Source organism: Colias croceus, chromosome 8 (assembly GCF_905220415.1).
Source record: "Colias croceus chromosome 8, ilColCroc2.1".
Classification (NCBI taxonomy): Eukaryota; Metazoa; Arthropoda; class Insecta; order Lepidoptera; family Pieridae; genus Colias; species Colias croceus.
In genome coordinates this window covers 2,086,387-2,230,226 of record NC_059544.1, presented here as the reverse complement: position 1 = coordinate 2,230,226, position 143,840 = coordinate 2,086,387, and the positions used below count along the sequence as shown (strand labels likewise).

The 143,840-nt window shown below is 33.1% G+C and overlaps 15 protein-coding genes and 2 long non-coding RNA genes across 23 annotated transcripts in view; 13 read left to right on the top strand and 4 right to left on the bottom strand.

Annotated features, from left to right (window-relative positions):
* Positions 1–6,600, top strand: part of LOC123694042 (UDP-glucosyltransferase 2-like) — a 25,555-nt gene extending 18,955 nt beyond the window's left edge. Inside the window, exons 3-4 of one of the 2 annotated variants that reach the window (XM_045639337.1) lie at positions 2,138–2,354; positions 5,623–6,600. In XM_045639337.1, coding sequence (XP_045495293.1) covers positions 2,138–2,354; positions 5,623–5,899 — 494 coding nt within the window. In that variant the 3' untranslated portion in view covers positions 5,900–6,600. The remainder of the gene's footprint in view (positions 1–2,137; positions 2,355–5,622) is intronic. The other variant, XM_045639336.1, reaches the window with a different exon arrangement.
* A 1,509-nt stretch (positions 6,601–8,109) lies between these two features.
* Positions 8,110–11,672, top strand: LOC123694025. Of its 2 annotated transcripts, none has more exons than XR_006751756.1 (3): positions 8,110–8,258; positions 10,841–11,032; positions 11,490–11,672. It is a non-coding gene; the product is annotated as an uncharacterized LOC123694025 (long non-coding RNA). The 2 variants fall into 2 exon arrangements; XR_006751757.1 differs by lacking the exon at positions 8,110–8,258 and adding an exon at positions 10,360–10,399.
* Positions 11,673–14,880: 3,208 nt separating this feature from the next.
* Positions 14,881–17,916, top strand: LOC123694024 (UDP-glycosyltransferase UGT5-like). Its single transcript, XM_045639319.1, has 4 exons — positions 14,881–16,004; positions 16,268–16,496; positions 16,779–16,995; positions 17,464–17,916. The coding sequence occupies exons 1-4, from the start codon at positions 15,144–15,146 to the stop codon at positions 17,741–17,743; spliced, it is 1,587 nt and encodes a 528-aa protein (XP_045495275.1). The 5' UTR covers positions 14,881–15,143; the 3' UTR covers positions 17,744–17,916.
* A 4,605-nt stretch (positions 17,917–22,521) lies between these two features.
* On the top strand, positions 22,522–24,634 carry LOC123694091. Its single transcript, XR_006751770.1, has 3 exons — positions 22,522–23,119; positions 23,703–23,822; positions 24,395–24,634. It is a non-coding gene; the product is annotated as an uncharacterized LOC123694091 (long non-coding RNA).
* Positions 24,635–28,742: 4,108 nt separating this feature from the next.
* LOC123693956 (UDP-glycosyltransferase UGT5-like) lies at positions 28,743–32,180 on the top strand. The gene is made up of 4 exons (XM_045639224.1): positions 28,743–29,813; positions 30,024–30,252; positions 30,650–30,866; positions 31,655–32,180. Exons 1-4 carry the CDS (start codon positions 28,953–28,955, stop codon positions 31,926–31,928), a joined length of 1,581 nt encoding a protein of 526 aa, XP_045495180.1. The 5' UTR covers positions 28,743–28,952; the 3' UTR covers positions 31,929–32,180.
* Positions 32,181–33,769: 1,589 nt separating this feature from the next.
* LOC123693906 (KIF-binding protein-like) lies at positions 33,770–36,309 on the bottom strand. The gene is made up of 2 exons (XM_045639172.1): positions 35,243–36,309; positions 33,770–34,957 (listed from the first exon to the last, which is right to left on the bottom strand). The coding sequence occupies exons 1-2, from the start codon at positions 36,204–36,206 to the stop codon at positions 34,131–34,133; spliced, it is 1,791 nt and encodes a 596-aa protein (XP_045495128.1). The 5' UTR covers positions 36,207–36,309; the 3' UTR covers positions 33,770–34,130.
* Positions 36,310–42,230: 5,921 nt separating this feature from the next.
* LOC123693922 (mesoderm induction early response protein 1) lies at positions 42,231–43,937 on the bottom strand. The gene has a single exon (XM_045639193.1). The coding sequence runs from the start codon at positions 43,731–43,733 to the stop codon at positions 42,549–42,551; it is 1,185 nt and encodes a 394-aa protein (XP_045495149.1). The 5' UTR covers positions 43,734–43,937; the 3' UTR covers positions 42,231–42,548.
* A 582-nt stretch (positions 43,938–44,519) lies between these two features.
* LOC123694021 (transmembrane protein 87A) lies at positions 44,520–49,970 on the top strand. Its single transcript, XM_045639317.1, has 11 exons — positions 44,520–44,793; positions 45,020–45,080; positions 45,257–45,345; positions 45,962–46,129; positions 46,522–46,671; positions 47,111–47,286; positions 47,783–47,890; positions 48,186–48,404; positions 48,714–48,834; positions 49,154–49,301; positions 49,652–49,970. The coding sequence occupies exons 1-11, from the start codon at positions 44,695–44,697 to the stop codon at positions 49,870–49,872; spliced, it is 1,560 nt and encodes a 519-aa protein (XP_045495273.1). The 5' UTR covers positions 44,520–44,694; the 3' UTR covers positions 49,873–49,970.
* Positions 49,971–50,225: 255 nt separating this feature from the next.
* Positions 50,226–52,837, bottom strand: LOC123693914 (engulfment and cell motility protein 1). Its single transcript, XM_045639184.1, has one exon. The coding sequence runs from the start codon at positions 52,748–52,750 to the stop codon at positions 50,552–50,554; it is 2,199 nt and encodes a 732-aa protein (XP_045495140.1). The 5' UTR covers positions 52,751–52,837; the 3' UTR covers positions 50,226–50,551.
* A 1,904-nt stretch (positions 52,838–54,741) lies between these two features.
* LOC123693515 (spondin-1-like) lies at positions 54,742–60,590 on the top strand. 2 transcript variants are annotated; one of them, XM_045638660.1, is made up of 10 exons: positions 54,742–54,910; positions 55,427–55,610; positions 55,711–55,922; positions 56,092–56,283; positions 56,352–56,558; positions 56,649–56,906; positions 57,047–57,239; positions 57,442–57,529; positions 57,863–58,034; positions 60,409–60,590. In XM_045638660.1, the coding sequence occupies exons 2-10, from the start codon at positions 55,439–55,441 to the stop codon at positions 60,526–60,528; spliced, it is 1,614 nt and encodes a 537-aa protein (XP_045494616.1). In that variant the 5' UTR covers positions 54,742–54,910; positions 55,427–55,438; the 3' UTR covers positions 60,529–60,590. The 2 variants fall into 2 exon arrangements, with proteins under 2 accessions (XP_045494616.1, XP_045494615.1); XM_045638659.1 differs by having other exon boundaries at positions 57,442–57,559.
* Positions 60,591–61,113: 523 nt separating this feature from the next.
* On the top strand, positions 61,114–65,002 carry LOC123693513 (spondin-1-like). Its single transcript, XM_045638654.1, has 10 exons — positions 61,114–61,262; positions 61,816–61,992; positions 62,108–62,319; positions 62,463–62,654; positions 62,866–63,072; positions 63,218–63,472; positions 63,670–63,841; positions 64,159–64,216; positions 64,511–64,682; positions 64,797–65,002. The coding sequence occupies exons 1-10, from the start codon at positions 61,247–61,249 to the stop codon at positions 64,908–64,910; spliced, it is 1,575 nt and encodes a 524-aa protein (XP_045494610.1). The 5' UTR covers positions 61,114–61,246; the 3' UTR covers positions 64,911–65,002.
* Positions 65,003–69,531: 4,529 nt separating this feature from the next.
* LOC123693514 (tubulin-specific chaperone C) lies at positions 69,532–72,101 on the top strand. 3 transcript variants are annotated; one of them, XM_045638658.1, is made up of 4 exons: positions 69,532–69,753; positions 69,947–70,187; positions 70,658–70,759; positions 70,813–72,101. In XM_045638658.1, the coding sequence occupies exons 2-4, from the start codon at positions 70,086–70,088 to the stop codon at positions 71,782–71,784; spliced, it is 1,176 nt and encodes a 391-aa protein (XP_045494614.1). In that variant the 5' UTR covers positions 69,532–69,753; positions 69,947–70,085; the 3' UTR covers positions 71,785–72,101. The 3 variants fall into 3 exon arrangements, with proteins under 3 accessions (XP_045494614.1, XP_045494613.1, XP_045494612.1); XM_045638657.1 differs by having other exon boundaries at positions 69,947–70,080; positions 70,658–72,101; XM_045638656.1 differs by having other exon boundaries at positions 69,947–70,128; positions 70,658–72,101.
* Positions 72,102–75,059: 2,958 nt separating this feature from the next.
* On the bottom strand, positions 75,060–88,911 carry LOC123693574 (N-acetylgalactosaminyltransferase 7). The gene is made up of 6 exons (XM_045638736.1): positions 88,628–88,911; positions 87,343–87,502; positions 85,182–85,353; positions 83,945–84,881; positions 80,449–80,599; positions 75,060–76,739 (listed from the first exon to the last, which is right to left on the bottom strand). Exons 1-6 carry the CDS (start codon positions 88,821–88,823, stop codon positions 76,589–76,591), a joined length of 1,767 nt encoding a protein of 588 aa, XP_045494692.1. The 5' UTR covers positions 88,824–88,911; the 3' UTR covers positions 75,060–76,588.
* A 327-nt stretch (positions 88,912–89,238) lies between these two features.
* LOC123693575 (trichohyalin-like) lies at positions 89,239–96,534 on the top strand. 2 transcript variants are annotated; one of them, XM_045638738.1, is made up of 8 exons: positions 89,239–89,256; positions 89,497–89,651; positions 89,954–90,217; positions 90,965–91,057; positions 91,439–91,821; positions 92,249–92,428; positions 93,477–93,639; positions 96,381–96,534. In XM_045638738.1, the coding sequence occupies exons 2-8, from the start codon at positions 89,595–89,597 to the stop codon at positions 96,471–96,473; spliced, it is 1,233 nt and encodes a 410-aa protein (XP_045494694.1). In that variant the 5' UTR covers positions 89,239–89,256; positions 89,497–89,594; the 3' UTR covers positions 96,474–96,534. The 2 variants fall into 2 exon arrangements, with proteins under 2 accessions (XP_045494694.1, XP_045494693.1); XM_045638737.1 differs by lacking the exon at positions 89,239–89,256 and adding an exon at positions 89,290–89,413.
* Positions 96,535–100,932: 4,398 nt separating this feature from the next.
* LOC123693954 (lysozyme-like) lies at positions 100,933–102,162 on the top strand. The gene is made up of 3 exons (XM_045639222.1): positions 100,933–101,132; positions 101,318–101,476; positions 101,801–102,162. The coding sequence occupies exons 1-3, from the start codon at positions 101,003–101,005 to the stop codon at positions 101,929–101,931; spliced, it is 420 nt and encodes a 139-aa protein (XP_045495178.1). The 5' UTR covers positions 100,933–101,002; the 3' UTR covers positions 101,932–102,162.
* A 1,883-nt stretch (positions 102,163–104,045) lies between these two features.
* Positions 104,046–106,224, top strand: LOC123693955 (lysozyme-like). The gene is made up of 3 exons (XM_045639223.1): positions 104,046–104,196; positions 104,650–104,808; positions 105,598–106,224. Exons 1-3 carry the CDS (start codon positions 104,064–104,066, stop codon positions 105,726–105,728), a joined length of 423 nt encoding a protein of 140 aa, XP_045495179.1. The 5' UTR covers positions 104,046–104,063; the 3' UTR covers positions 105,729–106,224.
* A 3,094-nt stretch (positions 106,225–109,318) lies between these two features.
* Positions 109,319–143,541, top strand: LOC123693839 (START domain-containing protein 10-like). Its single transcript, XM_045639078.1, has 6 exons — positions 109,319–109,589; positions 125,856–126,003; positions 133,777–133,909; positions 138,980–139,096; positions 140,934–141,084; positions 142,565–143,541. The coding sequence occupies exons 1-6, from the start codon at positions 109,350–109,352 to the stop codon at positions 142,928–142,930; spliced, it is 1,155 nt and encodes a 384-aa protein (XP_045495034.1). The 5' UTR covers positions 109,319–109,349; the 3' UTR covers positions 142,931–143,541.
* The last annotated feature ends 299 nt before the right edge of the window (positions 143,542–143,840 follow it).

The window sequence follows — 143,840 nt, the reverse complement described above, 5'->3', positions numbered from 1 at the left end:
TTTTCCCAAAACAATAACTCACTTCTCACTAAAAGAACAAAGTAAGAATTTGTATTCAGCTAAATAAATCAGTCAAAGTAAAGAAAATTCACGTCATTATGATTTATAATAATTGACAATCGTCATACAATACTTTAATGTTGACAGAATCGTCACTGCCTTTACCTACCTAAGATACAACTACAGGATAATTAAAAAAAAATACGTTCAAACAATACAAAGATGAGTAGGAAATTAGCAACAATAAGCCCACATTGTAATTTGTAGGTATTTACAACGAATAATAAAATGTATGGAGGAAAACTCGTAAAAACTGTCAAAGGAACGAGGTTCTTCCTAACACAAGATATATGTGCAAAATAGTATAAGCATTAAAAACACGTTAAGGAAATGGTTTCGGGACGTCAAAAGATCTGCTATTAAGTTGATGACATTTAATTGTTCCGAGCACTTTGGACCATAGAGCATTTATTTATTTTAATGGCCTCCTATTAGAAGACACAGTACTTGTTACAATTGTCTGTATCACAGTATTACAATACTGTGCCTGTATGCTATATTAGACAACACGAACATCATTAGTTGTTTTTATAAGTAGTCCAGAGATACTGGCCTCTTTTGAAGATTCATCTTTTAAAACGTAACGTCTTCTAATTTAGTGGCGGGTATTGTGATCCTCACCTCATCATGTTTTTCTCCAGTATTTGAATATTCTAAAACAAAGTCTTTTAATAACTCAGCCCCCGGAACCACAGACACAATAGAAAATCTATTGTGTCGTGGACCGATCGGGCCGCTGCGCTGCGCTGGGGGCTCAATGGGTTAATAGCATTTTGATATAACCCGCTAATGGTATCTATCTTAAACTCTAATCTAAAAAGTCTGCTATGAATTGGTTAATTCAATATTGCTATAGTTTGGTATTAAATGGATATAGGTACGTTTTTTTGTTGTGACAAATCTGCAATCAGTCAAACAACTGTAAGCAGTAGCCTTAGTTCGTCTTAATGGATATACCTACTCATTTATAAAGTATATGAATATTCTTATACTTGATAAATGAGTAGTTATATCCATTAAAGCTAAGCATAAAAGCATAATATAATTATTTAAAAAAATACATAAATCATTAATCTACACCTTCGAGAATCTGCTAAATATACGCCTGACTCACACCATCAAATGCGCCTACTCAATTTTATATTTTGATAATAAATTTAGAGAATCAGGTCCTGTTATAATTTTGGATATAAAACCTGTTTTATATGACTTAAAAGATAATGTTTTTTTGCTAAATGTTTGCCAAATAAATCATTTTTGTTAGTCGCCGCTAAATAGAGACTAATTCAAATGTCTCGAATTATCAAAATATCATCTAGTTGGTTAGCAATTTTAAATAGGTAGGTAAATAATATTTGAAATATAAAATATATTATTCCTATTCTCACGTCTTTATTACAAAATATGAAAAAATAGAAGAGGTCTTACTATATAACAAAGCAGTCAAAATGGCAAGAATGGCGTGGCATTCTCGAAACAGAATACTTTTATTAAAATTGGTCCAGCCGCTTAGCAGGAACAAACACAGGCGCAGAAGAAATAGACTTGACACAGGAAATCGATTTTTTCCGAAAAGAAAACTTACTAATAATTGTACTTAGTATTTACTAACTGTACTTAGTAATTCTAGGTATTCAGTTATTGAAGCAATTAATTATATTCGAACAAAATAAACAAAAATGCACAATAATATTATTTACTATTGATATCGTATATTCAAACCATGAACTTCGTCCGAGAGGTCATTGCCTCACTTTTCCTGACCGCTTGGACAGTGTGTATATAAAATTTTTGTTGTTCTAAAATTTTTGTGTAGGTGCGACATCGATAATTCTTTATTTTTTCTTCATTGCGATTTTGGATTTTGATTCATCATTTTATCCTCTAAATTTAATTAACTTTCAAAAGGTTACACTTAGTTACATCCGACACAAAAAATAACTTTAGATACATCTTACAAGATTTTATACCTTCCTAATAATAAAAGAATGTTTAAAATCGATCTAGTTAAATCTAAAAAAATCAAACAATTTAATCTTTCCACTATAATATTAACATAAGACAACATTATTTTCAGGCCATAAAAAGGTAGTAGCATTCATAGCCCACGGCGGCCTTCTGGGCATGACGGAAGCTGTGTCCGCCGGCAAGCCGATGCTAGTGGTGCCTTTCTTCGGAGACCAGCCGTCCAACGCCGCTGCAGCGGAGTCCGCTGGATTTGCGAAGGTGCTAAGATATAGCGACCTGACTGAAGAATCGCTGAGTGCAGCGCTAGAAAGCGTATTAAGCGCTGAGTGAGTAAAATTTCATATTTGCTGACGTATGACGTAATTTATTGACTGAAATGTAACCCGCATTTGGGTGTATATTATATTGATTTTAACTACGCAGTAGCTCTGTTTGGCACTATAGATGAAACTAACAAATATGCAGAAAGTAGGTAGGTACCTACTTCTGCTAATGTTCATGAGGGGTAGTGATCGATTACCATCAAGCGAACCATCAGGTCGGTTACCAGATATTACAAAAAAATCACGTAATATTACAGCAATAAAATTTCTAGATCCAGTATTTGCGTTATTTTAAATTATTGGGTTAGTGGTATAGTAATTATAAAATACTCTTATGTAATATTAATGACTACTAAGTATAAGTTATTAGAACTAAATAATAGTGCATGAGCAGTGGTGGCTATGAGCAGTGGTGGCTCAGTGGTGAGACCTCGGACTTCGAATCGATAAGTCCGTGGTTCGAGACCAGGCGAGCGCGCAGGAAATAAATTGATTTTTCAATTTATCTGCGCATGTTGTAACATCACCACTGCTCGAACGGTGAAGGAAAACATCGTGAGGAAACCGACATGTCGAAGAATTAAAAAAGTTCGACGACATGTGTCATCCGCCAACCCGCACTTGGCCAGCGTGGTGGATTATGGCCTGTACCCTCATAGGAGGCCCGTGTCCCAGCAGTGGGAACGTATATGGGCTGATGATGATGATGATGATGATGAATAGTGCATGGGTTTATAAAAATTGTTCTAGTTATAACAGTTATTATTGCACTTATTGCTATGCTAATATATTATTTTAAAAAACATGCTTTTTATCTAAATTAGCAATTAATTATATACTTACCTACTTAGGTAAAATAAATCTTATATATAAAATTCCCGTGTCACAATGTTAGTTACCATACTCCTCCAAAACGGCTGGACCGATTCTCATGAAATTTTCTGTGCATATCGCCTATCGGGTAAGTCTGAGAATCGGCCAACATCTATTTTTCATAATATGTACCACGGGTGAAGCCGCGGGGGCGGACCGCTAGTAATTATATAATTTTAAGCATAGAAGTGATAGGTACTACCTACAGGTTTTAGGTAATAATCAATTTGATAAAATATGCCATGATCAAATCATTCAACATTTTTATTACGTAGTTAAATCTATAATAATATTATAAAGCTGAAGAGTTTGTTTGTTTGTATGTTTGTTTGTTTGTTTGTTTGAACGCACTAATCTCGGGAACTACTGGTCCGATTTGAAAAATTCTTTCGGTGTTAGATAGTCCGGCCATTTATCGACGAAGGTTATAGGCTATATTTCATCACGCTACGGGCAACAGGAGTGGAGCCAGCCAGAGGGTGAAACCGCGCGGAGCAGCTAGTAGATTCATAATCATTAATAGTCTCATTTTATATCAACAATGCATCAATAAAACTAGTGCACTGCCGCAATGGAAATTATAATAATGTTAATATATATACAAATATTTAAATAGAAAATGATACAATGTCACGCTATTGTTGCTTCATACGATAATTATTGTCATACCGTTTATCAATTACACGTGTTATTAAAATAATTAATTTGAATATTTGATTTAATTGAACATGAAAGTAAAATTATTTCCTCCTGCGAATATGATATGATCTACTTGGTACAGTGCTTACTTACTGCGTAAAAATCAGTAGAAAACAAATCCAGAAGCCGTGTAATCAGCCATAGGTAGGTATATTTTTCGACACCCAATACGTGGTTGCCTGGCAGAAATCACTGCATAGTGATAAGGCCGCCCTTTGTGCTTTTGTTTATTGTAAATTGTTATTTTATGTACCTGGTTTATTGCACAATAAAGTGTTAAATAAATACATTTTCACACAAACCATAACAATTCTATTTTTAATGTAAAGTATCATTAGCATAGGAAAGTCCAACCTCCTGTAGGTAGACAGTTGGAGTATCAATGAAGTAGGACACAAAATACCTTTGATGATGAATGGTTATCTAGTTACGCCTAAAACGGGGAAACAAATCTGAAATACTTACATCAACCGTGTTTCGGGATCCACTAATATTTATATATGGTTTTTATCCCGGGAAAATGACGCAATCCCGGAAATCCCACGGGAACAGGAACTATGCGGATTTTTCTTTGACTGCGCGGGCGAAGCCGTGGGTGGAAAGCTAGTATAGAAATGACTATGAATAAATTTCATCTTTTTATATTTAATAATAAATCAATAATTTTATTATCCAAAATAATATGATACATACAATATAAGAATTATTATTAGCATAATATTTCTAATTATTATTAGCATAACTATAATATCTATCCACTTTTTTACACTAACATCCACTAGATTCAAATCCATTGCATCTGTATAAATTAAAAGTAAAACTTGTATTACTAGTACTATTATTCGTTTTTACTTATGACTATTTTACATTACATTAAACATTACAATGAAAGGGGTTGAATAAACTGTGCCATGAAAGAGGACTTTTGAGGGGCTTGACGCATCACATGATTGCTTTCCCAAGCGGTGGTAAATAACTATATACTTTTCGGAATTTATGTATGTTTTACAGACAGCATTATCACATAAATGAGTTTAAATTATTACAATACATTTAGAATGAAATACGGAACAAATTATGCAAATTGTACAAATATTTTAAAACTATTGTAGTTAGGTACCGCAGCCTGCGCAGGCTTCACATTTCTAACGCTTGTCAAATCTCATCTTTCATGGCATGTACATGTACATTTTGTGTACAATCAAACATCATTTGGTATGGTATGTCTCCTTGTCTTTGCTTTGGAAAATTATTGGTAACAAATAACTATTATGTCATGTTAAACAAGCAAAATTAACGTTACATATATTTGGCACGCTTCTTCGGCTCAATGCCAGGAAGTGCCGGGAATAAAGTTACGTAATATAATCCATATCTGCAGAATACAATACAGACATGGTATTTATAAGTTGCCTTGTTGGAACGTGTAAGATAACACAATACAAGGCAGTTTCTTCTGAACGTCACAGACTGAATTGAAAATAGCGTATAGTAGCATCTACCTATATTATTTAATAAAACATAACTAAGTACTTATAATTTATTTATTTTCGTTTTTTTTAATAATACAGTTAAAATTTCAGTAAAAATTGTTATAACGACAGCACATTCAATATTAAAAAGATTTTAAACAATAATTATTATTATTGTCTAAATTCTATTCTTCAATATACCTATATTGTGTGTAATTATATTTCAGAATGCGCCTCCAAGCCCGCACCGTTTCAAAGATCTGGAATGACAGGCAGAACCCGCCCTTAGAAACTGCAGTATACTGGGTAGAAAGGGTCATCAGATGGGGTCCTGTCGCCAAACTACACTCTCCTGCAAGAGACCTGGCCTTCTATGAATACGCCTTATTAGATGTCGCAGCGGCTTACATCGCCATTATTCTGACAACCCTAGCCTTGTTCTGGTACAGTCTGTCAAAACTATCCAGACTATTCTTGAAGGACAGCAAACAGAAACTACACTAGTTGTGTAGTTCAATATGGGCTATGAATTGTTGTTATTGTTTGTGGGTGTTAAAATGGGATTGTTTATTTTGTAGCTTATGAGATGTTATAGAAATTAGCAAATTGTTATATATATATATATTAATGACAATAATTGTTGATACGAATCTAAGAGTTGAAATAGTCCGTAATTACTTCCATGATTGTTTGGTTGGTAAATTCTTGACATGTTTAATATATTGACCAGTAAAAATCATAGTTAGTTTATAAGACCTATTTAATTAAATAAAGTTCCTTAATACAATAAGTTGGTAGTAGTTAGTTAGATTTAGCCACAGGATTTAGCTTTAGAAATTTATTTAACGCCTATCTTTTACTCATGGCAATGTTTTAGCAAGCATTCTAGCTTTTTGGTAGGAGTTAACTTTTATAAAACTTATTTATTGTCATCGTTTAAAAATTTTCCTTAAAAATTTTCTTTTTATGCAACTACTATTAAACATAATTGTTAATGTCAATGTTAATTGTGATAAAAAATATGAATACCAATTACCATGTAACTTCATAACAGTGTGATAAAGACAAAGACACAATAAATACTTATGTTTAAAATACCTATGTAAAAGAAAATTTTTATTGACTGTAATAATTAAAAAAAAAACAAAACTGCAAAGAATGAATAAATCGATCTATTGAAAGTTGAAACAACTTTATTGAAATATTTAATAAATAAACTTTAATAAAATTTAATAGATTGTGTTATTCTGTAGCAGATATGTAATTATATAAACCATTATTTAGTGTATTATATTATATGTAACAATAATATTATTTTGTAAATACATGTTAATAAAACTGTGATTTGTTAATATAAATATTATCATATACTTATATTATCTAATACAATAATTAATAATTGAACATAATATTTTAATGGTTGTCAATTGCAGTAAAGAAATTCTAATCACAATGAAAATGATTAAATAAATATTGTTTTACGTAGATATTTTCAATGAAAAGTCACATATTATATTAGCAGAAATTTCAATTATTAGCTCCTTATAAAACGTGTTTCTTAGTTATTTATCGACTTTAGTGGTTTCACTAAGGTATCGGAGCTAAATCGTGTGCCAACCAAAGTGATTTTATAGAAATATATTATTATAGATATTGATTTAGACCTTATAAAAAAGTTTGTTTAATAATATTTTATATTTCACACCTAAATTGTTTACAGGAATAAATTAATTAACCCTCATAGTGGAGTTTTGTTTTATTTGTGAACGGACTCCGTCACTGTAGTATTAAAAAAATTGCGCTGTTGGATCTAGTTATATAATATAGTTAGTACATAAATTAGTGATACATATATAAATTCCCATGTCGTATACCTAATACAAGCATATTTTTAAGCTATTGCATAGCTTCTATCGCGGGCCTTGAGCGCGGGGACCGAATCGAGAAATTCCGTAACGAAAAAACCTCACGCTCCCCACTCCGACGGGCTCGGCTCGACGGCTTCGCTCCGGCATTTGAAGACCTGGATATAACTTTGGGTACATACTTGGTACATACAGCTATTGCGTGTTGAAGGCATAACACGCAATAGCTTTACCGCGGCCGGCAGTCCCCGAGTGCCACACGTCGTTTATTTCTCTTCGGTATTTTAGCTCCAGCTGACTTTTATAATAATAACGTGATACCATGGGCGTAGCCACGGTGGGGCAGGGTGGGGCGCTTGCCCCACATTTCTAAAAAAAGCTTTGACCTGGAAGGTAGGTAGATACCTAACTACCTAACTACCATTATAAAAATTGAAGTACCTACTAACTACTAAGCTTATTATCCATATATATTATTAGTAAGAAATTCCACACTCGATTCTCGAAAGTCGACAGGCGACACAGAAAATGCGACCTTTATAATTAGTATTATTTACCTCTAAATCAATGACTAAGGAATCCTATGGACAGGGCATAATGTTCTATACAAACAACTGATTATACAAATATCATGCATTTCGATACCGAAATAATAAAACGAATACTGTCTCTTTCTAACTAATGAATATTCTGTTATGTGAAAATATATGACTATACGTCAGTCAGTGCTAATTCTATACCTTTTGACATTTGAAGTTAGCTCAAATACCTACTGTGGCCGGGCGCCATTTTATGTTCTCGTTATTATGATGTACATGCTCTGTCATTGCTCCATAATAAACATTGAAAAATATTGAATATTTTTGTGATTGTGACAAACATTTGTGTCTAAAACATATAGAGTGGTCAAGGACAAATAGTGGCATATTACCAAAGCGCAGTATTGTGGGATGTGGCTCCGGAAAGAATGAAAACTAGAAAAGTTTGTCTTTGCACCGGTATGTATACGTTTTGACTGAAATATTAGTTATTACTTTGCTGATTTACTTATTTTCATGTATATTGAATTGAGGAGTATTCACAGACTATGTTCAGTGTAAAATTGTTACCAAATATAGCTTTATTTTGTATATTTTCGTTCTAGTAAAATAATGAATTTGGGTGCTAGTGATGACTTATAATATCGACATCAGCAAAATGTTCGATGAAGACGTGCGTCTCCCAAGGCTGTGTCATTAATCTTAAGATTAGTTGCTTTGGTGAATACACTTCCAAAATAACAAATTAATTTTGCCAAGAGCAGCAGAAGGAAAAATAAAACACTTAAATTTACCTTATATGAATTTTAACTTAAGTAAGATTAATCGCTTTTATAGTAGGTACTTTAAAAATGTATTTACAAATAAGTCAGGTCAGGACTAAAATTATAATAACCTAAAAATTCATTTTTTGAAGGTTACCAAGAAGTGAAAATAGAAAAGGAGAATGGTTAGAAGCAATTGAAACTGAAAATATCAAGCCAAATGTAAAGGATATTATATCATAGTATGTTCCCTACATTTCCCCGAAAGTGCTTTTAATAGAACAATGGATGTGATTAGTCTGCACGATGATGCTATACCAGTATGTCTGCCGCTGCATTCACACAGGGTGAGGTTTTTATCTGTAGACACGTGATGTCTTCCAATTTACTTTTGGTCTTTTTATTTAGATTTAGGGCTGTCATTTATAATCTAACGTTTCTCCTATTTTGAAGGAGGCCTGTGAACAAACTGAGATGGTTTTATATGATTTTTTGAGTACAAACTTGGGTGATATTTGGTTGTTGAAATGTTATTGACTGAGGGAAAGTGCAATTTACTTTAAATACATGGGGTGTTTTAAGTTATTTTTCTATTCTTTATAAATTTATATTTATAAAGCATTTCAATGCCATAAAACCAAAAATATAAATTCAAGTTCCGCTATTGTAAGCCCTAATGTTGATATTAATTTCAAACCATCAGCATTGCCCTTTTAATTAAAATGTATTGCATTTTAGTTTAAATGTAAAGTGAACAATGCTAGTTAATGTAAACTGTGACATTTCATTTCCAGGTACCAGTTGAGCCTCAAATCCCGAACTCAAAAATGAACAGAGTGTATCCGAGTGCATTCCAGGCTGCACAAAATAGTTTAGCTCTATAATTTTCTCTATTATTATATATTATTGTTTTTTTTTTGTCTATTATTTATAAATGAATAAATACAATTACTGTATATTGTGTTGTTCATCGTAATAAAATACTATTATATACCTATATTAGTATATATTATGTTGTTTCAATATATTACATTCCTCAAAACTGAAATTACCAAATTGTAAGTCTACCGTAATCCTTATATTGAAGTCATACTTAATTTTATTAATTGGCATTGTCATTTTTTTCATTTGTAATTTTACTTCTATGTTTTGTACAATAAAGTTAAAATAAATAAAAAAGAGTGTGTGTTTATGTACACGCGTTAGAAGTTACGCGCCAAAAGAAGTATAACTTCAAAAAAAAATATATTAATATTATTTTTATATCGATAAACATAATAATGTTTATCGATATATTCTCGGCACTAAACACCGCCATGTTTTGTTACAAGCAATATGGCGCCGGCCACACTTTTTTTGTAGGTATGTCACTTCCATGTGATTCCTTATTCATTGATGTATACCAATGACTAAGGAATCCTATGGACAGGGCATATTGTTCTATACAAACAACTGATTATACAAATATCATGCATTTCGATACCGAAATAATAAAACTAATACTGTCTCTTTCTAACTAATGAATATTCTGATATGTGAAAAAATATGGCTATACGTCAGTCAGTGCTAATTCTATACCGCTTGACATTTGAAGTTAGCTCAAATACCTACTGTGGCCGGTCGCCATTTTATGTTCTCGTTATTACGATGTACATGCTCTGTCATTGCTCCGTAGTAAACATTGAAAAATATTGAATATTTTTGTGATTGTGACAAACATTTGTGTCTAAAACATATAGAGTGGTCAAGGACAAATAGTGGCATAATACCAAAGCGCAGTATTGTGGGATGTGGCTCCGGAAAGAATGAAAACTAGAAAAGTTTGTCTTTGCACCGGTATGTATACGTTTTGACTGAAATATTAGTTATTACTTTGCTGATTTACTTATTTTCATGTATATTGAATTGAGGAGTATTCACAGACTATGTTCAGTGTAAAATTGTTACCAAATATAGCTTTATTTTGTATATTTTCGTTCTAGTAAAATAATGAATTTGGGTGCTAGTGATGACTTATAATATCGACATCAGCAAAATGTTCGATGAAGACGTGCGTCTCCCAAGGCTGTGTCATTAATCTTAAGATTAGTTGCTTTGGTGAATACACTTCCAAAATAACAAATTAATTTTGCCAAGAGCAGCAGAAGGAAAAATAAAACACTTAAATTTACCTAATATGAATAAGATTAGTCGCTTTTATAGTACTTTAAAAATGTATTTATAAATAAGTCAGGTCAGGACTAAAATTATAATAACCTAAAAATTCATTTTTTATAGGTTACCAAGAAGTGAAAATAGAAAAGGAAAATGGTTAGAAGCAATTGAAACTGAAAATATCAAGCCAAATGTAAAGGATATATCATAGTATGTTCCCTACATTTCCCCGAAAGTGCTTTCAATAGAACAATGGATGTGATTAGTCTGCACGATGATGCTATACCAGTATGTTTGCCGCTGCATTCACACAGGGTGAGGTTTTTATCTGTAGACACATGATGTCTTCCAATTTACTTTTGGTCTTTTTATTTAGATTTAGGGCTGTCATTTATATGCTAACGTTTCTCCTATTTTGAAGAGGGCCTGTGAACAAACTGAGATGGTTTTATATGATTTTTTGAGTACAAACTTGGGTGATATTTGGTTGTTGAAATGTTATTGACTGAGGGAAAGTGCAATTTACTTTAAATACATGGGGTGTTTTAAGTTATTTTTCTATTCTTTATAAATTTATATTTATAAAGCATTTGAATGCCATAAAATAAAACCAAAAATATAAATTTAAATTCCGCTATTGCAAGCCCTAATGTTAATATTAATTTCAAACCGTCGCGTCAGCATTGCCCTTTTAATTAAAATGTATTGCATGTTAGTTAAAATGTAAAGTGAACAATGTTAGTTAATGTAAACTGTGACATTTCATTTCCAGGTACCGGTTGAGCCTCAAATCCCGAACTCAAAAATGAACAGAGTGAATCCGAGTGCATCACAGGCTGCACGAAATAGTTTAGTTCTATAATTTTCTCTGTTATTAAGTAATTATTGTTTTTTTTTTTCTATTACCTACTGTATATTGTGTTGTTCATCGTAATAAAAAACTATTATATACCTATATTAGTATTTATTTTGTATCATTATATTACATTCCTCAAAACTGAAATTAGTTCAGCTAAAAGGTAACAAAAGGTAAAATATGTATATATAAATACTAGCGGTCCGCCCCGGCTTCGCCCGTGGTACATTTTTACGTTTTCTCTCCATAAGAACCATCCTCGTACTTCAAGAAATGTAATAAAAAAAGAATTAACGAAATCGGTTCAGTTGTTCTCGAGTTATGCGCTTACCAACACAATTTGCGATTCATTTTTATATTATAGATTATTTTTATATCGATAAACATATTAATGTTTATCGATATATTCTCGGCACTAAACACCGCCATGTTTAGTTCCATTCAATATGGCGCCGGCCACACTTTTTTTGTAGGTATGTCACTTCCATGTGATTCCTTATTCATTGCTCTAAATTGACTGACTAACAACTAACAAGTGTCATACGCCCAGCGACTAAACGGCTGAAGATTTTTGGATCTATTTCGTGGTGTGGACTGTGGTAGGTGTTTTGAATAAGAATAATTCGAATAACGAATTACACACGAAAAAAGAAAATAGCTGAGGCTTCTATGTTACATGAACTGTAAGAAAAATGAGTATAGTACCCCAATTAGTTACCCCACTAATTTATCCAATTTCACTTTTGTTGTGTTACACGTTCTACAACTCACTGATACTTTTTACTTTACACTTTTTTTTTCTAGTGCCTACACTAGAAAAAATGCATTCGCGAATGCCTTTGCAAATGCCTTCGCGAATGCCTTCGCAAATGCCTTCGCGAATGCCATCGCGAATGCCTTCGCAAATGCCTTCGCAAATGCCTTCGCAAATGCCTTCGCAAATGCCTTCGCAAATGCCTTCGCGAATGCCATCGCGAATGCCTTCGCAAATGCCTTCGCGAATGCCATCGCGAATGCCTTCGCAAATGCCTTCGCAAATGCCTTCGCGAATGCCATCGCGAATGCCTTCGCAAATGCCTTCGCGAATGCCATCGCGAATGCCATCGCGAATGCCTTCGCAAATGCCTTCGCAAATGCCTTCGCGAGTGCCTTCGCGAATGTCTTCGCGAATGCCATCGCGAATGCCTTCACAAATGCCTTCGCAAATGCCTTCACAAATGCCTGCGCCGGTACCGGCCGCCGGTATTTGAAGACCTGGATATAACTTTGGGTACATACTTGGTACATACAGTTGCTAGTTACATATTATTTTTTATTGTTGCCCCACCTTGAGCCCATGGCTAGCTACGCCCATGCGTGATACAGTGAGAATTACAATAGGTAATAACGTAATAGAAGTTTGTTCGACTTGAGTTTATTATTTCGTATAACTTTTTGAGGGCGGTTGAAGTTTTGTTTTTATTAGTTTGGAGAAACAATGATTCTTCAATGATAAAGACATGAAACATCAAATTAAAATAATATGAAATAAAGAAATAATTGGTTCAAATAACTCTACCGACTGCATATTATGATACGAGGAATAAGGGAAAACAGCTTCAAACTACAGGCAATGAAATAACAATTTAAATAATTATTTGAACAAAAAAACTAAACCGCCTTCATATTGTCAGAGCTAGACCAAATTGGAATGGGAACACACGGAAGGCTTTTGAGAAAAATGTCTGAGATGTTACATGTGGGACACCTGATTGGAACGAAGTTAATTTCGTTTTGAAATAAGTATTCTAGGAGGTATAATTAAATATTTAGAAGTTAAATGATAAAATAAATAGGTGAAGGAATGCTATATTACGCTATGGTACACAAAAGTGTCGTGAGGATGTTTCGAGGCGCTCGCCTAGCCCCCCTTAGACAGCGTACCGCGCGATAATAAGGAACTTCGTTCCAAAAACTGCAGTCGATTTGCGAAACTCCTTCTTTTTTAGTCGGTTGAAAAACATCAGCAAATGAAAATACATAACCAACTAAACTTTTGGCGCATTCCCATCAATTTTACGAATCTATGCTCTATACCTATAGGATGGCATTTGTAAGATATAAAATTTATAATCAATTTAATTATCTACCTTTCATTTCCTATAACTACTCAATAAATTGTTAATTACGAAGTTTCCTTTGACGCATGTATGTATATTGTTATCGGCGTAAACAAAACATAGTACATACAAACTACAAAGTAAGGTATACCTAATTTTACATTGTTTTAGTTGATAAAAATTAATTAGTTTTTTGTCTAGAAGTAGTCTACAATTTTTTTTAACAATTATCATTTCTCTATATATTTCTAACTTGTGAATAAAATTAATTAATTTCCCGGGTTCGTAACCGATTCTTGAAATTAAGGTTTTTCTTTAAAAAAAAACAAGTATGGTTATTTTTCAGTGGAGCCCAGACACAGGAACACGCTGTCATTTTGTATATTTTATAGAACTTATGACATTTGACCTATCACGGAAGGAACTTAAAATAAAATTAAGTATTTAAGATCTTATCTAGATCATCTAGATAATAATTATAATCTAACAATTTAATATCACTGCTTAATCTTTTATTCACTTTGTTCAAGGATATGTCGTAATTTTGCATATTATTTTTAATATAAATCTAGATAAATTTACATCACTGCTGTCTGCTATCCACACAAAACATCGTCATTAAAAAAATGTATAACACCTAAGTAATAAATTATCCAAGTTTCATTTATTTTTATGTTTTGTTAAGCATTTGAATTGCAAACAATAATCATCGCTGTATATTACCAGAGATAATATTATAATACACATAACTAATAAAGTAGGTAACTACATGACTTACTGTTTCCATATATTTTTTTTTTGTTAAAGTAGGTATATTCTGTTTTTATGTTAGATTTAATATTTTGAAATTATTTATTACGAGTACCGTGTGGATTTGTACAGAAAAAGTTAATTGAACAACTAATAAACATTTTCTATTGATTAATTATTTTGTTTTAGAAATGGATCAAGGACTTTACGTTCAACAATATATAATATCCTAATATCCGTTTCATTGATTGTATTCACTATTTAATTGTTTATATAACGTATCATTGTAAAATTGTTATTTAAACATTAATTAAAAATAACGTAGGCATATGACATAAGAGGTTCCGTAATTTTACTGGAAAATGAAAATACATCGCGATGCAACTGACACCTGGCGCCATCTATCGACATTTTCACATGGCTGTTCGAAATTGACGAATAATAATAATATCTAATAATTGATCGACTCGTTCCATAACTTAAATGTGATAGTTTTTACTGATATAACTACCTATATAATTAGAAAAAAGCGAAATACAGGACCTAAATATTTTGATGTGTTAAATAAAAAATTAAATGTCATTAAAATATTTTAAAAATTTTAACTTTCCTAACACGAACCCTAAATTGATAGTATATACCTTCGGTTCATCTTTTTTATAGAAATTACATTGTATCGGCAGCCAGTCGACATTACAAAGTTGAGACAATTAGGTTCAACATGTTACGAATGATTGGCCTGCTTTTTGGAATAATGTACTCTTTTAACGGTGTATACTCAGGTCGTCTATTAGGTTTATTTCCACATCCAGGAAAAAGTCATCAAATGGCATTTGATCCGTTGTTAAAAAAGCTCGCCGAACGGGGTCACGATGTTACCGTAGCAACTTTTTTCCCATTAGAAAACCCCCCTTCTAATTATACAGAAGTAAATCTTCAAGAACTTGCCGAATTGAGATTGGAGTCTTATGATGTGGGAAAATATGAATTTCCGAGTTGGTTCATGAAAATTCCTGTTATTGGAAGTATTATCGACCAGTATGAACAACATACAGCCTTAGGAGAGGCAGCACTGAACATTTGCGAAAAGCTGACGAAATTCCAACCCTTCAACGAAGCACTCAAAAAAGAATATGACGTCGTAATAACTGAGATCCTAAACAGCAAATGTGTGTTTGGTCTATTAGAGGTTTATGCAATAAAGGCGCCAATAATTGCGATGTCATCCAGTATAATGATGCCAGGAGACGCTGCATTAATGGGAGCAGATGACAATCCGTCGTTCGTTCCAGGAATCACTTCGGCTTATTCACATAGGATGTCATTCTTGCAACGCTTGGATAACACGATTGCATATCTATTATTCAAGCAATATTATGAAGAAATAAGCAGAAAAGAACGAGCAATCTTAGAACGACATTATCAAAAAAGACTACCAGATTTGCACGTTCTTTCAAAGAATATATCGTTAATATTAATAAACACTTTCCATGTTCTTGATGGGGTGTATCCCAGTGTGCCTGGTATCATTGAAATTGGTGGAATTCATATCTCAGAACCAGTCGTTAAAAATATACCCGCTGTAAGTAATTTTTTTTTTCAAATTGTTGTTAAATTACACATTCAATAAGTTATGTATTTGAGTGACCTATTCGTTTTTCTATATTAACATTTTAGCCTAATTAATTTATACTTAATACTTATACTTATTAATTCGTTATTACCAGTTATTACCTAATTAACTGTTTGTTTGACATTCATAATGCTGTAACTTTTATAATACCTATGTAATGTTAGTGTACCAAGAATAAGGAACGTGATTAACAATTTTTTTATACATTTCAGTACATCGAAAAATTCTTGAATGAATCCGAACACGGTGTTGTATTATTCAGCTTCGGTTCGCAATTAAGAACAACATCGATATCTCAATACAGACAAAATGTATTCATTAGCGCTTTTTCGCAATTGAAACAAAGTGTGCTCTGGAAACATGCAGACAGTGCGGATGAAGGAACTCCTGTTGGGAAGAATATTTTAAGAGTAAGATGGCTCGATCAATACGAATTATTGAGTGAGTAAATAGGTACTTTCAATTTCCGTTGATGGTAGAGTCCATAGCTTTGCAAGGATGTTGCGTTTACGATTTGAATTTATTATTTAACCGTCGCGACTTCTCGAAAATGATTTTTTTTAGTTCAACCGTTTAACATGATTATTTTTGTGTTTGATAGAAATTTGTTGTCTTATCCTAAGGTCTTATCAATTATCATTGGAGAATTTTGTAGAAAAGAATTATTAAAGTTATTTCAAAAATTAAGAGAGCCTAGATCACTGAGCCTTTTTTTCTTTACAGAGCATCCAAAAGTTAAGGCTTTAATGTGCCACGGTGGCAAGCTGGGTATAACAGAGGCTGTATCAGCTGGAAAGCCCATAATTGTAATACCCATGTTTGCGGAACAAAAAGTCAATGCAGAGGCGATCAAAGCTGCTGGTATCGGTGAAGTTTTATCTCTGCCACATCTCACAAAACAAAACCTAGGCACAGCCTTGCATAATGTGCTCAGTGAAAGGTAGGTTACATTTTAAACAATCAATTTAACACGTGTGTACTTCTTAAGGTCGTACTTGTAGGTACTTAAAATCTATTTTAGATAACCTTAATGGTATAAATAAAATCCTAATTATACGTTTCCGTGCTTAAAACTTTGAAATTTCATCATTTTCTTGTTAAAACAGAGACCGGATATTAATTCATACGAATGACAATATTATCTTAGTAATTGTTTTCTGCAGTGTTCGTTAGTTACTCCTAATGTTAACGAATTGTAAATGGAAAAGTCTTCACGTTTATATAAAGTACCCACGTCATAAAACTTATTAGAAAATGTAAAATGTCGTGAATTTGATAAACATATTGTATTGGTCGTGGAAAAAGAAATGGATACAGTACGAAATACGCACTGTCTTACCGAAGTATCTTTGCGCCCATCTTCTGAATATATAGTCAAGGAACATTATTTGTATAACATTTTTTTTAGAATGCAAGAAAGAGCCCGCCTAGTGTCCAAGATGTGGCACGACAGAGAATCGTCTCCCCTGCAGACGGCAGTCTATTGGACGGAGCGAGTGGCCCGTTGGGGACACCAGTCTCCGCTTTACTCCGAAGCTAAACACCTCCCCTTCTATCAATACGCTTTGCTTGATGTTCTAGCATTCCTCGTTATATTGCTTTCTCTAGTTATAGGCATCATTATGTATACAGTTCTTCTTTTTCTTAGGTTTATGAACAGAAGAATAAATAAAGAAAAGTGCCTGTAGATTATATGACTATTTTCAATATAGGTAATACACGCAATGGGTCATAGTAAAATTATGAATTATGATTATTATGTTGAATAATAAAACCAATAGAAAAAAATCTTGCTACCTAAGGTATAGTTGCTTCATACCAACGATCGTCCATAATGAAGTTTCATTGATTTGTAAGGAATTATGTACAGTGAAACTTGGTTAAGTGGGACCTGGATAAGTGAGAAACCTCCATAACTGGAACTTATGCTCAGGTCCCAACACTTTGGCACTGAATTACCTCTGTTAGTGGGATGAGGTAAACCTCTATATCTGGGATTTGTTCTTTCGATTTATCATCATAGTTACCTCTATAACTGAGACAGCGAGTAAATTTTATATGCATAAACCTCTGTAACTGAGATAAAATTGTTAGTCCAAGTACGTAAGTACAAACTTTGAGCTTCAATTACCTTCAGTTTTAGTTTCGCTTTACTATCATACAGATGTTTATTTGAAAAGTATCAAAACGAAAGCTATAATCGTTATCATTACGTGAAAAACTGTCTGTTTATGAACCTGTATTCTCACCTCTATTAATGGAACCCTCTGTAAATGAGACAGATATTTATTTATACCTGTATATCTGAGACACTGGGTAAGTGGAATACCTCTATAAGTGAAACGATATTGCAGGTCCCTTGATGTCTCACTTAACCAGGTTTCACTTAAATACTATATTTAATTAAACTTGACTGTTTTGTATTTATGATGATTTTTATTCTCAAATATGTATTTCCGATATCTCAATACCTAATTATGTGGAGGATTCTGCCGATCTGTGTTAGTCTTCTCCCAAAAAATAAATATCTACATTTTTAAAAGTAATGTAGGTACATATTATATTCAGACAATATCAGAAGTTTCGGATACCATTGTTTATTTTAATACAAAAAAAATACAAACTATATTATGTAGGTACCTATTACAAATCGAAATTTCAGTTTAAACGTAAATTTACCTCCTAAATAATAATAGTGATTCTCAAGGATTTTTTTTTCTGCCTACAGTAGAGCTGACGGAAACTATATTTTAAAATTTGTCTTTCCTTGTGCTGATAGATAATATAGTCTGTTTAAACACTAGATAACATACTAAGTAGTACCTAAAACTCATAAAGAATTTAAAACACCAGAAATGTACGTAAATTTACTAAAACAATCCAAGCATGTGTACTACGTACCTACCTACTTCCTTGCTAATAAAGTGCATCAAAATACCTATGTACAATAATTATTAAACTGATATTTTTATAAGGTAAAAAATGGTTAATAATATTATTATCATAAACATTTGACTACCTATTTATTTTTCTTAAGTATCCAGAATATATTATGTCTGAGATCATTTTAAGATTAACCGAAGCTCTTTATATATTTTGTCAAGCGAAGGTTCGTTAGCCTTGGATTGAAATGGATATGTATCTTGAAATTAAATACATTCAAACAGGTTCAAAACAGTTTTTCATTTGGTCTAAAAAAAAATAAGTGTATCTAGGTACATTCTACATTATAAAATATTTCGCCGTGATTAAAATATAAAAATAATGTAAAAATACTAGCTTTTCACCCACGACTTCATGTTATAGTCAAAATATTATAGCGATACCTTACTAGTTACTTACTTACTTACTTAACTAGCTCTGCGACCCAAACAGAGTCTTGGCTTCCGACACGAGTTCACGCCACTTTCCTCGATCGCGCGCAGTTTCTTGCCAATTGACGGCCTCCAGATTGCGTAGATCGGCTGCTGTTGCGTCGCTCCATCGATATCTGGGACGGCCCACGGGGCGTCGGCCAGTTGGAATGCCCAGATATGCCTTTTTCACGGCCCGATCATCCCCCATTCTTAAGGGGAGTCCTTTCAGCGAAGCGGAGTAAAATTGGTTTGCAAGATCAAATTTTTCATGTATTTGCAATTATATGACGCTTCTAGAAAAAATAATCAATACACTTCAAGATATTTCCTAAAAAGTGTGCTAATTTGTTACACAACCACGTGTATTTTGGTCGATCATATAAAATCATAAAAATAGGCTAAAATAAAGATCGAAAACGAATTATTTATTAATGAAATTTCTGATTTTGGAAATAATTTTTATATAAGGATATGTATTTTGATGTACTGCAGAAAACGTGCTAAATTTTGGTTTTCTACTGAAGCCCTGTAATTATTAAATACATATTATATCTCAGAACTTAACGTTGCCCAGCGTTTTCTTTACAAACCGCGCTGCCCGCTACCCCGCCAGTCCTGATCAGGCGCTTGCTAACGTAGGACCTGTGTCAAATTATCTCCGCTCGATTTTACGTTTTGAGTAACGATAAATTATTGAAAATGGGTAACAAAACAAACAAAATTCGGAAGAAAGCAGTGTCAGTATCAAAAAAAAGAGTAAACTATAAGAAACGGTATGTAAATTGAGTAATATGATAAAAACGTAGTTACTTGATGACACAGAATAAAAATATCAGTTGGTCATAAAGTTTCACCTCGTATGCTTTTATTTCAAAACGATAAAAGCTGCGTTACTGTGAAATAAGAGTTTAGTTTATAATAATTTGTTTTATATATATAATACTAGTGGTCCGCCCCGGCTTCGCCCGTGGTACATATTTCGCAATAAAAGGTAGCCTATGCCCTTTTTCGGGTATCAAAATATCTCTATACCAAATTTCATGCAAATTGGTTCAGTAGTTTAGGCGTGATTGAGTAACAGACAGACAGACAGAGTTACGTTCGCATTTATAATATTAGTATGGATTATTATTACGTATAATTGGTGTATTATTTGCATAATTTTGGGGTATTATTATTAATTACAGTTGTTTATTTTAAGGAAAAAAACAATAATGATTATTAGTTAAGAAATAATTGATAATAGTCAAATAATAATAATTATTGACTTATAATAATTATTAATCACTACAGTAAAAGTTCCTTATTGGCGGGGTATATGTTCCATAAAATATATGCCTCGAATACAGAAACCGTGAATACGGAATGGTAATTATTATATGGGATTATAGGTTCTACGTTATACATTCCTAGGTGACGATTGAGATTTTTTTCGTGTCTCATTTTTTTTAGTTGACATTATAAACTAGGAAGAGTGCAGTAGACGTTACTCGATCACAATTTTTGTAACGAATGTGAAAGACGAAACAATAAAACACGCAAAGCGGCTTTTACTATAAACGGAACTACATTTAAAAATATACTTTATTTAATATTTATTGAGTTATAAGGTTGCTTCCATTCTGTTTATTTACGCTCCTTCTATGTCTCGTTTCAGCACCATACTATGCCTGATTAAATAAATAGATATTAGATAATAAATACAAGGGGAAGTGGGAGGCGGACACGCGCAGGCTCGCTCGCGCACCCTTCGCACACCTTACTGCCGCCACGTGATCGTAGTGATGTGACTTGACCAACGCTGTACTCGATAGTTTACAAGAAAAACTATATTTTAACATATTAATATTTGACTTTAATATTAAAACTCTTTTAAAAATATATTAAAAATAATTTTGTGTTGTGTTTTGTATCATACACTTTCTAATATTATGAATGCGAATGTATTATAGTGTAAATGTAAAGTATGTAATGTTACGATATTATATTTTAACCGCTAAATTGATTTTTGAAGGTTTTGGTAGGTATAAAATTGATATATATTTATATTGTTTATTATTTCATTTTAAATTATTAATTAATTCTTATTTTTATTTAACATTAAATACTATTATTATTTGATTTATTATTAAAAAATAGTACTAAACCCGATCTTTTATTTTCTTAATTTTAATAGTTAGGAAGTCCACACGTTTTTTCAGATATTTCAATTATACATTTTTTTTAAACTACTTATAATTAATAGAAGACTTTACATTATTATTTAAAATTACATATATTTATACTTTCTTCATACATTTCTCCTTTAATAACATATTGAACAATATATTTTCTTATGTTACATATTTATTTACATAACTTATCGATAGCTCAACACGCAATTGATACCTACCCATCCCTATTTGTCACACACACATTTATATAGTATCTATAGCTCATCTGCCTTCGATGCGCACTAAGCAATTTGTGCAATACACGCGCTCTATACTATTCTAATATTATAATACTCTAAGCTTCTACTGGTAGCAGCAAGTAATATTTATTAGTTACACCAAGTACTTCCATAATTATGTTGTGCTAATTAATAAATTCCTAGTACCTACTTATCTCAGTTTATAAAGTTGTAAATGCTTACTTTATTTACTTTTATATTTACAATCTGACACAAACACTTTTACATTGCTTACATAATAAAAATTGATCACAATTTACTTTTGATATATTTTACACTGTGGCATAGCGCACGTTACGAAAAACAAACGACGCGAGGAGCGCTAGGAGCGCGAGTCACGCGAACGGCCCCCCACACTTCACATCCTAAAATCTTGCCTCGCGTTGAAATACCTCGCGTTAAAACGAGACCGAGCCATCGGAGGCGTTGCGCCTTTGTCTGGCCAATGATGTAGTTACCTTACTAGTTACTACCTTATAATATTATAGTAGTCAGCTGTGCTACAGACTACATGTATATATAAGAGTCGGGGCGGGCCAAGCAACAATGTCCACACGAGCGAAGCTGAGGGCCATTATAGCGGTAGGTACAAATCGATTCATGAAAAAATACTTATAGCGGCCACTTGACCCCGTTTGAAAAGATTTCCTTAAGGTGAAATGAGACCCAAAACAGACGTTTTGAGCTCACGAAGAATTAATTTTTTTCTTCAAAAACTACCAATTTGATTTTTTTTATTTATGGATTTATTTAATTGAAGAGTTTGTCTAGTGACGTGCGGGAACCGAAACACGATTGAAAAAATTTGCCTCGATAGAAAAACGTTGTGAAGTTTCCTAAAAATTAAACGGTCAATCAATTTCATTTGGACAATGGTAAAGTAATATCAATGAAACTTTATCCACATCCATTTCCATTCAATTCTTGAGAGACGTGCGGGATTAGATTTTACATTTAATACATCAGTAATTTAAAAAAAATATATTTATAAATTATGAGCACAAAATTGCGCGTAGGCCGGTCGCTTCCGCCGTTCCGCCTCCTGTTAGTCGACGCTAACGCGTCTTAGAGAGCAGTCCTGTACAACTTTTTCGCGCGGTGCCGTTGTCTACTCGCATACGTGATTTAGTGTTAGTGATACTAAAGTTTTTCATAAACATGGTGAATTTTGGTGGCCAAAACATTGATGGTGAGAACATTAGGAAGAAAATGTTGCGAAAGCAGATAAAAAAACTACAGTTATTGAACCCAAATAGGTAAGTTTGATGTTTATCATGCTTATTTATATTTATTATGTCTTTCGGCCGCTACAAGTCTAAAGATTTCAACTTCCAATATATTGATTACTAGGTATATTTACAAGTCTAATTTGAGAAACGCATAAATCAAAATTTGAAAGTTATTTTTACTTGTAATAATTAGTAATAAATATTATTTTAATTTTTTGGAGTATTATATGTTTACTAAGTCTGAATTGAGCAACGCACAAATCAAGATTTTATAATTTTATGCACTCCGTCTTTATTTTTATTTATAGCTAGAGGTCCGCCCCGGCTTCGCCCGTGGTACATATTTCGCAATAAAAGGTAGCCTATGTCCTTTCTCGGGTATCAAAATATCTCCATACCAAATTTCATGCAAATTGGTTCAGTAGTTTAGGCGTGATTGAGTAACAGACAGACAGACAGACAGAGTTACTTTCGCATTTATAATATTAGTATGGAAGTATGGATTTTATTATTGGTATAGAATAGATAAGTAATGTTTTAGTTTTTTTTTGAGATTTCATCTTCCAATAAATATACTACTGATTTGTGTATGTATGTTTATTTCTAACAGCGAAGCGCGACCACGAAAAATCCGATGAGCAGCCTGCAAGCCAGGACGCAATAAAAGACAAACCATGATTACCAGAAACTGATGTGGATCTTCAGACAGTTTCATATAGTACTTTTTTGTGTAAGTTTATCTTATGTTATTTATTTATAAGTCATAAGATTGAAGATAGTAAAATATTTCAGACTAGTGTAAGTTATCACTGACTGGTTACCACTTACCAAAATTTGTTTTTATGCATATTATGCATAAGCATAATTACTTGTAAATTTTATATAAAAAAATATTTGAAAAATTTGTATGACGATGCCGACAGTCGATTTTTTTACGAGCTCGGACAATAGAGCGATAAATGAACGGACACAGCTGCGAAATTTTACTAATTTTTATAAAAGCACTTGTTATACTAATTGCGGTCAACCGTAAAATTTTGCAAACAAAAGAACGATTTTCTCAGAAAGTTTGCTGTGTATGACGCCGACAATCGAGTTTATTACGGGCTAGGATAATAAAGCGACAAAGGAACGTACACAGCTGCGCAATTTTTTCTAGTTTTGTGATGAAAGTATCTTTATAATAATCGTGGTATTATAATTGGTTTATCAATGAATTTTTCTATAAATCTTTTTTTGTTATACAGAATTTTCGTTTCATTCATTCTCTCCTATTATAACTTATTGTGGTTGTTTCAGCAGCACAATGTACAAGGACAGCTCAAAATGACGAGCAAGAAACATATTTATTTTCGGAACAAGGTGAAGAAGAAAAAATGAAAGTCGTATCAAGAAGATAAACATTGGAACAATAAAATAGTACCAAAACCAGCATTCGAAAATATCTGTTATGTTATGTTATATTATATATCAAATGTCAAAATTCTATCTTATTATCTATACTAATATTATAAATCTAAAGAGTTTGTTTGTTTGTTTGAACGCGCTAATCTCGGGAACTACTGGTCCGATTTGAAAAATTCTTTCGGTGTTAGATAGCCCATTTATCGAGGAAGGCTATAGGCTATAATATATCATCACGCTAAGACCAACAGGAACGGAGCAATGCGGATGAAACCGCGGGGAACAGCTAGTATATCATATATCTGATATTAAATATATCAAAATGTCGGATATATTTATTTAAAAAAATCAAAATTGTAAATAATATTTTTTTGTTATTGATTTTTTCAATAAATATGATATATATTATATATATCATATTTATTGATATTATATATATTATATATATTATATATATTATGTAAAAAAAAACCAAACGTAAATAGCATAAGTCTATTATGTATTTTTATTATCATATTGTACGTAAAGTCCCCATGACGAAAAACTATAAAATATTTTGTTTACAAAGATGTTCAAATAACTTATATAGGTAGCGACAATTCTAACAATAACAAATCATTTCATCATAAAATAAATTAGTCGCAAGCTCACTTTTTGTAACCAGTCTTGTACCAATTAAAAATCGACCTTCGTGCAAAGGAACAAAGGTCGTTTTTCTAGTCCGATGGGTCCGGCAACGAAAAGACGTTGCCGGATCGCTTTACTCGGCTTTAACCGCGCGAATATAAGAATTTAAGTAAAGTTCATTGAACCTCCGTTAGTTCCGTATGTTTCCGTCATCTATTCAGTTGTGTGGCATGGCGAGGGGATTTTCGTGAAGCGTCCCGCGCGCTCTTATGCTCCACCCAGGGGGCGTAGCCCAAAAGGTGCACAAACACGATTGTATTTCGTCTTAATAACTCAGGCCCCGGAATCACAGACACAATAGAAAATCTAATGTGTCGTGGACCGATCGGGCCGCTCGGGGCTCAATGGATAATAAAAATATTATATAATATTTTCATTTTTCGGTAATAATATTTTGGAACGATGTCGGCGGTGTCATGAAAAAATTTGAAGAAAATAAATAAATAAATAAATCATTTATTTATTTTTCCTCACAATTCCCAATCACACTTAGTTTACATACATAATAAATTATCAAAAATTTGCTAGAGTTGGAGGAGCTGCAGCTGGTATCAGAAATGTTAAAAACACTCGTTTAAACTTAGCGTTTAAATCTCTAAGGTTTAAACTTTAAACTATAAAACATTGAAAATAGTAAGTACTTATTTCTGTAATATTATTTAATATTTTAGATGTTGAGATTTTCGACTGACAATGTTTACTCCCTTGCACTCATAATACATACTTCTACTTATCTTATATCTGCAGGTAATTCTGTAAATTGGCATAAAAATAAATTTTTGAATAAGTCAACAACTGCACACTGCACACTGTAATCATTTATTTAAATTTTATAACTATAATTGTTATAACGCTCAATTAAAAACATAGTTATTGTTTTTATGTAAGTACATACGTTGTAGAAATAAATTGTTACGTTGCTACGTCTATAAGATACGGAGCGATAAAAAATTCCGTAAGCTCAAAATAATACCAACCCTACTTATTTAAAAGTTAAAAAAGCCTTTTATTTCAAAGGTTTGATTTTAACATAATATTACATAGGTACCTAATCATACAACCTATTGGTACGCCACAAAATCCGTTTCTTTCTCATTTTTTGGTAAAAATCATCTTCTGTCTTTTCTGCTTTTTTTTTTCTATGCAAGGTTCCCGAAAAACGAAATGAATAATTTCAATTGTTGTGGTGGGGAAACGTGGTTACGAAACTCTATCTTTCAATAAACAAAGATTTAAAATATTTAATCTTATAAATTTATAAAGAATAAAAAAAATTCGATCACGAGGCGGGACACGAACCCGCATCCTTTCGCGCCATTCGCGCCATCGATTTTTTTCTATTCTTTATAAATTTAGTTATATTTATAAAGCATTTGAATGCCATAAAACCAAAAATATAAATGCATGTTTAATCTTGTTTTGGATATTATCTATATTCCTTTAATTATATCAATAACATAAACGTGCTTTATTTTACCTAATTTCCTACATTAAATTACTTTTATTAACTATAATACAATTATTATCGAATCTATTTTTATTAATTTATGATACAAACGCTCAATATATTTTAAAATCAAACGTAAACAAGATTCATATCCATAAATGGACAGAGTTTCACTTAACAGGTTCACTGTCCAGCTTATATAGTGAGAATTGTTCCACACGTCCAGTTATGTTTTTATGTCCGTCCAGGAATTATTTATGATAAAACGGTACATCTGTTACCTATGTCCCGACACTATTTGGTATATAGGTTATGTTCTGACAAGTCCACGTGAAATAAATGACGATCTCTCCACGTTCACTGTTAAAAACAGCCTGGAAATCGTATGGACGACCAGACCACATATGGTCTGTGGACTAGTAGTGCTATATACTCTACAGACCATATTTGGTCTGTGGACAGTGAACCTGTTAAATCGCAAAAGGGAATCAAGGAATATTAACATCAATATCTATAAATCCTATAAAACAGTAGGTATACGGTGTCAGGTGTTTGTTTACATGGAAAATATTGAATAACAAGACAGATTCTGAAAGTACCGTAAAATTAAAAAACCTACGATCGTTACGGTCCAAGGTCTGCATTCCACCAAATCTCGGGTGATTAGGTAACGTATTCGCGTATTCTTTGGTATTCATTATGCACTTATAACCCAAACGTTCAATCAAAAAGGATATAATTATCTAAGTAGGTAACTGTGATATAACCGAAGACACAAGAATACAAATAATCCATCGGCTCTGGTGACTGTCTCATAAACCTCCAAGGTACTTTTCCTTCATCGGGAAGGATCAACGCTAGCTCAAACTGCAATTCAGAACTAACTCGCCGTGAGAGGCGATTCAGAACTAAATTCACTTTCCTAAAATATAATCTAACAAAAACTCTCTAAAAAAACTCCGTTACTTTTTTAAAGAAAGCAATCATTACAGCTAAGCCGAAAACTGATAAAAAAGCATGAAAACGTGACGCCAAGTAAGAAAAACAAAGGGACACAATAAAATGCCTCTGACCAATCACTAGCATACAATCGATTGGTGTAGGTAAACCTTAAACATTTTAGCTCTACATTTGTGTGAAAATTAAATAAAAAAGAGCGTGTGTGTCAGAAGTGAAGCTCTTTGGCAAGATTCAAAATATACCAAAATCTTCGCTCTCCATGACTTGACGGTATTGCCTGGACGTGACTTTGAAATTCACATACTGGGTGATTAATCCCTTGCAGAAATTATCCTCGTACTATAAAAAAAACGATTTTTACATTGAACTAGCAAACCGCGGGTAAACTCCGTTTCGCCACCTTTTCTTTGCTATAAACCTCACGGAGCCCGAGACGTTTCCAACGAATGCAAAACCGTGGAAATCGGTTCGTGCATTCTGGTGATAGCGTCAGGAAAGAAAACCCGACTTATTTTTATTATATGCAATAAATTATTTATCTTTACCTGAACCATTATTTAAAACAAATCCGCTGGGACCCTTTGCTCTAGTAGTGGTCAGGATTAAACCACAAATTATGTACTATACTAAACGCTCATAATATTTAAGGAAGTCTAAATCTATACGATAAACGTAGGTATAGATTTAGAGTATGATAAGAAAAACCTGGCTAGAAGGCGTATACTTTATATGCTTAATCAAATGTATTTTTAGTTTCGTTGGCAAAAAGTCTCATAGGAGCAAGTATTACAAGTTTAAAACCATATCTAATAATGATAGTGTCGTAGATACCTACTTGATAGTTCGATAGATATGGTTGCGATAAGAGATAGTACGATTTTAATTTTTGATGTAATTAATTAAATATTATCTTTGATAGCTTGGTTCCTATATCATATAAATTATATTTATATACTACAACAATATAATATCTATGTTAATACAGCTTCTAAACAAAACTAAGTTTCACGCATCATCGCTTTAAATATGCCGTACGATGGCCGCGTGCCAAACTAAAAAGTGAAAGATTTGAGAAGAAGTATTTAAATAGGTTTGCTTGGTGTCAGGTAATAAGAAAGAGATATTCAACAGCAACCGTTCTATTGTGATATTCCTATATATATTTAATATGCATTAAATTGACGAATACCTGACTAAATTCGGTGGTGACAGTGCAATTAAATCAGTGCAGGAAAAAAAGGTTTTCCAATGTGTGATCTGGGACCCTAAATTCATCTTGCAACCTTCAATGTTTTATTTCATAGAAGTGGACGACCGCCGGCCGTCACGCCTCAGTCTTAAATTGAGACACTAAGGTACAGCATGCCTCGGGTACTAGTCTTGTTTTCAGTGATAACGTATTCTCTTAGCAATGTGTACTCAGCACGCATCTTGGGTTTATTTCCACATCCGGGAAAAAGTCATCAAATGGTGTTTGATCCGCTACTAAGAGAACTGGCGGAACGCGGTCACGATGTCACCGTTGCTACTTTTTTCCCAATAGAAAACCGAACGAGTAATTATAAAGAAGTAAATCTTCAACAACTTGCCAAATTAAGATTGGAATCTTTTCATGCAGGATCATTCGAATTTCCAAGTTGGTTTACTAAAATACCAGTTATTGGTAGTGTTATCAACCAATATGAGCAACACACTAACTTGGTTCAGACAGCAGTAGAAATTTGTGAAAAGTTGGTGAAATTTCAAGCTTTAAACGAAATTCTCAAACAACGATATGATGTCGTGATAACTGAGATATTTAATAGCAAATGTGTACTCGGTCTATTAGATGTGTATGGAGTGAGTGCGCCAATTATTGCAATGTCATCATGCCCGCTGCTGCCGGGAAGTGCGGGAAGAGTGGGAGCCGATGATAATCCCTCGTATGTTCCTGTAGATACATCAGAATTAACTCATAGAATGTCCTTCTTACAAAGATTAGAAAACATGATAGCGAACGTATTAATAAAACAAATTTATCAGGACGCATACAGGAAGGAACAAGCAATCATTGAAGGATATTTCGCTAAAACAGTAACGGATTTGAGCGTTCTTGCAAATAACATATCGTTAATATTAGTAAATACGTATCACGTTCTTGATGGGGTATATCCCAGTGTGCCGGGAATGATAGAGATTGGCGGAATTCATGTCACGAATCCGGCCACAAAGCAGATGCCCAAAGTAAGTAATGGTTAATTTAAAATATGAGAGAAGAATTGGAAATTAGTTGTTTAAAATTAAGACTTAGTTAACTACATATTAAATTTTCAAAAAGGTAGTTTAACTTTTTTGCACTATGACTCATATTTTGTTGGAATAAACATATGCAAAGCAAACAATTCATCTCACAAATTCTTAAAAATCTTTAAATGTAGGTATTAAATATTTCAGTACATCGAAAAATTCATAAACGAATCTGAACATGGTGTTGTATTGTTAAGTTTCGGCTCTCAATTAAGTTCAACATCAATATCTAAATATAGACAAAATATATTTCTCAACTCGCTTTCGAAATTGAAAGAAAGAGTTCTTTGGAAGCATGCAGACAGTGCTGATGAAGGAACTCCTGTTGGGAAGAATATTTTAAGGGTGAGATGGCTACCCCAAAACGAATTGTTGCGTGAGTATTGTATACTTTCATCTTTGTCTAATGCAATCGATAAACAAAGTGGATGATCATTTTTTATTTTACATTGAACAAACGCAGCTCATTATTAAATATTTTATACTATCTACAAATAAAAAAAATTATAAGTTGCCCAGCTTGCAAGTAAATAGTAAGTACTATTGAATGTTTGTTTATTTTTATCTTATATTTTTATAATATTCAGGTCTTTAACCTCAAAAACCACTGTTCATTATCAAATCTTAATTTCCATAAATTAGGACATATTAATAATACCAGTAGCATTATACGAAAGGAGATAAGTTAACGAGCATAACACAGCGAGGAGTTAGGAAAATTGTATTATATACGAAAATGTAAATAGTTTTTCTTGACCTTTATCTTTTTACAGAACACCCAAAAGTGAAAGCTATAATAGCTCATGGCGGGAAACTTGGAACAACAGAAGCGGTATCAGCTGGGAAACCAATGGTCGTCATTCCTGTGTTTGCGGACCAAAGCCTCAATGCAGCTGCAATCAAAGCCGCAGGAGTAGGCGAAGTTATTCCCCTCCCAGAGCTCACAGAACAAGACTTAGATACAGCCTTGCAAAAGGTGCTAGGTGAAAGGTAGGATATTCTTAAAAAATTACTAGGTAGACCATATGTGCAATTGTAAAGGTCGTTGTTGTCCTCACGATTTTATTTTAGATAACCTTATTGGTTGTATAATAATAAAATCTTATTATTAAACTTCCGGATGTCTGCATTGAACTTTTTATTTTATTTCGGTGGGTGATTGCGCACCCGTCGGTACACAACTAAGATAAATGATATTATTAAACTGCCTTAACTGAATTTAATTGGATAATAGTGCCCGGCGTGCTAATTCGTGTTTTTACATTGGTAATTAATAGAGTTTAAAATAGACTGAGCTATCATAATCTATAATCTTATCTTCTTATAATATAAAAATGTGTTGGCAAGCGCATAACTTGAGAACGGCTGAACCGATTTCCTTAATTCTTTTTTTTTTAGATAAGCGCAAAATACGAGAACAGCTCGATCGATTCGGTTTTTTTTTTATCTTTTATTGGAAGGAAAGCACAAGGAAGGTTCTTAATTCTTATAGAAAGAAAAAAACACGAAAGGGGGTCAATAAGGTAGAACGTCCTGAAGGGCATCTAGCCTTCAATAAATCATTGTAAAATAGGTCGAAAAAATCGTGGAACATAAAACCTCCTCCTTAGGAGCTCTCGTAAAAAGGAGGAGTTGCGAAGAGCCAGAAATATAAATCTTTTATTCCCAGGTTATGCAATTGCAATATATATCCCTTTCTTACGATCTATGCTACCTGCCAATTACCGAAAAATTAAATCATATAGTTACTAGACTTAATTTGATTCCTTTTGTTCTAGAATGCAAGAAAGAGCTCGCTTAGTGGCCAAGATGTGGCACGACAGAGAATCATCTCCCCTGCAGACGGCAGTCTTTTGGACGGAGCGAGTAGCCCGTTGGGGACACCAGTCTCCGCTTTACTCCGAAGCCAAAAACCTCCCCTTCTACCAATACGCATTACTAGACGTTATAGCATTCCTCATATTAATGATTTCTGTAGTCATAGGCATCATTGTATATGCTGTCTTAAGATTCAAAGGTTATGGAAAATTGAATAAAGAAAAAGCCCATTAATATCGTGCTTGCAAATAGATTCTAAGAATTCTCATTTCTCTTTATCTGTCTGCTGTTTGAGATAAAGTTTATTTCTGGACTAGAGGTAAGAGGCTATATAAGATTAAATATAACTTTGCGCCGAGGTTTCACTCGCGATGTTTTCACTTTTCACGTTTTCACCGATACGATATACCTACAAAAAAGTAAAAACCATTCCTGATTTACATAAAATAACCAAGGTGCAGTCTGTTTATATTTCTATATTTTATATACATATATTCATAGATTTAATTATAATATAATTAGTAAAGTTCTTTGTTCGAATTAAATACTTTATAAATGTTTACCTTGTTTTATTTATACAACCTATATTGTAGCAAATTGTAGATATTTTTGTTTTGTTTGCTGAATGAAATACAGGTATATCGCTACATATAAACTATAGCGTGGTAAGTATATACTTTCCATTGCCCATATTTTCTTAATTATTTTCAGGCATGTACTTACTACTACGCATATTGTAATAAAACGAGTCATTAAATGTAAACATGCTTTAATCAATTTTAGATGTATAAATAAATATAGAAAGAAGAAAAAGAAGCAGCAACAAACAATGACTTACCGTGGCGCGTCCTACGAGAAATTACTGATTTAGTTACGAGCAAATAATGTACGTAGGACGCGTGACGATTTAACATTTAACAAATAGATTGTGAAATAGCCGCGCCTAGCAAATTTATTATAGTCGCTATCACGATGTCTATGATTATACCCGGCGCGGCCTAAGATGATCCCTATGACAGTTTGTCTTAGTGATTGCTCGTATGATGGATCGTGTCGATACTTTACTATTTTATAGGCAAAGGCGTGGTTTGCATTCAGCCACGTCGGTAAACATGTTTTTACAAATATTATAAAATGAATTTTTAACGTCTATTATGTAAACGAAACGGTAAGTAAAACGAAAGTTTTCCAAAACATAAAAATGCACCTTATCATTTTCTCATAATTTTTAACATGTTTAACACAGTGTATATTATTTTATCATGAAAATGGAATCCCCCATTTAATTTTTCTAAAAAACTTATATTATCATAGGTAAGTAAATTAACGCGAACGGTTATTAATTAATTAATTATGCTGCGATCTTCTGTTCCATTCAATAGTGAATGAACTATAGCTTAAGCATGGAAAAAATGTGAACTCTTTTCCATTATCGAAATTTGTTTATCGATACTTTCCGCACTAGTCGATAAATGCCAACGATGTAAGTTTTGAAGGACGTAAACGTAAAGTCAGATTGATATAATTTCTCGTAAATGTTAAGAATTGTTATAATTCCAACGGAATATCATTGTAATGGCATAAAGCTACGTAAAAATTAATAAATGCCATTTTTAGACGCCTCCAATACGTTTCTAATTTAATGGTGACGCCATTACAAGTTTGTCTCTTGAGAATAACTGTCAGTGTCATAGGGATCATCTTAGGCCGCGCCGGGTATAGTGTTTACGTATAGATAAGTTATAGATTACTAGATTAATGAAGGAAAAATTATATTATTACATTCAGGATTAAATTCTTTAAATCTATATTTCACTAAGTCGGTAAATTACCTAAAATTTTCAAGTGGTGTAGGCAAGAAATTAGTAATAATTAAGTACATGACAATTTTATAATTATAACATTAAAATATACAAGAATAAAAGATCGAAGATGGACGATTAAATAAAAATCGAGTTATAGATATTATAAGGATAACATTTAATAGATTTAGCAATAATAATTAGATATGAAACAAAACTGTAATATTAAGTAGGTATGATATATATAAAAAATGTATGTTATAGAGTCTTGTGATAGAGTATTCTGTATATTCCATGCATTTGTTTCTTCTTTTGGGTCTTAAACAATTTATGTTTTTTTTTTTATTACAACCCCGGCAATGGAGCAGGCGACCCACTTGATGGTAGGTGATGGTCGCCGCCCATGACAGTTAAATGTGAGAATACATTTACATAGGTACTATGCAACATAACATACTCTTTTGTCTATATAACGTTATAAAACAGAGATTCAATACATGAGCTATATATTTGTACTGGTACAACATTATTTACGTCAAATATAAAATAAATACAAATGGTTACTTTTCAAGAAATGTTTGCATATCACAATCTATTTGTCAACAGTGTTAAGCATACAGAGATCAAAGCAAAATTAAGCAGCAAGTTCCGTTTCTAGCCGTTTAATTTTTATTGGTAAAATATTAACCATTTCTTGACACAAGCTAAATTCCACATGCATCATTTTCGCTGCGTCTTTATCGCTTGTACAAATATCTACTACAGCTTGGTACGAATCAAAACTTTTCTTAACGTGAATCAACTGCGTACGTTTATCTAACGCAATCCTCTTCATACTATTCCGACCAATAAACGCATACGCACTAATCACGGGCCTTATTACATCAAGCTCTAACTTGACTGGCATTTGCCCGTTTTTGTCTTTGACAGAATCTAAAAAGTGATCATAATTCTCTATACTTTTTTCGCAAAGCATGTTTATTTTCTTTAATAGATGCGGTGTTGGTTTGTCACTTGTTTTATTCAGCTTGTCCAATTTAATGTTCAAAATTTCAGAATACACCTCGCCAAGCTCATACCATAACTGTCGGCAATACTGTAAATAGTATGTGGGATTAATTTCTTTAATTAAATCTTCCAACATATCAATTCGTCGTTTGTGCATTTTCGACCTTCGTTCGTCATCTTCCTCAAAGAACGCAAGGTAGGCATACGACTGTGAACTGTCTTGAATCAACTCAATGTAATCTGACGCCAATGAATCCAATTTATAATATTCCTTGGCCTTATTTAACCAACTCTGACAGCTTAAGAATACTTCTCTCGCATCCTGATACGTAAGAATAAACTTATCGCCAATTTTGTTTTCGTATTTAGTCACATCTAGGTCAGGGAAGATAAGGTTTTTTATATCTCCACCGCAAATATTCTCATTGTCCTCTAATTGAAGGTTTGACATATCTGTAATTTATAAAATGAATATTAAAGCTGTGTTTTTTTAATTGCCACAATAATATTATTTTGTTTGAAAATCTTACTTATCATCAGATAAAAGCATCAACATAAAAAAGGACACTTTATTTTTTTATTAATAGTGTTTTTTTTTCTCTTGAAAATGGTATATAACAGGTAAAAGCTTATATTATAGTATACATTATCCTTAAAATTGTGTGTATGTAGTTATAGGCCAGATGTGTCAACAACACAATTTGTTTTTCTTCCACCTACAATAAAATAAGAACTAACCTGTAACTGCCTCTGTCATTCTCTCTGCATCATTCATAAGCCTTGTCTTTGAAGCAGTCATCAAGAGAATACAATATTTAGCCCAACACCGAGCCACATCAGCAGACCGATGCTTCAATTGTTCTTTTTTAGCCAACATCACCTCATCATTACTGTCGTCTTCTAACAATTTGGCTTCATACTGATCCAATATAGTAGAAGCCGCAGCTAAGTGATGCCTGGATTGAAAGAAACCATTTCGCTCAGCGAAAAACTGTGATAATGTTGCAGAGTTCAGTGACCAGTCCACTGGCTCATAGTCATTGTACTGCAACTGTCTTCGTAATGTTACATGACAATACACAGCAGATTTAAGGTCCTCTTTTAGAGAACCGTAAACCTGAGCAAGATAATACAGTGTTAAAGTATAAGCCTTCTCTAATACCATGATATCACCAGTGACAGTATCAGTAGTATTGTGTATTATATTTTCAATCGGTAAAGGCATTTGCATTGAACACTTGAATGTTTCATAAAAGTCTTTTGACTTAAGAAGATATGATTTAGCTTTTTCTGGTTCATCCCTATTGGACCACAGAATACCAAGATTATTATCAATATTTATAATTGTTGTAACAATTTCTGGTTTAGATGAGTTGGGAAGCAACAGTTCTTCAGCTTCAGTAAGTATTTTCTCACTAGCAGTTAGCTCTTCTGTCTCCATATCAATGATACCAATGTTGAGAAGAACAATGCCTAACATTGCATCGCCTTTTAAAGGATCGAGATTAGATTCGGTATTTAATGTGTTAGTCAATGCATCGCGCATTTTTAACAATATCTCTTTAGCTTTATATTTTGATGTGTAAGGTTCGTTTTCAGGGTCATTTTTACTATCCTCGTCTAGCAATTTTCTTACTTTTCCATAATTCTCCTTAAAATCGTTTATTATCTCCTTCGCAGTCATGTCGGCAGTAACGATCATTATTATTACAGTAGCAATACAAATTCAAAGAAAATTTTATGTTAACAACAAATTTTTTTGGAACTCTTATCACAATTATATTTCCAAATATTAGGTATGTTATTTTGAACTGTAAGAAAAATTAAATTTTGGAAATTCTATTCTTTGGTTTTACTTTTCAACATAAACGTCAATGTCTAAAATATATGTCATCCATGATCCACGGGCCATGGCCCATGACATTTGCTTCATCATTCAGAATTTTACCATTTTATAAACATATTGTGGAACTAAAATATATTATAGAAAGAAAAAATGTGGACAAAATTAAAGCATAGCTTCTATGTAAATATTTTCTTACCTATGCAGAAAGCTAGCAAGTCACGATAAAGTAAATATGTCTTTCTTGTGAAATTAATGTGAATATAATATTTAAACTGTGTATAAAACAAGGGTGAAGTCTCGTGTTCCTCTGTAGTCTTGATAAAGTTCTTTCACATTAAAACATATAATATGTATGTTTCACTGATCTTTTTTTACAGACGTCTACGTGATCAACCTACTCTGATATAAGGTGGTTAACTGGTTATAAGCCCGACTGTAATGATTTATCCTATTCGTTAGTTAGAAGTAGACCCAACGGTCCAACCGGATATCGAACCCTGAACGGTGAACCTGTACGAAGGACCCGCATCCTTTCGCGCCATTCCGGGGCGGATGCCTGACCAACTCAGCCACTCGTGACCCGCCAGAGCAATCGAATTTATTCAGTTTTATAATTCTTTCAGTTTTATGTACCAGTGCAAACTTAGCACCCCATCTATGGAATTTTGGGTCGAAAATGACCTTGATCGTTAGGTCCCCGTTAGGTCCTTTAAGGTCCCACAATTTTTTCGTTAGCTCCCCTTTAGTTTTTTTTTAAATAATTTTTTAAATTTTAGGTATAAAAAAATGCAACTTTAGCACCCCATCCATAGAATTTTGAGTCAAAAATGACCTTAATCGATAGGTCTCCGTTAGGTCCTATAAGGTCCCACAATTTTTTCGTTAGGTCCCCTTTAGTTTTTTTTTTAATAATTTTTTTTTTAATTTTAGGTATAAAAAAGCTACACTTTAGCACCCCATCCATAGCAAAATTGGCGAATTTTATCAAAACCGTATTCTTTACCGTTAGGTCCGTAGAGGCCCATCATTGAAATTGTTAAATTATTTATGTTATTAAAATCTATATATATACACCACTATTTTTAAATCAGTACAAAAACTTTAAGGACATGTTAGCGAATACTTTATTATCGTGATCATGATGTTAGAATTACATAATATCGATAGATAGCAAAGATATAATCATTTGTTTATTTAAGAAAGTCTCACTAAAATCATAGACACATTGCAGAGTTCATTCACTTATTCATTGATAGTATTACCTAACCTTGGGCAATAAAATGAAACAAGAGATGTAGTTACTAACTTTATTTATTTTAATTTCCTAAATTCAAATCTCCCCTTCATACTTCATCCGGGCTTAGGACCGGAATAATTACTTTTTTACAATAAATTAAATAGGTACGTAGGTATGCAATTACAAAACAAACAATATCAAAATCGAATTTTGACGTATAAATTAAGAAGTTAGAATCAGCTGTTTTTTACAATACCTACCTACTCTGTATTGAAAGAAAAAACGATTTTGGCGTGTTTAAGAAATTAGAATCAGCTGTTTTTTACAATACCTACTCTGTATTGAAAGAAAAAAGGAACGATTTTGGCGTGTTTAAGAAATTAGAATCAGCTGTTTTTACAATACCTAATCTGTATTGAAAGAAAAAACGATTTTGGCGTGTGAAGTTAGAATCAGCTGGTATTTACAATTATCATAACTAACCTTACAAGTATTTCTATAATAAAATTGTCCTTCAAAATGTCCACCACCGTTATCAATACACAGACGTACACGTTTTATTAAATTGTTTTTTAACGAGAGAAGTAAGTACCTAGGTATGTTTTTTTGTCTTTTCACTTCATCCAATATGCGCTGTTTTAATTATTGTTCGACACTAACCGGCTCACTTTTGTTCACTTAATTTCACTCCACAAAAAGAGGTCCAAGGGTGTGAGATCAGGTGAGCGAGGAGGCCAAGCAGCAGGCCCGCCTCTACCGATCCACTGACTTCCAAACTCCGCTGTGAGAAATTCATGAACCGCAGCGTTATTCGACATTCGTACTACGTCGAGGATCCTCTTAAAAATACGCTAGTACATTACACGTTAGCATTTTGTGACAACGCCTGCTGGTAAGCATTTACCACGACGGTTCGTACATTTGGCGATCGAGCGTTCGGGACTCGGGTACTATTATCTGTACATACGTACTGCTGCACTCGCATTTTCTCCACTCAAAAAGAACGCACGAAGCATAAGTACATAATCCCGAATTGATATGATATTGTACCAGGAAAAACGTAAACAAACGCGACGAAAAAAAGCAAGTTTTCACTTCCGCTAACAATAATTAGGCACTGTTTGTCCGTTGTCGCAACGCGTTCGGCGTTGGGGTGCGAACTGCGAACTGCGACGCGGGCGCAGGCCACAGAGGGAAAGGGGGTGGCGGGGTGAAGGATGGCGAGCTTCGACGCGAGTTTGCCGGAATTTATCAATGGAGCTGTCCAGCGGACCTATTCGAAATCGTACGCTAGAAAATTACAACACAATACCTAGTGTGGGTCATTGACTAAGAATAGGTTTAACAATTTTTACATATTTATGTGGACAATTTTGGGACATTTCTGTTTGTTAGTGTTTTTAATTATTTCTTACACAAATATGATTGGTTAAAGGTACTTAACACCCTGTAAAATTTTATGTACTGATTAAAAAATAGTGGTGTATAAAAGAAAGTCGTGTTAGTTACTCCACTTATAACTCAAGACGGCTGAACCGATTTAGCTGAAAATTGGCAGGGAGGTAGTTTAGAGCCAGGAGAAGGATATAGGATACTAAATACGTACCACGGGCGAAGCCGGGGTGGACCACTAGTTATAAAATAATTGAAACCTGCGCATGCGCCTTAGAGCATTAAGGCATGCGCACATCATACATAAACAGTGCGAAATTTAAATTGGTATCGTTTCATTTATTAAATTAAATCAATAAATAAATCTATACTAGTCACGTCTGGTTCGAAAGATGAAACTGGCTTTAAGCCGCGAATAAAGAATAAGAATCACTATCATTATCTCTTCCATTTCTGCAGTTATTCCATCTTATTTTTTTTTTGTACTGCTCTTCAACATGAATAACATGGTTCGGTCATAGAATAAATTTCGTCGAGATACTGATTTTGTGTCTTTAAACATTTTGAACGGACAGATCGTTCAATTTTATATTGTTGCTTGAATAGTTTTTAACTGGATTACTGGTATCATTCATGCAAAATAATAATAATAATAATATTAAACAAATCATACCTACTTATAATAATGTGCAATGCAATCAAGATGAAAAGCATCAAAATATCAAGTCACACTTAACAATGCATTGAGATATTTCTTGTAAACACTCTTGTTTTTCCTTGAAAACTACATCTCTTTCAAATTGTTTCATTTTAAATTTATTAATCATAGTTTAAAGTTTTCGTCATGTTTTCAACTCAGTTTTCAAAAATATTTTTTTTTTAGAAATCACTAAAATCCTAAGCTAAAATCGCAGAAAAAAAAATCACTTTGACAAGCTTTGACACATCAACAACTCAGGTTTTAATGACAGTTAACTGGCAAGTGTTGCCATTAAATTTTCGAAATAAAAAGCCAGTTTCATCTTTCGAACCAGACGAGACTAGTATAGATTTATTTATTGATTTAATTTAATAAATGAAACGATACCAATGTAAATTTCGCACTGTTTATGTATGATGTGCGCATGCCTTAATGCTCTAAGGCGCATGCGCAGGTTTCAATTATTTTATAACTAGTGGTCCGCCCCGGCTTCGCCCGTGGTACGTATTTAGTATCCTATATCCTTCTCCTGGCTCTAAACTACCTCCCTGCCAATTTTCAGCTAAATCGGTTTGGCCGTTCTTGAGTTATAAGTGGAGTAACTAACACGACTTTCTTTTATATATATAGATTTTAATAACATAAATAATTTAACAATTTCAATGATGGGCCTCTACGGACCTAACGGTAAAGAATACGATTTTGATAAAATTCGCCAATTTTGCTAAAGTGTAACTTTTTTATACCTAAAATTAAAAAAAAAAATTATTAAAAAAAAACTAAAGGGGACCTAACGAAAAAATTGTGGGACCTTATAGGACCTAACGGAGACCTATCGATTAAGGTCATTTTTGACCCAAAATTCTATGGATGGGGTGCTAAAGTGCACTTTTTTTATACCTAAAATTTAAAAAAATATTTAAAAAAAAACTAAAGGGGACCTAACGAAAAAATTGTGGGACCTTAAAGGACCTAACGATCAAGGTCATTTTCGACCCAAAATTCCATAGATGGGGTGCTAAGTTTGCACTGGTGTTTTATGTGTCTAAGGGACACACCGCGCGCCATCTATTGAGATGATTAACAACCATCTCAACCAATATGAAGCACAATGGCGCGAAAGATATAAGCTTCTTGGCGCGAAAGGATGCGGGTTCGAGTCCCGCCTCGTGATCGAATTTTTTCTATTCTTTATAAATTTATATCTTTAAAAAGCATTTGAATGCCATAAAAACCAAAAATATAAGATTAACTTACTAAAAAATGATGAAAAATGAAAAACAAAAACTTATTTTACAATGTTTATTCTTAAATTATTTTTCTCCGAATTTTTACACCATCCATCATTCATGTTATGCATCTTCATTATTTTAGTAATGCTATAACATCAAATAACAATCCCATCAACACTCATTAGACATTAACACATACCAAATGTCTAACAATATTGTACAAAACATAAAAAAGCTGTACAATATGTACTTCAAATATGTATATATATTTCAATATAAGTTCTAATTAAGAAATCCTGATTGTCGGTATATCTGGGCACTTTATCAATGGATTCCTGCATCATGATTATGAACAATCATTATCAAATCAAAAGATATTTTTATTTACAATATACTTAACAAAATTTCGTATTCATGTATTTTTACTTCAGTACTATTTTAAATTGACAGGATTAATAAGGCATCAAATTATATTATACTCTACAAATATTGCCTGCAATTTCGCAATGGTATAGAAATTTCAATTTTATTATTTACGTAATAAACATCGCCTAGAGCAACAGAGCATCTGCAGTTGCAACTAAAAAATTAAAATCAATATGATAAACTGCTTTGATTTAAGTAATGAAAAATATTAATAATCATAGAATTAAATCATAAATAAAATAATAATTAAGTAAGATATTTCTTATAGGTAAAAATACCCTGGTATTAAAAATAATCATTAAAATAGAATTCTACATAACTAAACATAGTCAAGTGTTATGGTAAAAAGCATGAATAATTAAATACAACACACTGAAATTGAACTTTTCGGTGCTCAAGTTAGTAGACATGGAAGAATGTAAAAGGAAAAATAAATAGTGCTCATAATTATAGTAACTTTAACTTTGACCCTAAGACTAAGAAAAAAAGAACTACAACAAATGCTACTGAGAATATTATGATATCCAAAAAGTAAAATACCCTAAGATATGGAAGAAAAATATGCCAATTAGAGATAACTAGCCTATTCAAAAAACACATTGATAAATTCAGCCAATCATGATTTGGGTATTTTTATACTTTCTTAAGAAAAGGATTTATTTAATGATAATTTAATGATTGCATATTATGCATAGTTTTTGTGACTGTTATATCTTCTATCTATCTTCTGTGTACCATCCTATTGATGATATAAAAAGCATTTTACACCTATATTAAATAATGTTAAACGTCCATAATGCAAAAATAATTTACCATTTTGTATTAGACAATAAAATTATTTGTAGGGAACACTTATCTTGGCCGTATGCCAACCATAAAAATCTTATTATTGCATTATTTTCACATGAAGTTAATCTTACACATTTCCTTTTCATACAATTTCAATTCAATCAATCAAATCTGTTCATTTCACAATGACACCTAGCTCTGATATGATTTCTTTAAAATTTCAATATTATTATCGTTTTTTTCCCTCACCCACAGTACTTTTCAATTATTTCTATATAATGCAATATTTACAGTCTATAATGATAAAATATTAAGGCAGGTTTATTAAAATCCTTCTAGTCATTTAAATTAGTAAATTTGTACGTATGGATGGGGGGCTAATGAGAAATTTAAACATTCTGCTGGAGAATGTACATTATGTATTAGGAAACATTTTCCATTTCTGGTTCGCCAGTTGATAATGTCCTGGGAGGTGAGGAGTGGGCTAGCTGTGAAAATACTTCTTTTTCACCCAGCGCTAAGGGGTCAGGTTGAGTAGCAGGAGAAGGCACATAAACCATCATTGACGGTGAAACTGGTCTTACCACACTTGTACCCGTAGCTTCTTGTTCCTCCAAAAACCTGTCCATGTAATCCGTGTGACCTGGATGCAATGTGTACTTCTTCTTTTCCAATCTTGTTTTGTTGGCAAATATATCATGTCTTTCCGTTTTCTTCCAAATATAATAGAACTGAACTAGTTCGCCAACAGACCGTGTTCTGACTTTCTGCTGTCTTATTAAGTGGAAGTCTTTACCATGAATTTTAATACCATTTTCAAAGTTCCTACATTCCTCTTCAGACCACACGTTTGCATGAGCTGGTGTTTGAGAGGATATGCGTCTTCTTCTAAGTGCTTCATCAACATTGTGTCCACACTGTTGGAGAAGAAAAAGAGCTTCTTCATCATCACGCAATTGCTTCCCTCGTGGAACAGCATCTACGCCCGTACCACAGTTCATTGCACAAATTTTTCTCATATAATCCTCTATCACTTTTTCGTCAAGAATATTTGGGTTCCATAATAGTTTGTCCTCATTTTCATATGGTAATGCATCATCATAACTGCACAAGCCTTCTGGAATACCAGCTTGATAATCACTACCGACCATGATTGTTTTTTTCCAATCATCCTCATCTGGACTATAATCATAGTCGTCTTCTTCTTCTGAAGGCGGTCTGGAACCAGATCTGAGACATCTCGTAGCCTCGGGACTAGCAGTTGTCTCAGTATAAAGCTGCTGCAGAGCTGACTCTGGTTTCTCATTTTCTTCTGGAACTACCTCAGGAGGTTGTTCTGGAATTGGCTTATCCATGTTTTTATTATAACCGTATAGAGCGAGTAATTCTTCCAATGGCATATCACCTTCACGCTGCAGGCTATTCAACTCCGCCTTTGGGTCTTGGTGCTCGCCAGCCGCCAAAGCTTCTTCTTCGTCTAATGTTCTCTCGTCGTCGAAATCATTTACCATCATTTCAACAGTAGGCTCGAAGAGGGATTTGTCGTTCCCCACGTCCATACTGGCATCTTGTTCGCTTATATTGGTTACCAGCGCGCAATCTGACATGACTAACACCTCTGACTATGGAGAACGGCGCTTCCAAAACATGACAACTTTTCGACGTTACTGATGTCGTTATATAATATTTCAGACTTAATTTAACAATTTTTGACTTACTTTTTACATAATAATACAACAAAAAAAGGAAAATACGATAAACAAAACAAAAATATTTTGACACGGAAACTACCACAAATCCAAGGCTGTCGACGGTAGTGTGACCATTTTATAAGATCTAAATACCCAAATTAGTGTAAAAAAACTATGTATAACATTATTGCAAAAAAATAAATATATAAAAATATGACATAGCAAATAAAGGCATTAAAATATAATAAATTGAGTAAAAACTAACACTTCGTACCAATTCAATCAATATCACCATTTTCGTGATTATAATTATCATACAAATTGTATTTTAAAAGGCCTAAACTCTAAAGGGTGTCACAAGGTTGAGGCAATGTTATAATTAAAAATAATTTATTCACAGGAATTATTTAAATTCCTAGATGCAAATTAATATTTCCTGAAAAGATGTCTTTGCTTTCATATATAGTAACACTGGTAGTTTGAATACTCGTACCAGACGACAGTACCAGACAAAAATAAACGTTATTTATTACTGTTAATTAATCACAAAACTATATTTAATTTTATACTTTACAAACTTAACAAAAAAATATTATTATATATAATTTAGGTCAAAAATTGCTTATAGCATTTAAGTAATCCCATCCCCAGGGCGAATCTGTGGAAGATGGAATTACTTTATGACATTGACAGTTTAAAGACGTCATGTTTTAGGAGTCGTCAACTTCAGTCAACTTGTGTGTTTGATCGAAAAATGTAATAAATTTTTAATGCTATAAAATATATTTTGTATTTTAAAAGCATTGGAAATATGTTCCGACAATATTTTATAGAGAATAATTAATATAGTTACCCTGTTAGTAGATTAGGTGATACGATGTATGTTTTAAGAACTGTATTTATACTAGTCGTAGCAGCCTTTAGATTTGTTATAAGTTTTTCCGATGTTGGAAAATGGGACTTACTACTTAATGGGGTAAGTGATAACAATTTCATACAAGGTTCATAAATGGGTTTACTGATGTTCGGCATGTGTCCAAATTATTGATTTTATACTACCTAGCACCTACTCAATATTAAGTTGTACAAATGACTCATTGTAAATCTAACAATTTTAGTGATAGCGATATCGCTATTCTAACTCGATAAAGAAAATAAGTGTGTCTAGTACTGTATAAATTTTATTAATAAATTCATTTCAGGAAACCTGTAACTTTACGGTAGCAAAATCATTGTTTAAGGACTCAAAATTAATTATTGTATGTAAGTATAAAATTTGTCATTTTTTTTAAAGTATTACTTTTTTTAAATCTTAAAACTCGCTTATAATACATAAAAATTAGTACAATATAAAGTAATTACTTATTATTTATGTATACTTACTATAGAATATAAATAGATAAGTTTATGTGTGTTTTTCATATCTAATTAATTTTCAGTACATTGCCAAGAGGCTGCCAATTTAACTGTAGCATATTCTTGGAGGCAGACACCATGTTCTCCAGAATACAACCATTTTTTCGAAAAGGTAAATTAACAAATTTACTATCAAGAATTTATTTATATGATAACTATCTGGCTGCTTAATTATGTTTAATGTAAATTAAAGAGTTTGTTTTATTTATTTATAACACCCTAATAGGTACTGATAATAACAACTAATGGAATGATTAAATTAACAATAAGTGAATTGAGAATTAGACTTTGGGATAGTCATTAAACTTAATTGCTTGAAGCAAAACATTGCATGAAATTAATTTGAAACAAAATGTATAGTTTTTGAAATAAACATGCTTAAATGGTGGACTTCAGCCTACTGAGCAATCTGTTGACTGTTACATAGTTCTGAGATTAATAAAGTAGAATATTATTGTCTTTTTAAAAATATTTCAATGTATTTACATGTATATGCAGAATAACTTTACATAAAACTTACTTTTTGTGCCTAAATTAAGTTGGTACTTCTTAATATACTGGTTGGTAATCTACTGGGATGTTTTAATTATTATTTCGTTTTTACAGTTCAACTTAACTATCAAAAGTAGTCAAACCTTTAGAAAACCTTCTACTACACTTTTTAAGTGTCTTTTAGAGATCAGTGTCTAATAAATACAATTTTTATAATATTTTTGTGTAAATTTCAGCGAATCGTAGACTGCTCAAATGTGGTTGTGCCACCTGTGTTCATAAGCAACCACAGCTCGGCCCAGGCTATAAATGTAGTACAAACAGTGTCGTGCGATGGCAAGAATCCCATTTTTTTCTACAGTGAAAAAGATAAAGGATCTGAGACTGATCAAAGTGTAAAGTCTGTGAGTATTAACATTATTTTTATAATAAAAAAACATAAGACCCATATTTTTTGGTTTAAAAAGTAACCTGTATAAAAAAGAGCGTGTGTGGCGAGCACACGAGTCAGAAGTGAAACTTCTTTGGCAAGATTTAAAGATAAACACCAAAATCGTCGCCTTACTCCACAACGAGAAGGTATTGCCATGACGCGACTTTGAAATATTAGTCTCAACGTGCCTAAAGGAGTTTCACCACAAAAACGTAATTATTAATGACTGACTTGTTGCTTTTTTATTGAAGTCAGATTGTTGCTGCATTATAATAAACTTCAGAAATCATACATTATCTATATTATGTTGAATTGATAAAGTGTGTTTAATCTTTTAAAATTTGTAATTTTTCTACTTTTTAGCTTACCCCATCATTACTAACAGTGGAAAGAGAAGGTGTCTATGTACTGACCATGTCAGTGAGGAGTAGTGTTAAGTATGAAGCATCTATGCATATTGAAATGGTAGCGCCATCTGGGTATTTGTCTGCGGCTATCTGGCCGTTTTTACCGGTAAGTCGTTTTTTATTATATTTTTATTGTCAGGTAGAAAATTTTCAGTAGCCAATGTGAAATATAATTGTTTTGAAATTGTAATAAGTGCTTTGTTTCAATAACAAATCAATTGAAATTCAGTATTATTAAAATTATCAAACTATTCAACTTATTTTCTAATGTGAATGTTATTTTTAGTTAGTACAACACTTTCTTTCTATAGACATGTAAGTGTATCTCGAATCTATTATATCTTTCTAGATTAAGATTTATAGTAATTCCTTCATTCTAAAAAAAGGAAAATTCGCCAGTGGTGTCATCCGATTTTTTTTTGTGTGTTCAAGAATCATCAAATCTAAGGTTTAGGTTAATAATTATTAATTATATTCTTATTAATTTTAGTTTAAGTAAAAATGTAAATATTGGCAATAAAGGCTATAAATAAACTATATTTCAGTTCTTTGGCGTAATGTGCGGTGTGTACGCACTATTATGTGCGGGCTGGTTGATCGTGTGTGGACTACAATGGCGTGATTTACTAAGGATACAGTATTGGATTGGTGGAGTAGCGTTGCTTGGTATGGTGGAAAGTGCTACATATTATGGAGTTTATTCGTCGATTAATAGCACTGGGTGTGTATAATTTTTTTATTATGATTAAGTGCTATGCAGCCTTTTTCTAAAAGTGATTAGAATATTCTCATTTCAAGTAGACTATTTTAATTAATAGCCCGCGGCTTCGCCCGCTTTGTCTAAAACCTAATAAATGATATACTAAAACTCTCCTCTTGAATCACTGTAACTATTAAAAAAAAAACCGCATCAAAATCCGTTGCATTGTTTTAAAGATTTAAGCATACGAACAGACAGAGAAAGCGACTTTGTTTTATACTATGTAATAAGCATTTTTTTACCTACTTGGTATTATCTTTCATACTCTTACTATTAAGTTAGTTTCGTTGGAAATTTCATAATCCAGATTTTAGAAACTTAAACTAAACGGTCTAGTAAATAATTCGACCTAGAACTACTTTTGAAGAATGACATAACAAAGAAAAAGTGCACCCATTCAGTTTACAGATGATTGATTAAATAAATTTAGTCAAAAATAATAATTATTTTTCGTCAGTTATTTCAACGCGGGCGTGTTCATGTTCGCCGAGTGGGTGTCGGTGGCCAAGCGTGCGTTGGCTCGCATGCTCGTCATCATCGTGTCGCTTGGCTTTGGGATTGTCAAGTGAGTTTTATTTTATATGGACAAAGAAATAATGTATTTTTTTAAGAATACAGCAGTATTAAAATTTTTCACGTTGTTAACTTATTAACATGTACAACAAATTGTACATGTTTTTTACTCTGTGTAATTTTAGTTGTAAAAACTAATTTTTGCTACCTTTTATTTTAGTTTTCTTCATAAAAATACTAACTTTATCATCGTTTTAATTCCTGCTATCATTAGCACCGCACAGCCCGCGCTCAATTTTTTTTAAATCTTCCCTCCTTTAATTTTTTCTTTTTTTCTTGCCAACTAGGCCGCGGCTCGGTCCCGCGCTCCAACGGGTACTCGGCACGGGTGCTCTATGGGCGCTACTAGCTGGTATAGACGTGTGGCTCCGCTTGCACCACAAGGCTGATGATTCTAATAGGGACTTGTTGCTATCTGAGGCGCCGCTCTCGTTGTTGGACAGCGCCATCTGTTGGTGGGTGTTCGTGTCGCTAGCGCATACGATGCGCACACTGCAACTGAGGAGGTGAGTCATTGTCAAATAGTAATGCCTATAGTATTTTAATATTATCTATGGTAATGGTGGATTATTGTAAAAAAAAAAATAAAAAAAATAATCTGCAGAAAGGTGATTGTTTAATACTAATTTAATAATTATTAAAAATGATTTTTTTATTTATTTATTTCTTCGTAATCATACAGCATTACAGTAAATAACATTTCTTAATATTATATTGATACAGAACTAAAAAATGATATTAATATTTGCTATAAAGACTATTTAGTTTAAAAATGATGACAAAATAAATTTTATAAAATCCTTATTTTGTTCCAGGAACGCAATAAAGCTGGCCTTGTACAGATATTTCACAAACACGCTAATATTCGCTGTCATTGCATCTGTGATATTTATGCTCTACACCCTTAAGTCATACAGGATTCTATTTTGTATTACGGTAAGTACACAAATTATTCAGATAGTGATTTGTTCCTATACAATTTTAGATTTATTTTTAATAGAAATATTGTTTTGTTAGTGTCTGGGTGATCACGAATGACCATAAATTTACCACTTAGAGCTTAGAGCTGCTGTACGTTCAGAAAAAATGGTGACTTTTTTTTTATTCGTAAAGAAACCTAAATATTGATACTATTTTCAACTGACTTCAAAAAAAGAGGAGTATTCAGTTCGACTGTATTTTTTATTTGTTACCTTTTTTAGTTTTGCCAAATTGAAAGACGTTTTTTTTTGTCTAAAAACAATAATTGTTACAGGATTGGAAGGAAGTATGGATGGACGAGGCGTTCTGGCACATTCTATTCGCTTGTGTGCTCGCGGCTATCATGGTGCTGTGGCGGCCGACTAACAACAACCAGCGTTATGCGTTCACGCCGCTGCTAGATAACGCGGAGGACGATGAGGGTAGGTGGAAAAAAAGAGCGTGTTTGCCGAGCACACGTGTCAGAACCAGAAGTGTCAAAGACAAAATTCAAAGCTACCAAAATCGTCGCCTTACTCCATGACGTGACGTATTTCCATGACACGACCTTGAAATTTTTCCCTTAACGCGACCAAAGAATGCAATTATTATAAACCTACTGTGTCAAGCTCAAGATGTTTTAAGTTGCAACTTATTGTGAATAAAAAAGAAATTAAATTGTAAGTTCTTTATACTTACTATATTGGTTGGTATATTACACATATTGCAAATAAAAAAAACTAAATAAAGATTATGTTTTCACTTAAATTAATTAATCTCTTTTTTTAAACAGATGAAGAAGAACAATTCGTGAACGACGCGTACGGCGTGAAAATGCGCGGCACAAGCATTAGCGAGCCCTCAGACAATCGCGATCTTCCAGAACCGAACACAACTTCACTCGACTCAGACTTGCGATGGGTCGAAGAGAACATACCGACTAGCACATTACCATTATTAGATTCCGATGAAGAAATAATTAACACCAAGTTTGAGGTGTCGAAGATGCAATAAATATAGTATTATTAATTGAATGTGACTGTGTATTGGTGTTTTTTTTTTACCTGTTGTAGGCAAAGTGTAAATGTTATAAATAAAGATATAAATGAGTATGACATTCTTTTCATCATCATCAACCAAGACATGATGTCTTGGTTGGGATTATTGTTTATTGGTATACAAATTTAACTTTGAATGTTTTTTACTTATCTTTTAATAACTCAGGCCTCAGAACCACAGAAACAATAGAAAATCTATTGTGTCTGGGACCGATCGGGCCACTTGGGGCTCAATGAGTTAAATATAATATTATTCACTAGAATATTAAGGATCATAATAAAGATGTCAGAAATAAAAAATTAATAAAATAATATTTTTAAACATTTATTTTTTAGATATGGTAATAATTGTCTTTGGTATATTCAAATATACTTCCAAAAGATTATAAGCTTGAATTAAAGTATATAATGATTCAATATACATTTAAAATAATTAAAACATCACTTAAACACAAAAAAATATCTAATAAACAATAAAATAATTGATAATAATAATTATTTTGTCATTTTAAATGTAATCCTATGTAATGTATTAAATAAAATATCTGGTCCAAATTATGCCTACAAAAGCACATACATAATATTTGTGCGTATTAAATATAGTTAATATTATTTACAATTAATAATACTGATAATTAATTGTTCTCATAATAAAAGTCATAGTCTTCCGGTTCTGGTGGAATTTGAGGTGGGTCCTGTGGAATGTCGATACCTTCGGCGTCAAGCAAGCGAACTTTGATATCCATAGATAGCAGCGTCTCTAAATCGTTCTCATACGATTTACTCGTCATCTTTTCTTTTAGCAAAGCATTAATGCCATCTGTCCAGTAATCAAAGATCTGTTCATCTGGAGCGACAAAGTCCAACGAAGGAACTTCGGCAGCTTTCAGTATTAAAGAGAACGCCAAATGAGGGCTACTAATTTTGCCCTTCAAGTCTTTCATGTGTGGACAATCTTTTCCCACCACAACACATTTAATATCAGCCACTGCTAACTTAGAGCCAAGTTCTTCCAAACTCGGTGTACTCTTTTCATCACACTCGCCGTAATGCAATATTTTATGGTTCGGCGACAGACGAACAAACCAAAATTTATCTTTTCTATTGATTTTCATGTACTTCTTAAATCTTGTTCCTCCAACAAGCACTCCCAGACGTTGCTGCTGAATTAAATCTATTATTTCAGGGGTGATCTTCTCTTTTAATTCAACAATGGGTCTTGCATGGGATTCCCATACTTCTCTGTTTGTTCGTTCTTGTTGCCACAAGTGTGTAATTTCGTTGTATGTTAGTTCTTTAACCTTTTGTCGAAATTTATCAAATCCTTTTGGTGAAGCTGCTAGTGCTCTCGTTATTTGTTCTCTCACAACGCTTAGTACTTTAATAAAGTCTTCAGTGGTCGCTCTCATTTCCTTCCAAGTCTTATTCAACAATACAATGCAGATACAAAATAGCTCTTCGAAGGGATGGTCATGAGTGAAAAATAATGGGTGATAAGTTTGACCTTGCTCACTGGGAGATTCACCAATGTGCAATATCTCACATAACAGCTTGACTAATTCAACGCTTGTTTTACCAAATGGACATTCTTGTTCGTCAGCTCTGCAACTATTCCTTAACACAATCTTTGTGTAATCTTCCCTGTAATTCCTTGCAAAATACAGCATACAGTCCAATGCCAACACTCCAGGTGGTATTTCGTTAAAATCCTTTATTGGATCTATTTCACATTTGAAGCCAAGTTTCTTGAAGTCTTTAGTCAAGCTCCCACCTTGCCGTCTTGTTGTTACTTCAATATTTGTGTTGTTGTCACTTTCAAATGCATATTTTCTAAGCTCTTTTATTTTTTCTTGCGATTCCTGCTCCTGGACATCAGCTCTTTGCCGCATTCTTGGCTCTAAGAGACCCAAAGTTAATGTCTGCAATACATAGAGCTGATGTGCCAACTCTGTACCCAATGCTTCCTTAGATACATTCTTTGTAATAAGATTTTCATATATTTTATTGCGTACTTGTTTGGAGCATAAGGTTGCAGCAATTGTTTTTCTTTTAGTCAAATCTGCTTTGGAGAAGATTGCATTTATAAGGGCTATGGCATTTTGTTGGATCACTCTGTCGGAGTTCTCTAAATGGGAAATCAAACTTGGAATAGTTATTTCTTTTTCAACATGGGAATTCTTTCCTGAGCTATTTAATACAATATTTTCGAGTATAGATAGACAGGACTGGATGATCTTAGGATCCTGTGTGTTAGTTTGATTGCTTACAAAACTGACAACTTTGTTGATAAACTGATTTTCTAAAATATCCCATGATATAATTCCATGATCCATCAATTCAACAAAAGTGACTAACGCGTATTTTAATGCACTACCTTTAAATTTTCCTGTTTCAATGTTACTTATAATGAGAGACAATCCTTTTTTATTAATAAATTCCAGTGCAAAGGTTAAATCGCTGCTGACAGTTGATAACTTCATCAGAGCAGTACATTGCTCGGGTTCTGTACCTGTATTTATTTTGGCCAATATATCTTGAACCGTCTTTGCGGGAGATTGCTCCAGACGTAAAACTGATCCATTCTTAATTTCATTCCTATTCTTTTCCGTGATGTAATTTTGATTGTTGCTTTCAGAGAACTGTAGTGCATAATTGGAAGGGTCTGGGAGGCCCCACGCCTTACAGAGCAGTTGAATGATACTCGACAGAGGCTGACTTTGGTCAAACTCTATCAACTGTGGCACCTTATCAGGCGCATTTAGCATTTCCACCGCGATCTTCAGTATAGTGGAATCTTTCGTCGCCGACGGCATTTTTATTGGCTTTACAGACATTTATTCACCATTTGACAATAAACTTCCTGGACACGAACGCGCAGAATAGATTAAGGAAACAAATCAGCCCGAAAAACATTAAACAGAGATGACTTTGAAGTTTGACAATAGGAAATTCTATTTGACAGGCATCGCATTGACATTAGTTTACAGACGATCACGTTTAGTAATCACTTAATCATTTACAAACTGTATTGAATGAAAGGAGAATGGCGAAACTGGGCCTAACTGTTACAGAAATCATAATATATTTAAAATTCATTATATTATTTTTAGTAATTCTTGGTAAAATATTTACTCCTGATTCTATGGGAAAACAAATCTTTGAAAAAAAAGATAATGTGTTCACTACCGGCATTGTTATTTAGATTTCTATGACTACCGGTCTTATCAAGCAGAGATTGTCAGTGTTGTCAGGAGTAAAAAAGTCGAATATATCGATTAATACGAATGAATGTCTTTAGTTTATTTTTAATTTTATTGAATTCAAATGCTTTATAAATCAGAAGCAAAGCTTAACTTATTTTTAACACATATCTTAATTTATTTAGATCATTCTATAAAATATAAACATTTTTTACTTAATCAATAATAATTATAACATTTTTATTTAGGTAGCTGGCCATTAATAAAATGTCAAATTATTAATCATAATTGGGTCAGTTATGAGTGATTTGTTTATGTTTGTTGTTTGACATTTGAGTGAAGTTTTAGGCCCTTCTCCCATTACGATACGCATAGGCGATTCAAGTATCCTGCAAGTCTCGGAGACTAGTCGCCGCGGAGTATCTCACATACATTTTTATGTAGGCTCGCACACTACGCTACTGGTATCCTACACGTCCGCGACTAGTATAGCACTACTCACCGTGTCGGTCGCTTTTGCATCGCGTCTCGACTCTCGCGCGTATCTTTTCGTTAGAAAGATAAAAATATCTAATCATCATGTTGTAGTTCTCGTTCGGCTACAAAAACTCTACAATTTATGTTTCTTTCAACATATGGATGAATCCAGTACTTCTTACTCTTACGTTGGCGTCTTCTATTTCTATAAAAAAGAAAAACTGCAAGAGCTTCTTCGTCACTGGAATTGCTGATTGCTCGACATAACGACGTAACTGTTGTTGCAATAAATAAATGAATTATTATTATTATAACGTCGGTCCACAAAAACGAGGCACAATAATGATGAATTTAGTCATTTTTCAGTCGCATAATATGCGAGCATCGGGTAGCCAGCAAATATCTAAGTAGTATTCTACGCGAGTATCGTATTCTAGAAGTATCGTACCTAATGGCAGAAGGGCCTTAGTAACGTTATATTCAAAATTGATCTTAATCAATATCCCAATATCTCTGCTATCCCATAGAAAAGATCTATAATTATTATATTCATAGAGTCTGTATATTTTTATCTATTTAATCACCCATAAATCATCAGTGTAACGATCAGGCCCAGAGTCCTATGGGAGTTTGCCATTCTCCTTTAAATTACTAGAAATTAATGAATCATTAACAAAGGTGTAGTACTTGTCAAATTAAAACTATACATTCAGCTATACTACATTCCAGGAATCAGGATACATAGAAGTCCTCTGTTCTTAGTGGAACCACCAGTGCCGGAAGTCACTACGCATCATTGCTGCCTGCTGGTCAATCCGTTCAATGTCCTTTAAAAAACAGATGAGTTGGTTCGTTTGCTAATGGAAGGATAGAATTATACCTACAACAAGCCTACAACCCTCCTACAACAAAAATATTATGATTTAGAAACAAAAGACAAACGAAATTAACAATTTTCACTTATTATAACTAGAAAGCACACAGAAGAAAGCTTACACTTAAAAAAGTAAAAAAAATTAAGTAACCCATGTAACCCGTTATTTTTTATAATAATCATGTTATTTTTCATATCTATACAAAACATATCGACCATAAAATATTAACAAGTAGGTAGGTATCCAACTATTAACGAATGGGGTCACAATGAAAAAGATCCGCAATATCTCATGTCCTAAGCACATATCAATCATTTAAAAATGTAACCAGATACTCTTCTTATTTCATGTCACGGATCTTCTCATCAGACTTTATACAGCTTCCTTTTCAGTTAAATGGTCATTCTTAAGACCAACATTACGACGGACACACCTTGTTGTGGTAAGAGACATTTTCAATATAATTTAGATACCTATAGTTTTTGTTTTTAATTTTGAGTTTTTTAAGGCATAATATCTATCAAGTGTGTATCTGTAAGTGATTAATGATTATTACCAGGGTGAAACTTCACTTCACCCCCGCGTCCGCGTTAAAATGTAGTAGCCCTTCTGGCTAACATTGAGAAACGCTAACATTGAGAAACACCTTAAAAAAAAATGTGATTATTAAATTATTTTTCTAATTTGAAAGGAGACCGTAAAAAGTGGACCCTGGTGGTAAAATAAACTTAATATTATTATTTGGTAAGAAATATCCAGAAAATATATTATTAACTTCTATTTTCAATTCATTTTTCCTATATCCCAAGGTTGCCTGGAAGAAATCGCTTTTAAGAGATAAGGCCGCCAAATTATTGTACATTTATTTTAAGTTACATATCGTTTCTGTAAATTTTGTTCTTGTGTGCATTGTACAATAAAGGTTTTTTCTATTCTTTTCTATTCTAACTTCTTGCAGATAAAAGACGTCATGCCAGGGCCACTCATATGGGTTTTATTTTTATTGCTACAAGGAGGTTTTGCCTTCCGCTGTGAACGCCGACCTTATGGATCGCTCACACAACCGTCGGCACCAGATGGCAGATTTAAGTTGGTTGTAGAAGGAGCTGATGATAGTTACATGCCAGATCAACTTTATATTGGTACCTATGTTTATTTATTACAAAGAGATATAGCAGAATTAAAATATGTATACGACTCCTGTACGTAATCCTATACCTACATTCGTATTATTTTTTGCAGTTAAAGTAACGGAAACGGATGGCGAATCTAGGTTTATAGGTTTTATGATATCTGCTGAAGGTGATATAAAACAGGATCCCAAAAATCCGAGGAAGATAATAGCTCTCTCACCAGGCGACTTGAGGCCACAAAACTTGTTCTCGGCGAAATTCAGTGATCGCTGTCTCAATTCTGTGGAACATGCTTCTGCTACTCCGAAATCTGTTGTTGAGGTAAGTAATAAAAATCTTGTTAAAATGCTTTCCTATTTCTTTTATTTTGTTGTTTTACTAAATTTTATAACCGTCTTAGGTCGATATTATTTACGCTGTAAAATGCTACGACCTCTGTATGAAGGGATATGATAGTATTAATTTTCAATTCAATTATAATGTTTTGTAGATTTATTGGCAAGCACCTCCATCAGGAAATGGATGTGTTACGCTACGAGCGATGGTCGCTGAGAATGAGGAAGAATGGTATGAGGATGGAGCGCCATTATCTTTAAAGCTATGTGAGGATATGCGTCAATCAGACGACGTAACGCCTCAACTAAATTACGAATGTGATATTTGTGACGAGGCTAAATATGAGGTAATTTCTGTCACTTAGGAGAAGAAACATATAAATAGCCAGATTTCATAAAATAAGTTACCTTTTAGATTTCTTTTACTGGAATTTGGTCGAGAAATACTCACCCACGTCTCTATCCTGAAAATGATTGGATTCCAAAGTACAGTGATCTTGTTGGAGCATCCCATGGTATAGATTTTTTCCTCTGGGCTCCTGGTTCTCTAGCTACCGATGGGCTTAAAGAAATGGCGGAATATACGAACACGTCCAAATTAGAACTAGAAATACGTGAAAAGGTAAATACATAATTGCATACACTGATTCTTTCCCATGAGACGTACTTTATCCTTTTTTGTTTTTTGTAATTGATGACCATTTTCATGCAGATTGGAGACGGAGTAAGAACGTTAATAAAAGGAAAAGGACATGGGTACCGTAAAATGAACAATCCAACTTACGCCTTCTTTCGTGCTGATAAAACTAACCATCTCGTAACTGCTGCTATTGGTCTACACCCGTCACCTGACTGGTTTCTTGGAGTCAGCAGATTTGAGCTTTGTCAAAAGGATAATACGTGGTTACCAGAACGGGAGTTGAATTTGTATCCTTGGGATGCAGGAACTGATAGTGGTGTATCTTATGAGGTGTTTTAATCGTATTTTGTTAAGGATCAGCTTGATAAATTTCCAATATATCATTGTGTGCACTGAACAAAGGTCATATTTTTATTACCTGCTTTGTGAACAGGATCTTATACGTTTTGATGTTTTTAATTTCTTTGCAGTCGGGAAATTTCCCCACATTTCCTCAAGATTCTATATCACGCGTACAAACTAGTTCTTATGATAAGAACTCGCCATTTTACGAAATGGACATGAAGGATCTGCATCCGTTTGGGAAATTACACATTAAACTAATAAAAACTTATCAAAAAGAGTGTGAAAGTGACAAGGAGACTGAAACAGAGCCACCTACAGGTACATAATATATGAATGATTTAGTTGTTCTTATCCAAGATACTATGAAGTAATATTTTAAAATAATTATAATACGAAATTCACCAGATTGGCATAGACCAGGAGAACCATTTATTAGAACTTATTCGTTTCAAATAGGTATCAATAAAAGTTCACGTAATTTTTGTCACACCTTAATAACTATCACATCTTATGTCAATAGATGAAACAACACCAACATCAACCACTGTAACCGAAGAAACAGAAGAACCAGGTGAAGAGAGACCTTCGGAACCAGACGAGCCTTCCAGGTATCAATACACAGATTCTGAGCATCGTGGGTGAGCGTCAGTTAGTTATTTATCAAACAACCCGCCAATTGACGGTGAGGGTATTCTTTCTCTTTATCGGTCTTCCTGTTGATCCTATTATACGTAAGCCATTAAGAGATTTCAAAAATGGATAAAATACTTAATTATCAATGATTTTTGTCTTGCACTATCGTTTGCTTTAGTCCAACGAAATATTATAATGCGGAGAACAATTTGCATAATTGAAGTAAGACAAAAGAAAGAAGGGTGTGACAAAACTAGCTTAAAAAGCAGAACCATCGAAAGCTTCTATAAAAATATCACATATTACAGTGAATCGCCTCTAGTGACGGACCCAGAGTCGTCAGAAGACTGTCCAATGACGCAATGGCTGGAGTGGGGCCCGTGTGAGGGGCCGTGTGAAGGTGACAGGGTGGTGGGTTACCAGTCAAGAGAACGGTTCCACTTGGTTGATGGGGTGGCTGTTGAGAAATATGATCCTAATGTAAGTTTATCGTTATATTTTGCTCTACCTTAATACTATTGTAAAATATAAAATATTGGAGGTAGTTAAACAAAATGAAATTAACTAGGAAAATCTTTCCTTTCGTATATAAAATGCCAATTATTCATAATGAAATAATTTCCAAGTATGTTCATATATTAGCATCATTCGGAATTCTAAGTTATTTTGAATACTGAATAATAAGTACTCTTTAAAAAGTAATGCTAACAAAAGCTATCTATATACATATAATAAATCTGTAGAAGGGTCAATTCTGTACATTGAAAATATTGAAAAAATAAATAGCAGGGGGTGTTACTGGATCGATACCAAACCCAAATATGTGATTAAAAAAATTTTTGTCTGTCTGTCTGTCTGTCTGTCTGTCTGTCTGTCTGTATGTGAAGGCATCACGTGAAAACTAGCGGTTCGATTTCGATGAAACTTGGTATAATTATACCTTATTATCCTGGGCGTAAAATAGGATACTTTTTATCCTGGAAAAATACGTAGAAAAAAAATTATCTTAATTTTTCAGTTTTATCCATAGACGTTGTTCCGTAGAACCGCGAACACACGTTGCATATTATTATAGGCCTAGCCGTATTTGGGAATTGGGTCCAATAGATATCTATAAGATGTTATTGTCAGAGGTACTCAAAATGGATAAATAAACCATCCACGCGAAGACCGACATCCGCGCGGACGGAGTCGCGGGCGGAAGCTAGTCTAAAATAAAGCATTTTAAACGTGTTTTTGGTAAAGCACGAGAACGGGAAGTGTCCCGTGAGTTACCTACTAGTGAGTTACCTACTAGTGAGTTACCTGTAGGTATAATTGGCCGTAGATAAGCAAAAAGGATCCAACCCACAACATGACCGAAAATGAGTTAAATATACCAAACTGCTCGTCTAGGTCAATATTTTCGATTAGCAAAAACAATCCAAGTAAAATATGAATATTTTGACGTTAAATTGACACTGGGTACCAACCCACATGTATGGAGAAGCCATATTTTAGTTTCGTAAAAACAATCCATTCTTCTTGGATCATATTGTAAAACGCTCAGTCTAAGAAACTAACACAAAACTAAAATGTTTAAAAAAATCCAAAAGCATGTGGATCCTTTTAGATATTTAATTTTTATGATATTATGATGCAATAGATAAATCACTAAAAAGATTCAGAAAGCATGGATCTCTTTTGTTAAACTGAATTTTGTAGAAATGTATACTGGTTTAATAACAAAAACGATTCAGAACATTTGGATAGACTGAATATTATGTATTTAAAGCTTGAGGCGTTAGGCATGCATTAAGTTCACACTCCAAGTATCTTGATCGGGTCACACATCTTTGCCTTTTTTATACCGATTTTTCTAAAATAGAAGCACTTCGAAAATACCTGAAAAAATTTACGAAGCTGACGAACATGTCGAAGTAACAAAAAAAAATTACTCGCACAACTATCGATCACGCGCTCATGTGATCTTTATTACCTTCATTCAAGAATTGCCTATAGAAGACTGTAAGGTTTGTTGGGGATATAAATTATTAAGACTGAAATCGATTGTATGCGCACCTCCATCGACTAAACAGTTTAGTCATGTTGAATTCAAGAGGAGAATACAGCTCGACAGATCAGTTTAGTCGATGCAAAAGTTGTATGTATGGGCGGGCTCGAAAGGTAAATCTTCGGAGGTATCTGATAATGATTTTCAATGACTATGGCCAAATGTTAAAGAAAAGCCCAATTAGACGATTTGGAGTCAATCTTTGACTATTTATCTAAATACTGCCTGGATTTCTATAAATCAATCCAAGGGGGCAATCCAGGACTTCATGACGATGTAGATATGGCGATGAACCGGACTTTGCACACGAAGAAGAATAGTAAATCGGATAGAATTAATATGTTTTATATAAATAATGAAAAAAAAATTGAAAGTTAGTTGTTTTATTTATGAAATTAAAAAAAAAATAAGGATCTTAGTAGCAATTAGCTACTTTGAATCGTTTTTGCGAAATGAAAATTCACTTATCATAATTGAAAATAGGTTTTATCAAAAAGGATCCTAACACACATTTAGCTGAATATTTCAAGAAATAAAACTAAATTCAATAAAATTTGTTTGTAAGAATAAAATATACATTGACACACACACTTTTCCTTAAGAAGCAATTAACACAAGCAAGTCTTTATATGAACAAACACAGGTTAAACTTCAAACTTCAATAACTCAAAAGTAACATTTTGTGGGTTGGATCCTTTTTGGTTATCTACGGCCAATTGTTATTCTGAGGTCTTACAGACCTATATCTACATGCAGCTCTAGTTTCTGATAAGTTATAATGTAATAAAATTCGCGTTGCAGGTGGATCCTTCAACAAGAAAAGAAGTTCCAAGGTTTTGCAAAAACCATTATGAAGACTTTGAAAGAAGAGAATGTGAAGATGATTGCATTGACTTGAAAGATAGTAACGAAGTGCGATAATAATGTAAAGATAAAATAGGAGCTTACACTACTTATACAATATACAGTATACTTACAAAGAGTTTCACTTAAATATGTAGTATGTATGTATTCTATAGAGTTCTAAATAAATTGTACGCTATTTTAACCGTTTCATTTTTACTTATTTGAATTTGAATCCTTCTCTTTATTCTTTACGCGCGCGCGGTTTCTCCCCCGTGGCTCCACTCCTGTTGGTCGTAGCGTGATGATCTATACTCTATAGCCTCGATAAATAAGCTATCTAACACCGAAAGAATTTTTCAAATCGGACCAGTAGTTCCCGATATTAGCGCGTTCAAACAAACAAACAAACTCTTCAGCTTTATAATATTAGTATAGATTATCTCTTCATAAATAAGGAGCTTTAACAAATAACAGCTGATTTAAAAAGTATATTTAAAGTCAAAGTAAATAAAATGAATCCTCTGAAATCAAGAAGAAATGCTACTTAGTCGAATCATAGTACCGCAGTACGAATGAAAAGGCTAAATTTTATAGAAATTAGAAATGAACATCTCTTTTTCGCTATTAAAGAGCAATATTCACATTCTCACAACAACGTATTTTGATTAAGTACTTACACTAGACGCATGAGATGATTCTATTAATGTGTCACTCCGATTAAAACAATTTAAACCAAATTCAGTAGTTACATCACTTTTGAGTAACATGCACTGTGGCATAAATTTTGTTGACCATGTTGAAATATTTTGGTAAGTTTTTTGTTTCTTGTAGATAAAGATATTGCCCGTATCTAATTGTTGCATGTTTTGCGTTGTGCTACTAAAATATGCAAAAACAAATGAATATACCTACCTGCTTAGGAAACATTATAAAATACTGATGTAAATGTGAAACTTCTGTGATAATCATTTCGGATTCTGAAAAGTTATCATCAAACAGCTGCCATACTTTCCTAAATTAAAGTATTCCTACTATAAATGGTTAGCCCGGCTTTTCTAGAACCTAGAGAAATATAGGTAAAAAAACCATTCGACTTGACGCGATGTCGGCGCTTTCTTCATAATAAAATAAGTACCTATAGGTATAATACATATAGGTAGGTACTAATTAAAGCAGATGTAATAGTGAGATATATGGTTATAGGGAACTATAGGTAACTACATACCTACTCTCAAATGTTAAATCTGATGCTTACTGCTTTTTTACCATTTCCAAGCAGTTCTATAGTTTCCTAAATTTTTATGTCATTTCGATTTATATGTATGTTTTAATTGTATCTTTAACCAAATTGCTACTGCTTAGGTCACAACATCGTATACTTGGTATTAATTTTCAATGTATGCCAATGTAACGAAAATGTATGTGATCGACGTCCATTGGGAACTAAAACCGAACCGTTACCTCCGGATAACAGATTCAAAATCGAAATAGTCGGTATTGGCAATAACATGCAGTATATACCCTTACGACAATATCGAGGTAAGTATGAAACTCATTCAGTATCATGCGATGTAATAAGAAATTAAATAATATCCAAGTACCAATCACGTTTATTGGAAAATTTTAAATTATGTCATCTATAACCTATTTCCAGTTCGCCTGTCCGCAACGGGTGAGGGGTCGACATTTATTGCTTTTACAATAGCTGCTCGTGAAGACACCAAATATAATGACAAAAATCCTAGGAAACCAATACTGCTAGACCCAGGGTTCATTAAAGTCTCGCCAGATTTTCCTTCGATACCGAGCCCTAATTGCAAGAATTCAGTCATACAATCGGATATTACACCCAAAAAATTCGTGGAGGTAATATTTTATACCTAAGCTTTTTTTGTATTCTATTGTACCATTTTTTGTGCTCAAGGTAATGGTCTAGTACCCTACCCTTAAGCGAACATTAATTAAATTCATATTCAATCAAAGCACTGCATTAAATACTTTATTTTTAGGTATTATGGCTAGCACCCCCCAAAGACAATAAATGTGTAACGATATATGCAGTTTTGGCGGTAAAACCAGATGTATGGTACAATTTTGAAGGGCCGCTATCCAAACTTGTTTGTGAAGATCGTCGTAATGTGGAGGACATGCAACCGCCAGAAAACGATGATTGTCGTATTTGCGAAGATGCTAAATATTTGGTAAGTCCATCATAGATTGCTTACCAGTTGGCAGTTTTGTTCTGCTTTTAAATTGTTTATGTCAATGATCAGTTAGAAACAGGTCCATGCTAGTGAACTTTAAAATTTATAGCTACATTTTACATTCATATAGAAAATGGACAAGCGAGATTTTAACTGAAGTAATGACGTACAAATATCTATCTATATCAACCATTTTTCTGATCAATAGCTTACATTTGATGGAATTTGGTCCTACAATACACACCCGCAAATGTTTCCAAACACAAAAGAGCTAGCTCGATTCAGTGATGTCGTCGGTGCGGCCCACAATAAAAATTATAATATTTTTAATTCCAACTCCGTGGCCAGTCACGGGCTCAAGATGTTAGCTGAACAGGGCAATACGACTAAATTGGAGATGGAGATTCTAGCTCAGGTAGGTTAAGATTTTGTATGACTAAAGGCTGAACCTTTAACTTCTTTTGTTTTATTTTACCACGTTCTAGAACTCCCTAGTTGAATAGAAAAGTTGTCATAATGTTATAAATTAATAAACAATAATAAATACTTTGGAAATTTAGCTAGGATCATCAGTTCGCTCGCTAATAAAGGCGTCTGGACAGCCCAAACCCAATATGGCCACAACAACGACATTCAGGGTATCCAAAGAGTATCACCTCGTGTCGCTGGTGACAGCCATATTACCGTCACCTGATTGGTTCCTTGGCGTTTCTAATATGGAGATGTGCGATGCGGCAACTGGTGTCTGGGCACCGAACTTGACGTTGAATATTTATCCGTTGGATGCCGGTACGGATAGCGGTGCAACGTTTGAGGTATGTTGAAATTTAAACGATCAAAATCCGATAGCGATAGGGTGGACAATTATTATGCTTATTTTGTCGAGTAAAATTTTGATAAGCACATAAAATATATAAACGGGCATTACCTACCAGTCAGTAAAATGTCTACTTTTAGAACTAGATTTACTTAATTATATGTTTAAAGAATCTTAATTATTTTCATTTTGTAGGCATCGAACGACGATACTATGCCACCGCAACAGGTTGCCTCTGCGCCGATTAATAAGGAAGTCCCAAAGGAACAAATGAAGCCTTTTGCGAAACTGAGATTTGAGTTAATAAGAACATACTTGACATCAGAATGTGAAATTGAAACTTCTTCAGCTCCGGATACAAGACAAGGTGAGAAATAATTAATCTATACTATAAAAATGAATCGCAAAATGTGTTGGTAAGCGCATAACTCGAGAACGGCTGAACCGATTTCGTTAATTCTTTTTTTATAATATTCCTTGAAGTACGAGGATGGTTCTTATGGAGAGAAAACGTAAACATGTACCACAGGCGAAGCCGGGGCGGACCACTAGTAACATATATTTCATTTATTTATCATAGGAAAATCCTCGTCACGTTTTTAAGTCAATCCATTGATTGCTTTTAAGCTAACGGGCTATCTCCTCGCTATATTTTCTAATCTTATGTTTTTACGCCTATTTCAGTTCTAGACAAAGGTTCTAGTGAAAACAGTTATATTCCTGAGACATCTCCTGAACCAGAGTAAGTATTTATAAAAAAAAAACGTTTAAAAGATCGTTAAAAATAATTTTCCTAAATATAATACTAAAACAATTTTTTTAACAACCGTACGTAGGAGTGGTTGTGGGTTCGATTTTCCCTACTAAATATATTTCTTTTGACCCCTTAAAAACTAGAAATACTTTTTTTACAAAATGTAAATATGAATGGCTATGATCAGCTGTTACCTATAGTCTAAATTTCACATAGCCTGTTGGTACTACATCAACATTAACAACATAATGTGAAATATTAAAAAAATAAACTCCATTCCAGACAACCAATACTTCCGATAGATCCGGATTCTTCACCGGACTGTCCCATCACGGAATGGGAAGAATGGTTGCCCTGTGAAGGCGAGTGCGAGGGCGGTAAATTGCAAGGCTTTCAAAGCCGCTTTCGGTATCATATTGTTGATGAGGTTCCCGTCGGAAAATATAGTGAAAACGTGAGTACACCCGCCAACATGGGGACTGAATTAATAGTAATAGTGATTTTATTTTGTCCAGATTATTTTTGGTAGTAAATTTAATGCAAAAAAAAAATGTTTTTTTTTTTCTAGAGCGCTTCATTCGCTGATAAAGAAGTGTCACCATATTGTTTAGAGAATTACGACGACAGTGAGATACAAGAATGTGAAGATACATGTGATGAAGATGAGGAAGAAAATGCTTAATATTCATCGGCAAATAAAAACAATGACCTAAAGAAAGATATTAAAAAATGGGCCCAATATTCCATTTACATAAATAAAAATGCATTTGATTACATATAATAATACTTAGTTTTATTTAAAAATATAAATAAATAAGTGGACTTGAATTATTGAAGTTAATTTATTTGTAGACTAGCATTCCGCCCGCGGCTTCGCCCGCGTTAAAAAAAACCCGCATAGTTCCCGTTCCTGTGGGATTTCCGGGATATACATATATGTTTATCCAAGTTACCCTCTATATATGTATACTAAATTTCAATGTAATCTTCAGTAGTATTTGCGTGAAAGAGTGAGTAGGTACATCCATCCTCACAAACTTTCGCATTTATTATAAGTATTACATTTCCCAACGTGTAGAATCAACAAAGCTAAAAACAGTGTAATATTTATGGCTATTAAAATATTATATAATATTAAATAATACATCATTTATTTTGATAAGGGTTAATACCAAGGTACAAATAAAGAGCTTTTTGTAGCGGTGGTATTTTAATTTCTTTTTTTCAATAAAAAAACGCTTATTGTGACATGACTGTAATAGTTAGAGATATGCTGCCGCTGATTTTTTGTAGACAATGGTGTGTTCTAAAAAAATGTAGTATATCATTTTGTTCTATCATCAACAGTTTTCGCAGCGCACGCGATGTAAGGTAGTTTTTTGATATTTTTTTCACACCTTGGATTACGTTATCGTAATTTTAGTAAGGATGCCTATTTTTTTTGAAAATGAAATATAGCCTATGTCACTCAGAAATGATGTAGCTTTCCAACAGTGAAAGAATTTTTCAAATCTGCCAAGTAGTTTCGGAGCCTATTCAATTCATACAAACAAACAAACAAAAAATCAAACCTTTCCTCTTTATAATATTTGTATAGATTAATCGCATTCAAAGAGTAGTTAGTTATTAATAAAACTAAAACTTGCCGTCACCTGTTAGCTGTCCAACTGCGTGCATGTGAGGGTTCAAAAGTAAGAGCAATATTACTTGCTCTGTGAGTAAGAGTTTAAGGAGCATAATATTTCGGTCATATTCGATTTTTTACGCCATACCATCAATTGAGTATTTGAATAAAAATTTTTTTTGTGCTATTAATGGAAAGATTATATATTAGTTTTATAACAAAACTATTTTTTTTTTTAATTTTTTTTTTTGCAATAATTCAAAAGTTATTTCAAAATAAAAATTTGTCTTTGAATCCAGTACCGAAAACACACCGACAACTCCCGAAGCGTCACCCGGACGCGTGTGACGTCATAATGTTAGTTTTCACACATTGCAGTTGATCTTGCAGTTGATACAAAAACAACTAAAACATTTTGACGTCACATCTATGGTGACCAGTCATGGCGCGTATATAGACACGTGATTTTAATTTAAATTTCATCAATTTTTAATTGCATAAAGTTAATTGAAAAAAAATTTTTTTTGGAGTTTTTTGCATTAAATATCAATATTATTAATAACTAATAAGGTTTTAAGATACATAAAAAAAAATCAATAATTTTTTTTATTCAAATACTCAATCCATACTAATATTATAAATGCGAAAGTAACTCTGTCTGTCTGTCTGTTACTCAATCACGCCTTAACTACTGAACCAATTTGCATGAAATTTGGTATAGAGATATTTTGGTACCCGAGAAAGGACATAGGATAGGTTTTATCCCGGAAATCCCACGGAAACGGGAACTATGTGGGTTTTGCTTTGACTGCGCGGGCGATGCCGCGGGTGGAAAGCTAGTTACCTATATTTTATATACCATGAGCAATGTATCGATATATGAAAAAAGAAATATAAGAAAAATATGGTCAGATATGCTATTTTCTTGCTATTTTGCTATTTATACTCTCGATTTTTCACACTCTTTACTCCAAAAAGTAAATGTAGGTTAATGTACATATTTGGTCTGATCACAGGGTCTGATCCACGTCTGACCGATGTTAGGCTAAACGTAGTGATTATATCCTCTTTGGTTAGACTTATGTTAGGTAACTAATTTTTAAGGCCGCGTTTCCACCTGCAAGAAAACTTCCGCGAGAAGTGTCCGACAGTCTGTCTGACAGCAACTTGCAAGTCTACTTGCAGGTGGAAACGCCGAGTTTACACATGAAAGCTGCTGTCAGACAGACTGTCGGACAGTTCTTGCAGAAGTTTACTTGCAGGTGGAAACGGGGCCTAACAACCGACGAAGGGAATGAAAAATTTTCAATATTACGTCTTAATAATACTTTATCTGTGACATTTGCTACGTCTGTAAAATTTTCTTACGTCATCACCATTATCATGCGACTAGTGTTGCCGAACTATCGATAGTTTGACTATCGATAGTTGACCTTGAAAATAAGTCAGAATATCGATAGCACTATCGATAGTATCGATATTATCGATACTATCGATACTATCGATAGCGTTAATCATGGAATACTATTGATGAACTGCAATAGTATCGATAAAATCGATAGTATTGATTGCCAGTAGTTGCTATACTATCGATACTGTCGATACTATCGATACTATTGCTACTGAATATTGCAACTACAATCGATACTATCGATAGTACTGATACTATCGATAGTTTTGAGCTATCGATAGTAGTAAATTGTGCAATAGTATTGTTCACGATTTCTTGGTATAATGGGTCAGTCAGTGTCACCGACCCATATTATGACTCAGTTTAAAAGTTAAGACTAGTATTTGGTTTAATCGTTGTAATAAAGAGACTTTCTTTTTTTCCTATTGTTTTGTGGGATCGTTTTCCCTAATTTTTTTTTTTTAGCAATACTATCGAGAAAAAGGTCACTATCGATGGGACGATATTATCGATAGTATCGACACTATCGATAGTATCGATAGTTCGTTCGATATTGAGCTTCGATAGTATCGACACTATCGATAGTATCGATAGTTCGTTCGATATTGAGCTTCGATAGTATCGATACTATCGATGGTATTGCTATGTGTCGATAGTATTTACGCTTATAGGACTATCGATACTATTGCTTTTCCCCAACTATCGATAGTTAATCGATAGACTATCGATAGTGGACTATCGAGCGGCAACACTACATGCGACATTTTGTGGACATCAGGGGGGGCACACTCAAAACTGTCATGTAAACGCATAGACGACAGCGACGCGGGCGGTGAGTGGTATAACTAAAATTAAAAAAAAGCCGCCATCTTGTAATGATGTGCGACTGTCATTGTCAACCATAGAGGAAGGATGTATATGTTGTCAACCATAGTTTTCAACTTTCGGACGGACGTTGATGCGATTTCGAGGTTATCTCATTAATTGTTTTTGTTAAAAATATATCTGGTTATCTTTTAAGTTTTTGTTTTGGTTAAGTTTTGTTTTGTGATTTTGTTACTTGTTTTATTATTGTTAACTGTTGTGAACGTTGTGATCATGAGTTTTCAACGGAGGAGAAAACACGCTAGAAGCTTAGAACTTTTTAAAAACTTGAGAATCCTGCCTCTTGCATGTATTTATATCAAAGAAATTTGTATTTTCATAAAAAAACATCCTCAATATTTTAAAACTAATAAAGAAATTGGAAAATTAACAAGATATCCAAACAATTTGTTTTATTGTATGTATGTATGTTTAATGTTTTAATGTATGTTTTTACCGAGGCCTAAATTAACTTTGTACAAAAAAAATGTTCCTTATATAGGTATTCAGATATTTAATAAAATCCCAAAAGACTTGCAAGGGGTTCCTCTTCCAGGATTTAAAAATAAATTTAATAAATACTTATTAGAGAATTGTTTTTACAACCTAAATGAATTTCTGTATGATATGAAAAATGTCTAAATAATATAAAATAATGATATTGATATTAATTGATTGACTGTATGACTAATGATTTATGTATAACCTAATTTTAAATGACAATACTCCTGACTCGTATTTTTACTATAAATATCTAATCATTTTCATTCATTATGTCAATTAATAATAATTATTGTATGCTATGTAGTTATAGTAAAAACATGAATGTTCCTTAATTCTGATCTTAATATCTTTGTATGTACCATGTTTTTATGCAATAAATGATTTATTTATTTATTTATTTAGAACAAAAGCTTTAGTTATTTCAGTGACTGCACTGAAATAACTAAAACTTTTGGTTTTAGCAGATTTTAGAGGTTTTAGCAAGTGTATAGTACCTATATAAATCTCAATTTCAATTTAATAAACGTGAATACCGCTAAAGAAATTGTTTTTTATTCTCACCCCTGGTTGCCCTCATTACTTATTTATTATTTACTCAACTTACAAGGCAACTTATGGAGTGAGAGTATGTTTACAAAAATATTACTAACGCCACAAAAAGAGTGTTGTCACGAAAACGACGCTTTTCTTGGTGTTAGTAATATTTTTGTAAATATACTTTCGCTCCATATCTGGTGCTAAATGTCGATATGCATACTGCATAGCTATATATATATATTTTCCCCTTTTAAAGCATTAGTTATCCTACAAAGTTGCAGATGGCAGCACGTTCCATACATGCACTTATTACCACAGAGTAGCCACTCTATCTCAGTTATACATCCTTCCTCTATGGTGGACATTTTGTAGTTTGTAATAATCTTGGTTCTTGAAACAAGATTTCTATTAAAAGTGAAACAAAATATAAATTCACCATTTAGGTGTGTGTTATTATGCTTGAAAAGAAGCCCAGTCCAAAATATAAACGCATATTGGGAAGAGCTGTGGGAGCGGTAATTTTGGCAGAGCTCGCCGGCATTACAGTTGGTTATGGTCTTTGGTACAAATTAAATACAGACAGAGGTAACTTTTTACTGAATTTACTAATTTTTTCAAAGACAAATTCAATATTGTAGTTTTAAACCTCTCTTTTGCATTTTTGTCAAATAGAAGCCAATAAGTATGACATCTGTATGTAGGGTTGCATTCATGTCAGAATTCATAGAAAATTTTAAACCAAATTTGTGAATCTTTATAATTTTTACGCCTTTTACAGACTTTCGTTTGTATATGCACAAAAATTACGACTGGTTATTAAACCGATACTATTCGTTGGGTGAATCGGTTGGAGGATTGAAAACTAGAGAACAAGATCAGAAAATTTGGAAAACATCAGGGGAGATCTAACTGGTGAGATGAGTGTAGCTGCTAGGTCTGCGTTCTGGATTATCTCCATTGGTACAGTCAGTTTTGGCCTCTTCACATTTTTCAAACCTGATGATGACTTACTTAAGCAGGTCATTACTTTTGAATATCATATAATATAGTGTTTGGTCACTGATTTGTTGTGGTTTTCTACTAAATGTTTTGTGTGCTAATGTGTTTAAAGTAACAAATTTATAAAATACATGCATTGTTGATTAATATTGATTGTATGGTTGAGTAGCTTTTAATGTGATTGTTTTATAAAAAAAAAAGTAAATTCTTATCATTTTTTAAATTTACTAACAGTTCTGAGGACTGGGTACATTAATTGTACCACAGTCAACCCTGGTAAAGACAATCAGTGGTCAACTCAAGTTTCAATCATTCTTCATGCTATAAAAATATCATCATGTTTGATCAATAGTATGGTAATTCAATAAATTTAGAATTCATATAACCATTGTATGTAATTGTCACTTAATTACAGGAAAAATGAAAATTTATATGATGGTAAGTACTGTGACAGAATTTTTTATATTAATTCCTTTTGTAAAATTTTCAGTTTGATGACGAATCAAAATTTACAACGGCTAGAAAGAGTAGTCGGGATACTATAGCTGTACTAAAAGAAGCAACCAATCAAAATTCCGAAATATCCAAAAAAGTAGACGAATTGCTAAAGAGAGGAAAATGAGCGACAAGACGGCAGTTTTAGAGAGGCTTAGTAGACGTGAAGCACAGAGGATTGAGAAACTACAAAAGGCACACAAGGCAAGGGAGGAGGTTGACGCAACAAATGAGAATGAAGATTACTTTTCAGGAGCTTTCAAAATAAGGTCAGATATAATAGAACAGTTATTATCACAAGTGCCCACCTTAGAGTGTGATGTACTTCCAGGACACTTTGACAACATCAAGCGAGAAGTGAATGAACTACAAAAATTTGTTGTGACGTCTTCCTTTTTCCTAAAGGAATTCAATTTACGTAAATATCTGGGTATAGTACAAAACTTGCAGACCAAATGTTACGAACTGGAAGACAGGTATGTGCCTCGCAAGAAATTTGGCTTTACAAGGAAAAAGCTACCAAAATCGCACAGCCAGAAGCAAGATTCTGTTGATGAAAATGATGGGGCCGGCAAAACAGATAGCAATAAATGGGACGATAAGTTGTTTGGCTTTGACTCAAAAGAAAATAAAGTTTTGTCCTTGGAAAATGATGAATTGTTTCAAAGGGATGTTGCATTGCGTAACTTGAAGAACTGTACTGTAGGATTGAAAGGTGTTATGGGCACTTTGCACATAACAAATTTGGATAACTGTATAATTCTAACTGGACCAGTGACATCATCAGTTTTTATTGAAAAGTGCAACAATTGTAAAATTGTCACTGCATGCCAGCAGCTCCGAATGCACACTTCGACTAAATGTGATATATACTTGCATGTGACAAGCAAAGGAATTGTTGAAGATTGCACAGAAATTAGAACTGCACCTTATAACTTATATTACGAAGACTTAGAAAAACATTTAAATATGTCCGCATTAGATAGAAATAGTAACAACTGGGATAATTTGGACGATTTTAACTGGCTGGCTCCAGATATTCCATCTCCGAATTGGCAAATTATGGATACCGCGCATCGGATTTGTAACTGGTCAGAATGGTGGTCAAAACTACCCTCATAGTATAAAAAATTAACTATTTAAAGATGCTTATCATTGATAATTATTTATGGATAAAAAAACACATAAACATATTAATTATTAAAATACCTCATGCATATAAATTATAATAACAGATTGTCTAGATACCTTGCCTTTTTAAGTGTACCTTCAACTCAATCTTTATTTGAGGTGCTACGTCTAACAAGCTTCTAACATTGGTAGAATAGATTAAAATTTTAGTTGTAGGAAATTCATTGTATCCGCTCACTTAATGCTCTTATGTTAGCTTTATTACAATCAATGGATAACATTTATAAATAAAAGAATTTTATAATATACCAAATATACCTTCATTTTGAATCCTTTCCTCGACTTTGATCCTAATTTTATGCATTACAATATTATCTAGAAGTGTCAGATCAACAGTTTCGCAGATTTTCAAATAAAAAAAGGGCTATAAGCTTAAATTTAGTATACTTAATATTAAATATATTCTTTATAATATTATGTAAGTACTGAAGAATTTTTAATACCTATTTGATTTTCAATGTGTTTTCAAAGTTTATGTCCAATAGATGTTTCTACAAGATTGTTAGGATTAGAAATAAAAATGCGTAAGTAACAACAAATATCAATTTATTTTCTACAATAAAATACATAATAAGGACCGGTGATGACAAATCACAGTGACAACACTGATAATTATTTTTTAATTAGGCTTAGATTACAAAATAAAGTACAGATGGAGCATGACAACCGCCCGTCGCCCTTGTCAAAGAAAATACGAAATCAAAAACAAATACGTCGCTGCACCAGTGCTATAGCGCATAAAGTGTCATGCAATACGTCAAAAAGGGTTTGCAATTTTAGTAAAAAAATGCCGTCTTGTGATAATAAAACGCTGTAAAATTTGTTCCCGAAAACAAAAAAAAAGATAAAACATCGTTTCACAGGTTTTCTGTAGATTATTTGGCTGATTTATTTCTTTAATACGAATAATAATTTTACAGATATGAAGGAATACAAAACTTCAACGTATGTTGCCAGTATTTTGAAAATGAATTTGCCATTTTTATTGGTAAAACGGTAAAATGGTTAAAAGATCTTCAGGGTAATGCTGTTGGATTTTTCGATCGTGAATGTGATTATTTGTACAGTGCACTAAAGGTTCATGATAATTATTAGATTATTTTAATAAGCATAATATATTATTTTGTTACTTTTATAAAGCTTAAAAACGTCATAGTCGTTTTCGCTAGCGATTTAATTTATGTGAACTCCATGATGGATATGATGAAAATAAAATGTCCCGTATTCTCGACTAAAAACTACCGCTATTCGTATTCATATATTATGAAAAATAAAAAATAATATAATTATTATAGTTAATATTGAAACTTTTTTATGTAATTTATTTAATAAAAAATTGAATACAATTATTTTGTCCATATATAACTTTAGTAGGCAGGTACTTTATGTAATAAAAGAATTTAAATAAAAATTAAAACTTGACTTCTCATTTATGTATATAGCCTACGTCACTACCGCCACTAACATAATAATTCAGATCATTGCAATGAAACCTCACAACTCAAAATCGGTCCAACGGTTTATACTGCAGGGCGTGTCAAAGAAATATTATACATACATCCATGAACTCGAAAAACATAACCCTCTTTTTTCCGTAGTCGGGGAAAAATTTGGGAAATTTTCAATATCTGGCAACATTACACGCACACAGAAGCACCGTGTACGTACAGTGCAGCGGCGAAATGACAGCACACATAGCTTTATTGAAAATGTCGATAAATTATTCGGTTTAGTTCGGCAACGCTCCATCTGTCTTTTATTTTGTAATCTAAGTAATTAGGTATAAAAAAAGTATCTTATGCCATACAAATGTTAAGACAAATTTTCACTTATAATACCACAAGAGCTTCAAAATTATCGGGTATTTTCCGATAGGTTCGTTGCAAACAAATGAAGGAGTCAAGTTTTTAGTCAAGGCTAAAAAATCACGAGCGCGAAGCGCGAGTGATTTTTCCTGAAAAACTTGACGACTTTATTTGTTTGCAGGGAACCTTGAGGGAAATGCCAGATAATTTTGAAGCTCGTGTGGTATTCGGGAGATTATTTTTCCGTCCCAAATGTCGGCCAATAATTTCACAATTGAATTAAACCTGTCAGTTTAACTTGACGTCAACGACCAGAGAAAATTTTCAAAAAATTATCAGTATAATACCATGTAGGTTGTACCACGTGACGTCGAATGGTGCAATTCTATTGGTCGATATTTGGGTCGGAAAAATAATCATATTTATTTTTTGAGCACATTTCAGAAATGATACAGATAAATATAAATAATAACATTGTATATATAAATAGTATAAAAATAATAAACTTGAGACTTGAAAATGACTACAATGCATTGGGGTAATAATATAAGTAGGTAGCAAATTTATTTTTGAACACTTTCTACTGTAAAAATTTACCTACTTAGTTTAACTCTTTCCCTTAAATCTTATATTTAGTATGTACCTACACATGCTTGGAACTTGGAAGAGACCTCTTTTTAGCGTTAAGGCTGCCACTTTCTTTAGGCTACAAGGAAGTGATTTCGTTCTAGTTTTTTGAATGTTCTAGTTTTTTTTTTAATTTTGTCAATACCCCCAAGCACCATAGGTATATAAATGCTTATACTAGCATAGGAAATGATAATAAATTTATAAAAAGAATATTATAATAGTCGTTAAGAGATCAAGACAGCTAAAATTCGATAAAATGTGCAACTACGTATATAAAGCATTCTCTAACAAATATTTATTTATACATCAATTATTTGCGTCTATTTTATTTTTCTAGATGGGCAAAATATCGTATTCAAAAGCAAGTTCTATTTCTCTAGTGATAAATAAAAGAAAAAAAATACATTCTACATTTTGATATAAACAAAATGCATTTAGGTTTATTAAATGTTATACATATATAATTCATTTTAATAAATAAACAACAACATTAAAAGGTTGTGAGAACCAAATAAAGACCACAAATAATCTCAACTTGTTAAAATATTAAAAAGAGATTCCCTAAATCTATCTGAAAGGAATGTTTAAGTAGGTAAGTACAAACCAATAATTATTATTGTTTAAAAGCAATTTTATATATAACTAGCTTTCCACCCGCCGCTTCGCCCGTGCAGTCAAAGAAAAACCCGCATAGTTCCCGTGGGATTTCCGGAATAAAACCTAGCCTATTTCTCGGGTATCAAAATATCTCTATACCAAATTTCATGCAAATTGGTTCAGTAGTTCACGCCTTAAGTAACAGACAGTTAATAGGTACATAGATAATTGATAATTTTATTACAGTAGACAGACAGAGTTACTTTCCCATTTATAATAATAAACGTTAAAGTCGAAATACAGTATGTAATTAATTCATATCGGTTATATACCTTATTCAATAATATCATGACCTTCACAAACAGTGGTAGTCTTTATAATAGTAATCCATACTTAATATTATAAATGCGAAAGTAACTCTACTTTTTATCCCGGAAATCCCACGGGAACGGGAACTATGCGGGTTTTTCTTTGACAGCGCGGGCGGAAAACTAGTAATGTAATATGTAAAAAGTGAAGATAGGTAACCAACACAACATTCGATCTTCAAAATCGGCAAACTAACGCACACACGATTAGACGTCAAAGTAAGATGGCATGCTACGACTGTCGTGAGCGAAAAAAAAGAGTATGTGTACTTATGTACACGCGTTAGAAGTTACACTTCTTTGGCGTATGGAAAAAAAATACTAGAATATACAACTTGAACATAGTTATCAATTTTCATACCACCTAGAACTAACTTCATGCTGTTAAATTTAGGTGTCGGTGTGCGCGCGCATTGTAAAAATTCACTCTCATAATTTTCTCCATCGCGCCAAAAGAAGTATAACTTCAAAAGTCGACCTAAGTTAAATTTGGCTAATTAGCCACATTTCATGCCATTCATGGTCTAATAACATATCTACATTTTTTTATTTATAATATCATTGAAAGCAGTTAAAAATATATATGAATTAAACAGCAGGAATATAATAGGAAAATAATCTCATAAAATGCATATAGGTACACTATGTACTGTAATATTATAAGAATTATATTAACTTAAAAATAGCGAATAATAATTAAATGACCATACAATAAATGGGTCCGATCAATAACCGTTTCGGAATCCTATAAAATTTCTTTCAGTTTATTCCTACAATACTTCATAAATTTTCATTAAAATAAGGCTTTTTTTATAATAAATAGAATATGCTATTCCGCATATTTTTGTAGTTACTTAATATTTATTGCCGGTTTCCTTTCTATATACAAGTACAATACCATTCAAAATATTCTTAAGTTTTAACATTTTGTTTAAATTTATTGGGATTTCAATTTCATAAAATTATTTGCCTATAAAGGGGAATTTCATGCACGCAATAACAATTTTATCATAGACAATTAATTTTGTGTTATTTTTAGTTATATTTTCATTGCCCAGTTTGCTTCCATTTCTCGCATTTTTATAACATTAAAGCTATCGAGTATGAAATATTAAAGTATTATTGCTGTGGCGTGAATATATGGAAATTCTAGAATCTAGACGGTGTCTCAACATCGTCATTGACAGATAATATAAAAAGTCAATTTTTAAACTGGCGTCTGGCGATAGCTTTTTAATTCTTCAATCACAATCTCTTCAATCTATGGTCTTACTTTTTTTGTAAACATTATTTTCAATTTAAAAATTTAAACTATTTTCCCGCGTCGCGTCAGTCTCACCAATTAGGTTTTTTATGCGTGATTGTCCATTGCTGGTACGTGTTGTTGGGGTCACAGGGCGCCAAGCCTAGAGTTCGCGAATGCGGTTGTAATGTCAAACAGTGACTGTGCAGTCTGTGGATTATGTGTTTATGCTCGTCGTCGTACCTGGTGGAAAAAAATTCTTTAAATATTTTAAGGATAGATAAAATATCAAAAATTTGTTTCTATCTTCTTTATTGATGTTGAAGACAACATTAATAAAGACGATTTCAACTGAAGAAACTCACAAATTTAGACCGGTGATACAGGCTATGTTTAGATTTTATATTGGTTCAGCGTGCGCCGAGTGGCAGTCGGGAGTGGCATATTCATTTAAAAAATAAATTGTGGTTAAAAATAAACTCTACATTTTTAATTTAGAGGAGAAGAAACTTTTCTCTAATCATACAAACAAGCTTTAAACTTTATATTAAGTATTTTAACCAATTCCATTCATTCCTTTTTATAAGATCAAATAAAAAACGTAAACTATTTTACGTATGTTTATTTATAAAATGTTTGTCAAGCAAATACAACAGTTAATATAATTCATAACTTGAGAATTATTACTAATTAAACCCAATTAATCGAGTGCTACAATATTTACACACATGTTCTGAGGCAATTGCGTAAGTTCATTGTTCGTGTCCCTTCGTCCAGCATACTCACCATGGAATCCTGATATTTCATGAATGTCAAAAAACTGTTCTGAAATAGTGCTAAATAGTGCCCAAAGGAAAAAAATAGTGCTCTTGTACTTGCGAAGTTATAGCCATAGTTCGATGAGTATGCTGGACGAAGGTTTCGCCCAGCATACTCACCTCCGTCCGGAGAATCTGTATACGCTTCAAACATAATTCATACTTCAAAAAATAGTTCCCAAATAGTGCCAAACGGTGCCCAAAAAGAAAAACAGTGCTCGAATAACTTCGGAGTTACAGGCTTCGTTCAGTGAGTATGCTGGGCGTAGGTTCTACGCCCAGCATACTCACCTCAGTGCGCGAATATCGAACGAGCTATAGGTACAATTTACGTCTCAAAAAATTGTGCTTGAAATAGTGCCCAATATCAGTCCAATTTTTGCTTGACTTTTGACCTAGAAAACCATTAAATTTGATTGTAAACTTCTACATACATTACATTGAGTACAGTCGAATACAATATTATTAACTTTCTTTCTAACAATTTTTGTCTTGTGTAAATTATTAATTGTCTATGTAAGGGAGTATTTACTTTAGAATCGCAATATTATTAATTACACATTATTTTAATAATACTTTATAATAATATGATTAAGCCTTCGCGCGTCGCATGGGACCCCGGTAGCTAGGAACAATGATTTTATATATTTTGTCTAGATCACGGCGCTTGAAGGATTAAGATATGAAATGAAGTAAATCATGCATGAAAAATAAAGTTGCTGTTATTAATGCTTACATTACAACTGACAAAATTATTCAAAATAATCATTTTCCGGATCAAGGACGGTACCACAACGTTTACGGAATTGACCTGTATTCCTCATGTGATAAAGTTCAATATAGTGTGGCAGTAATGGATGCACGTACGGTCAATAGGTATGGGGCTTACGACGCGCGGCGCCCGCGACGCAAATGAATATGTTTATGTTTAAATACTAGATGGCGCTGCCCTAACATCTTACGATTATTAGACAAGACTGATCTGTATTTTGAAGGTGATAAGGGTCCATTTTGTGTCACAAAGCAATCGAAACGAACAAGCGCTTCTCAGTTTCTTTGTTTGTTTACTTCATCGCACATCATTATAATAACGCCGGCTTTTGAGTTTGACTACATAGTGGGTTGCAAAACCAAACAATGTGTTGGTGATGTCATTATTTACCTATATAAAATTGTGTATCTAGTACGTAATCAATATAGGAGCTGCACCCAAATCAGTAAGTATATTTCAATTTATAATAGTGGCATTTAACTAAATTGATTTTACACTCATTCATTAATTGCACTGTAAAACTAGGTAGCAAGCGAGTTGTTTTTTACAAAAACACGTTCATTTTTTCGTTGAATATGACACTGTACACTTAAAATTAAGGACCTGTTTGTTCTCCGCTTATGGACAAACATGGATTTTGGTTTGCGATAGCATTAACTTGGCACCTGGTTCCTAAGATCATGTATTTACTTTTACTTGGGTTTAAAACAAGGCAGTTAGTTTTTGACCATGATACAATATTACTTAGATCTTCTTGAAACTTTGTCAAGGCAACATCCATCTCACTCACTTTAAAAGAAATGTATAATTGTAATTGTGTGTAGTATTGTAATAAATCTTTTAAATACATCTGTCTTTGTTATTTTAATGCATTTTCAAAATCGATTGGCATTTCTTTGTAAACCATTGAATATATCTTAATATAGAGAGAAGAGACGGCTGTTCAGACAAACACACAATGCAATGAAGTAATAGACTTCATTTACGCTTAAAGTTTCATTCATTTATTATTATTTATAAAATATATAATAATGCATTTAATCGAAAGTTTTTGCCATGTGAGAAAATACCATAATTATTTCCAATAACATGAAGTCTACAATTAGAAAGTTTAATATTTTTGTCCAAAAACATGTGTCGACGACTGTACCCCATTTTACGTTAGTATGTAGAAGTTTACATTAAAATTTAATGGTTTTCTAAGTCAAAAGTCAATCAAAAATTGGACTGATATTGGGCACTATTTCAAGCACAATTTTTTGAGACGTAAATTATACCTATAGCTCGTTCGATATTCGCGCACTGAGGTGAGTATGCTGGGCGTAGAACCTACGCCCAGCATACTCACTGAACGAAGCCTATAACTCCGAAGTTATTCGAGCACTGTTTTTTCTTTTTGGGCACCGTTTGGCACTATTTGGGAACTATTTTTTGAAGTATGAATTATGTTTGAAGCGTATACAGATTCTCCGGACGGAGGTGAGTATGCTGGGCGAAACCTTCGTCCAGCATACTCATCGAACTATGGCTATAACTTCGCAAGTGCAAGAGCACTATTTTTTTCCTTTGGGCACTATTTAGCACTATTTCAGAACAGTTTTTTGACATTCATGAAATATCAGGATTCCATGGTGAGTATGCTGGACGAAGGGACACCATTGTTCAGAGTGTAATACAATACGTTTAAATAGAAGGTTATGTACTTATAATATAGCTAATATATTTTTCACAATGTAAAATAAATTGAATTTTGTTAAAAATAGAACGTTGCACGTGTCGTAATATGTATTATAATTATTTAAAATAAACATATTATATGAAGAACGACGACGACTACGAGGAAGTTTCTTTAAAGTGAATTCTGTTATTAAGACATAATATTGAGCTCAGTGGCGTGCCATGACTGAGGCCTATGTCCAGCAGTGGACAAATATGGGCTGATAATGATGATGATGATGATTGATCTTTTACCATAAGAAATAATAAAATTACGTCAAAATCTATGATGTAAGCTTTGCGTTGACTTGATTAGGTGTGGAACGGTGTAGAGAGGGCAGTTTTGTTTTCTGCTTGTACGAAATAAGCTTTTTATATAATGGTTTCAAAAACATGCCTTCACTCTATATTGTAATCCGCAACTACGAGTATTAATTTAAAGCTAATTTAAGTGATGTTGCAACAACAATAAGCTACTAAATATAGTATTTTTTGAAAGCGCCTGAAGTAGTCATGTATTTTTTTTCAAACTTGAACATTTATTTATTCAACTAGACTTCGTTTAGAAGCGCTTTTGAATCGTCAAAATATAGAAAATAATAATTTAGAACCTGTCAATCCCTTAACCATATGTCCCCATACATACCTCCACGGCCCATCAACCGTTCCGAGCCTACATATCGCCTGTTTCACACTATCGCTATCAGCTTCCACACATCTCTCGCCTACACCGAGCTGGCCCGCTTCGTTCAAACGGAATAGTTGGTTGTTACCTGCCCCGTGGCATGTTGATGTACCTGAATATAAAAAAAAACCAATATACAGGGTTACAGGTTAAGTCGACCTATTCCTGTTAAGAGCGTATAGTAGGGGTCAAAACAAACTGATTTGATCTTATAATACCATATCCAAAAGTTAGTCGTTGAAGAGTTATTGCAATTTTAATTTTTTTCTTGAAAATGCCACTTTATCTTCGCATTTTGCGTTTAATTTTGTATTTTACTTATTTGGTCTGGGTTTTTTTGAGTTTTTATGTAAAGGTTGAGTTAAACAATAATTCTCAGCAATAAAAATCCATATCGCTGCAAACAATTCAAAGAAATGGCTTTTAATCTAAAAATAATAACATTAAAGTAATTTAGTTAACTCGTTTTAAAGAAAGATATTGAAAAAAATCTCTATGAAAATGTGTCTGCAGATGTTTGTAAAAACATGTGCATGTTCTTAGCTATGTAAAAAGGTATGATAACCTCAGGTAGCATTCGTAGATTCCAAGAAATCGGGGATAAACATGGGACAGTGGTAGTAAAGTACAACATCAGAATAAATTTTGTCATAATTTATTTTTCTTAAAAACTTTACAGTTCCTGCTCAACATGACTTCCTCTATTGCGAACACATATTCGAAACCTTTTCCGCAGACTCTTAGTCAAGAGCCAATTAACAACTGGGGTAGTCACCCCAGTTGTTAATTGGTTCCTCATCTTATTGGCTGCATCGATAATTTTTTGTCGTAAAATATCATCAGATGGAATCGGGTTCGGCTCATTGTACACCAGACTCTTCATATGCCCCCATACGTAAAAGTCCATGGGGGTTAAGTCTGGACTTCTAGCCGGCCATGGTATGGGCCCACCTCTTACGATCCATCTGTTTGGATAGTTGATGTCTAACCATTCTCTAACACTTCTTCTGTAATGTGCAGGGCAGCCATCATGTTGGAACCACATGTCTCTTAACAAAGTCAGGGGTATGTCTTCAAGTAGGTCGCTTAAATGTTGGCGCAGAAAGGTCTCATAATTTTCACCATTTAGGTTGTCCGGAAGGAAGTATGGTCAAATTAATTTATTTGAAATTATCCCCATCCACACATTAAGACTGAATCGTCTTTGTGATTTTTTTGGATTCTTCTTGTTATGATTGCCACGTGCTTTCGGAGCCCAATAGTGAGCGTTATGGTAGTTTGTGATCCAAGTTCTCGGGCAACGGTTGCCCGAGAACTTGGTCTGTCTCAGTGGAAAGTATAGTTCACAATTAACACTTCAGGATATTACCCATATTACTACATGCCCGTGCACGTGATGGAAGAAGGAGATCCTTTAAGAGGACTAGATTTTTATTAGATTCATGTTGAATGCGGATCTGAAAAACCCCTCGTTTTTCAAAAAAAAAAATATGGACAGATGAGTCCAAATTTTATCAAGACGGTATCAACGGTGAAAATTATGAGACCTTTCTGCGCCAACATTTAAGCGACCTACTTAAAGACATACCCTTGACTTTGTTAAGAGACATGTGGTTCCAACATGATGGCTGCCCTGCACATTACAGAAGAAGTGTTAGAGAATGGTTAGACATCAACTCAGAGTCTGGTGTACAATGAGCCGAACCCGATTCCATCTGTTGATATTTTATGACAAAAAATTATCGATGCAGCCAATAAGATGAGGAACCAATTAACAACTGGGGTGACTACCCCAGTTGTTAATTGGCTCTTGACTAAGAGTACTCTGCGGAAAAGGTTTAGAATATGTGGTCGCAATAGAGGAAGTCATGTTGAGCAGGAACTGTAAAGTTTTTAAGAAAAATAAATTATGACAAAATTTATTCTGATGTTGTACTTTACTACCACTGTCCCATGTTTATCCCCGATTTCTTGGAATCTACGAATGCTACCTGAGGTTATCATACCTTTTTACATAGCTAAGAACATGCACATGTTTTTAAAAACATCTGCAGACACATTTTCATAGAGATTTTTTTCAATATCTTTCTTTAAAACGAGTTAACTAAATTACTTTAATGTTATTATTTTTAGATTAAAAGCCATTTCTTTGAATTGTTTGCAGCGATATGGATTTTTATTGCTGAGAATTATTGTTTAACTCAACCTTTACATAAAAACTCAAAAAAACCCAGACCAAATAAGTAAAATAAAAAATTAAACGCTAAATGCGAAGATAAAGTGGCATTTTCAAGAAAAAAATTAAAATTGCAATAACTCTTCAACGACTAACTTTTGGATATGGTATTATAAGATCAAATCAGTTTGTTTTGACCCCTACTATACGCTCTTAACAGGAATAGGTCGACTTAACCTGTAACCCTGTATATATAAATTTATAAAGAATAGAAAAAATTCGATCACGAGGCGGGACTCGAACCCGCATCCTTCGCGCCATTCCGGGGCGGATGCTTGACCAACTCAGCCACTCATGACCCGCCAGAGAAATCGAATCGGCATGGCGCGAAGGATGCGGGTTCGAGTCCCGCCTCGTGATCGAATATTTTCTATTCTTTATAAATTTATATTTATAAAGCATTTGAATGCCATAAAACCTAAAATATAAATTCAACAAAAAAAAAACCATTATGTTTATTGAGATAAAGGCCAACCTATTACTAAAAAGTAAAATTCTTAGTACTTGTATTAGGCTTTCCATTTTTTTTGTAACATTATTTATAAGAATTAATAAAGAGATATTACATTTTGAATTGATCGGACCCAGAAACAATTTTTTTATTCATATTTTCTAAAATTTATAAGCGTAAGTTTTAGTTATTCCCCTTTGACCTCCAGTTAACATTTTCAATTAAGTATGTATTTAAAAAACCCTAAACCTTCTTTTCAATTGGAAAATAAGTACTAATTATGATTTTAAAAACCAATCAACCGACATCCGTCCATAAAAATAGTTATACACAGAAAATTGTGTTTATAAACAAAACAATTTTTTCAACAATGAGTTAAAAATCTAGTGAATTCTATGAGAATTAAACGTCGAAGTTATTTTCCAATTATATTCATGTGTTATGAATAAACACACACTTGGAGTGTGAAGTAATTTCTCACCATTTGAAATTAACAGATGCGTGACGAAAGCTATTCGTCACACGCAACCAAATATTTCTCGTGTCTACTATTTAACGGTATAGAAAAATATATTTGAGGACTTGTTAAATATTATTTATATAAAAAAATATAATAATATCGTAATGGTTATTTGACTCTTATCAAAAGAAAATTGGTAAAATTTTCTAGAACAAAATTCGATTGACTAAAAATCGTGAACCTGGCAACGGGAGTTTAAAATATATCAGCAAGACAGAATTTTACGATTTAAATTAGTTATTCAACTTACCAATATATGCTGGAGCTGCTTTGCCCATTGTATCCAGACATACACCAGTGGCTTTATTCTTCACCATACCCCAATGCACATTCTTAGGCAATTTGGGGAACTTATCGTACACATCGTACGCTACATTTTCCATAAACCACCCAAAGCTCTTACACTTCAACTTATCCCTGAGCGCGATCTGTTCACTTATGTCACCCATATCCAAGAATCTGGCCATTGGTTCCCTTGTATAGAAATATTCCTTATGCTCTTCGTCAAACCAAGTCTCGATAACTCGTTTGTAGTTAATGGTAATGAGCGATCCTTTACGGTTCTTTGCTAAGTTCCCGAAAGAGTAAGGCATGAATGCGCGATATACGTGACCAACTCTAGAACACGGAACCCATTCAATGCTACCACCACATTGCCATATTTTGAAGCTTAACTCGAAGTTCTCTCCTCCCCAAACTAATAGTCCAGGATCGTAAGCACCAATCTCCAAGAAATATCTTCTATTGATTGCAAATAGCCCTCCAGCGTGAGTTGGACTCTTATATGGTTCCGATTTGTGTTTGTGCTCATTAGCTTCTCTATCGGGTACTTCGTTTTCTTTATAAAGCATTCCCCACTCGAATATTCCTCTATAGTTTGTTCCGTGTTGGTACACCGGTCTGTATTCAAATGTTCTATGATCAATGCCGTCTATCACTGGGACAGTCATGATCCTATAATCCCTGAATATAGGAGCAAGGAGTGGAGGCAACCAATTAACATTGACCTCACAATGTGCGTCAAGGAATACGATGACGTCACCAGTAGCTTCTTGTGCACCCCTAGATCTTGTTCTAATAAGTCCCTCCCTTTGAGTATTTCTTATGAGACGAACTTTACCGTTCCATCGTTTTATGTAGTTATCGAGATTTTGTTTGAGGTTGTCTTTATCGGAGAAGTCATCGACCTGTGAACGTTAATTTTTATGGTAAACTAGAATACACTGAGTTCAGAATGAATAACTGCAAACGCATATGACAAATCATACGTAAACTAAGCTTAACTGTTATTATTTTACATTAAACTGTATGAAACGCGAAAATGAAGATGCCAATAACAATATTCCTATGAAGTAGTTTTTAAATTTTGTTTATAAATTCCAATGCAAGGTTCTTATAGCCTATTCCTACATCCATAGCTTTTCACTGTTGTCTATATCGGTGGAAATAGAAGAATAAATTATACAGTTTGCAATCAATCTACTTACCAACACAATCTCGTGAAGAATATTCGGCGGTGATCGATTTATAACCGAGTGTACAGTCCGCATGAGGACTGAGAAGCCCTCATTGTGGAATACAATGATCACTGATGTGGACGGTAACTCTTCGGGATAATGCCAGTATTTGCACTCGTCTAAACGCGTGTCGGTTACGGTTCTGGGAATTTATTTAATAGATTATTATGATTATTTAATAGATTGGGCAAAACAAGAAAAAAGCAGGTCCACATGATTTTAATGTGATTTAAGTGCTTAAAGTCAGCGCTAATATACGTTAAACAAAAAGAGCGTGTGTGCCGAGCATACGTGTCAGAAGTGAAACTTCTTTGGCAAGTTTCAAAGATACCAAAATCGTCGCCTGCTCCATGACGTAACCTTGAAATTATACTCTCAACGCGCCTAAAGAAGTTTCACTGACAAAAAAAAACTACTTTTTTATTTGCCAACAAAATGTATACTGGCTATATATTATTTCCTTATCTCCATCTATGTAATATGTATCATCATATAAATTTAATCAATGGCTTAGGTTGCACATATAACAAACTAGTAGTAAATTATTTTTTGTAGATTTTTCGCAAATCACCTATAAGACGAGACCAATAACACTATATTACGAACATGAAACCGGTTTTTTCAATTCAAGAGCACTATATTTTTGTAAGTAAAGTAATAAATTGCAACAAAATAGCCTTGATACATATTTTCCATATTATTATAAAGAATACCAGTCCTGATCAGTGACCTTTTTATTACAATCAAATTGGAATCATTAAATTTTGCAATAGATCACTGTTCATATGTAGTTAGAGCTAGCGCGCAAGAGCGACTTTTGTCTCTCCCATCAACTCTATGGGCTAGTAAGAAAGTGCACGCACGTAGCGACGCAACTCCCCACGGGAGAGACAAAATAGTTGCAGGGACAAAAGTTGCCCTTGCGCGCTAGCTCTAAATCTTTTTTTACCAGGTCTTCATAATATTAAAAGTTGAAAATCAGTGTCTTTTCAATCAATCTCAATATTATTTGTTTCCTTTGCAATTGCAACCACATCATTTATATAAATTTTTCTTTTTACCAACAAGTTATATTATGTTTGTTGAATAAATGTTTATTTTTCTGTGACAATAAAAATAGGAAATATTTCAATATCAAGTTGATTGTGGAACAATGAAGTCAGTAATTGGATCAAGAATATGCTTATCAGCATTTTATGGCTATTAACAGTAGCTATTGTTTAAATCAAACACCATATTCATCAGAAATCTATACTAATATTATAAAGCTGAAGAGTTTGTTTGTTTGTTTTTTTTTTATTTGAAAAATTCTTTTGGTGTTAGATAGCCCAATTATCGAGGAAGGTTATAGGCTATATATCATCACGCTAAGACCAACAGGAGAGGAGCCACGGGGGTGAAACCGCGCGGAGCAGCTAGTATTAAAATAAAACTGGACTAGGTATGCAAATGCATTTGATACTTTAAATATCTTTCATTGAATCAAATTTATGTATGCTCTTGAACTTTTTGGCTTTTCTTTTTATTTGTTTGTGGCAGTGATGCATGCATGGATAATGTGTAGAAAAAATTAAAAAAATCATTTAAATTGCCTTAAATAGTATCTGTAGACCATTAACCTCTACAGATATTAAAAATATGAACCTAAACACCTACTATAATTGTATAATTGTACAATATGTTCTAAAATGTGAAAGCAAGTTTGCATGTTTCTCCAGAATGCTTGAAGTGATTTGATGTGTTTTAAATGCACTATATCACACAAAAACTCATAGAGATTGAGAAAACAAAACTTGATGGAGTGAAATAGTGTCCATAATGCTAATTAAACTCTATTCTAAACATATAGAGCTTAAATTTGTTTGAATGAACACTGTAGTCTATATGTATGAGAATATAATTTAAAAGAATTTCATTTTATGTTATTACTAGCTGTGCTCCGCGGTTTTATCCGCAGTGCTCCGCTCCTGTTGGTCTTAGCATGATGATATATAGCTTATAGCCTTCCTCGATTAATAGGCTATCTAACAGGGAAATAATTTTTCAAATTGGTCCAGTAGTTCCTGAGAATAGCGGGTTGAAACAAACAAACAAACTCTTCAGCTTTATAATATTAGTATAGATATGTTACCTGTTCATAGCAATATCATCAGAAGCAGCTATGTTCATGCCATATTCACTCTCCGATTCTGCTATATCATTAGCTCTGTCTTGTGCCATGTGGTATGGCTCTCCACCTTCACCTGGCCCCTTCACTTTTAACTTCACTTTTGGCTCGAAATTACCAAGTTCTGTGGAGTTATAATATTGTTAAGTACTTCTAATTTATGAATAAAAAAATTGTATGATTAATTTAAATAATTATAATATGGACTTATAACTGTAAAAAAATTTGGTTCATTATTTATAGATTATGTAATTAATTGTATATAATTGAGTAATTAAAAATAAAAATAAAATCACAATAATTGAAAATTATTAAATACTTGAAATATTTTTCAGTATTCATCATTTTTAAATTACTTTGTGGTGTTTAAATATAATTAAAACAACAGAAAAGAAATGTTTTGTATTAGATAAATAGGTATTTAAACTGTTTAACTTAGTATATGTTTTTATTATCAATGAATTTGTAAATTATTGATTATGAAGTATTTTATTTACATGATGAATTAAATACTCAATAATAAATCTATACATATAATAAATCTGTAGAAGGGTCAATTCTGTACATTGAAAATATTGAAGAAATACCAGGGGGTGTTACTGGATCGATACAAAACCCAAATATGTGATTAAAAAAGTTTTTGTCTGTCTGTCTGTCTGTTCAGGCATCACGTGAAAACTAACGGTTCGATTTCGATGAAACTTGGTATAATTATACCATATTATCTTGGGCATAAAATAGGATACTTTTTATCCCGGAAAAATACGTAGAAAAAAATAAATCTTAATTTTTCCGCGCGGACGGAGTCGCGGGCGGAAGCTAGTACTCAATAATCATCAAAAAGTTAATTAGTTTAGTTTGAAGTTATATTATCTAGTATGAAAAAATCATATCAGTTTCAAATTAACTTCAAGATTACAAACTAAGATTTAATCATTTGATATAGTCCGAACATTACTTCGTTCGTAAGTTTCTAGCGATAAAATATACAAGGTATAAATTTCTATGCTACACATTGTTAACAATATAACTTGTGTACTATAAAATTTTACGAGTATGACGGCTTTCAATCAAATAACATGTATCGACCGTTGTTTTTATGCATTTCATTTCGTCATACATGAGTAGGAAGCGGGTAATGCTAGATTGATTGCAGCAAAAACATACCTATACATACCGGGAATTTGTCTACGGTAAATAACTGTACATGGGTTCAAAATATGAGATAAAAATGTTTGTAGCGTCTCACCTGTTTTTAACGTAGGATATACATTCTTGTGGGACTTATAGTATTCAGCTCGTGAATTGGGTCCCAGTATTTCTACCGTATCACTAGCAACGTTAGCACGGGAATAATTGTGCAGAGCATAAATTAAAATTAATAAAACTGCACAAACGGCGCTCATACGGATGATCCTACCACGTCTTACATTTGTGATTCTCATTTTTTGGGATTTTTCGATCACTGCATTACCATTAAAATAAAAATATAAACAATAGAAACTACGAAGAGATGCCGTGTCGAAAGGAAAGTCAGTCGTGTCAATGACGTTTATTGTATTATTTTGACGTTTGTCAACGTTTACTTTATCGTTCTGAAAAATTTGTATTATTTGGAAACTGTTAAACAACTTATAATAATTATTTGTAATATACTAGAAATCCATATTCTTAAGTCGTTTGTAAGATAATTTTGGTATTTTAAATAATATAACTTATTCTCAATTCTCAATTGCCATAAACAATGCTACTCCAAAAATCAAATAGATCTGTATCCAATTCATTAATTTTGAGCAAAAAATAAAAATAAAATGTCAAATTAAAAAAAAATCGTTACAAAAGTTGAATTCGAATCTATTTTAAAAACAAAACAATAAGGTACCAAGAAGGTACCTATATTAGCCTTTAATAGGCAAATATTAACTACCTACCGCTGTGCAACTAAGTTCTAAGTTTCGCCGCATAAAATATACCTACTTACTTCGAAAGAAATTTACAAAAAAGCTTTTTTTTATGTAATCCAAAATGGATAAGAGTAAGTGATGTTTGTAAACATTTTTGTTTTTAATTACAGTGAATTATAGTAGTGGTTGACTACAATGCCTATTTCATTTTCAGCACCAGCATCGATCGTGGAGACCTTTATCGGGAATTGGAATGGCGCTTTTCCCAATCATCCTCTCACGGCCGCAGATTTAAAGGTTCCCCATTCTGTTATGGGCGCACTGTTTGAAGTGTTCGCCAGACTTGGAATTGACCGAGATGCTGTTCTGGTATTTATATTCATTATGTTTTCCTAGTTCTAATAGTAATATTTAATTGTGTTTTAAGAATCCACAGTCACATGTTTATTTAAGTTGTATGTTGTAGAATATATACGAAGTAAGGTGGATAAGTACCTATTGTATCTATTGAAAAGTCTGTTTTGATTTAGTGAAAGCTAAGCTTATTTCCTCTTTCTTACATGGAAAGCCTTTGATGATGTTAAAAATACAAGAGTATACGGCCATAATAATGATAATTTATAATGTTATTATTTATAGCCATTATTATAAAAATCAATTCTAATTTCCAGTCACCGCCAGACGAAGAGCACAATGAAAACACAGTCTACTACTGGGACTTAATACCCATGATAAACATGACTCGAGTGATCAACCACTTGGTGTCCATCATGCCGCAGGTAGACGCTAAGATAAGCATCTCTCACTTCCTGCAACCTACAGTAACAACATCACAATCTATATTATTGTTGTTGTTCAATTTGATGATCTTCAATGAAGAAAGGTTGAGTGATATCAAGCCACAGGAGGAAGAGCTGTTTTCTAAGTCTAAAGAGGTTGGTTGGACATTTAATTTTATATTGAATAAATTAAAGAAGTATGTATACTACTCCAAAAGTGATAATGCACATAGAAATCTTCGTCACAGTTCGTTAACTGTCATATTCCCGGAGCGTCCGAAGACGATATGTATATAGAGTGTTTAAATGCATTTTTTTCATGCATAATTTAGTAAAATTTGTTTAGTCAAATGAAATACATTTTGGAAATACGACAATTAGCGAAGATTTGCATGCGCATTATTAATTTTGGAGTACTGTAAGTTACTATATAATTTCTATTCAGTGTAAATGATAAGGCTTATTTAGGTACAGACTAGCCTACTGCTTTCAGACCTTCACCTAATATCTATACCAATATTATAAAGCTGAAGAGTTTGTTTGTTTGAATGCGCTAATCTCAGGAACTACTGGTCTGATTTGAAAAATTCTTTCGTTGTTAGATAGCCCATTTATCAAGGAAGCCGGAAGGCTATATATCATTACGCTAAGACCAACAGAAGCGGAACCACACGGATGAAACCGCGAAGGGCAGCTAGTTATAAATTATGTATACTGGATAACTTAAAATTAAATCTATAATTATATTTTAGTATTTATTATTACCGGTACTATTTCTGTTTTTATCTTACTATTTACTTATCCAGTAACCTTAGTTTTTGGTTTCAATTGGTTTCTTCATGAATGTGTTCTCACAAATGATTATTCTAATCCTTCAATTTAAATAGTTTAATTCATTTTCAGGTAAACAAGTTGGAGCAAAGGAAAAATAAATTACTAGAACTGCTCAATGTACAAGCTGAGGAGAAGGGCAAAAGGGCTGAGAGAATAGAAGAGGTAATATCACTACATAGTATAAAACAAAGTCGCTTTCTCTGTCCCTATGTCCCTTTGTATGCTAAAATCTTTAAAACTACGCAACAGATATTGATGCGGTTTTTTTAATAGATAGAGTGATTCAAGAGGAAGATTTTAGTATATAATTTTTAGGTTTTAGACAAAGCCGCGGGCGGTAAGCTAGTTATTGTATATTTTTATGTTTAATATTGTAGCACAATAATATAATGCACTATGTATGAGTGCCATATTAATTGAATAATTGTTAACAATATTCATAACACTAAAAATAACATGGTTTTATTACTTGTATTAATTTCATAAACTCAAATGTAATTTTGGCTAGAGATTCAAGTTTGTAGTAAATTCCCTAAATTTCAGTTCCATGAACAAATAAAACTGTTTGAAGAAGAGTCGAAACAAGAAAATGAAGCGCTCAAGGTTGAGAAGTCAGAATTAGACGTAGTATTGAAAGAGAATCATCAATTAGAACTCATAATAGACCAAAAGAAAACACAAAAGGAAGCGTTGACAGATGAAATTGAGAAGAAAAAGGCTTTAATAGTATATGACGCTGATGATATCAAAGCTCAGGCGGCTAAAGCAGCTCAAGATGTACAAGATGCGGATGAAAAGTTAAACGCACTTATGGCCACTTTGGCGTTAAAAGAGAATAATTTGAAGAACTTGCAGGCGATCAAGCCTAACTTTGATGTGGCTAACCATTACTTGAATGAGATTATGAAGATTGTGGATAGCTTGAAGTGAGTTATTAAGATTATTTATTATCATATGATAGTTAGAAATAAAAAAAAGTATAAACAAATAAACTTAAAACTATTGTATAGTGACACTAATAATAAAAAAAAATGTGTGCATGTACTAGTGTACACACGTAAGAAGTGAAACTTCTTTATAACCTTATTTTTCAAAAAATAATTTACTATATGCAACTTTACAAAAATACGTCGAATCACGAGTGGTATAAGAAAAAGACGGCGCGTAACGGAAAATTGTCACGCGTAACGAAAAAATGTTACACTAAATTTTATTCCAACCCCGATAAAGAAGTTTCACTTCAAAAATAAAACGATGTACGAAATATTACGATTTTATTGATTTTTTGTATTAAAATGACAACATATTTTTCACTACATAATAGTTAATATTTGTCAATAATTTTATTTGCAGAGACTATGAAAACGGTGATCTTGATTCAGACAGTGTTGAGGGTGAACTTAATGTACTAAACACAGAGATTAGCGAACTAGAATCTCAATATGCAGAATTAAAGGTAGCGAGAGAAGAAGCATCGAAAAAACACCAGGAAAATCAAGCCAAGAGGCAACGAGAAAAGGCGTTGGCTGAAAGGTAAATAATCATACTACAAGTATAGTGATATTGATATTTTGTTACAATATTTATATTTGTTTGGAAGATTTTTATAAAATAGTTTAATTTAACAGAAAATTCTTAAATAAATATAAAATGCAATTTTTATCTTATACTCTAATTTTGTCTACATGGTTAAAATTGAGATGAATAATTAGTGTAGAATAATTATGTTTCTTTGAAATTACTCCAACTTGATTAATTGTTTTTGAAGTTAAACTTCTATAGGCGCGTTGTGAGTAAAATTTTAAGGTCGTGTCACAGAATACTTATTAGTAGCTAAACGCTACAGAACGGATACTCTCCGCCTCCCGCCAAAATTAAACACTTACCTCACCCCGCACGATCATGCTATAAATGGCCCGCATTTTTCTGCAAAGACGATACGCAACGAAGATTGACAACATTATGGTACGGGAGCTACCAACGTTTTAAAAAAAGTCATTTTAGTATAGTTGGGTTTTTGATATGCTGTTTCTCTTGCTATTTCGGTTAGAGTCCGGGCTGTCTGGCTGGCGGTAGTGGTTGCGTTTATTAGTGCGCATCTTATCTGCACAGGAAGATATACTTAACTTTAGTCATTTTTTAACGCGTAATTTTTGATCTTTTGCCTTTAGATAGATCCATCAGACATAATTTTTTTATTGCAAGACGTTTTATTCGTTGTTAAATGGGTGCCATACGCAATTTTTTATTTAAAATAATTAAAATGTCATCGAAATAAGTGAAATTACATCAACATGAGTCCGCTTACAAGTCTACGAAGTAACTGTCAAAACGATAATTTTGTATGGAGTGTCCGGGGAGTGGTCGCGTCATGGCAATACCGTCACGTCATGGAGTATGGCGACAATTTTGATATTTTTGAAGCTTGTCAGAAAATTTTCACTTCTGACACGTGTGCTTGGCATACACGCTCTTTTTTATATAAATGAATTTAAATATTATTTGTTACAGAAACAAAATTAAGCACTTGATTGATTATTGAACACCCAACAAACTTATTTTAAATATTATTATTTTACAGAAACATAAATGAAGCAGAGAAAAGAGATAAGAAATGCCAGGAGCAGTTAAAGAAATCAACTCAAGCAATAAACAGTATTAAGGAAAGGACTCGTAAATATGACGAAGAAAAAAATAGCTGCCTGGAACAGCTTAGTGATATTAAGGACGACTTTCAGAATAAGGTAATGTAATATTTTTATCTTTTATTGTGAATCTTTTTGACAAAGCTAGAATGATATTATCTATATTACATATAATAAATCTGTAGAAGGGTCAATTCTGTACATTGAAAATATTGAAAAAATAAATTGTGTTACTGGATCGATACAAAACCCAAATATGTGATTTAAAAAATTTTTGTCTGTCTGTCTGTCTGTCTGTATGTGAAGGCATCACGTGAAAACTAACGGTTCGATTTCGATGAAACTTGGTATAATTATACCTTATTATCCTGGGCGTAAAATAGGATACTTTTTATCCTGGAAAAATACGTAGAAAAAAATTAATCTTAATTTTTCAGTTTTATCCATAGACGTTGTTCTGTAGAACCGCGAACACAATATGTTGCGTATTATTATAGGCCTAGCCGTATTTGGGCCCAATAGATATTTATAAGATGTCATTGTCAGAGTTACTCAAAATGGAGAAATAAACCATCCACGCGAAGACCGACATACGCGCGGACGGAGTCGCGGGCGGAAGCTAGTTAATGATAAATATATAATACTAGCTTTTCGCCCGCGTTTTCAAAGGAAAACCCGCATACTTCCCGTGGGATTTCCGGGATAAAACCTATCCTATGTGTTAATCCAAGTTACCCTCTATATGTGTGCTAAATTTCATTATAATCGGTTCAGTAGTTTATGCGTGAAAACCATACATCATACAAACCTTTCCTCTTTATAATATTATATTATATCCTAATATTCCTAGTAGTAGTAGTTACTAATATCGCGGCGGTATCTAGTCGTAGCGCGCGCGCGGAGACCAATCCTTAGGCGCTGCCCTGAGCAAGCATTTCATTCCACTCACACACACACGCCGCGCCACAGCTGCAGCCCGACGCCAATCGCCATACGCGAATCATTACGAACGGGCCTCGGCCGGTAGTGTCGGTACACAGGCGTTCACGCACACATGCGTACGTTTTTGGTTTGGGAATAAGAATTTGCGATTTACACGAAATCTATTGATTGGACTAAAAAAATAACACAGTATTATATTAGTATGTTGCTTGTAGAATTATTTGCCGAAAAAACAGAATGATTGCATGTAGTTTAGTATGGTTTTTAAGCATCAAAAGATTTTTTTAGAGGTACCTTTGAGATTTTTTTCTATAGAGTAAAATAAGTTGTATTGTGTTTTCAACACACTATCCAACTAGTTTATCTCCTGAAGAATATCATATTATATTTATCTGAGATTTTTTACTGCAGTTAATCATATACTAGCATTATAATTTAGCAGCAAATTCGCGTTTTGCTCTACTAGTCACCTTAATCTAAGAGAACTTGCTTTTGAATACGATATTTTGCCCATCTAGAAAAATACAATAGACGCAAATTGATGTATAAATTAGTTGATAAATATTTATTATAATGAAGGAATTGAATGCTTTATATATTACTAGGTTTTCGCCCGCGGCTTCGCCCGCGTAGTCAAAGAAAAACCCGCATAGTTCCCGTTCCCGTGGGATTTCCGGGATTGCGTCATTTTCCCGGGATAAAAGGTAGCCTATGTCCTTTCTAGGGTATCAAAATATCTCCATACCAAATTTCATGAAAATTGGTTCAGTAGTTCAGGCGTGATTGAGTAACAGATAGACAGACAAGAGTTACTTTCGCATTTATAATATTAGTATGGATTATATATTATATTATTTATTATATATATGTCGTGGCCATATCGTAGATTTGCTCATTTCATGAAATGGCCAACATAGTTTGATCAGATCGTTAAATCGTCAACGTTTCACGGTTTGGTCATCGACATTTGGCCAGATCGTATAAAATATCTTAGAGAGTCCATAAAACATTAAAAAATTCAGAAGATTTTAAGAACTTGTTTATTGTCATTTAAGTTAGTGCCGCGGTAGCGCCGGCGAATACCAGAAGCGAATGGTTTTTTCAATAGAAAACAGTTAGGTTATCTAGCTTTATCGAGCGTATCTTTAAACTCTCCCATACATTTAGTATGAGATATGAATAACCCATGTACATTTAATATGAAAGATTTTAGCTTTCTCTTTCTTTTTTTGGTTTTCTGCTATAATTGGTTCGCAAATTTGAAGGGAAGTTCATTTAGAAACTTTAAATAGAGCTCCTCATTGTATTGCACAATGAGGACGTCATTTCGAAAATCTACTATGAGTAGGTACAAAATGTATGGGAAATCAAATGTATGGGAGCGTTTAATGTAACATTTTTTGATATTTCTTGTTTTAGTTTTTAAAATTTATTATGGCCATTTTATTCATTAGGTTAAGTACTTTCGATATCAGTTTAAAGTTTTTTGATATCTGCAATAGTTACGGAATAATCGCCTGTGCACACTTAACGATTACACCCTATATAGTATAGATGTAGTTCCTAATATTGGTACCTAGTGTACTAGTGTATGTTTTAAATGTTTTATAGAATTGAACCCAAGTTCTCTCGATGATAATAATCAGTAAAACTGTCAATATAATTAATAAAAAGGACATCAACTTTCCTACCACAAATATTATAGTTTTAACACTCAGTGTGAAGGTTCTGTCTAATATTTTTCTTTTTTTTTCTCACTAACATGGACCTTCTATTAAACAATATGCTATGAATTGAAAACTTTGCTTACATCGTTACAAAAGAAAATGTAATATTTTAGGCTGCTTTGAAAAAAATGTTTTTTTTTTAAATCTTGATTTATTTATCTTTAATTTCAGGTCAAACATGCTCAAGACTCGCTCTTGATGGTTTTATCAAATGCAGAGAAGGAAATAGCCCAGAAATGTTTAAAACTTAACAAAAATAATTAAATGCTATTTTTTATTGTATAACTTGTATTTTAAGATTTATAAATAAAGTAATTAAGGATCATTTTCTGTGTTTTCTTTTTTCATAACTGTGCAAAAAAAGTATAACGTATTAGTGTAAGTAAATGGGTAATTTTAGCATAACATATAAATGAGTAGGTAAACTATTTAGGATGCTGGATGTATGAGATTTGCTAGGAATTGTAGAGTTGATGTTAAGAGTTAAATAGGAGTCCAGTTGGACGTTTTAAATTGTAAAAACAATAGTAAGCTAAAAAGTTGCGATGTAGTTATTTTAAGTTTTACCTCTGACAATGTAGCACATATTTTGTAGAGCGATCCTACGATAAGTAGGTTTAGATGACTTAGAGCTTAGAGACAAGACTTAGGTTGTCAATATTATAGTTTATAGAAGTCTAAGTATAGAGCAAGAGCCCGCTTCAGCCAGGCGCACAATATGTCATAAAACCAGAAAGTTTGTCTGCGCACGTCACCAACACAGGTAAGAACGATGAGTGACTATGTAGTTTGGGTAGTGGTTACTTTGACAGGTAACAGGTAACAAAGGTGTAAAAAAAGCACCTCAAATACATTAAAGCATAGAGCTCGGTTTTTTATATTTTCTTTAGAATACATCATTTTAAATATTATATATATAATATTATATATATACTTAGTATGGTTTTAAACCCCTGCCGGACACCCCCAAACTCAAATAATAATTGTACTTACACTTATGTAGTATAAAAGCTGAATTTGAGATATGTTACTTGGGGGACTATCAAAAGAATTTACCCCAGTAGCCGGACAGTTTTCACGGTTTTTACATATTGCAAGAGGCCTTGAAAGTCTGCGGTAAGTGCGAGCGCGAGGCAATATATATTTAGGCAGGTTTACACTACCCAAACTACATAGTCGCTCATCGTTCTTACCTGTGTTGGTGACTTGGTGACGTGCGCAGACAAACTTTCTGGTTTTATGAAATATTGTGCGCCTGGCCACAGTATTACAATATGGCCTGGCTGAAGCGGGCTCTTGGGCTAGTAGGTAGGTATAGGTATTTCGTAATTCCGAAGTAGAGAACACCTAATATGGCTGCTCTATACAACAAATAGATCCCTCGTTTATCAATGGTACATATAGAATACCACAGTAAAATACGGAATTTACTAATAATAATCTCTTGCGAGTATAACTAGGTAATTTCTCGATCTAGAATACGCATGGAATATGAGTAACGATGTAGGATGTGATGTCATGACTCGTAATATGTCTGGAGTCGGGACTTCACTTGATATCAGTTATTGAACGCATGCCGTGCATAAATAACGAGGCTTGCCAAATTCATTTTCATGATTTGTAGTCTATTATTGTATGCTGCATGCTGCATGCATATTTTGCAATAACAAATTGATTAAAATATCACATTAAATTCTTATATTTATTTAAATAAATATGCAATGTACTTAGGTTATGTTCATGTAACTTTCTTGCATTTTTAACCGACTTCAAAAAAAAAGGAGGAGGTTATCAATTCGGCCGGTATGTTTTTTTTTTATGTATGTAAACCGATTACTCCGAGGTTTCTGAACCGATTTACGTGATTCTTTTTTTGTTCGATGCGGGATGGTGTCGAATTGGTCCCATAAAAGTTTTATTCGGATAGGCCCAGTAGTTTTTTATTTTATGAGCATTTTTGTCTGTAGGTATTTGTGAATTTTGCAAGTGCAAGTTTGAAGTCGGTTGTTTTTAACGCAGTTATTACTTGTCATTTATAGCTTAAAACCTGTTTAACTAAGTTGCTGATTTTTTTTCAAAATTGATTTTTTTTCTACTATTATACCTACCATTTTTATTTCTATAAGGAAGTATATTTATATAGCCACCATTCCATAATTTTCATCCATATAAGACAGACATGGAGGATAAAGCGAACAATAACACCACGAACCACATTCATACGTAAATTAAATTACGAAACGGTTTTGCGTCGTTTTCCTTCTTGATGGTTATTTGTGGGGGAGAGTATGTTACTGGCCATTCTATATTTGGTCAGTATCAATTTTGCCCAGTTACTTTATTTAATGTATTCTAGGGAAATTTGTATTATATTAACATCTAGCTAATAATAATTATAGCTAGATCTTTTCTTCGCATCTTCTAGTGAAATTGTTATGAAGCCTCCAAGGTCCTCAATGATCACGTAAAAATTAGTTGACCGATATATTATAATAATTGTCACTAATATCCCAAATTACTTAATAGGGTAGTTAGTACTAGGCAGGAGTCAGGACCTGTGGCAGGAGCATAGGACCGTAGGTATTTGAATCACATATTATAGGTAGGTACCGTTGTTTATTTCAATTTCAAGTGATGAAAGAAAACTACAATGTTTAGTCAATACTTCATTTATTTTATTGTCGCACCAGTTTTCATATTACTTCAATAGATCAATAAATTATGATGTGTGCTGGTGTTAGTTTAACTGCAGCATATATGCAATAACAATGCGTTTGACGAGTGACTGGCGTTTATTGCTTCTTCAGGCACATTGAAAATGTGATACCACATTTTAATTAAATCCACCAAACGACCTTTTGTGACTTGAATTTTTAACAGTTTACAAACGATCATAATTATTTTGTTGATAAATGATTTTGAAAATACAATTAAGCTAGGAATAACTTAAAGATTATAATATAGATGAATTTTATGTTGTAACGTTGCGATTGCCGTACCACCAAATATCAAAATATGTACTGTACAGTGTAAGTAGGATTACTGTAACGCATTTTCAGTATTTCAGTATCCAAAACAATAATTCTAATCTTGGTCCGTAAGTAATGGTAGTTTTTATTAATCCGTAGCACAGAATACATACAGTAGGTGGGTCCGTACGTCTGATTAAGATTTTTTATTTAACAAAATACAGGGCCTAGTCACATTTTTATTTTAATTAAGCAAAAATAGAAACAGTACGTTTAAAAAATTCATCTTACGACTTACAGCTGAAATAAATAAACATAACTGCAACAAATAATTATATCTTCTGTTACAATATAATATAGTTCATATTGCATGGTTATTGCAATAAAACATTATCAGCAGGTACACGATAGCCACGACTTGTTACGATAAATCTTTGCAAAATGTTTGCATGTTTACGCATATCTTAGGTATGTATGCTCCATGTTTTATTTCTATGGTCTATTATTGGATAATGGAAATTACAGTTTTACATTGAAAATTAATGAAATATGTTATATATATGGACTATTTTTCCGTAAATATATCTTTTTTCTAAACTTAATAAGTAGGTAATTGAAATAGGTATTTACCTAATATTAATAAGGGTACATATAATAATAAATACTAGGAAATAAATATTTAAATACAGCATTTTATTTTACAGATTAATATGACGTCCAAAAAATAGAGTTCAAAGGGGGATAACAAATCTTTATCTCGTATATAATAATTTTACATTTAATACTATTAATTAAGTAGGTACCTAATCACAATACAATTATTATCTATAATATTCAAAACAAAGTACCTATGTAACTACTAGGTACATATTACGAATACTATAATGAAACATTTGGGACTTAGGGAAAACCCGGTGAATCACCTACTAGGTCGTTGGTAATTATAAATTCATGGGTTAGTTAAAAATATTAGATTCTAGACTAATTTATCAAGGCCGGTATACTATTTACAGTTATGTTAGTAGCAACATTTAAGGACTCCCAAATGAGCAAGTTGCTCGCCCAAACAAGTAGGTATAAAATTAATTATGTTAGGTATAAGTATTTTATAATTTACTTACTAGCTGTGCCACGCGGTTTCATCCGGGGTCCGGGGACGAACCTACGTCCAAAATGAAGTACCTATTTCTATACCTAGCTCATGTATTATTCTCATGTATAACCTATAAAGTTTCATCTAAATCTGTCCAATAGTTTTTCCGTGAAAGGGTACCAAACACATATACATATCCATAATAATTTATCTATCCTCACAAACGTAAAGAATATATCATGATGATCACCCATACAAAGCATACTTTACATCATAATAAGTGAATTAAGTGAATTGTTATATAAAATCAAATAGTAAAACACATAAATTACAAGAAACTAGAAACTAGAAAGTATCCCATGTGTTTGACTGTTTGTTATAGATCTAGACAGTACATAATTATCTACATTAAACGGATATTACAGATAAGTAAGCCGCTTCACCGCAGGGGAATCACCAATTAAGAAAAAGATATAAGTTTTAATTTTCGCGCCTATAGATATACGATATCAATATTACTTAATTTTGATAATGCTCTTGAAATGTTTACAAACATTGCAGTCAATGTATTGCATGAGTTGCTATATGATAACGAGAATTCCCCTTTTACACTGACAACAATAGCTTACAATTGCGAGTCAAGTATATAAGCTTGATGCATCGGGCATCTCATTACAATTGATTGAGCGCTCTTGCCAATAACTTGACATTAACAATAAATAATAACAACAATGAAACTGTTCGTGGTTTTGGTTCTGGCTATAGCAGCGGTGTTGGAGACTCAGGCTGTCACCTTCACGAGATGTCAGCTGGTGCACCAACTGAGGAGTCATGGCTTTCCGGAAAACAAGATGAGAGACTGTGAGTGTGAACTTAATTAGTGATTTGTTATTTTAAATGTAATGTGTAAATTGTAAATAAAATAAAATAAATTATAAACCAGAGAAACAGAAAATATTATACAGTTTATGTATCAATGAAAATGTAATGTCTCTTGAAACTATCAGGACTTGCTTTTTCTTATGTCTTGCATATTGCGTTTCCAGGGGTGTGCTTGGTTGAGAACGAGAGCGCTCGCACCACTAGCAAGGTGGGCTCGGTGAACAAGAACGGCTCCCGCGACTACGGGCTGTTCCAGATCAACGACAAGTACTGGTGCAGCAACACGAGCAGCCCCGGCAAGGACTGCAACGTTACCTGTAACCGTAAGTAGCTCTCTTATAATGTGCACAACCTGCAGCAAGTTGGGTTCCGGGAACAAAAACGGCTCTTTCGACTAGGGACTGTTGCATATTTACAATCTAAAACCTGGGGAAATCTATTCTAATATTGTAAATCTGAAGAGTTTGTTTGTTTGAACCTGCTTATCTCAGGAACTACTGGTCTAATTTGAAAAGAAAGGCTATAATATATCATCACGCATCATCATATTGGTCTTAACCAGTAGGAGCGGAGCAATGCTGGTAAAACCGCGGGGCACAGCTAGTATTCCTTTAATGCTCCAAGACTAACTTGATTGCTTATTCCAGAACTGCTAACTGACGACATCTCGAAAGCGGCAACTTGCGCCAAGAAGATCTTTAAACGGCACGGCTTCAACGCGTGGTACGGCTGGAAGAACCACTGCCAGGGGTCTCTGCCTGACATCAGCTCCTGTTAAACTCTCTATTAAAACTTACAGTATTATACAAACCAAATAGTATCTAGTAATAGGAAAGGGTATAATGCTGCCGCACAAATTTAAGTTTGATAAGGATAGTACATTTTGGCATAAGTTAATTGAGAAATACAATATTTTAAAAGTTGTCATAGTTGTATTGGACTCCATATTATAGTCATTATAATTAATTATTACACATGTAATTAAATCCATAAAAAATATCAGGAAAAAGTATCTAATGTTTTATTTCTTTTAACATGTTTTATAATTGACGAATTATTAAAAAAGGTTGAGTCATTTACAAAACTTGTTGAATCGGAGTGACTTGCTAAAGAAGTCCTCTCGTCGCAAATGTTACATGGAAACCCTATTTGTGACCAGTGACTCCAGGATAATTGAAAAGGTTATTCGTATACTTTTTTATTCCAATCATTTTAAGCTATCAAATAACAAATGGTTTTAAAAAGATCTTAAGAATATTGCAGATTATTACGTACGCTACGTACTTCTTATATCATTAAGTTCACTCTCACAGTCTCTCATCTTGTTTTCCGGGAAGCCATGACTCCTCAGTATATAGGTAGCAGCGTAAAACCTGACTAAAATAATATCTTTAGACAATAGCAAGTATAAATTTCACTTGGAACGTCTAGTTTCCGTAAAAAGTACATAAATAAAAATCTTATCGTATCTTCCGTTCAATATTGTATATGCAAATTTGAAAGTTCATTGAACATACATTTTAATCTTATCTCAATTGGGTTCGGGAACATGTTTTGCTCCTTAAAGATGCGGTTTGCGTAACATTATGAAAGTCGGATATTTCCTTATCTTAAACCGATGTCGATAAAACGGGTAAGGTATTGAATTAGTTGTGTGATTAAATTTTATGAGTGTTGTTTTTTGTTATTAAATGCCATTTTTGGTACTTTAGTTATATTACTGAAAATACAATAATTGTAGTTACTTAATTATTAAGTAATTAATATAAATATACAATTAATAATCACTCTAAATGTGTCTTTTTTATAATCCACCAGTTAATTAATGAAAATGTCAATCTATAGCCTATAGAGGTACTAATATTATAAAGCTGAAGAGTTTGTTTGTTTGAATGCGCTAATCTCGGGAACTACTGGTCCGATTTGAAAAATTCTTTCGCTGTTAGATAGCCCATTTATCGAGAAAGGTTATAAGGCTATGTATCATCACGCTACGACCAACAGGACCACGGGGGTGAAACCGCGCGGAGCAGCTAGTTAAGTGTATGTATATAGGTAATCCCTTTGGGTAATCCATATGCATTTAGTAAAAATCAGTTATTTCCATATTTCAAACAGACACTCAAACAATATTTAATAACGTTATTCATATTACATTTCCACACTTGGCCATCACATGATATCACGTCATGATAAGCCAAATATTCGTTGTAAAGTTATTGTTGAAACGTTGACTTTTAAATTACAAATAGGCGTAAAATGTGTTTTTTTTTTTCAATTTATGTATTTTATGTATTCACACCAATGACCTATTATACTAGTAGACGCGGCATACGCCAACATCATTGCACTAAAAAACAGCGTAATTAATACATACCTACTTACTAACGCATTATCACCAATACAGTTGTTCTCTCTTTCACTCTCACGCACGAGACATAATACATGTCTCACTCATGTACTTCGTAATAACAACTGCCGATTAAAATACAAAAAGAACGTCCAGCCACGACGCTGAATGGTGCGTGACTAAGTGAAACTCGGGCACTTACCTGAGTTTTTTCTTGCCAAAATAGAGAGCGGGTAACGTATCTAGCTCTTTTATATATCATAGATTCACACCCCAAAAATCTGTTTTAATATTTCCCTAAACGTTTAACTTTGCCATATCCACTATGTTCTTTATTTTACCATGATGTATCCCTTTACGCAATAATAAGCTTTATTTTTACTCAGTTTAATTATTTTGCCTCCTCACAATATGAATCGACGAAATTTATCTCGTAAGGAACGTCACACGATGCCTTATTTTTCACTTAATCTGGGCTATATAAGACAGTCTGGCTCAGAAATATGTTATACATTTTCTGACTCTTATATTCACTACATGTTTTTTGCACTGATTTTATAATGAAATTAGCCGGTTTGTTTTTGACACTAGTTGCGTTCGGTAGTTTTGGAACCGAGGCGTATACATTTTCAAGATGTGAATTAGCTAGAACGTTAAGGTATCACGGTTTACCAGAAAATAAATTGAGAGATTGTAAGTAATTTTAATAATATTTAATTATTCCTTTTATAGTAATCTTTAAGGTCCAATTTTATGAATTTTTTTTGATTAAATTACAAATAGTATCTAAATATTTACCCATTAACGTCGTTAAACAAAAATAATATTAATTTTATAAAGAATAGAAAAAATTCGATCACGAGGCGGGACTCTATAAATTTATATTTATAAAGCATTTGAATGCCATAAAAACTAAAAAATATAAATTCAAAAATAATATTCATAAAAAAGCTTGAAAAATAATATAAACCATAATAACAAACAATAGTAAAAAAGTTCACAAAGTCAAACAAAATAGACGAAAAGCTCATATGAAAGCTGCTTAACCTAGGTCATAGACGTAAACCCAAATTTCTATAAATAGTAGGTAGGTATAATTTTTAATTCTACTAATTTAATACCTAATATTTCCAATCTCTATTTCAGGGGTATGTTTAGTAGAGAAAGAGAGCAGCCGCAGAACAGACGCAATCGGGATGCAAAATTCGGACGGATCGTGGGACCACGGCTTGTTTCAAATCAATGATAGATACTGGTGCAACCGAGCTGGCTGGCCGGGGAAGGAGTGCAATGTTTCTTGTGACCGTAAGTACAAAAGTTAAACTCAAACGATTATTAATTGTTTATTCAACTAGCCTTCTTTGAGAAGCTTTTGATTCGACATGGTACTTATCATTCATATTGACCATTTAACACATATTTTGTTGATTAGACGTTTTTAATAAGCGCTTTTGAAACGTCGTAATACATACCTACATTAATAATTTTGCTGAAGACTTGTAATGTTTATGAAAGCTCTACGTAAGTCCTGAACGAATTTTAATGTAAGAAATCGGAAAGCATAATATTTATAACTCTTTTAAATTTCGTTTAATTTCGTTGTCAGTTCCACTCAATACTCGCTTTGATTTTGTTCTCTGTAATATAAAAGAGATAACGACAACAATAACGAAGGAAGGAAAATGGACCAAAATAAGACCAAAATCTATATAACAAAAATACAATTCCACAATTGTTGCGTAGGTAAATTAAATTACCTACTTATAGAAAATTTTATAAATGTGAAAGTTTTTGTTTTCCTTTTAACTCGCAAGGAAGCGATTTTATGGAGTGCTTTTTGTATCTGGATATGTATTGCCACGGGTTTTCATTCCCATGAGAAGCCGTGGGCAACAATTAGTTAACTTATAATAATGACATATGCCACAGATTACTATTATAAATATGTATGTACTTAGTTACCTACTTTAAAATATAAACCCTTAATGTCCTTACAGTGGGAAATAATTAGAGTTGATTATAAGTACGTAATATGACTTAAAAATTATTATAATGATGATTAATTATTATTAATAAATAAATTAAATGTTTCAGAGCTCCGAAGTAACGATATAACAGAAGCAGTGAGGTGCGCTAAGAAAATATTCGCTCGCCACGGTTTCTCTGCCTGGGTCGCTTGGCGAAGCTACTGCCAGTACAATCTACCAGATATAAGTTATTGTTAAATAACGTTTATACCTAGAATATTCTACTACCTATATCTAGATTATATTTTTAGACTGCCATTGTATTATTGTGATTTTTAATATTTTAAGGTTTCCGTCTTTATAATAGTGATAATAAAAGTGGTTGTAACAAAAATAATTAATATCTCGTAGATAGGACTACGAGTCCTATCTACGCATCATATAATTTTTTAAGTTTCTCAGTTTTAAATATGTATATCATAATTTATTTATTATTCTGTTTTGTACTCGACGCATGATTTTAGAACTGTCGTCGTGTTTGGGAACGTAGCATAATATAAAATTATATTTTAATTTATTTTATTTACCACGTTATCGGTCCTTTTTGCGAATGCAAAATTTACCTATAGAATAAAGTATATAACTAATTAATAAACTTTAAATATAAATGAAAATGAGGTGATTATTTATCTATAAAAGATAACGGAGATTGTCGTGCATTAATTTTAAGCAGAAATTCCCAAAAAACGAGCTTTTATTATACAATAACAAACACACCTGGTGTGTATGACCTTTCCTTTAAATAAATTATATCTAAAATATTATAATTTTATTCATTCATTTCAACTATATTTAAGTGTACAATGACCTCAGGGAGGGTTTGTCTGTTTGTTTCAGGTAATTAAGACACTAAATTGTGATCGTATTTTGAGGAGATAATGTTTCATTAGACTTTATTCTTTTATGGAGTTTAATAACTGGTAGATAATAAATTTATTTGAATATACCTACGGAATATACTGTTTGAGTTTTCCTGAAGACACTTATAAGTTATATAGTATGTAGCGATCCAAGACATCGCTACGCGGATCGATTTTCGAAATAAAATAAAATCATTCTCATTTTTTCGAAGTTTATAAATTAATTTAAATTAATGTTAACTTTAAAAAGCCTTTTATTTCCACACACTTTGGATAGTTTTACAATATTAATTTGTGTTAGTTACAATTTGCAAAAAAAATTAAATAAATTATAAAAAATTTATTTTATTTAATGTTAACTTATTAATACAGTGTTGCAAATATACGACATAGTTTTAGTAATATATCCCATTAAACTAAGCTGGAATGGGACAGCTATTTCTTAAAAAGAGATCAGGTACTCTATCTAGAAATTTCAGAAATTCAACTAGTTTCTACAAATTATTTATCTTTTCCAAGGTAACTATACTTACTTTTAAGATATTAATCAATTTCATGGACACAGTGGAGAAATTTGTAGAGTATAATGAAATAATATTTGTATTTTTATTTTTCTTTCGGTGTATGATTACTTTATTGTTTATTCTTCTGGGAAATTGACTTGAAGCGAGCCTGATTTGTTGATTGTATGATTTGTTTACGAAAATGTAACTTTTTCTATCACAAATACGTTGTGTAAGGAATACGTAGTTAGTTATACAATTTATTTAATACTTTAAAATATGTTTTCGTAACAATATAATATGTACATATGTATTTATACACAATATTGTAAATTAAAAAAATATATTAAGAAATGGGAACAGGTGACGTTGCGACGGATAACTACCTAGATAATTTTATAAAAAATGCAATAACCTGTTTTTTGAATCATCTTCTCTTGCATTTATTTTACGTTAATTAACATGATTTTTTAAATTATTGATGTTATGCTAGCGTATGCATAAGATTTGCTCGCAGATAAATAAAAGGAGCTTATATATTATTTATTTACATGCATATTACATTTTGGGCTTCAGTTACATTTCAATAAAAAGTAATAAATGTCTTGGTCTTCATCCAATCAGACTTTATTTTGCACGAAAAGGAAATACAAAGAAAATTAGATTTATTAGGATTTAGGATTCATATTTCATTATCATTGGGTAGATTTTAAAATAAGGACGATTTCATTCTAATATAATGTTTAACGTCTTGGTAACGAATAACGATTTAAAACAACAATTATTAATAATATTGCGCCTGACAACAAGTTGAAATCGAATATTGCCGATAAGAATAGCAAGGGAAACCTTTAACATATACATTTGATTATATTTCTTCTTGTAACAATCCCTGGAGGGAATATCGTCGCGTGTTAGAATTCGTAACAATTAATTACTTTTACACGATCAGATATCGTTATTATTAAAATAATATTTTAATGGACTCTTACCTACTTGAATGTGTTGTGGTTAATGTAATTGTAATATAAGTACACTATGTAGTGCTTATATTATTGTGTACAATAAAAGGCTAGGCTGACTTAAAACTAATTGTGTTAATTACTTCAAAAACAATTTTTTATATTACAGACAAATACCTACGATACACAATACCTACGCTACTGAAAATTTTATGATATTCAATACTTATGACCTGAAAATGATGTTTTTAAAACATTTATTTTTTTGCTTTGGTTTTAAACATTATTACATATAAGATTATATAGTCAAGCTTACCGCCCGCGGCTTCGCCCGCATTGTCTAAAACCTAATAAATTATAAACTAAAACCTTCCTCTTGAATCATTCTATCTATTAAAAAAAACCGCATCAAAATCTGTTGCGTAGTTTTAAAGACTTATTAATTTAATTACAAAGGGACATAGGGGCATAGGGACTTTGTTTTATACTATGTATTGTGAAGTAAGCAAATTTATCGTGCAGCAAATCGTGTTGTACCCAGTAAAGTTTTTGGTGCGACAAATCGTGTCGTACCATTAAATTGCCTATTTACAGACGTTAGATAGACAACATTGATTAATTACATTCTTAACGAGTCTAGACCCTATCGTGTACAGATCGCTATGTAAGAGGATTACGAGGTGAGAAAGTCGAAAATGAGTTTTAGTAATGAACTAATGAGCATTGTGTATCCTTGATAATGGTTTGGTTGGGAGCAATAATCATTACGGGGTTGTGTCGGAATTTATTAGGAACATTGTGAAATTGAACATAGTACATTCTATGATAGAGTATTGCGCGCTAAAATTCACTGTTTGCATAAAATAAAATTGATATCTCAATCATTTAAGTGTTTATAGAGTAACTAAATCTCAAGAGTAGCTGTATGCTTAATTGTTGAAAGCTTAGAAAATACGCGGAAAAATAATAACAAGAAATTTCAAACGAAATATATTTGTTTTAAATTGAACATATTGGCAAATAATTCACGGATCGCCAGGATACTTGGCGAAGTTCAGTGAATCTGTCCTACATTCGGCTGAACTATTTGCGGTCTGTGGCTCCCAGAGGCTAACGATCTGCATTGCGAATTGGGATGCCCCAGCTTGTCAACAATGTGTGAACTATTGTATCAGTAAATAAGGTTAGGTATGATTTCCCTCGCGGCTTCTGGTTTTTGTCATCAGTTCAACACTTTGTCAATATTTTATTAATTTTCTGATGGCGAGACTTATTATTCAATAGACATACCTATATACTCATTGCGTTGGGAATTACATATTTTATAAATAAAGGTTAATTGTGAAAGAAAGCTCCGAAGGTTGTAAAGCGCCTGTTTATCTGTTGATAAACTGATAACACCGCAAACCATTTAGCAGCTAAGCCGATATTTTGCAGTTAGTAATATGCAAACAAACGCGCTTTTAGGACGCGGTCGAAAAAAGTGTAATACGCATGCGCGGACCGTACCCTGGTCGAGCAAGCTCCAGTGTCACTTGGCCCGCGTTCGGTGATGTCGCGCGAATGGGCGGTACTGGCTGGGCGCTTGGCGAAGCGCGGGTTGCTGACGACTCTGACTTCCAGACGCTGAAGAATCTCCTCTCATCAGAGGACGGCTGGAACGTGGAGTATGAGCGCGACGGCGTCAAGGTGTGGACGGAGGACGCGGCACACGGCGCGCTCAGGACCGTCAAGGTCTGTTTTGTTTCGTTGGTTGTGGTTGGTTACTGGTTACAGCTCGGTGGAGCGTGTGATTTTAATAATTGTTGGTGGGGTTTTTTAATGTAGATTGTAGGGTAGAAATAATTGTAGCGGGCTAGGCAAGGCGTAGAGTAAGTAAAATAGAGTAGGTAGGTAGTAGTAACTTTATAAAACTAGTAAAACTTTAATATATGTTTATACTGTATAAGAATGTAGTTTCATTAAAAATTAATATGAAAATAGTTTATATTCGTACTGAATATTTCTAAAATTTCTGATTCCTGGGTTCTAAATATTTCTGAGTACCTAACGCATTTTTCACAATAAAAAAGTTTCCACTTGATCGTTATTTATTATGATTTTTTTCCTAAGAATCCCTAGTAAGCCCTATTTCCTTCCTCTCTACAGCCTTCTCAGCTAAAAGAACATAATATATTACACATAGGTTTATACGAACTTTTACAGTAGGCGAAAATGAACCATTAAGCACGCACAACAAAATCTCTGACTAAGCCCAAATGAGTACCTACGCTTTAGGAATAAGGGTGTCTGCGAGAGCACATTATAGCACTTAATAAAGTTTTACGAGATGATACAGCTAGCCGAGAGGCAGGCTGACACGTGATACGAGAAAACTAATTTTAATGAACAAACTACGGTCGCAGTTTTTCACAGCTGTGCTGAGTGAATTAAAGTTGCCCGTATCTTCGTGTTTTACCTGGTTATATGTATTCGAAATGAATGGAATTATAATTACTAGTCGTTGAGTACAGCGAAAGATTTGTTTTTATAATTTGAATTTAAGGAATTATTCACTGCCTATTTCTTCAATCTTTCTTACTTCCTTTTCAGTATAAAATGCGTAAAAAATGGAAATTAATGGAAGCATTAAGACCGGCATTCTTTCATAATTGAACATTCTCTGCGAGCTAGCGTAAAAGAGTATAATGGCTTAGTTAGCACTCAAACTTGGCTACTTGTTACTTGGCAGGATGGGTTCATGAATGAAAAAGTAAGGCTTAAAAGCGTGTTTTATTTAAGGGCGGATAAGCATCATATTCTTGGCTAAACCTTGAAATAGGTACCTTAATTTTCTCCTCGAGCAAGGATCATGAATGAATGAATTTTACGTACTTCATAAATTGTCCACTTGATAGTGGCTTTAAGCCGGCTTAAAGTGGAGTCAGGACAAATAAGCTTCTAGATAAGCACCGTCTATATACCTTGATATTTGCTGCCATTTTATTTGCAGTGCACTCACTATCGCCTCAAGATGTTTGGAGACGGCTTGAAGCGAGTGCTAGACAAATAGTTGCGGGGGCTTCGTTTGGGCTTTTTAGGAATTCATTCGAAATAAAATGTCGAAGTGAAATTTTAACTTTTTTGACGTTTTCATTTTAAGATTGGAATATGGTGATTTAGGTAGAGTCGGTAAAATGAAAATCTATTAAATTTTTGGCACGTTTCTGAATTTAGAGCCAACGCTCAACTCACAATTTCTTAAATATTTCATTTGTTTATAATTCCTGAAACTCAAACGATCATTTATATGTAAACCCCTGGTTCGTCTTATATGTTGTTATGGGTATTTCCTGATCGAATTCTGAGTCAGAGGAATATAGAGTTTGTTAAATTTGATTTTGCTGTGTATTAGGTATTTTATATTTTATCTATTTTTTATTATTTTATTGGCGGCTGAAGCGAAACTGTCTGTTATTCTTATGTAAATTTCTGTTACACTTTATGTAAAAAAAAAAAATTGGATTTAGATATACCTTAAAATTACTACCTATGTCTATGTCTATGGGTGACTATAGTCATAGGCCTTTAATCAGTCACTCTTTTCCACAAGCGACAAGTCAGCCACGTACTTATATTACACCAAATACTAAAAAAAAGACGTGTGGCACTCGGGGATGCCGCGGCAAAGCTATTGCATAGCATGCCTTCAAGCCACACCTCCGCCCGTCGGAGTGGGGAGCGTGAGGTTTTTTCGTTACGGAATTCCTCGATTCGGTGCCCGCGCTCAAGGCCCGCGATAGAAGCTATGCAATAGCTTAAAAAATAAAAATAAAATTGACTCCCCATAAAAGCGCATACCTACTCAGTACAAGGTCCTCGTTAAAGTTTTCTCAATATTAATTAAATTCTATCGCTTCCACGACACATCTTGAAGTCTACTTGTGCACGAGTGTTATGACATAACTTGCACGGCCATATTTTCAGGGAACTATGCGTGGTATGCCTTTGTCCCGAGAGTTTTGTCTTTGTTGGCAGTATATAATTTAGGTTATATACTTTAGTATCATTATGGCTATGTAGAGTTCTAAGCAACTGTTGTCTGAGAATTAAAAAAAGGTTGTACAAAAACTCTTCATTGTATAATAGACATTACCTGCGGTTGGCCCCGCGTAGTCAAATGAATGAAAATCCCATGGAAATGATAATATATTTTATTGCTCACCCTATAGTCTTCTAACTTTCTACAGATGAAAAAAATCGCTGGAAATAAGACAAGCAAATACACTTTAAATTAAATTTTTAATATAAGTACCTAAACATAAACAATATGATCGGAGATATATTAACACAATAAATTACAACTAAATCTACAAAACAATTTAACTCGGAGACTCGGTTGACATTCTCATCACACAAAGCTTCTCTTAATAACAAGTAAAGGGAACAATTTAATTATCTTATGAGAGTTGACTTACCATTCTTCCAATCATTATTCTTAGCGATATTGTGTGTTATAACAATGGATGGAGTAGATTATATTGGTAGACAACAATCGCTATTAAAAGTGTATTAATTTTTCAATAGCAAGAAATAAACGTGCCGGCAGTGGGAACATATTTATTTATACTTTATTGTACCAGGTAAAAAATAACAAGATACAATAATTTAAAAAAGAAACTAACAAACATAATGGGCCGATGATCATGATGAGGATGAACAAATTATTATTAGTCTGCGCACTACCTACAACCTCTCTAACTACTTATTCTTAAATATTTCTTGCTTCATTAAGCTATATCTTATCTTAGGCCAATTAAATACATTGTAACTCATAAACCGTTATGATTGTTACGAGTATAGCTGATTAAATTAATGATTATTTCAGAAGTGTACTTGGCGAGTGGAAGAAATTCGAAGCCCTCAAGGCTTACACGTTTGGGCCACTTCCTATTAATGTAATCGAGCGCTGAATATTAAGGGTAACTTTGACCCTATAATTCAAGTTTGCGTCACGTTCTTCCGGAGGGTTGAGAAGCGAAGGTAGCGAAAGGAATATAAAAACGAATAAAAAGATTAAACGTCGCTTTCGAGATAAGCCGGAGAAATCTTACATTCAAATTCTGTTTCTCTTTTTGCGTTTGTTACGTTAATATTGATTTCATTTTCCTTTATTAAAAGTTTGTGTACTAATGAAAAAGTTTCTTGAATTGGCCGTAGATAAGCAAAAAGGATCCAACCCACAACATGACCGAAAATGAGTTAAATATACCAAACTGCTCGTCTAGGTCTATATTTTCGATTAGCAAAAACAATCCAAGTAAAATATGAATATTTTGACGTTAAATTGACACTGGGTACCAACCCACATGTATGGAGAAGCCATATTTTAGTTTCGTAAAAACGATCCATTCTTCTTGGATCATAATATTGTAAAACGCTCAGTCTAAGAAACTAACACAAAACTAAAATGTTTAAAAAAATCCAAAGCATGTGGATCCTTTTAGATATTTAATTTTTATGATATTATGATGCAATAGATAAATCACTAAAAAGATTCAGAAAGCATGGATCTCTTTTGTTAAACTGAATTTTGTAGAAATGTATACTGGTTTAATAACAAAAACGATTCAGAACATTTGGATAGACTGAATATTATGTATTTAAAGCTTGAGGCGTTAGGCATGCATTAAGTTCACACTCCAAGTATCTTGATCGGGTCACACATCTTTGCCTTTTTTATACCGATTTTTCGAAAATAGAAGCACTTTGAAAATACCTGAAAAAATTTACGAAGCTGACGAATATGTCGAAGTAACAAAAAAAAAAATTACTCGCACAACTATCGATCACCCGCTCATGTGATCTTTATTACCTTCATTCAAGAATTGCCTATAGAAGACTGTAAGGTTTGTTGGGGATATAAATTATTAAGACTGAAATCGATTGTATGCGCACCTCCATCGACTAAACAGTTTAGTCATGTTGAATTCAAGAGGAGAATACAGCTCGACAGATCAGTTTAGTTTTTGCAAAAGTTGATTGTATGGGCGGGCTCGAAAGGTAAATCTTCGGAGGTATTTGATAATGATTTTCAATGACTATGGCCAAATGTTAAAGAAAAGCCCAATTAGACGATTTGGAGTCAATCTTTGACTATTTATCTAAATACTGCCTGGATTTCTATAAATCAATCCAAGGGGGCAATCCAAGACTTCATGTCGATGTAGATATGGCGATGAACCGGACTTCGCACACGAAGAAGAATAGTAAATCGGATAGAATTAATATGTTTTATATAAATAATGAAAAAAAATTGAAAGTTAGTTGTTTTATTTATGAAATTAAAAAAAAATAAGGATCTTAGTAGCAATTAGCTACTTTGAATCGTTTTTGCGAAATGAAAATTCACTTATCATAATTGAAAATAGGTTTTATCAAAAAGGATCCTAACACACATTTAGCTGAATATTTCAAGAAATAAAACTAAATTCAATAAAATTTGTTTGTAAGAATAAAATATACATTGACACACACACTTTTCCTTAAGAAGCAATTAACACAAGCAAGTCTTTATATGAACAAACACAGGTTAAACTTCAAACTTCAATAACTCAAAAGTAACATTTTGTGGGTTGGATCCTTTTTGGTTATCTACGGCCAATTTAGTAAAGGATTTTGGTAACGTAATAGCCAATTATAAACAAAAATCGAAAGAAGTTGAGCAGTTTTGTTTTTTATTACAAGATGAAAACTGTAAAAGTCATGTTATTAATACTTTAGAAATAAATGAAATTGTTGCCGTGAAAAAAAGGTTTTTGTTTCAAATAGATAGTAAAATAAATAAGGGATTTATTTTCCAATATCCTTGTACGGTGCAACCGTTCAAAGCGCATCATCATCATTTTTTGTATGTCACAGCATTTTCATTTTCATATAGCGTTAGTTCACATTAAAACGTCGCGAGCCGCGTACGTGTGTAACTCAGCATAGCAATAAAGCATATCATTTAGCAGCCTAGTTTTAATTAGCATCAACAGCAGCATCCCCAGGTGTACGAACCGTACAATCCTATTATGATTACTTAATAGCCCATTATTTTATACTAGATTTCCGCCCGCGGCTTCGCCCGCGTTTGCAAAGGAAAACCCGCATAGTTCCCGTTCCCGTGGGATTTCCGGGATAAAAACTATCCTATGTGTTAATCCAAGTTTTTCTAACCTCACCAAAGAGCAACTCGATAAAATGGAGCGCTTGCAGAACCTTGCTGTACGTTTTGTTTTTGGGTTGAGGAAGTATGACCATTTTTTTTTTTTTTTTTTTTTTTTCAAGTGGGGAAATCTTGCCTAAGATACCCACGGCTCCCGGGGAAGGAGCCGTGGGTTATGTCGGATTCCTACCGACTAAAACCCCACCGTGTACCAACGCGCTGCTTTAGACGGGATGCGGGTACACATTCGCAATCTTCCGCATGTCCCGCCCAGCAGTTGCCCGTTTCCAGGCCCTCCGCCACTTGCCCGTTTCCAGGCCCTCCACCAAATGCCCACCCCGGGGCGGCGCAAGCTGTACACGAGCTCACGCCACCCGTTCGCCGATGATGGATTGTTCCCCGTTCCATCATCGGCGTTCCCCAAACCCTCGACCCCAACATCGACCGGCCGAAGGGCGCGCGCCGAAAGGCCCTCTGAAACGTGATTCACGCGTCGAAGGACCCTCCGGCGCACTTTTATAGAGGTTTCCCTCGCAGGCCCCCCCTCACACCAGAGATGGCGGCCCTCGGTCCGGCCCCACGGACCGGATTACGAGTTGGCAGACGGCTGTCACAGGACAGCCGCCGCCCTACACCCACCTACAGGAGTCACCGCGTGTCACAAAAGTGACGCGTCGGGATCCCGCCCCCTGTTTTGTTGGTAGTTAGACTACCAACAAAAAACAACGCGCGCGGCCTCCGGCCGCCATCCACCGCCGCAAAGCGCAGCCCCCTGCCAGTCAGTCGGAACGAGACCCAAACGAGGCCCAATCGACCTTCCAACCCCATTTTGCCCAGCCAAATTGCCAGGCCGCGACCACTAGCCGCCATACCTCGCCGTACCACAACGGCACCTGAGCCAATCCTGGCCCCCCCGGAGGATCCTAGCCAGCTAGCCAGCCATCCAGCCAGCCAGCCAGCCAGCCGGACAACCAGCCGGTGACAGCATGCCAGCCAGCCGCCGCGGCTCAAAGCAGCCAGCCAGCCAACCGGTGGGGCAGCCGGTTTCAGCCAGCCTGCCAGCCGGCCCCCTAGCCAGCCAGCGAGGCAGCCGGTGTGACCAGCCGGTTCCAGCCAGCCCGGCCAGCCTGCCTTCAAGCCAGCCAGCCAGCTATATGGATCCCTGGCCGTCGAACCAATCATGTCGTCAGACGACAGACCGGCCTTTCAGCCCCTCCGCGTCCAATTAGCTTCACTCAGAGTACACGAGTGCACTCCAAGCTACTGAGCCCCCCCGGCCACGACAAGGCTTGGAACTGATGGGGGGGGAGGAAGTATGACCATGTTACAGCGTTTCGGTCGCAGTTAAAATGGTTACCCATCCGCCACCGCCGAAATGCCCATGTCCTTTCGCTCCTGTACTCGATACTATTTGATCCCCGTATCCCTTGCTACTTAAAAAATAACTTTGAATTTTTATCTGCTAGGAGTTTGAACCTGCGATCTAATGAGAACCTAATGCTAACTATTCCAATTCACTCTTCCAAATTTTACAACGCCTCTTTCAGTGTAAAAGCTGTGCAACTTTGGAATGCTTTACCCACTAGTATTCGGAAAGCACAAACGCTGGAGTCTTTTAAAAAATTGGTAAAGGATCATTATTTGCAAAGCTGCTAATCTTCACTGTTATTATTATTATTATTTTTTTTCTTTGTTTTGTTTTTGTTTTTATCTGCTTTTATTTTTCTTTTAAATGCACTCACCTTTATAATTGTGTGTGTGTGTGTGTGTGTGTTTTGTTTTTATTATCTTTGCCTCAATTTATGTGTGTTTTTTTTTGTAATTATTGTTATCTTTTTTCCTTTTAACCTATTACGCTGATATGTTGTCTTCTTTTTTTGTTTCTGTGTACACTATCTTCCCAATTTTGTAATTGTATTAACTTTCTGCTTTTATTTTTTGGTTGCTTGGAAGAAATTGCTGTTAAGCAATAAAGCCGCCAATTGCTTAGTATAATATCCTGATTTTGTCAAACTTTGTGTGTGCAATAAAGAGTATATAAATAAATAAATAAATAAATGAATCAATTCAAGCAAAGGAATGCTATAATATGGTTACCAAGTGTGAAACTAGCTTATAAAGTTTAACCTTGATACCATTAAACCTACGTAGGTTATGTGTGAACATAGTTACTTACTTTAGCTCTATATAATCGGTTATATGACTATATATTCTTACTTCTTAGATAGAAGAAGGAAAGCATTTTATATTTAGCTGCAAAATATTTTTACAGTCTTCTTCTGTCATATAGCTAGGTATACTTATATTTTATAATAATTACACGCAAGCTTTAAGCCTTAACGTAAATCGTAATCTACGAAAAACATGTCTCCATAAGTAGATAACCACCTATAAAGACAACCCGAAATCTTTTTTATCACAAATGCAATGATATTCCCAACAGTAATTTTTCCTTATGTCGCTGAAATCTTGTTAGTCACGCCGGGGTGACTCCGTGTGCCGTGACAAAGGAATAAAAGGTAACTGACATAATTCCATAAATGATTCCATTTTTCGGCTAGATTCAGCACAAAATGTCATCAAAATGCGGGTTATTTTGGAGAAATGTATTGTATTTTTAACGGGAACTATATTTTCTATCACCAAAATTTATATTTGTCATCAAGTTGTATCACCTAATAAATAGATCTATCACCACGAAATATTTTCGTTCTCAGATAAACAAAAATTGTTCCCAGGTGTGAATTATCAAATTAATATTAATATGTGTGTAAAATAAGAGATCGATAACCAATAAAATAATATTTCATTACATGAATATAAACTTCGTTCTTATAATAACAGTTTTGTTACTTAAATAATAGCTCTGTGCTCAGAATGGTAGATCTGTCACCAAATAAATCGATTATCGATCCCTGACTGCGACTCCTTTTTATTTGATATTTTGTCACCAATACAGTAGTAACATTTTATTTCGTTCAGATATTAAATTAATAGTATTCGTTACCAATTTAATACATCAATTTAGAATTTAAATGAAAAAATGATCAAAGGGGCGGAGACAAATTGGCGCTCTTTAAAAATTGACATGTGCAAACATATTATCGGATTAGCCATACGCTAGCTGACCAACCCCCCACCAGAAGCAAAAAATGTGCTTATCGGCCAGAAAAGAAAAAGGGGGCGCCCTTCGAAATCCAAACCAGCGCTGATTATTTAGTGATTATTGTTTTTTAACAATAAATATTGATTATTTTAACTTTAATTAAGTGTTTTATCTACAATTATGCTAACCATTAGCCAGCTATTAAACCAGAGCTGATTATTCAGTGGTTATTATTTTTAAAAATAAATATTGATTATTTTAACTTTTAGTAACATTATATGATTTATTGGTGATCTCTTTAAATTAGTTTGCTTATATATACTTATTAGGACACACCTATTATAATACATACAAAGATATTTATTTGGTACTAGACCTTATATCTCAGGATTTTAGGTGATTTAATGTGGAACTGATTTTGCATTGTTTGGTGACTACATTTTGGTGACAGATCTACTATTTTGAGGACAAACCCTATTACTTAAGAAACACAAAACTAATTAAATTGGTGATAGCTTAAATGATACCCATTTTTAACACGCTTATATTAGTTCCGCTTAATTTTTGTATGTAATCGATTTTGATCCACTTTAAGTCTGACTTTAAGCGGACAGAATTAATTCAAAATTTGTACACTTATCAAGGATTGGTGGCAATATAATAATGTTATGAATTTATCTTACTAAAGCACGTTTTTTCAACGGCTTTAAACTATATTTATTATAAACTGATTTGTTGCATTTTATTTCGAAATTATATAATTTGCAATACTTTGTTGAATCTGGACCGCTCTGAAGACTATAAATTACATCTGAAACAGAAGTTCGTTTAATACTTAAAGCGCTTACAATTTAGGTTAAATGTTTACCGTATTTTTACTGTTTGGAGTATTTGCGGGTATTGTGTCGTTGCATCTCTAAAGCTCGTTCTACTTTCACGTTATTTTCTTGAAGAGGACTTTTATTCCTTCTCAGTTCTCAGTTACATTGTCTTTTAAATGCGAAAGCCGTTGCCATGTAAAAATATGCAAAACTAGTAGTGCATAATAATAATAATTTGAAAAATATAATTATTTTTACAGAAATAAAGCTTGAAAAAAGTTTTAAAGTACCTACCTATCTTAAATTGTGTATTTGGTTGGTACAAATGTATATAACTAAAGTGATATTATTTTTATAGCTTACATGAACCGTGATTGTCTTATTTAAATGTGTTAAAGTAAAACACACTCCAAAGTATTCGACTTTTCTCTTCCAGAAAATTATTCTATATTCCTGCAAGTCGAAATTACGATGGAAGATATTAATTTATTCCTCAACTAAATGGAATATTTAAAACTTCAGCCATTTTGAATAAAGATAAACGCAAGGAAAGTTGAAAGACGAGGCGAAGGTATTCAGATATTTCCCTTTCAATGTCTAGCTGTATCGCACCTGTCAGAAAACATCGCAGGCATAGACAGAGCATCACGTTGAGATGAACACAAAGGGGTCTTTGAAGCTGATCAGTCTTTATGTTCGTTGAAATTCACGCTATCTTAATACTAAATAAGCTACGTTTGAAGGTGATGTAGAATTTTAATATTTCGTTGCCGTGAGGTTGAATTATTTTCATTTTTATTGGTGTTCACGCCCTTACGAAGAACTTAATCAGTTTCTCAATTTCTTCAGTTATTTTTTTTGTGAGGGACTGAATAGCGAAGTGTATAATGTTTAACTTAGTAATTAGTATATAGCATGAGGTAAGCATGAGGTGGATTTGTGTCAGTGACGTTCGAATATATAGAGCTACCCAACTCCTGAAAAATATTGTCTATAGGTATAGTTCTGAGACTATTAAATGCTAGGCTTAAAAAATCTTACGCTTACTCATATATGATATCTCAAAAATCTAAACTTTCTAAAGGTTTAAACTTGTTTTCAGTAGTAAGTAGTTAGCGAAAAAGTACGCCGTCTTAATAGATAGAAAAAATATATCCTATGATCTAATAAGCACTATTAGACACCCGTCTCCTGGGAGAGACGGGAAGATTGCCTTTTTAAAGGCTAAATCAATTTTACCCAGCCTCAAGTATAGGGCTGCCAACTGGGGCTTATAGAGGCGAGACAAAGTTGAAAACTTTCCTAGATAAAGTAGGTAGTTCAATTTATCTTGCTGCGCGAGACTTAGATCATTACTTAATGATCTAAGGCGCGAGATGTAGGTTACAAGAAAATAATATTTAGTTTTACTTGCATTTGAGATGTACTATATTTTAAGCAGGCGTTTTGTAATAATTTGTTCAAAAATATAGAATTTGAGTTTTTGTAAAAAGACATAATTGATTGATTGATTGATTGATACTTTGTTTAATTCATTAAATTATAGAAATATTATATAAATTATAAAATAGATAAATAAAAATGCTTCTTTTTACGATTGACAACCCTATTTAAGTGGCATTTTACTCGTACCTAAGGGATTTGTGGAGATGGTTCCCTAGCAACGTGACGGCAATTTCAGATATTTCTTCACTCTTATTTCATATGTTATTCTATCTCATTAGACTCGAAATGCTTAATGCTTAAAGAAAAAAATATATTCTTTGTATCGTCAGAAAAAGTTTTTTTCATAAAGGAGATTGCCCAAGTGACTATGGCACTTGGTATCGCAATCAAACTTATTGTGTCAAGATGAAATATAGCTCAATTTAAAGCTTGATGTTAGTACTTTTAGAAACGATTAAAGTTTTTATGTAAATAAGCCGCAGTTCGCGACTATAAAAATAAAACAATAGTTTTATTCAACACTTAAAAAAAATACTTTATCGAGTTTAAACTAACGATGAACGTTAAGTTTTACATTTATCACATAGATAATATTTTAATTTACAAGACAAATGTGAAAAGTAAATCGTAATAAACATTATTTCAAAATAAATAACGTCGAACAATGCGTCGAATACATTCATTTCAAACAGAAACTATGACATGACGCTTGCAAAAGAGATAGATATATGTGTCAAAACAAAAACATTTACTTTTATTTCTATTTATTCGGTATAATTACGACTTAATAGTGATAAATATGATCATTATAAATACAAATAGGAATTAACAATATCACGAACACGAGACACAACTAGTATTTTACCGATTCCATACGTGGTCATACATGTTTCAAAACACAAACTTTTACTATTATTTCAATTTATCAGGTATAATTAAGACTTAATAGTGATACATATGATCATTATAAATACAAATAGGAATTAACAATATCACGAACACGTGGCACAACTAAAATTTTACCGATGCCACCCGTGGTCATTCTCCTTTAGGAAATTTATTCTTTCAAACAGTTTGAAAGAATAAATTTTCAAAGTAGTTTGTATCAAACTTATTTCGTATATGGAATGAATGTTTTAAAAGTATGAGGATAACGATGCCTTTTTTTGTTATTACAATAAATTTTAACAAAAAAAATGTAGATATATATTGTATTCTTCTAAAATTAAAAAATATTTAATTAAAACTTTCAAGAATACTAAATACATTTGCGTTTGTCGGATATTTCCAAAGCAATTTTAAATAATATATTTAAGGATTTAAAATTGTTTTGCAAACATCAGACGTCTAGAACAATATCATTAAAAACTAGCATTTCACCTGTGTTTTCGACTGCATGCCATTTATCATGCTAGAGCCCCTTACTAATTTTTATCCCTTTGAGTTTAAAGTTTCATGGTACCTAAGTAGTATTTTTGAGTTGCTCATTCGTCTTATATTTCAGTCAGAAGCAATATTGCAGTCAGAAGTTTTAATACCACTTTTGATCACTTTTTTAAGCAAACCAAATTAAAAGTATGTAATTTTTTTCTTTCATTAATTTGTTATATTATACACTCACCGGCACGGAATCTTGGCCACTTACAAATTTGCCGATAAAAAAAGTTTGGAGTGTTTTTCACGATTTTTTTGTATGCAGATATGTTAACATATTATTTGTTTAATTTTATGGTAAGAAATTATTAAGTTTAAGAATAATCTTTTACCACTTTTTAAGAGTTTCTCGAAATTTGTGATTTGTGCGGTTAAGACGAAGTTACGAATTGTTCGTTTTAAACTTTTTTCGATATCGTTTATGCCGTTTTAAGATATTGTTATTGTTGTACTGTAGTCAATGATCATAACAAACAATAAAAAATGCCGTTAAAATCTGAACATCATGCTCAGGCCATCACAATGTTAGACCAATGACTGCCGCAACATAAAGTACCTAATGTACAGTACATACCACATTCAGCGATGCACTGTGCATGGAGAAGATACCAGGAGACTGGCAGCTACACGTGCAGACCAGAAAATGAAGGCGTGAGGTGCATATCAGCTCGAGAAGACCCCTTTATTGTTCAAGAGATACTCACAAATGGCTTTCTGACAGTTTTTGAGATACGCCAACGGCTTTAAAACACCAGGATAATAAATGTGAGTGAGCAATCTGTGAGAAGACTAATGAAGGAAGTTAATTTGAAGGTTTGCAGACCAGCACGCCGACCAGAACTCCTCAGATATCACAGAGAAGCACGTCTTCGTTTTGCACGAGAACATGAAAACTGGACCCACGCCCAGTGCGTTCGTGAAGTGTTCACAGATGACTGCTAAGGCACTTTACGAGCTTCTGATAGCCAAGAGTCAGTATAGAGGACACGAGAAGGGAGGTTTTCACCCATCACCACACTCAAATTCCGATTTTTCATAGAGGGTCAATAATGGTATGGGGAAGTATAAGTTCTGATGCTCGCACGGAGTTAGTTATTGTAGATAATGGCTTAAATTTAATCAGGTATATTGAGGAAATTCTCCAGGAACATGTTCAGCCCTATTACAGGTTTATCAGTGAAGAAAATTTGCTACTAATACACTATAACGCACGTCCGCGTGTCGTACGATGCGTATAAGAGTACCTTCAAGAGGTTATTATTGAAAAATTGGAGTGTCCAGCTCGTAGCCCGGATCTTAATCCAAGAGAACACACCTGTGACATGCTTAAAAGAAACATAAAGTTCGATTCCAACCCAGCACCAATGTAAGATGAGCTTAGAAATACAGCTGGGGCCGTTTGGTACACTATAGCTCAAGTAGACATCAAAAATGTCTTCTAGAGTATGCCAGACTGGATGCAAACATTGTTTAAGGCAAGAGAAGGAAACACCCTATATTAAAATATTCAAATTTTTTTTATGGAAACGTTATTTCTAATTTTTGTGCATTTTTTAAGAAATCATTTAAATTTCACAGGAAAAGCGTAAATTCTTGTTTAATTCATATCTACGCGGTAGTACTTCTTATAAACTTCCAATTATTACTAAAAGTTAGTAAAAACATTAAAGAAACTAGTTTTGATTAAATTTTTATTGAATTTTGTAGTAGAAAATAAATAGTGTTATTTTACGCAAAAATTTGCAGTGGCCAAGATTCCGTGCCGGTGAGTGTATTTGTAACAAAATTATGAATAATAAGAAAACTTAAGTATTCTTCTCACATCACATTTGTAACCGAAAAGTAGGGTAATAGTTCAAAGAGAATATTGGAAGTCAGCCAAGAGGCCTATTCTCAGCTAAGGCGAATCTGAACCAAGTTAGGTATATAGCCTATTCAGCACTTAGGAGTCAGTGACCTCAGCATCTGGGCTTATTTTTATTACCTTTTTATTGTATTAAATCCTGTATTTTATATTGTAAACGTGATATTGTGTGTATGCGTTTTATCGTCACGTTTAAATTTCTCTTTATATTTGGGTAGAGTTTTGGTATACAGTAATATTAAAATCTTTATTTTAATATATTAAATAATTTTGTTAACAATGGGTTTAACATTGGGGACCTTTTGTTTCAGTATCTGTGCCGAAGGAATGTCCTTCTAGCGAAGAGACAGCAAAGCTGAAAGTAAAAATGCTCTATCGACTTGATTCAAATTTTATTTTGGAGATAGATTAAGAAGTTAAACCATACAGAGGCTGGTTGCTGAAGCTTTTCCATAGCAAATATTATTTGTAGATATAAAATTTTAATGAGAACTTTGTATTCATGTTTCAGTATGTTACATATTGTGAATTTTGATTATGGCGCAAAATTAACGTTTATTTCTACATTTATTGTGCATACGTGATCTCGTTCCTTTTCCTTTTAATGTGATATGAAAGCATATTTAAAATATTTAAAAAGTTCATTGAGAATGTTATTTTTATTTGTACAGCTTTGTTTATTCAAATATATTGTAACATGAAATATAATAATTTTCTTCGCTACAACGTTTCCTCTCGAAGCAATACTCGATTGTTTCCAAAGCCACTTAACTTGTTAATTACTGAGTTCTGGAATATTCCACTTCTGTTTATTTTCCATTTTCTTTATCATTGGTTGTTGTTTTCGCTTAAACATCGTTGAAGCAGCTTTTATATTATGATAAATACCTACTTAATGATGATAATTAATTAAGAAATTTATGGATCGGTTGGAATGTTATATATTTTTGATTTTTCTTTTTGATAATTTTGTTTTTTTTCCTTGGTAAGGCATGGCAAATAGTATTTTTTGGAAAATGTTTTCTTGTTTGTATTTAATAACGAAGTTCATTAAATACATATAATATTTACATACATCTATAATTTTTGTGAATCATAAAAATTGTCTTATATATTTTTTATATTTTGCAAAAAAAAGGATGTTGTTATGTTTATTTTTCTTTTGTTTATTATCAGTTTATTGATGTCTACTGCTGCAAAAGATGTTGTCTGTAAAGAGTTATTGTTATCTTTGCTATTAAATTATGATAATTAAGTGTACCTACATAAAAGAAAATTCGGACCAATCAAAAAGACAGGATTGATTTACGTTATTTTTGTGTCCTTTCTTATTTATATAAAATTTGCGAAACTTTAATTACAAAGTAATGTATCAACGTCATATAAATCACGTGTAATAATTTTAAACTTGCAAACATGTCACGCCATACGGCGGAAACAGCGCTTAAAGTTTTAATTATGTAACGTAACACTATGAGTTGTGCTTTCGTATAGTTGCGTTTCTGTTCAATAATATTGCTAGCGATATTGGGAATAAATGAAGTGAGATGTGCGGAAAACTTAGCTGGAACTTGGAAGATATTATATTTTCTTAGTAAGGTGTTTTGGAGTTAAGACAGATGGTGTTATTTATGTATTCATTTCTTTTAACCATGTAATGTTGTGAAGGAGCAAATTAATTTTTAAACACTCATACAATATTGTAGTTCACATTAGACCATAAGGACGAACACTAGAATCTAGATAACAACCGCCCTGGGCACTTTAAGATAAGCTAATTATTTAAACTGTTTCCATTTCAGACTTATGTTTATCTTCATTAAAAACTACAGTCATGTTTATAACTACTCATATAATAAAGAGGAAAGATTTAATTAAGATATATACCTAGGAATATATAATTATATGTTATTAGTATAACACATGAGCAATATAAATATTTGATTTATTCTGTGTTGCGGAAAAGTGAAGTCTAGTATTTTATAATTATTAAATCTAATATTTTCATTTTATTTTTAAGACTGATCATAGCGGCCAGATCAGGACGGATGTTCTATATTAAAAAAAAAAACCTGCCAAATGCGATTCGGACTCGCGCACTGAGAAGCCTCAATACTGACTGCTAAATTATCCTCCCCAGGTGGTCGCTGAGTTTGAAGACGTGGAGCCAGACGCCCTGTACGACGTGCTCCACGACCCGGAGTACCGGTCCGTGTGGGACACCCACATGCTGGCTGCGGAGGACGCCGGTCACATCAACGTTAATAATGACGTCGGGTATTATGCGAGTAAGTTTTATAGTTGACTTTGTAGTTCGGAAGATGGTAGGGGTAAAAATGGATGAACAGATTAGCAGATATATGTATACTAGGTTTCCGCCCGCGGCTTCACCCGCGCAGTCAAAGAAAAACCCGCATAGTTCCCGTTCCCGTGGGATTTCCAGGATTGCGTCATTTTTCCGGGATAAAAAGTAGCCTATGTCCTTTCTCGAGTATCAAAATATCTCCATACCAAATTTCATGAAAATTGGTTCAGTAGTTTAGGCGTGATTGAGTAACAGACAGACAGACAGACAGAGTTACTTTCGCATTTATAATATTAGTATGGATTATCTTATGGGCAGGCTTTGTAGACGGGTTATAGACATAGGTATATTCAAAAACTAAACATTTATCAGACAGTCAAAAGAATACTGAATGTCGAATAAAGAAAAGCGCAACTTTACAGTTTTAAGAAAGTGGCTTTTCCGTTATGATCTTTACCGGGTTTTAAGTGAAATTTCTTTACCGGGGTTGGAAAAAAATTTAGTGTAACATTTTTTCGTTACGCGCCATCTTTTTCTTATCCCTACCTCGCGTGATTCGACATATTTCTGTAAAGTTGCATATAGTAAATTATTTTTTGAAAAAATAAGGTGTACACTAGAACACGCACACATTTTTTGAATCCTGCCATCAGCTGACTGTGATGTTAATATAATTATTAAGGTAATAATACCTGTTTCGAATAATTTGATACAAACATATTAAGTTTATAGTATGTAATCAGAAATGCTGAAATACCTTTATCAATATAATTAATGACTAATTGGTCATTACTCTGTAATTGCATTTCATTGTTTTCCGATACGAGTCAAGCGGTTTTCAGAGCAAATTACGATAGAGCAATATTGTTGTCTGAATTATTTCCTTTTTCCTTGTCTCTTCATATTAGTATCATAATTACGACTGTCGCAACAAATTACTTAATACTTTACAATCAATATTTTACAAGACTTGAAATTACAATTAAGGTAAGGTTATTAAGTAAAATAATTACCAAATAATTTATTAGGGTTTATAATTTGAATGTAAAATGGATCATAATAAATTAGTAAAATATGTTTTTTTACGAATGTCAAAAAAATGAGAAATATGTACATACCATTTTTCCTCAAGCAAAACAGTTCATTTTAATGCAGAACCGATTGCAAAGATGTAGTTGAAACTTGAACGAGTTTCAACTTTCACCTGAATTGTGCGATAAGAGGGTTACGACCGGTGAAGTAGTTTGTAGTTATGAACTTTAAACGTTACTTTACAGTTTTTAATTTGTAAAGTACGATACAATTAAGTAGGTACTTGAGTAAAAGATATTGAATATAATATAAGTTCATTTGCAAACATATTGTGTTTTAACGCAAATTTACAGAAATAAAGGAGAAATTAATAAATAAAAAAAGCTTTCTCTCAAAAGCTCTTTGTCTATAAACACCCTTAATTAATTAAAATAGTGAAAAATAATTCAAGCAAAAAATGAAACAATTTTAAACAAAAAATGAAGCTTCATAGTTCTTTTGTTCATGCGATCTACGCATACAATTTTCAAATGAAAATACCGTTGAAATGAGCGATCCCAAACAGATAGCAATGTATGAATGTGAATCGACGGCATGTGGCATGTGTGCATGTTTGCTGGGAAATGCAGGCATGCCGCATGCCGGAAACATGCACTACAGTTCTAGCATGAACGTGAAACAGGGCCGGATTTGAATGATGGAATTGAAAGCCCCAATTTTTTTTATTATTTAATTTTAGGCTGTTTTTTTTTTGTTGAATGTGTAATGTTTTATTTTATTATCTTAAACTATGACCTATCTGACTATGCTGTTAAGTATAAAAGTATTGAGCTTACTAATTTCGGTAAAATAGGTCCAAGGAAACTAATTGAAAGGTCTGATTAATTAAAGTTCTTATTTTCAAGTGGTAGCCCTTAGGTTTTATCTTAAAAGCGGAGAACCAAGGTATAAGGGGATAATGTAGGTGAAGTAGAGCTAAGAGATCAGTTACTTTTTGCTCACTAGAATCAAGACACGTTAAGATTCTTTTGTTCTGTTCAATGATTATGTCTCTTGATCAAAAAATACGCGAGCTTACAATTATATGAAATTATTTATTAATCGTTTTGAATGGTTATGTTTAAATTATTTTTTAAGCTATTGCATAGCTTCTATCGCGGGCCTTGAGCGCGGGGACCGAATCGAGAAATTCCGTAACGAAAAAACCTCACGGTCCCCACTCCGACGTGCGGAGGTGTGGCTTAAAGGCATAGCATGCAATAGCTTTACCGCGGCAGTCCCCGAGTGCCACACGTATTTTTTATTTCTATGGGTAATCTAGTCAACAAACACGTGTAGACAATATTGTTGGAATCAGTTAAACCTATGTCCACGAGACTGACGGGTAAATAACATTATTTTCTTATTTTCCTTAATCTGGATCTTGTGACATTTTCTTTTTCATTAATTATATTTGACCACTGTACTGTTTTCCTCGACAGTTTAATAAAAAAGGGCTCCAAATTAAATGAAAATGTCGAGCAATTGTTTCCAGACGAGAGAGTTAAAAAATTAAATTCGGTTTTCAATTTATGTCTACCCACATCACTGTTGATTAAATTGGTGAACTAAGACATTGTGACAATCTGTATTCCTGGAACCCTTAATTATTGATATGTTTATGACATTAAAAATAAAAATGCACACACATTAGAAAAATTGTAAATAATAGAAAATTCGATCATGAGACGGAACTGTAACCCACGCTTTTTTTCCTAATGGTGGCGATGTCTAAGCGCTCTGTAAACCTAGATCGAAATTTTCAAATATGTGACATGAGGTAGCTACAAACCAGCAATTACCGACCGGAGTAGATTAAGGTCTCGACCCTAATGGGAGAACTGTATGCAATGAGGACAAAAATAGCCTTATAATAATAGGTTTGATCATAAATAGAGTCAACTAAAAGTCACGACATATTTAAATATTAGGTATTATTACTAAGTAAATACATGGAAGCACGGTTTCAAAATTTTCCTTGTTTTTTTTTCTGTCATGCAAACCTTCTCTGAACAAAAATGTACACATAAAACAAAGATTTATCCAATTTGGTGCAGTCGTTTGGAAGTTATGCACGTACAAATATTACGAGTAATGTTAAAATATCCTGTCACGCTATTCAAATTGAAAATATAAAGTGAAAAAACTAAAACCCAACTACGACAATAACCGGCGCTGAAAAAGTATAAAACAAGATTTCAGAATACTGAACTGAACAAAGTTGCTAATGTAGTTTCAAGTAAAAGGACACAGTAGACTCTACCAAGATGCCTTCGTTGTAAATTGAAAATAATGTCATACAATACTATTCTGAAGTATGCAATATTCCACTATGTAAAGATAAATTTTCATGTTTGGAAAGGCGTAGTCACACGTTACATAATATACCTATCTACCGTAGCTCTTCAACAACGTGTGACTACGCCTTTCCAAACATGAAAATTTATCTTTACATAGTGGAATATTGCATACTTCAGAATAGTATTGTATGACATTATTTTCAATTTACAACGAAGGCATCTTGGTAGAGTCTACTGTGTCCTTTTACTTGAAACTACATTAGCAACTTTGTTCAGTTCAGTATTCTGAAATCTTGTTTTATACTTTTTCAGCGCCGGTTATTGTCGTAGTTGGGTTTTAGTTTTTTCACTTTATATTATTTGTACTTTTTGGTGTTAAAGTGTATTTGGGGGCATAATATTAACAAAAGTTAAACTGATGAACTAATAAAGAAGCTATGGACGAAAAGATGTGAATTATATGCAATCAGCCCATGAATACAGGTAAAGTCACGAGCAAATGCTAGTAATATATATATATTCAAAATGTACAAGGAAAGCGCTTTCAAATGATACTAAACACGGGATATTTATCTTAACTTTATTTTTTTACTTTGTATGTTTTGTCCGATAGAGGACGCCACATTAGATTTTGTGAAACCCCATATAGCCTATAACCAGCGGACAATTAAGACGCTTCTAATGATATGTCATTTGTCAAATTCTGATAAGTAGTTTAGACGTTACTAGGGAACAGATGAACATACATACATACATACATACATACATACATACATACATACATACATACATACATACATAGCCTGTCAAAATCATAACCCTCCTTTTGCTTTGCCGTAGTCGGGTAAAAATGGAGGCATTACAGTAGACTAAGTCGAAACAAAGAAATGGTACCAATAATTCCACCCCAAATCACACGGACTAAAAACTACAACGGAAATTACGCAGTGAATATTTAATCTGACGTATTCATGTTTTAAATTATTTAAACTGCAAAAAGCTTTTATGCATAGTGACGGGAATTTCCTATTAAATTTCATTAAAAGGCGTCCAGAGAGTTCCACTGGATATTAATTACGAAATATATTTTAAAGAGAGCCGTAAATTGTAATTAATTTCTATGTATTTAGATGGTAGGTACTGCTTATAATTAATATAATTCATAATTAAGTTGACATATTGACTAGAATTAAATTTATGTATTCTTACTAACATAGTTATAAGAATATTGTCACTAACAAGTGGACCAATGATGTTACAATAAATAAATGAATTATTATTATTATATTATTATTATAATTTGAATACGTAAAAGTGTCCGTATCTTCCATACTCCAACTTTATTGCATTTTTTAAATAAGTTAAGGTAAGGCTATCTAGAAAGACAAAAAAACTGAAAGATACGATATGTGCAGAAGGGAAAGGGACCTTACAATTTAGGCAGTTTAACTTTTATCACATGTTTAGTATGGCAGATACAATATACAGTATTATTACACTATTTTGTGATAAGTTAAACATTTTTTTAAATTAATAGATGTAGTTTAAATATTCAATATCGCGTGTCATATCTGTGAATAATTAATGACTTAGAACAATGAAGGAGGCGAAACTTTTCCCTCGAGTTATTAAACAAATTATATTCTGTGTGAGAGAATGTCGCTATATCACCATCGTGACATAATCCATACTAATACTTATTATAAATGCGAAAGTAATTCTGTTTGTCTGTCTGTTACTCAATCACGCCTAAACTACTGAACCAATTTGCATGAAATTTGGTATGGAGATATTTTGATACCCGAAAAAGGACATAGGCTACCTTTTATTGCGAAATATGTACCGCGGGCGAAGCCGGGGCGGACCACTAGTTTAAAATAAAGACATTGAAACTTCAATACCCCTGTATGATATTCTTGTTGGTGTTTATATCCCCCTATCCTAGAAAAGCGTATAATAAATATTTTCCTAAATATCGTTTGCGGAGAAATGGAAAATATATCTATAAAATAAATTAGTCCCTTCCATAACTTGAAATTTGCCTCGAAGGCAAATTAAGATCATTGAGGATTATACCGTGGTAAGATAAGCATCTAATTCGATACAATCATTGACATTAAGCAGCTCAAGGCAATAACATCAAAGTACCCCCTAATCGGTCGTCAGATACAAATAACAAATAAGCTATTTAAGGAAAGGTCACTCTCAGACCTCAGTGGAAACCTCCCCGAAACCGACCGTGGGTAGATCAAACAATTACTTATAATGTTGTTATTTGTTAATAAAACACTCGTAATTATTATTTTTGGCTTTAGATAGGCTCTTAATCTCGATGAATAATAAGCGTAATTAATGAAAATGAAACAAAGTCTTCATTTATATAAGTAACTTTAGGAATAGAAAAATTTATGAGATTTTTTAGTTATAGAAATGTAATTTTAATATGAAAATATTGTTTCGTTTTTTTAAGTTTTAAACTCCGTGTGCACCGCACCAACCGTGATATGAGAACAAAAAAGAGAAACAAGTAAACTCTAGATATACAATATACTTACTATCTAATTGAAATGTGTTATTATACTTCTGCGTTTCTTTAAACTATAACTATTGAAAATGTTATATTATATTATAAGGATAATATTAAAACAATAAATCTATATGAAAAAGAATACAAATTGCACATTATTAGTATTTACAGCCATTATGTTCTTGTCCTACCAATAACAGAGATACACGGGGAGCTTATAGGTCACATATTCTAAGCGAATGTCCAGCTATTACCTACCAAACTCTAATGGGATGTACAAACTGCAATCCTATTACAGTTTGGTAACTTCCAATAACCACTTTACATGCTGGCAAATACTGATGTCAGTATTCGATAGAGTTACTGAATTATAAAGACATTAGGAATACGATCATATTTACCTTCTAGTGGCATATTATTTATTCATTCTAAAACATACCAATATCGTTTGTTCGATAATTATCTAAAAAAGATCTCAATCAATGGATAAAGATAATAATCCTTCTTCACAAATTAGTCTTTAAGGATGGTTAGTCCATTGAATAAAAAGTTCTAGAGTGCGTGAGTTAGTAACGTAAGATGTTTCTTCGGAAACATGTCAAGAGTCCCTAGGTTATAAACATACTAAAACCCCGGGACACTAGGAGGAGCCCTGGAGTGGGAGGAGGGGGGAAAAGATCCATTTTTTTTCATTTTTCGCTTAAATCTCAAAAACGGTACATGTTAGAGAAAAACTTTCAAGCAAAAGTTGAAAGGCCATAAAATTATCTACAAGTTGTACCTAGGTCATTTTTTTCTATTCGCAGCCGTTTTCGAGCTACATCCCATGAAATGTGAAAAATTCGAAAGCTTTTTATTTTACCTAACTACTCTAATAAATTCAATACCTCCTAAACGCCTCCATGGTGGAATCTGTTTTTTTTTATCAATGATAGACCTAATTATGAGCAATCTATCTGTACCGGTCACAAGTTGCACTTTTGAGTTTTTTGGAAGAAAAAAAAAAGGTCAACTTCAGTAACTCAAACTACCCTAATATAATATTTTGACAATCGATTACTCCTAAACGCCTCCATGGTGGAATCTGTTTTTTTTATCAATGATAGACCCAATTATGAGCAATCTACTGCGTGTAACTCAGAAACGGTAGGATATAGAAAAAAATGATTCGGGTACAACTTGTAGATAATTTTATGGCCTTTTAACTTTTCCTTGAAAGTTTTTCTCTAACATGTACCGTTTTTGAGATTTAAGCGAAAAAAGAAAAAAATTGACCTTTTCCCCCCTCCCCCCACTCCGGGGCTCCTCCTAGTGTCCCGGGGTTTTAGTATGTTTATAACCTAAGGACTCTTGACATGTTTCCGAAGAAACATCTTACGTTACTAACTCACGCACTCTAGACCCCCCTTGGAGGGACTCATTCAATGGACTAGGTTAGCACGATGTTTGTTGTTCTTTTACGCGAAAATTAAAGCTCGGATCAGTGGCGTAGCGTGGGCTTTCTCTTCTTGGGGCGTAGGTACTGAAAATATGCCGCCCCTTGTTTTTTTATAATAATATGTACTTCATGTAATATTTTATACGTTATTCATACATCATAAATCAGAAATGCCCAGGAAGATCACCTATAAAACTTATTATAAATATTTCCAATATCTAAGATTATTATTTTATTTTCCGAATTAAATTTTGCGCTTTCTGTTCTCCTCTTAATGCTGCCCGGGATTAAGGCCCCAAGAGTCTTACAATTGCTATGTAACTAGCTCGGGTTTAAATAAAATTAAGCCCATACTTTCATTATACTCTTTATTACAACGAGAAACTGTAGACAGTTAAAATATGTTGTATTATTTAATAGTGTCATGTCCGGCGCCTCTCAAGAACCGGGACTTCGTGCTGCAGCGCTCGTGGCTGGATACAGGAGAAGAGAAGATGATCCTCAACCACTCTGTCTTCCACAAGGATTACCCGCCGAGGAAGGGATATGTTCGGTATGTTGTTGCCAATAAATCTACCATAGTATCACAGATACTAAAATATTATATGTTGTAGGTAGTATGAGTACTGAGTAGGTATAAGTATAGTATTAGTATATATGTATAGGTGTTAGTGTGCATTATTAAAACGTTGTGTGTCATGTGTGTTTGGTGATTTGGCGACAATAGGATTTCCTGGAAACTCAGCGACTTGAGTCTTGACCGATCATCTTATATTTGGATATCTGTTGCACTTATAACTTTTTATTGTTTTAAGCTTTTATTTTTTGGTTTCTTTGTTTGTTTTTATTCTTGTAATCTGTTTGGTGAGCATAAAAAATTATAGTTCTTTCTTTCTTGTCATTTCAACACCGTTTATATAGAATGCGGTGTAATCTATGATTAGTGAAGGGAAAATTGATCATAATATGTAAACCCATATAGTTCTGAAATCCCACTGCCAATAACTTGTAGTTACTGGATAAATTATTAATAACGTATTGAACCAGACATCAGCAATAAATAGGTTGCCTTGTTAGTTATTCATGAAGAAAATTTATTCGTAGGTATGTAATGAATTAATTTCGATGTTTTCATTGAATTGTATAACTGTCATGTATTTATTTTATTTTATTTTAAACACTTTATTGTGCTGCAAAAATAACAATAGTAGGCACAATAAAACTTAAGCTAGGACATACAACACAGAAGGCGGCCTTATTACTAACAAGTAATCTCTTCCAGGCAACCAACAGATTGTTTATGATATAGTATTGTTGGATGATAAGTATGAAAATACATAGTTAAAAAGGACGTGTGGCACTCGGGGACAGCCGCGGTAAGCTTAAGCTATTACATAGCATGCCTTCAAGCCACACCTCCGCCCGTCGGAGTGCGAGCGTGAGGTTTTTTCGTCACGGAATTTCTCGATTCGGTCCCTAATATTAAATATAAGGTAATATAGAAGCTATGCAATAGCTTAAAAATATTTATTCTTTTCGTTTCGCTTAAATACTACTACAAGTCGCATAGTTAAATTACCTGTACAATACGTAAGTAGTACTTAGGGGATGTCCTAGCATACTAAATTAGCTCTAATCGTTAAAGTTTACATTAAATACGTGTGCAGTTTCCGTTAGCTTTCCCATTAACATGAATTTATTATCGTTGTGTAGCTAACACTATAAATACATTATAATGATTAGATTTATTAATATTTTATAGTAGTTTGCAATATAGGACAAAGTAAGCACATCGTTTATGATTTTCCTATTACATTTCATCACTATATCTAGTAAGTACGTCGAATATTTATCTAAAATTTACAATTTCACTATGCGGTTAAAATTATGACTCTGTTCACAGTATCATTTAATTAAAACAAGAGTGTAAAAACCATCGAAAAATTACTTCCTTTTTAAATTGGGTATATTATGATGATGTTTAAATTTATTACAACGTTAACATACATCACACATAATATCGTAAATAATATATAACATTTTAGTACCTATCATAAAAGGATGTATAAACAGCCAAATTGCCTATAGACGGGAAAGAATAATCAGTTCTATAGCTTTGATTGAGCTCATAAACACAATTACTCTATCCAATAATAAATATTTTTACTGTCAAGCCACTGTTATGAAAACAATTGAATAAAAAATTGTGTGGAAAGAACCTTACTAGTTTTTCGACAACATTATAAAATTAAAAGACAGATTAAGTTAATAGGATTACAATTAAATGATCCTTCCAGTACCTTCAAGTTTTGATTTCTTTTTAGCCAATGTCATCAGTCATATCATCATTCAATATGTAAGCTTCATCTTAATATAAATCTCGTGTCACAATGTTTGTCCTCAATGGACTCCTAAACCACTTAACCGATTATAATAAAATTCGCACACCATGTGCAGTTTGATTCAACTTGAGACATAGGATAGTTTAAATCTCAAATCGTTTTAGAGAAAGCAGGCGAAGCCGTGGGCGGTAAGCTAGTAATATAATATATTCCGATTTAAAATACTTTAAAATCGGTAATCTCTTCATTCACTTGGACTGCAAAGGATATGTATCTTCAGAACAATCAAAATTCACGGTTTAATCTAAAAGTTCATATATTTTAGTATAAAAACTGGATAAACAAAATTCTACGAAGGACAAGGTAATAATAAACAATTTGTTATGAGTTTGATGATAAAATAGCGATTCATTTTGCTTCTCTTTGATTTTTTGTAGAAATGATCATTCAACCGGAAAACGAAGTCATAAGAAACGTAACATGATCTTTTTTATGTAGATTTACCTTTTATTTACGTTTATCGTAGAGTTAAGAAATTACAACATTTTTTTCTACCAATTTATAAAAGAAGAATAACAAATTACTAAGTATTGCTAATGTAAGTAGAATCTTAAACATTATTAAAAAAAAAATGCGTGCGTGTACACACGTACGTACGTACACACGTACGTACACACGTAAGAAGTGAAACTTCTTTATGGCCTTATTTTTCAAAAAATAATTTACTATAGGTATGGAACTTTACAGAAATACGTCGCATCACGCGTGGTAGGGATAAGAAAAAGATGGCGCGTAAGGGAAAAATGTCACGCATAACGAAAAAATGTAAATTTTTTTCCAACCCCGATAAAGAAGTTTCACTTCAAAAATTACAGATATCGTATCTTTCATTCTTCATTATTAATTTCCCCATTAAATAAATTCAATTTTGAATTCGTCATTTCATCATAATAATGGTTACACCTTTCAAATTTACTAATAATTTTCCGGTCGGGAAGGTAATTTTGTACTAAAAACCAATCAGACTTAAATTCTTAGATTCTGTTACTCGAATACCCATATGCTTTAATGTTATTTTTTTTCACCAACACCAAGTTGAACTGAAATTTTCCATTCCAATGCTATTATAAACATTCAGTTTTCAGATTCAAAAGTGTCATTGGAATACCATTGCATTGGCTTTAGAAAGCTTTCAATGCGAAAAGCTTTTTTCGAATAGGGTCATTCGCATTATTATCATAAGATTACCTATAATGTAAACTAAATTATACCCTTAAAAACCAGCTCCTTAGGTTCATACCGTTACGTAGCTTAGGGACTAACTACATTTCTTACTAAAATAAATCGCGTTTTTTATCAGCATTTCTACTTTGTGGGTTAACAATCTCTCAGATACAATCTACAATTCACAACATTTGAATATTCGCTACACCGTAATCGACGCCTATACAATCTGCCAGCTCCCATTTTCTGAACCATTAGATGACGCGGCCAAACCCTGCTCGTAGGCGAAGCGATCTCATCTCATTAACATCACTATAGATAAGATACCAAATGCGTCAATACTTAAGTGACCTTGGTTACCTGGAAATAGGTTGCAAAAAAGCGTATCTATCATTTAGCTGTGACGGTTATACTTTTAGATTGGTTAGGCAGAATTTTCGAAGATAGGTTCAGTAGATTTTTGTATTCTATGAAACTTTCGCGTTGTCAGTGTGAACAGCTGAACCAATTTCGATAATTATTTTTTTAATATATTCCTTGAAGTACGAGAACGGTTCTTATGTAGAGAAAACGTAAATATGTACCACGGGCAAAGCCGGGGCGGACCGCTAGTATTTGATATTTTTAAATAACATGGTATAGAATGAGATATAAGGTGAACTTTAAACATGTAATTACGAGATAGATTGACGAATAGAAAAAAATACGACACAATTTTTACCAATTTAATCTAAACACTATGAAACATTTAGTTATGGTCTACGGAAATTGTATTTTCGCCAATAATACGATCTGACGTTTGAATAATACATTATAGTCAGTGATTTCAAAGGAAAAAGACATTAATTCCAAAAATTTTCCCAAGTTTAAGTTTTGTTAAGAAGGAAAAATAAGGAAAAAACATTCAAGAGGAAAATTTTGACAGTTTACGTTATGAGATAGAACCGGCTTAAATATTAATTTGCTCTGAAAGTACTTTTATTTTATTAAAAAAGTTTTGTTGATGATGAAACTAGTTCAGTTTTGTTTGAGAACATTGGGAAGATTCCCTTCAATTTTCTCATTAAATGAAGGTATCTTCATTTAATTTTCTTTTGGTTTTAATCTTAATCTATACTAATATTATAAAGACGATAGGTTTATAATTATGTATGTATGGTTTTCACGCATAAACTACTGGACCGATTTTGATGAAATTTGGCAGAGACAATCTTTAGACCCTGAGAAATGGCTACCTTTTATTGCGAAATATACCACGGGCGAAGCCGGGGCAGTTTTAAATATTTTTCTTAGCTGTGAGTGTATGATCTTATATTAAATATGGAAGTTGTCGAATATTATTCAAAAATCTATTTGCCAATCCATTATACATTCAGATTACATAAAGTTTCAATTATTACCTATTTTGTTTTAATAAAATTTGCTAAAAAATTAAGTAAGGCGTTCTCTTTCTAGTCACTATTTAACCATGTTTTTATTTAGACATAGATATCTATAGTTGTTATATCATATAAAAATAAGCGATAAAGCTTAAAACACACGTGTGGCTTTGCTCATGTGGTACATACTCTAGATAAAAAGTAAGCATTTTGTTATTCCGCGCTATATTTTTCTATTGCAAATTGCGTCTTTTACAGTCGAAGAACAGCAAACATCTTGGTATCCATAAAATAAAAAAATATTGTTAGACACAGGCGAACTAATTCAAAATATAAAATGTACGTTTTTAAATCCATACTATATAATATTATAAATGCGAAAGTAACTCTGTCTGTCTGTCTGTTACTCAATCACAACTTAACTACTGAACCAATTTGCATGAAATTTGGTATAGAGATATTTTGATACCCGAGAAAGGACATAGGATAGGTTTTATCCCGGAAATCCCACGGGAACGGGAACTATGCAGGTTTTCTTTGAAAACGCGGGCGAAGCCGCGCGTGGAAAACTAGTAAATGAGGATTGGCTTGGATTCCCATTCAATTTTCAGCTTGTTAACAACTATTAAAAAGTTATATTATATGCAATAATAACTAACTAATCTTTCCATTTACCAGGGCACTTTCTTTAATGACGGGGTTCGTGGTTCGGACCCGCAGCGGGCCCGGCAGTTGGCTGGGGTACGTGTCGCGGTCGGACCCGCGCGGCGCGTTACCTGCTTGGCTAGTAAATAGGTGAGTACAATATAATATTATAGTAAAAATATATTAATACCATGGGATAGATAAATGACTCCTTTCACATATTGTTTTTTTTTAAGTGAAGCTTCTTGCGCGCGCTGAGAGTAGAATTTATAGGTCACATCATGGCAATGGCACGCTATGGAGTAAGGCGATTTTGGTATCTTTGAAAGTTTCACTTCTGACACGTGAGTTCGGCTCTTTTATTTATGTACGCGTAGGTGAACTATCTCCCATGTCAAACGAAATATTGTAATCAAAACAATGCTTGGGTAAAATCAAGAATGAAACAACAGCAAAATAAAAAGAGTCGAAATCCTGTGTTGCACGATTCATCGCAATAAATAAACGAACCTTTACCTGTAAGTGTCTATCTTCTTCGCAATGATATGATGAGATAGAAAGAATAAATCATTTACGCATAAGCACAATATGTATCGAATTGTATTTGAGGAAAGGTTGGATATAAATTGATCATAATGGGCCGGAAAATTGAGGCGGGTGCGTTTTTCCAAGAAACAATATAACATAATCTTGGATGAAATATGTATTCAGTAGAATTTATTTTACTGTAAGATTATTAGGAAAATAACTTTGTCGTGTCGTCCACCTGTAGTTTCTGGAATTTTGTACCGCATAGATTATTACATTTTTTCTTATATAAAATGTACTTATTACCATCTGCCACTGCACTGTGTCTTTAAAATTTATCAGAAACGGTTTAATGTTTTGTATTTGTGATATGTACAGATTTAATTTCGTGTCATATAATCATAGATGTGTTTAATGTTATTTAATTATTAAAGTGGGAAGGTACAGGGCTTTAATTAACAAAAAGGATTTCTGTAGCGAAAATTTGCCTCGTAGCAATGACGTAATTTAGCGTTACATAAGATCAAGAAGCTTATATCTAACATAAGATTCATGCATTCATTTATTTCATAGTGTAGATGTTGAAACTTGAAAGATTTTTTTAGATGAACACATATGTAATATTATTAAACCTAATATGGTAGTTTATATACATAATCACCTCTTTTATTTTTAAAAGCTTTGTAACGGAAAAAACTTCTGTGAGTTTAGCGATTAATTATGGGAACATCTACAGTGTTATGTTGGCCTGGTAGCTAATATTATTTTATTTCCGATTGTGTGTCACAAAAATATATCATTCTGAAGATATATATTGAGGCAGTAAATGTTTCTCTACGAGAATTGTTATAGCCGTATCAAAGCTGTGTAGAGCAATGGATTATATACGCTCGTACCAATATGCATTTTTACTTTAAATGAATTTCGTTTGAAATAAAGTCGTTTTAATTAGTTGAAAATTTATCTTATATAATATGTATATAAAATGAAACCCGTTTCGCGTTGTTACGCCATCACGTGTGAACGGCTGAACCGATTTCGATAATTCTTTTTTTATTGTATTCCTTAAAGTACGAGGATGGTTCTTATTTAGAGAAAACGTAAATATGTACCACGGGCGAAGCCGGGGCGGATCGCTGGTTGATTTATATAAATCTTACATGTTTCACAAGCTCTATCAAAAATTGCTAAAAATTAAGAAGTTTTGAGACTTATATAATAAATCTTGGGTTTGCTTGTCTGGTTGGTTGGTCGGTTGAACACGCTAATCTAAGAAACTATACAGTCCAATTGAAAAAACGTATTCATTTATTTCGTAAGCCTACAAAACATCACGCATGGCCAATGGGAGCGGAGCATCTATAGCAATTAGCAAATATTGCAAAAAGCAGAAAAAATCCTTTTCCAAGCAGACAAAACTGCAGGTCTCAACTAATTACCATATTCTTATTTCTTTCAGAGTGACAGCTCAACTGGCGCCCCGTCTGGTGCACCAGCTGCAAGCAGCCGCCAGACGCTACCCCGGGTGGAAAGCGCTTACCGACTACCCTTACCATAAGCCCTGGAGACACCCGGAACAAGTACCGACTTATCGGATTAAACTTGAAGATGTAAGTGTTGTATATTGTTCAATTTATTTCGTAGTCAAACATTTGTACAGGACAGTCTTTTTGTCATTATTATTAGTTTATACCGTTACTTTGATAATAACATATTTTTGCAAAATCTAAATAGCATAAAGGTTAAAATCCAACACGTGAAAATGTCATTACAAGAGCAAATTATAACTTGGCGCGTGTAAATAATTTTATATACCTACATATATCTGTTTATTTAAATATGGATGTTCGTGTTAATGTTAATGGTACCATATTATAAATCCCATCCAATTTAATTTCGTTTACTTCCAAACCACGTTAATTAAGTCCCACATTTACAATTTCTAAGTACAGATTCTTTAAGCTATATCATTTCACTAGTTTCAAATATATACTGATATGGAAATATAGAGACGATTTATATTTATGTAACGTCGAAGGTTTTCTCTAGATTCATGCTTTTAATACTTACTGAATATTAATGCTCACCTTCGCTTCTATATCTTCGCTGAAATACTGAAAAGTAACACGTCAGTGAATTTAAATTTTCATCTGCTTCGCTCTAGATAGCGGAATATATATTACGTTTTACCTATAACATATATTTTCTCTGTCAGAACATATTTTGTATAGATTAAGTACATATTTTATAAATGTTTCTTATCTAATAATAAATGATGGATTAATGGCATTCCTATAAATAAACTTACTGAAACCAAAGCTTGAAAATCTATTAACCAAAATACGAAAAGCTCTATAGAGCATGAATATCCCATTAAAAGCTGAAAATAACTCCGAAACTTCACTCTCAATATCATTCCAATAAACCAATACGTTTCAAAGAAGTTAACTGAAATTTTACAGGGGACCACAATTTGTAGAACTCTATCCTATTACGGGCCACCGAAAGTTAGGATTGTGAATATATTTTACGTTTGTGAACCCAACTTTTCCGAGTGGAATCCATTAATTTTTTGTACGCTTCGTTTATCGTTAACGACATTTCTGTCGAGGCAAGTTTTCGTTATTTATCGGAAAGTTTTGAAGGGTTCATTTCGTTGGGTTGTTGCTTGATTTAGGTTTACCTTTAATGTTTGAGTATTATGACCTTTCGAGTTGTTGAGTTACTTTAGAAGCTGTCTAATATAATTTTGCGGGATATATAATATTTTTTATTTTTTAAATTTTGCCAGTTCTTACCGCCACGCCTGTTACAATAAATTCTTTTGACAAAAATGTCCCTTTTTATGAACAAACTTTATCAATTTGGCTAACGGTAGGCCAGATTGCTGTCATTAAATGTAATTACCACAAAGTAGGGCTGGCATTGTTTTATAAAACCCAAGCACCCTTTTGTGAAAAACCATATTTTGTAGAATTGTACTCAAATATTATTTTTATAAAATTGTCAAATAATCTTCACATAGAGGACAAGGTAATTGAATCAATTACGTACGAAAAAATAATTAATGATGTGTTTTATTATTTTCAGTGCATAGATCCGGACGCACCGACACCACCTCCCCAACCTGAACCAAAACCAAACACTTCGAAAAAGCAATCAATCCCGCAAGTTCACGTGAAAGAAGTGGAGAGCCAAAGCGTCGAAGATTTAGGAGACATATCATCAGAATTCAGCGTCGAAGTCGAAGAACTATCAGAACTAACTCTGGATAACACTAAGAAAAAGGGCAAATTTTATAAGCTAGTAAAATCCATGAAGAATAGACGAAAAAGCGTCCAAGTCGCCAAGAGCGCTGATAACCTCGTCGATGGAAAATCAGAAGAGAAACAAGAAAAGAAGAAGCCCTTCAAATTCCATCGCAGATTCAGCTTCAGTAGAGGCCGAGAGGATTGAGATTGCGTAGTTTTAATGGTTGACTAATAATAGAAATGATGATGAAATTAGTTTTAATGGTGTGAAGCTGTTTTGGGGCATGTTGGGTATGTAGATGTGGCACCGAATTAAGGGCAAAATAAATGAATATTTCAAAAGTTTATAGCTTTGAATGAACGCACAAAACTGTTAAAGAAATTTCACGAATGACATCTTGTCTTCGATAAGTCTCATTTTTATCCAACTCCCGAATAATTTGTTTATAAGTAATAAAATTTGTCCATAGCTTCGATTCCACCATGTCATGACAAAATTCTATGTTCGATTACTATGTTATCATATTTTCTGTGGAAATCTGAAAAATTCCACTGAATCTTGTATTTCACTGCAGTGTGGTGTGTTCGAATGTTTGTAAAGGGTTTCTGCCATAACTCGGCAAAATAAGTAGGTATATGAAAGGTGTTTTACAAATTTAATAGTTGACCCAAAATAAATTGAAATAATGAAATATATAAATAAATTGATGAATTCAAATAAAACGTTTGTTATATGGATATACCCACGAGGGTTCTTGAGTAAGATGTTGAAGTAGCTAATGTATATAAGCGTTTGTAACATTTACCTATATCTTCTTTATATGTACTTCTATATTTATTCGTTTCGCTTCAACTTTACTATTTACATTGTATCAATTGCTGACTATCTACTATTGTATATTAATGCGTGATTAAAATATATTAAAAATATTATTACTGAGCTATGTAAAAATCAATAATAATGAAACATAAATGCGGAAAAGTGTTTTCTGTTTTTATTTGTATAGACAATCTCACGAGGATTTGGTTAGCGCTTTGGTTAGCGCCAAATGCTATTTTATTTTACTTAAACTGTTTTTGGAGATAGTATCTTATAAATCCATTATTTGTATATT

Coding starts and splice junctions, on each gene's coding strand:
- LOC123694024 (XM_045639319.1), top strand. CDS start 15,144: ATGTTACGAATGATTGGCCTGCTTTTTGGAATAATGTACTCTTTTAAC. Junction 16,005..16,267: donor TCGTTAAAAATATACCCGCT/GTAAGTAATTTT, acceptor TATACATTTCAG/TACATCGAAAAATTCTTGAA. Junction 16,996..17,463: donor CATAATGTGCTCAGTGAAAG/GTAGGTTACATT, acceptor CATTTTTTTTAG/AATGCAAGAAAGAGCCCGCC.
- LOC123693956 (XM_045639224.1), top strand. CDS start 28,953: ATGCCTCGGGTACTAGTCTTGTTTTCAGTGATAACGTATTCTCTTAGC. Junction 29,814..30,023: donor CCACAAAGCAGATGCCCAAA/GTAAGTAATGGT, acceptor TAAATATTTCAG/TACATCGAAAAATTCATAAA. Junction 30,867..31,654: donor CAAAAGGTGCTAGGTGAAAG/GTAGGATATTCT, acceptor CTTTTGTTCTAG/AATGCAAGAAAGAGCTCGCT.
- LOC123693906 (XM_045639172.1), bottom strand. CDS start 36,206: ATGATCGTTACTGCCGACATGACTGCGAAGGAGATAATAAACGATTTT. Junction 34,958..35,242: donor AATGACAGAGGCAGTTACAG/GTTAGTTCTTAT, acceptor TATAAATTACAG/ATATGTCAAACCTTCAATTA.
- LOC123693922 (XM_045639193.1), bottom strand. CDS start 43,733: ATGTCAGATTGCGCGCTGGTAACCAATATAAGCGAACAAGATGCCAGT.
- LOC123694021 (XM_045639317.1), top strand. CDS start 44,695: ATGTATGTTTTAAGAACTGTATTTATACTAGTCGTAGCAGCCTTTAGA. Junction 45,081..45,256: donor CTCAAAATTAATTATTGTAT/GTAAGTATAAAA, acceptor ATTAATTTTCAG/TACATTGCCAAGAGGCTGCC. Junction 47,891..48,185: donor CTTGGCTTTGGGATTGTCAA/GTGAGTTTTATT, acceptor CTTGCCAACTAG/GCCGCGGCTCGGTCCCGCGC.
- LOC123693914 (XM_045639184.1), bottom strand. CDS start 52,750: ATGTCTGTAAAGCCAATAAAAATGCCGTCGGCGACGAAAGATTCCACT.
- LOC123693515 (XM_045638659.1), top strand. CDS start 55,439: ATGCCAGGGCCACTCATATGGGTTTTATTTTTATTGCTACAAGGAGGT. Junction 55,611..55,710: donor GCCAGATCAACTTTATATTG/GTACCTATGTTT, acceptor TATTTTTTGCAG/TTAAAGTAACGGAAACGGAT. Junction 55,923..56,091: donor CTCCGAAATCTGTTGTTGAG/GTAAGTAATAAA, acceptor AATGTTTTGTAG/ATTTATTGGCAAGCACCTCC.
- LOC123693513 (XM_045638654.1), top strand. Junction 62,320..62,462: donor CACCCAAAAAATTCGTGGAG/GTAATATTTTAT, acceptor CTTTATTTTTAG/GTATTATGGCTAGCACCCCC. Junction 63,473..63,669: donor ATAGCGGTGCAACGTTTGAG/GTATGTTGAAAT, acceptor TTCATTTTGTAG/GCATCGAACGACGATACTAT.
- LOC123693514 (XM_045638658.1), top strand. CDS start 70,086: ATGAGTGTAGCTGCTAGGTCTGCGTTCTGGATTATCTCCATTGGTACA. Junction 70,188..70,657: donor ATGATGACTTACTTAAGCAG/GTCATTACTTTT, acceptor TAAAATTTTCAG/TTTGATGACGAATCAAAATT. Junction 70,760..70,812: donor ATTCCGAAATATCCAAAAAA/GTAGACGAATTG, acceptor GCAGTTTTAGAG/AGGCTTAGTAGACGTGAAGC.
- LOC123693574 (XM_045638736.1), bottom strand. CDS start 88,823: ATGAGAATCACAAATGTAAGACGTGGTAGGATCATCCGTATGAGCGCC. Junction 87,503..88,627: donor ATATCCTACGTTAAAAACAG/GTGAGACGCTAC, acceptor ATAACTCCACAG/AACTTGGTAATTTCGAGCCA. Junction 84,882..85,181: donor TTCTTCACGAGATTGTGTTG/GTAAGTAGATTG, acceptor TAACGTTCACAG/GTCGATGACTTCTCCGATAA.
- LOC123693575 (XM_045638737.1), top strand. Junction 90,218..90,964: donor TGTTTTCTAAGTCTAAAGAG/GTTGGTTGGACA, acceptor ATTCATTTTCAG/GTAAACAAGTTGGAGCAAAG. Junction 92,429..93,476: donor GAAAAGGCGTTGGCTGAAAG/GTAAATAATCAT, acceptor ATTATTTTACAG/AAACATAAATGAAGCAGAGA.
- LOC123693954 (XM_045639222.1), top strand. CDS start 101,003: ATGAAACTGTTCGTGGTTTTGGTTCTGGCTATAGCAGCGGTGTTGGAG. Junction 101,133..101,317: donor GGAAAACAAGATGAGAGACT/GTGAGTGTGAAC, acceptor TTGCGTTTCCAG/GGGTGTGCTTGGTTGAGAAC. Junction 101,477..101,800: donor CTGCAACGTTACCTGTAACC/GTAAGTAGCTCT, acceptor TGCTTATTCCAG/AACTGCTAACTGACGACATC.
- LOC123693955 (XM_045639223.1), top strand. CDS start 104,064: ATGAAATTAGCCGGTTTGTTTTTGACACTAGTTGCGTTCGGTAGTTTT. Junction 104,197..104,649: donor AGAAAATAAATTGAGAGATT/GTAAGTAATTTT, acceptor TCTCTATTTCAG/GGGTATGTTTAGTAGAGAAA. Junction 104,809..105,597: donor GTGCAATGTTTCTTGTGACC/GTAAGTACAAAA, acceptor TAAATGTTTCAG/AGCTCCGAAGTAACGATATA.
- LOC123693839 (XM_045639078.1), top strand. CDS start 109,350: ATGCGCGGACCGTACCCTGGTCGAGCAAGCTCCAGTGTCACTTGGCCC. Junction 109,590..125,855: donor GCGCGCTCAGGACCGTCAAG/GTCTGTTTTGTT, acceptor TATCCTCCCCAG/GTGGTCGCTGAGTTTGAAGA. Junction 133,910..138,979: donor CCGAGGAAGGGATATGTTCG/GTATGTTGTTGC, acceptor TCCATTTACCAG/GGCACTTTCTTTAATGACGG.